The 121,482-nt window shown below is 39.8% G+C and overlaps 5 protein-coding genes across 14 annotated transcripts in view; 4 read left to right on the forward strand and 1 right to left on the reverse strand.

The window, feature by feature from the left end:
* Positions 1-9,098, forward strand: part of kansl1l (KAT8 regulatory NSL complex subunit 1-like) — a 20,257-nt gene extending 11,159 nt beyond the window's left edge. For 6 of the 10 annotated variants that reach the window (XM_040148913.1, XM_040148917.1, XM_040148908.1 and 3 more), the window contains 9 exons: positions 1,316-1,490; positions 1,958-2,089; positions 4,297-4,440; positions 5,033-5,133; positions 5,682-5,794; positions 6,161-6,233; positions 6,326-6,438; positions 6,800-6,920; positions 8,143-9,098. In XM_040148913.1, the coding sequence (XP_040004847.1) occupies positions 1,316-1,490; positions 1,958-2,089; positions 4,297-4,440; positions 5,033-5,133; positions 5,682-5,794; positions 6,161-6,233; positions 6,326-6,438; positions 6,800-6,920; positions 8,143-8,364 (1,194 nt within the window). In that variant the 3' untranslated portion in view covers positions 8,365-9,098. Of the gene's footprint in view, positions 1-1,315; positions 1,491-1,957; positions 2,090-4,296; positions 4,441-5,032; positions 5,134-5,681; positions 5,795-6,160; positions 6,234-6,325; positions 6,555-6,799; positions 6,921-8,142 lie in introns of those variants that run through there. The other 4 variants (XM_040148909.1, XM_040148915.1, XM_040148914.1 and 1 more) reach the window with 4 other exon arrangements.
* Positions 9,099-11,276: 2,178 nt separating this feature from the next.
* On the forward strand, positions 11,277-84,314 carry LOC120801642 (microtubule-associated protein 2-like). The gene is made up of 8 exons (XM_040148802.1): positions 11,277-11,380; positions 40,782-40,834; positions 56,077-56,217; positions 68,342-68,609; positions 78,221-78,310; positions 79,057-79,131; positions 81,636-81,851; positions 83,923-84,314. Exons 4-8 carry the CDS (start codon positions 68,399-68,401, stop codon positions 84,312-84,314), a joined length of 984 nt encoding a protein of 327 aa, XP_040004736.1. The 5' UTR covers positions 11,277-11,380; positions 40,782-40,834; positions 56,077-56,217; positions 68,342-68,398.
* Positions 84,315-85,205: 891 nt separating this feature from the next.
* LOC120801643 (microtubule-associated protein 2-like) lies at positions 85,206-87,251 on the forward strand (the record flags this gene model as incomplete). The annotated part of the gene is made up of 2 exons (XM_040148803.1): positions 85,206-85,242; positions 85,325-87,251. A coding segment is annotated over exon 2 (1,926 nt), but the record flags the coding sequence as incomplete, so codon positions are not given.
* A 1,533-nt stretch (positions 87,252-88,784) lies between these two features.
* map2 (microtubule-associated protein 2) lies at positions 88,785-107,503 on the forward strand. Its single transcript, XM_040148537.1, has 9 exons — positions 88,785-88,963; positions 89,089-89,331; positions 89,611-89,748; positions 91,250-91,311; positions 92,928-93,069; positions 93,669-93,976; positions 104,633-104,714; positions 106,193-106,305; positions 107,014-107,503. The coding sequence occupies exons 1-9, from the start codon at positions 88,798-88,800 to the stop codon at positions 107,233-107,235; spliced, it is 1,476 nt and encodes a 491-aa protein (XP_040004471.1). The 5' UTR covers positions 88,785-88,797; the 3' UTR covers positions 107,236-107,503.
* A 2,297-nt stretch (positions 107,504-109,800) lies between these two features.
* Positions 109,801-114,854, reverse strand: myl1 (myosin, light chain 1, alkali; skeletal, fast). Its single transcript, XM_040148447.1, has 6 exons — positions 114,723-114,854; positions 113,943-113,970; positions 111,833-111,976; positions 110,294-110,467; positions 110,022-110,099; positions 109,801-109,845 (listed from the first exon to the last, which is right to left on the reverse strand). Exons 1-6 carry the CDS (start codon positions 114,852-114,854, stop codon positions 109,817-109,819), a joined length of 585 nt encoding a protein of 194 aa, XP_040004381.1. The 3' UTR covers positions 109,801-109,816.
* Between the last annotated feature and the right edge of the window lie 6,628 nt (positions 114,855-121,482).

Here is a 121,482-nt window from a genome sequence, read left to right on the forward strand (position 1 = left end):
GGATTTGCTTCAAAAAAACTAAAGCATGGGATTGTTTTAAAGCTCTAGCCTTTATTTAGCCAGGGGACATTGCATAGTGCTATGTTCTTACTGCCAGTAAATATACAATACGTTTCAGTTTGTTTTTTGTGATGTATTTATTTAAAGCTGCACCAATAAATATTTTAAATTAAGAGTGGATCAAATGACTGCATGTAATGTAAAAGTGGTTGCTCTTAGTGACAAACTCAAAGAGAAAAAATAACTCTTCAATGCCAAAAAGCTCTATGGAACATTTTACTGTCTTTCAGCTCAGTGTTTTCTAGCTAGCAAGCTGTCCAACTGCAACAGGAAGCTGTTCACGGTGAAAAAACTCTAATGAATTTACTGTACACTACCTGTCAGGCACCAAATGAAAGACACACAAAGTTAGCAACTAGCTGGTGAACATAGTGGAGCATTTGGCAGCTAAAGAGACCAAAACAGAGCTAAAAGGAGTTGGCCAGAAGACCATCTTCAAATGAATGGTTATGTTTCTCTGTGCCTGCTGGATATGTAAATAGTTCACTGATTGCTAAAACGCCATAAAGACTGTATACGGCAATAATACGCTGATACGCTTTTTCTGCTTCTTCCATGTGGCCACAAAAAAATAATTAATGCAGCTTTCAGGTTGTATATTTTAATCTAGATTGAACAGTTTAGCGCTATCGCTTGGGAGCCTTAGGTCTGTGTGTTTGGTATATGTACAGTATGTATATATATATATATCTTGTATGTGTCAGGTTTTGTTCCTGTTTTGTTACAAATTTAAAAGACTCAGTTAGACCTGTTCTACACAATAGAACACAAATCAATAGTTTCTGTGATAGAAACATAAGAAATAAGTCTTATTTCATGATCTTAAAAGTAGTTCTTCCTAGGCTGATATAAAATCTATAAACGTTTGCATGTACAAATCCCACATTTTGAAATGTCAATGTACCATTGGCTGCCAAAATATTTATAGACATTCAATATCTAGCTGAACAACACCAATGTTGGATGGCATAGAACCCGGAGCAATTACAGCTACTATAATAAGGAGCACCAAGCCACCGTATTAATGCCAGATGACAAAGAAAGCCTTTAACATCTTAACTGCTTTAATCAGAGTGCTCAAGCAGAGAACATCTTCCTTAATACCTTATGAGTCATACCCCAACAAAACAAAGAGAGAGCCTAGTTAATACTGTATTCAATGAAACTCTGTGTCATGACTATGCTCTATTTACTGTTTAGTATCATGTGATAAATAATCTTCTCTTTCTCTTGTTCTCTCTTTCTTGTGTTTCAGGACTCGGGGAAGTCCAGGTACACCCTGTCCTCTTCTCTCTCGTCATCCTCCTGTTCATGTTGCTCCTCTTGTGATCCTGTAGTCCTGTGTTCTGATCCTGAGTGCAGCTCCAGCTTGGCCCCGTCCTCCAGGAAATGGAACTCCAGACCTCACCCCGTGTTGTCGCTTTCATTTGGTAGGAGAAACACTAACATAGCATAGTGAAAAGGCTTTTTTGTGTTGTTTTTCTTTTTTTCTCGTGAAAGATATTTGTAATGTCTATTTATCTAATGTTTTCTTAAAGGTACAGTTAACATTAGTCTTTTTATGGCTTCCTGTTTGACATGGTTGACCTACAAATATGGGGCCATATTGTATTTGTCATTTCAAATACAATTGCTGCATTTTTTTGATGCTGAACCACATAGATTCAGTTGCGTATTTTGATGTGTTGACATGCATTCAGATGATGCCAGTGTGTGGGCCTACTCTACATACAAACTGTAGAAAAGACTGGATGTGGGTGTTTTGACTTGCGTCATGTGGGTTTCCCCTGATTGTATGCTTGCTTTTAGAAATGTGCTGAGTAATTGACAATAACATTTCTTTTGTAAAACGGTTGAATCATTTTGACCAACTTAACACTGTGTCCTCTCCACGCAGACACTCCTCTGTCCCACCACTTACAGAGAGCCCTAGCAAGAGAAGAATGGTCCCAAAGGCCTTTAGTTATCAACACCCAATTGCCCACTCCAGCACACTACAACAGACGCAGCTCCACACCACTGCACAACAGTAAGATACTGCCCTTTAGCAGCATTGATTACTGTACATACCCTCTTTTTCTGTGTGCTCTTCTCTCTTGCACCCTTTTCTGCTCTGGTCTACTCTATTTTGCTCTAAGTAAGTCTGATCCAGCTTATTGGTATAGTTCTTGTATATTTTCACTGACTCAGTAGAACACAACAGCTGTGCCATGTAGCACCTTATTGATTCAACATGTTTGGATGCTGCTTGTGAGCAGGGCTAGAGCATGACTGTAACCCGCTGTGTTGACGTCAACCAAGGAGCAATATGACAGAAAGACAGAGGTACTATTTAAAAGACTGCACCTGCATTTTAATTGTCATTATTCAACTAACATATAGCAGCCTGGCTGACTTCTGATCCACTTCGCTTTGCTTTGATGGAGCTCCAGTGAAGTCTGTGTCTGAAGTCAGTGGTAATTTAATGTTAATGCGAAGTTAACCCCATTTGGAGCAGCTTCACTGTTAACAGCTTCCAGTGGTGCCTTATATTAGAATTACTGTAGCTATAATAGTAGTGGTACTTCCCATTTTGTTAAGGCATAACACGGAATAATGTGAATAATTTGTACTTAATTTAATGGTGTTTATTTTTACGTTCAAAGTTATTGTTAAGATATAATTTGTGAAGCATATATTGTATTGTATTGTATTACATTATATTACATTATATTACATTATATTATACAGATTTAAATAATGTTTTTAGTTTACATTGTTTCTAATAATAATCTATAAATTATCATAGTAAACTGACAATTTACCTTGTTTAGACCATTATCCCATTTGCTTGCATTCAGTGAAAAGACACAATATCACAGAGAAAAATGGCTGCTTCAAAGCTTATTGCTGTGTCTGCTTGTTATCTCCCTGTGGATCATTGTAATTGGTTGCTAGCATGTCAGATATCCCACTGGGTCTGCATGAGGCTTCCAGTTGAGCAGTAGATGGAAAATAAAATCATTTGGCATTTCAACAATGTCAATATGTGTCTTTGCATATATTTGTCTGAAGCAAACAAATGATCATTTGCCTCCGCATTTACAGACCTATGGTAGCCATGGTTTCAGGGCTTTAAGTGGCCTTTGCTCACGTGGTTGTCCACAATGTAGACTGATGAACCAAGACAACCAATGCCTGATTGATTTTAGGATTTTCCCAGTTTATCCAGGGAAGGTTGACTAAACCTTTTTAGGTATATGTTCTTTAACTTTTTGTCTTATATGCTAAGGTGAGTTGGAAGAAGAGACAAGACATGATGTATTAGAACTAGGGACTGAGTAAAGGAATAGACACAAAGGAGGCAGATTGAAAATGGATGAACACATCACTCACCCAGCACTCTGTCGATTTCCTGTCAGCTTGAATGATCTTATTCTCCTTTGTCAGGAGCAGAAGAAGAAGACAGCCTGTCAAGTTAACATCACCTAAAATAATAACCTTGCACCTAGCAACAAACCTGTTATCATATCTGATCATAGCTAAAATAGTATGAGTTTACAGTCACATGAACAGTCAAAGCAAGCAGGATATAGAAATACGGGCCTGACATGGAGAATAATGATTGATTTAATTAATAGTTAACTATGGTAGCTGTTTGTACATGTAAGAATAAAAGGGTACTACAGGGCACTACAACAGAAATGATGTACTGTATTATCGATATACAAGGTGGATTTCAGGCATTTAGTCCATTAATTCCTGTCTGTCCTTTCTTCATTACCTCTGCCTCTCTCCTTCTTTTCCTCTAATGAAATCTGTTGGAGTTCTGTGTGCAGATGTGTGTATGTGGGTGTGTGCATCTATAGCTTTTGTAGAACTGGCAAGCAGTGTTTTGGTGAATAGATACTGAAAAACGAAGAAGTGTTTATTCAAATCCTTAAAAACATCAAAGTATCTTCAGTGCAGTTGATTTCAGCATTTTATTTTTCAACTAGTTAATCAAAAAAAAAAAGAACAGGTTCAACATTGAAACATTATCTGCACTATGATTACTGTATATAAAGCTGGTGCTGTGATCAGAAAACTGAGAGGCAGCCACTTGCCAAATAATAAGACGAATGGTTAAGGATTAGCTTTTGTACACTTTAATCAAAGCGTAAAATCCCTGAGGAACTGAAGGGTAGGTTGGAATGAAGGGAAATTCCTGTAATGTATTAACTCAGTTTGTGCTTGTGTCTGTGTTTGTCATTGTAGGTCACAAGTACAAGCAGCATACAAGGCATCATAAAAGCAGAGTTATGGGTCTGTCACCTATCAGGATTGCAGGCTCTGCTCGGAGTCAACAACAAAGAGCCAGTCAGAGGAAAAGGAAGAGAAGACACATCCACAGGCTGATAGGTGTGTGCACAGTGCATGCTCACACTGTATTGCAAATATATATAAATCAGTCTGTGACACTTTGCATCACTAGTTTTTGTAAAGTGTTAAGTGTTTTTACAAAGCAATAAACATTTTTGAAATCGTAAAAGTACACAAGTGTACAACTGTGAGTCACTGTCCACCAAATGAAGAATTGATCAGTCACCTGAAAATGATGTTTTGAGCACTAATTATATTTTGTTAGTGTGCATCATACTATATGTCTAAGAGGTAGGTGGAGCATTGGAGAATATTTACCAGGCCTATTAATCTTTTTGGTTTTATTGTATGCTACTTATTTCCGTGTCTGGGTTAGGATTAGAGCTGGGGCTAGGAGTCAGAATTGGGATTAGGGCTGAGTTGTCACTACATCAAAGTAGTTTATAATCAGTGACAATTTGTTTAGCATCAACTTTATGTCATCAGATTTTTTTTATCAATATTGTACTCGCCTATTTAAGGTCTTGTTTATGATACAGTGCCTGTTATGGAAAACACTAGTCTGATGTGTTTGTGTGTGTGTGTGTGTGTGTGTGTGTGTGTATGTGTTTGTGTGTGTGTGTGTACTTAGATGAGGAGGATGTCCTGTACAAGCTCTGTGAGCTAGATGAAAGTTCAGATGAAGTGCTGGAGGAGAGCTACACACAGGTTTCACGCAAGCAGGCCTCTCAAGTAAAAAAAAAACACACACACACACACACACACACACACAACATGTCATTTTGCTTCTATAGTATTTATACTAATAGAAGTACATACTTGGAGTGAATATATATTTTTTTGCTTTTATGATCTGTTAGGATATTTTAATAAGAGGTAATTACATATATTCAGGATCTGACTTTTGCATCAGACATGACAGCTGACCGTTCGTGTTTCTTAAGTTACATAGATGACATATGGGCTGATAAAACGGCTCACTTCAATTATAAATCTTATTTGGGATCACATGGTTTAGTGTCACATAAAAGTAAAATGTTTGAAATTATATATCAACTTCAAATTAAACAAACTCACAAGATGTTCCACCGTTACACTGTGTAACATAGATCACATGCATCACTCGAAATGTGTATGTGTTAAATGTGAAAAAGCCGGTCAGTCTACAGAAAACCTTTATCATGGCAACCTGATGATGTAGCATGTGTGAACATCTCTGAATCACTGGTGTGAACTGTCACGTTGCTCTTACTTCAACTTGGTCTTGTATCCCCTTTTAGGGCTCTATTCGCAAACGCCAGGGAGAGAGTGTGTACAACATCAACAACATTGTTATCCCCATGTCACTGGCTAAAGTGGAAAAGCTGCCGTACAAAGACATCCTCACACCCAGGTATGGAACAAAACTGCTTCTGAAGGCGTTGTATAGAATTATAAGGTCCTTTTTGTACTATGGCCAATGAGAAATGTCAAAAACTAATGGTCAGACTTACAGCACATGACGTTTGCAGTCGGTTTTACAATACATAACAATTTGAAGAAATTTATTTACAACTGTATGTAGCTGTTTTATACAAATGTCAACGTAATCATTTACCAGTGAATTATTTTTCCAAGTTTTCAGGTTGTTTACGTCTGATTTGTAATACTTCTACTATAAGTAAACGATCTGTGTTTACTCTTTGAAGAAGGAAATAGAAAGGAGTTACTCACACTGTCGTTGTTATCCTTCAGCTCAAAACTCAGTTCTGTTTTACAGGTGGCGGGTGGTGTCCACCCAGTCTCTTATAGAGATCGAGGCAGAAAAGGAGGAGGACAATGAGAAGGGGCAGGTAATGTATCTCTCCTTTGGACGTGAGCAATTTATTTTCATTTGTGAAGAAAATCTCATCTTCAGCCCCCCTGTGTGTTGTGTTGTGTGCAGGTTGAGGATCTCAGTGATGAAGTCTTTACTCAGAGACACGTGGCTTTGGAGCAGAGAGAAAAATTGCGCTGGTCATCCTGGGGAAAGAGAAAATGCTGCAGGCGTCCTACACGGTGGACATACACATTCACACACAGGCTCACAAATGTGGCATTGAAAACTGTTTCATATGAGTGCTGTTACTGTACTTCATGTGGCACGAAAATGCAAGGTTAACTACATGCGTCAGGTGGGTTGGGGAGAATATATTGGCTTTCTCAAACATCAGAAATGATGGGCAGTGCTTTGTCATATTTCTTGCTTTCATCAGAAGATTACAGCAGAGATACATTTCACAATTGGATTAAAGCCTGAACTCACAAAGAACTGTACTGACTGCAGCTGTTGCAGAGTTGGTTTGTTCATCTCTGTGCATGTAAATATAACATGAAACTCAGCAAAGTTTCATGGGGTATGCTTGTTTTTTCACTCCAGATCTGGCAGCAGGCTGTCAGGCAGTGGGGGCGGGATGTGCACATCAGGAGAGGAGAGCTCTGTGGAGTGGAGTGGTGCTCAGCCGGACACTGATGAATGGCCAAACTCAGAGGACTGGCTGGTAAGATCAAAAGCAACACAGCTGAAACCCCAACTCCGACAAACAAACTTTGAATATTAGAGGATTATGATCCAGGTTACATAGGCGGAAACTCAGCTGTTATTCATTACATTATGGGCTTTTTATTACAATTTGAATAATCATCTTTAATTACATAAGGAGAATTTAGAAAGCTTGCTTCACCTCTGATCTTGATTAAGATAATTTTGGTGGGCTGACTAGGGTCATTGTTTTCACACTGATACCTGCTGGTTGTTCATGAAATTGAACTTTTTGATCTTTCTCCTCCTATATTGCCAGCATTACAATCAAATAATAATGAGTCTGAGTTCAGAGTGGGTCAACAATCCTAGCTGTCCTTTTTTTCTTCTGACATAAAAATGATAAAAAGGCCCAGAGAGGTCAAATAAGTTGACTATAGAGGTAATGTGCTTCTCCTTTCCTTATAGTCACCTTAAAGTGGAGATTGAGAAGCAAATTGTCTATACATAATCATTTTTGACTTCAACCCCTAAACATTGACGGACTGAAGGATATCTTCTGTAACATTACAGTCCACAGTAAAATCGTGTTATTTGCGCTTCAGCAGAGAGAGGAAGAGTACAAGGAGGCAAAAATGTGTTGTAGACTATTCAGTAGTCTTTGCCATTCCTATTGTGTGAGTTATAAACCTAGATGGATTCTTGAGAGCCTAAACAGATACTCATCTCCACTCTTTCTTTAGTTGGTGATGCTCTGATTGTGGTGCTCTTTACCTTTTTGCTTTGATTGGAGAAGGAATGAGTCGCTACTAAACCATACTAAACCAGCGCATCCTAATCAACCTTCTCCATGCAACAAATGGCCCCTACTTCACTGCTTTGCACTTCTTATGCACTCCAGCACCCGTACAAACCCTAATTAAAGCACAGCCTCTGATTTTTTCAAACAGGCGTCTGAGCCATGTACAGCTATGATACAGCCTTAAAAGTCTAAATTCAATGAAGGTACTGATATTGTAAGAGCAATTATCAGGATTCAGAACATCATTTCACAATTTAACATGGGCAGTCTACTCTGAATGTACATCATGAAAGTGTAAACACACGCAGTGGTCATTACATAATTGATGTATTGGATAAATGTGTTACATTCTCTTCCCTGTCTGTAGAACGTCATACATGTAGGACATACCAAACTCAGTTGCTCAGTGACATTGTATGTCCTCTTTATCCTCCGGCAGCCTCAGACACCCTGGGAGCCACGAGTGTTTCCTTTGGATGAGGGTGAGGAAGAAGCCCTGCTCTGTGACAGATTGGAAAACGTACCCTCACGGTGGTCGGGGTCTGGTTTTGCCTCCTCCTCATCAAAGAACTCAAACTCCCATCTCTCCCCAGCTCAGTCCTCTGGTGCTAAACTGCCCTCTGGTGCAGAAAGTACGAGTAGTACGACCAATGGCAGCTGAGCAGTGCCTTACTTTTTCATGTAAGTTCGGAAATATTGTGAATTCCCTGTTTAATGTGTTACTCATATATCCAGTAAGTCATTTATAGCAGAATGATTTATTAATTTGTGAATGGATTTTCACAACACACATTTGTTCACTAGTTGATTGACATTAACAAAAGCATAATTCATTCATACATTAAAAGTAATTTATAATTTAGGAAGTTAAGTCAGTAGGAAAGAATGGAAGGAATTAAACAAATGATTTGTTCATACAGTAAGTTAGTGGGTCTAAATCAAACAATGCCAACAAATAGGAGTGTTTTTGACAATTACTTATATGACTTTGATATGTTATTTTTGTTAATTAAATTATTAATTGTATTATTTCTTCTCCAGATCTCCTCATGTCTTGGACCATGAGGAGAAAATATGCCCTGGGAAACTTACTTGGGATACTTAATACATTCCATGAGTATAGTGATTTGATGTTATTATCTTAAAACTTTGAAGCAAAAGTGTTTATTTTGTGAGTAATGTCATGTGTCGTTTTAACTGACTACTGTAGCTCCTGCTACACTTTCAGGTTTTAACGTATGAGAGGTACTGTATGTAAAGAAATATATACCAGCACAACTCCACTGTAGTCTCAGGTTTGTGTTGTAGTTTGTAGTTGTCACTTGCTATTTATTTTCACAGTTGTCTTAAAGAGTCTGTATAGAATGACTTTAGTACATAAATATGTTAACTTTTCCCTGATTTACTTGTGCTTTTTGGGTTTTTTTTGTTGTTGTTGATATTTTGATATTTTTTATGAAGAAAGGAAAAACTTATTAGTAAACGTAAACATGAGTAAACATACTGGATGTCATACTTTGTCCGCCAGTACATTTTTTTCTTACTTTTCCAAAGATTCACATGGTGAACAACACAGCGCACATGGGGGGTAGAAAAATGATTGTTAATTTTCCAGAGTGGGAAGCTGGTGAGGGATCACATCCTTGTTACTGCACTAGCGACTCCTAATGGTGGGTCTGAGCCCATTTTTAGAAGAGTGGGGGAGGATTGCATTAATCTCCCCATGCATTACACCCTCCCAGCAAAGGACCTCTTTTGCGTTGAAAGTAAGCAGTGTATCAGAGGAGAACTTGTCAAAAAAGTAAAAGAAAAAAATTAACTTGCAAGTTTCCTATAGGTTTTACTGGAGATTTTCTATAACTATAACATACTGCATATTATTACTCGTCAAAATGTTATATGCAATTGGACAATTAACAAGTCTAAAAAGCGAAACATAAAGTCAATGGTCAGTCACAGGCTCTATAGTTTTTATTTCAGCCATATGAAATATGTCTGCAACTTCAGCTAAGTGTGCTTCAGTAAGATGTCACTGATACAAACTAATACTGGAAGGACAAACTAATATGAGGTAATTTCACTGATTCCAATTATTGACTATCGCTATAACTGGAGGTCAAAGCTTTTTAAAGCCACAGCCCCAGTGAAAAAGCTCATACTTTGATCCCATATGCATAACATCCTCTTATAACATCATTCACAGCTACCAAGAGGCCTGATGGGCAGATGTGGTCAAGGTCATCCTTCTCATCTTCATGTATGTGTGTCAGTGGCTTTATACCAGGGATGAGAGTCTGGGTGCACAGAATTAGAAACTCAATCACATGAAATGAATTTACAGATTGTAATAACATTAAATGTAACAATAAATGTATTTCCCTGGTTCTTGGGAAACAGCACATTTACTGAGGGAAAATGACTTGTGGTGTAGAATACTTAAAATGTGCAGTATCAAAAAACTGCCAACAAGCCAGCATATATGACCAGGTGGATTCTTTCCCCTCTGTCGGACTCTGATACAAAAAGCTGTGAACCATCAAGGTCACTTCCACGTTGGCCAGTTGCTTCTCTCCTCAGGTGCTGTGACCAAGAGGCCTCCCCACCACTCCCTGAAAAGTGAATGAGAGCCAACATTGTCCCCTCTCCAGCAGGAGGTCCACCTAAACTCTGCCCAGCCACATCTGTCTGGAGCTCCTGATTTCCATTGTCTGATCCCCCATGGCTGTCAGGCAAAAAAAAAAACAACCTCCGGTGGCCACATGGGGGCCATATTGCTCCTTTAGAAGTCAGCTTCAGTCAACATTATTAGAGTCGCTCAAACAACATTTGATTCAACTGGAATTAACCGAATAAACTAGTGACAGATTATTGGTCAACTGCTATTCCTTCAAATTGGCTCAACAAAATGATGTGTGTGTATGGAAATAACTGACGAGCAGTATTGTATTTCTACATGGGTGTAAGTACAGCAGTTCCACTCTGGGGGTGCTCTTACATGTCCAAGAACATCTTCAACAACCCAGCGTTGCATGGACGATAATGTAGTCCAGCAGTACAAGCGAAATATAACAATACTGTACTATAACTGATTGTATCATTTTAAATATTTTTACTTTAGGAAATTTTATCAAATTGTGTTCTAGTTACTTTATTTAAATAGCCCTCAAATTATTTGCATAGAGGGAGGGGCATCTTGGAGCTAGCTTCTCGCTGACATTTGTATTCTAATGCCCCAAGCTAAGGACAACAGATCCGTGTAGGTTAAGTTTCACGGTCAAAAATTAAATGACAATGAAGCATGCGGCGTGTATTAGAACAGCACCCTTTACTTTTAACGGCCAGCAAGACACTAAACAGGACCAGAAAAGCTCGTTTTCGCGTGTGTTTCACTGTTCGGCGGAACGGCTACAGACAACGTCGCCTCCGCGGCCAGTAACAGTTGCGTTAACATTTCGTTTAATCCTCTCCAAATTGAAATTAATTGACACATTTTTCTTAATTCTACCTCTCGTAATTTCTAGCAAATGGGGGTGGACCACATCACCGTAATAACACGTGCAACGCGCAGCGACAGTCAGGCTGCGTGACTAGTACAGTCATTACGGTAACTGTAGGCTGCGGCGCTTCTGTGTGTCCGACGGACCAGGAGTTGCACGGGAAGACACTGCGCCGGACAGGTAAAAAAAACCATTACACCTCATTATTTCCGCAACAGCGTCGCAACACAACTGAATATGTATGACTGACAGTGACCCCACAACAGCATGTGACATTGGCAGTCAGAGAGAGAGAGAGAGAGAGAGAGAGAGAGAGTCTGTGCAGCCGCCGCCGGATGGACATTTGAGCAAGCACTGAGGCTGAAGTGATGAGGTGCCCCTCTCTGTGTGGACGGAGAAAGGACGCATTGTTCATCCACAGGGGAGCTGGGTCTGGGTTCTTGTGAGTCCGTGCGCTGTCTCGTCTGTGTTGTCGGCCAGGTTAAATGAGCAGTGTTGCGGGATCAGTCTGACGAAGTCACCGCTGAGCAACAGATCTAGAAAACCAGATCTCTGAGATAGGTAAGACCGATTCATAGATTCGATCGCCGTGTCTGTTGTCGGTCCAATTGCGCACCTGCATGGCTGTTTTGTGGACGCGTTGAAAGGATAACGTCTGCATTGTGCTGTATAGAGGCTTCACCTGCTGCGGTCACTGCGGGAACTTGCCTTTCTGCGGTGGCAGTGCAACCAGGAGATATAAGCCCATAACATATTGTAGAAAAGCTCCAACATAAGGTCACGGTGGAAAAAGAATCATTGAGAGGAAGCCCCTGTGGAAATACAATAGTGGTTTATGATCTGGCTTATGGGAGAGCGAGAGAAATATAGGTGCTGAGTCATATCGGCTAGCCCTGCTCTGATTGATCAAGCAAATTAAAGCCCAATATCTGCATGTTTATTATTGCCATCATTCCCATGGCATTTTATGTCAAATAACCCAAATTTTTAACTCTCACTTGTATGTTGTTGAGCTCTTTTCATTCCATTTTTAGAATCAAATCTGAAAGGCGGCTGCGTTGAGACCATATCTCTTTATTGAACCCCTGCTCCATCATAATCCCAGCACAGCAAATGCAGCCAAAGGAGTCTGGGCCGTTACACCTCAGATATCCTTTACCGCACATAGAATGGATATTAAATAGTTCGCTTGTGCATGATAGAAGCCTTAAACAGTACATGTAGGCGTCAGTCGAATCTCATTTACATACGGTCTGGCTATGGATTCCCCTCTGTCAAGTCCACTTGCTACAGTGTGTGCAGATACATTTAAAATGCCTGATGCATTCAGGATGAGGCTGGGACGCATTGAGTCATGAGCAGTCAGGCAGTCAGGCAGACTGCTGGGAGCTCCTCCTCGCTGAGGGAGTGGGCTCATGTTTTTGGAGAACTAGGCTGGTCGTCTATTGGTTTCTATTATTCCACCTAGGTCTGCTTTTTGCCTGCTGAAACCGTTAAGAACCGGCGGGTTTAGCTGTATATGGACACAAACCTTTGGCCATTACGTGCTTCTTGCCTGACTGTAAAGAAACAGAAAAATGGATCTTCTGCTGTGTCCTCTGAAATCATTTCTATGTAATCCACGTTATCATTGTATTTGTATTTCACAGCCCCTTTTCATTTCATAATGAGTATTTTATTATTTGCATTAACTCTGGCATATTGTGTTTGCAACTCTGATTGTATGCGTTTATGCATACAAAAACGATATAGTTATAAATGTTATAAAACTCAGTGTAAGTGACAAGGTAGGCAGGCTAAGTTGTTGTAAGCTGATTGTATGAGTTTTAGCAAGGGCTTAAAGGGGAAGTGGTCCTTCTGAGATGGGAGGTGCTGGCCAGTCTTTACCATGACATGCATGTTGTCTACCAGTGTTAGAAGTAACCAGTTTTTTTTTTCTCACCGAGTTAGAGGTACTTTCATTTACACACTCGTCCTTAAACTCCTTGTGACAGTGCATAGTAGAAATTACAGGCTGATTTACAGAGCTAATTCGATAGTAAGTGAATATTCATTAAGTATTCATCATGGGAAGAGACATCAGCCCAAAGTGCAGATGTCAAGGTGATGCATGGGTGGTCTATACTGTATCTGAGATAATGTATCACTGCCTGTATTGTGTGTGGTTGATAGAGCAAACAGGTTGGATTGAAAGACTGTCAGTCAGTTGGAAATCGGAGGGAGCAGTCAAGTGAGGAACCAGAGCCCTGAGTGGTTTTCTGATAAAGGACGGTCTTTAGTTATCCTTGGGTCTTTTTGTTGATGTGTAGTAATCACAATGAATTTATACAATAGTGGTGTCAATGACGACAGATGTACATGGTATGTTTTTCTTTTTGTGTGAATTAATTAAATATGAGGTGTCTGTCTTTAGTTTAACTGGGAATATGCTGTGCCTGATAATAAAACCCAAGGTACAATCAAACTTTTGTCCTGGAAGTATGGATTTACACATAGAATGCATAAAATATACTGTATGAACAATTATTTAGCCAAAAAAAAAATCGCAATTTATTCACAACAAGACAAAAATGAAAGATGGATCGAAATAAAGGATTTAAAAACATTAATAGAAGGGAATACCTAGTGGTGACGGTTGAACTGTTCTGCTGTCTCAAAACTGAAAATCTCCAGTGGGATTTAACTGACAAGATTGAGGGAACCTGAAAGTGGAACAGTGTCAGAGTATCTCAGAAAGGGAAAGCAGCCCTTAAAACATCCATTTTTTTAAAAAGACAGAACCCTAAAATCAGTTGTTTATTTGACTGGTACCCAGTGAAGGGAGGCTAGTACTGAGGCATTCATGAACTGTCTTTTTGGTGCCAGTCAGGAGCCTGGTGGCAGCATGTGAGACCACCTGCTGGGCTGGCTCCCACAGAAAAAGAGCTACAAAACTCAAGAAAGGCAGAGGTTAAGCACAGGGTGTGGCAGTTTCTGGATTTTAGGTCATCTCTGACAAAACATTATTGTATTTATGTTTCAGTAGACCTAAGACGGGAACATCTGCTACTCAAAACAAGTTCCCTTTAGTTATTTTTTTAAAACTCTACAGGGATAATTTTGGGCTTTTTACCACCTGGGTCTTATTAATGTTGCATTGACTTTCCTTCAGTTATGATACTATTTTACTCATAAACTGCGTTGCTGAGATAACGGAAACAACAACAAGGAAGACATGACATCAACACAAAGAGACAGTGAAGAAAAAGCAAAGGTGAACACACCAGCATTGTCTGTTACAGTCGTCCACTGCACTGAAGAGCTCAAGGACATAGACAGTGGAAAGTTTGGTTTATAAAGGTACCGTCACCTCTGTTTTCAGATCACGATAAGATCATTTGGATAACTAGGTTAAACTGGGGATTTGTTGTGTGACCACAAGTGTCGCTCGCTCTAATGGACTCTGACAGTTGTGTAGTGATGCCGTGGCACTGCATTCCTGTCTCAGTAATTATGGTTACGTGTAAAATGTTCAAAAAATTGGTAAGATTGGACAAAACTGAAAAAGTAAGGCCCAGGCTGTAAATTAGACAATCCTTTAAGACCACTCAATGATGCCCACTAAAGTTTCTTGGGTGGAAGTGTAAAGGAAACCTTGAGGAATTGCTTAATTTCATTGTCTTTAGTACTTTGGGCCTTCAGAGTGAGCAGTCCAGGCAGAGGCGCCAGCTCCTTTAGCTAGCACTGCAGCAGTTCACACCCGTGTGTGGTGCCACATACTGTAGGTCAGCTTTACATAAGCTCTGTGTGTCAGTGAGACAACCTAATCCTGATTCCTACAAAGATACTTAGTCAGCCGGCCATTCTCATGCACACAGACACACACCTACAAACAAACACACACACACACACACACAAATAGGCAGTCCCCACTTGTCACATTCAGAGCTTGACGTAATGCAGTGTGTGTATGTGTGAGACAGAGAAATTGGGAATGGCTCTTTGTATGAAAGAGGAGAGACACTTGGTGGCAGCTTTGGCAGTAGCACCAGCACACTCAACCGCCATGTCTGCCAGCTAACTCCCCAACTCTCTCTCTTTTTCTCTGCCTCTCCGGCTAAGTGAAGCACTCCATGTGTTTGGAAGAGTAGCCCATTGGTAACACTTTAGGCAGTAGTGAGAAGATGCTCCTATGTTTCATGCTAAGACTTAAGTATCAACTATGGCCTCAGTTCACTATTATTTTCATTGTTGATTAATTTGCCAGTTGTTTTCTTTTTTTGAATAAATTAAGTGTTTGGTCTTTAAAATGTCTAAAAGGAGTGAAAAATGCCAATCTCAGTTTCCTAAAGCCCAACGTGACATCTTCAAATTTCTCGCCCCCTCTGTCTTTTAAAAAAAAAAAAAATCTTTTTTTTTTTTTTGGAATAAACAAGAGTCCTAAACTCAAAGATATTCAGTTTGCTATCACGATCAAGAAAAGCAGCAAATCCTCACATTTAAGAAACTGGAAATAGGTCATGTTTGACATTTTTGCTCAAAACATTACTTTAACGGTTATTAATTTATTAAAATAGCTGCAGATCATTCTTCTGTTGATCGACTAATTTTCTCAGCTCTAATATAAACTATATTTATGCGTGATGAGCATTCAGATATTTATACGTTGTCATGTGGGATAAGTGAAAGTTCTCCCAAAACATAATGTAAATTTTGTAATATATTGTACCATACCTTTTTATATTTAGATTATATTTAATTTATATTGCACAATCTCTTTGTTGAAATTGTCAGTTTGTAACCAATTATCACTGACAATTCTTTGTCATTTAGATTTAGAGCTGCTATGAGTTTTAATTTTCTAGACTTCAACACGTACTTTGACCAACAACACAATCCTTCAATACCTTAACACTGGTATTTTATACACTCCATATTCACGTAAGATATTTAAGTTAAACAATTTCAGAGAAGCCATGCTCTGAGTCAAACCTAAGCTGAAGTTAGGCAGCTCTTGAGGGAAAATTCTTCATCTCCATACAGCAGTGTTTATTTTGAGATTGGGTAACAGAGGAGGAAAGTAGCAGATGTTCAGTACAGAAATAACTCACTAAATGCTGCAATATGTGAGTCTTTTATTTGTTTAAGGAGTTATATTTTTAAGGACAAATGTACATGATGTAACAAGACGATTTTGCGTTTGAACATGCCCTTTAGACAGTATTGAATTTCACTTCCAAAACATTTTGAACAGTCGTGCAAAAGACAACTGTCAATAAAAGTTTGACATCTAGGTTCTGAAAACTGCCTAAACTCAGATACCTCCCTTCTTTTGTAGGGTCGGGAGAGAAAATAAAAAACAAGCTGGAATACAGGGTCCATAAACAACTAGCATGTCATTGATAAATGGCTTGGCATTGTACATTAGCTAGCTGCTTATATTCAGTTTTACAGTGGAGGGCACAAGACCAAGGATACCTATATGGCAACAATTGAATGCCTCTGCCAAAGGCATTCAATTGTTGCAAGGACTGACAAACTTCAGTGTGCAGGGTTTGAAGCTTTGGCCAAATGTCCCATTGAACAATGGTTTTCTTACTCAACATTAAGTAAAATAATCTATAGTTCTTGTAGGTTTTAGCAGGTTGCAGGAGTGAGGTCTGTGTACTGTTATTTCTACAGCTGTTGTAATTCAACCCTTTTACCTACAAAACTAAGTCAGTTTTTCACACGTTGGATGGTTCATAGAGGATTTATTATCAGAAAAGATAAGCGTATTTGTGGAATCTGTTTTGCTTAGTGGTGAAAATGAGGGTCAGATATAATGGGTTCAAGAAAAAAAAAAGTTCATCATGAAACTGCACTGAACTAAAGTGCTTTTCAAAGTTAATCTCCTTTGAATAAGCTACATATCAGAACCCATGTTTTACCCATGAGAGTCAGGTTTTAGTGCCTTTACAATAGTCTCACTTAAATAAAATGAAGATCTCACTGACTGTTCCAACATCAAAGAAATAAAAAGTGTAAGTCATAATCCTGGATCAGCTTTAAAATGGTGATATACTGCAGAATGCTGACTTAAGTTGTTGTGCTCCTGACAATCCTGCCAGTGAATGGGCCATCACACTGATACGCCTAAGCTAAGTCATTTCTGTTTTTGGCTATGATTCAGGAGTGGTATGGCTGACCTGCAGGGAATGCATAGCCAGAATATGGCCACCTCACAGCACAGTGATATGTACATTTTTTAAGTGTCTTTTGGGCTTCTGTTCTTCAGCTTTGATGTTTCCTGCTCTGAGGGACACTTGGGGTCAAGCTAGCTGACCTTTAGTTTTATGGGAGGCTGAGATCAGTCAAGTAAAGCCTACAACAGTCCGTCCCAACACCCAGACTCTATCTGTCCTCTGACAGCTCTGTGTTCAGGTGGGATTTATTGCCGGACAGTTGTATTAGTCTGTATTTGTTTTTAGCTTCATGTACCTAATAAACTCGCAACTAAGCGTATTATGGAGGCATGCAAGTATTTTGTGATTCTGACAACAAGTCGACAACAAGTCGAAGCTCTGGCTTAACACGTGTCATCAAATGGGACTCGATTAGTCTGCATTTACACAGAAAATATTGCTTCTAGAGTAAAAAGTAGACTGAAAAGTAATTGGGACATATCTCATCGTTATCAGAAAAACACTCACCAGCAGCGAGGTAGCAGGCTGACAGAGATATCAACAGGCCAGCTGCCATAGCTTTATGTGTTGGTACACTTTTTCTTCCAAAGCACAGAAAGATCTTTGCAAATTCTGAGACAAGGCTTGTTTGAGAGGTGTGCTGTATGTATCCCTGCTGCATATCACATAAAAATAAGCAGTAAATAAAAAATAAAATAAAAGATGCAACTAGAATTTTGAATGGGGAATTTATTTTGGGGAGCAGTCTGATGTCAGACAATATAGAATGTAACTATTTCCAGAGAGCCATATTCTCTTCACCCAGCAGTATGTGACAGAGCAGATAGAGATTCTGATAGAAATACATGTGTGGGCTGAACCAGAAAAAACATAGGGCTGACTCACAGCACACCTAACTATTTAGTGCTGTCTCTGCTCTCTTTTATGAAAGTATATGTGTATGTGTTTTGCATCTGTTTGCAAACGGTGATTGTTCAGTGTGTGTTGGTGTGTGTTCATCAGTGTTCATCACTCAGTCAGTGTGTGGGAGTGTCTGCTCATGTGCGGGTGTCTTTTAACGTTTTATGTGATTGTGTTAAGGGGGAAAAAAAATCACCCTCAGTGTTTTGTACTTCGATATCTCGTGTGATGTTGAGTGCATCCCAGGATTTCTTTCGTGACATAATTCCGTAATTTAATTTCTTTCAGCCTGTTTCATCCAATTCAGTTACACTCAGTATTTTGCTGAATGCATTATAACAAGCTTCACAAGAGTGTGTGGGCATAGACACACACTTAAATGGCCAGCTGGTCAGAGAAACACTGTTGTGGGGCCAAAACCTCAGGTTTGTGATTGTTTTGCCGCAATCAAACACTCTCTCTCTCTCAGATATCTCAACATGTAGCAAAATAGAAAGTAAATAATTGCATTTATTTTAAGTTTAAAATTAAAAAAATATATAACAATTATTGTACTTGTATGTAAATGCATGTACTTGTTGGGAAGCTGATTGAAATATTAGAATAAAATATGATTAAGGGCCTCTTATTGACAGCTGGATAACATTTATCAGATTTCTGGCCGCACACAATTTATAGGCCTGATGCAATGTATTAGCAAACTAATACAACATACTGGTCAAACCCTCCATGGTATCCTGGAGTGTATGAGCAGTGCATAGACTGAGACTCACCTGGCTCATTATCAGAGAGCCAAAACCCCTGAGATGATCCAAAGATGCCATCTTCCCACCCAGTGCCTATCGAATTCCCACCACCCACCACGTCCCTGTCCACGAGAGTTTAAAAATGAAATAGATATCAGTCATATATCTTGAATATCCCCAAGCCTTCTCTGCGTTTCCCTCTTTCATTTCTTGATCAATAATTCTTCATGCACTGGTGATAGGCCTCACAGTCTGAAGTCTAATAGCAGAGTACAACTGCCATCTGAGAGAGTCAATTAGGGCGCTATAATCTATCAGTGTGTGTGTGTGTATATGTTTTTGCGTGTGTGTATAGATATATAGATATAGATATAGATATTAATATATATATAGATATATAGATATATAGATATAGATATTAATATATATATAGATATATAGATATATATATATATAGATATATAGATATAGATATATACATATATATATAGATTATATGAGAGAGAGAGAGAGGGAGAGAGATAAGAGTATTCTTTATCAAATCCCTTCTTAACAGTCTAACATACTGTAAATGTTCATACTGAAGGCTAGCATGAGCTTACAAAAATCGCTTGTGTTACAACCTCTGTCTGGATAATTGCATCTCACATCACCTTACTGAAATGCTTTAATATAACTGCCCTGTCTTCCATCCTGTTCCTCCTAATGGCTTTTCTTGATGGAGCACAGGGGTTGATGGTGACGCCCCCTAAGGTCTGCGCCACAGACTAGACACAGGAGTCTGCAGAGTGACGGCGCTGCAGTAGAATGGAATATTAATTTTTCTCTTCCTCAACTAAATGAGAAAACAGATGGAGAGCTCGCAAGTGAATAGCACGTTATGACCTTCTTTCCACCTGCATCAACACGCTCCTTCGATAATGACGGTGTATTCAGAACCATGCAAAACCCAATCAATTTAAGGAGTAAATGCACCTAAGATATGTTAAAAGTCGATTTATTCACATCAGGGCTAGTTAGATATGCATTTAATCACATTAACAACAATGGGGTTAATGAATGTCACTATATTCAAGATTAACAAGAAATGTCAGGCTTCTTGTAGCTGTGAAACAAGCAGGATGAAAATTATATTTTAAATTATAAGAGTAAATAGTATGTGAAAAAGTAATGTGTGTAGTTATTGAGGAAGGAAAAAAAACAAATTTTGTTGTTTCTACCTGTGATGGATTTTAATGCAACTTATCCACCTAAACATTCATTACTGGTTGAGACACAGCCAGTGTACAAAATGTATAAAATTGACTAAACACTGATTCACCATTTGAAGACAGCTGACATCTGATTTTTGTTTTTCATCGCCTGGCATGCTGCCTTTCCCTGTGACACCATATTGCCGGAAGTTTCACCCGACACTTTGTGAAGTGTGTGTGATCTCTGGTTTCGAACTTGTTGGAGACTCTGGGAAATCGGGGCGTAAAAGCTTACAAGTTAGACATGAGAAAAGAACATTAATTATTCCCCCATTGTTTTGAATGGTTGCCTTTCATCTTTTCGGCAGCTGTCTTTGGGGAAGCAAGTCGTCCCTTTGTCATTTATATCATAAACACCCATGTCTGCCCAGGCAGGCAGACACGCACATTAACACACTCACACACACATGGCAGAAAGTACAAATACACAAAACATCCCTTGGTAACCGATTCGTATAGATGACTTGATGAAGTCTGTCTTAAATCTGGTAGTTCCTCAGCCCTTTTGAATGCTGTGCGACATCGGGTGTGTTGTGGCAGACTTTTCTCTCCTTTACAGGTCAATCCTATCAAATAACTTCAGTATGACTGTCACCAGTTCCTACTTAGAGCAGGATTCGCACAACCACAAACACTACATAGCTTTACTCTGAGATATCTACTGTCACAGCTACACTATCAAAGATTATCACAGATCCATTATTATGCGTGTGCTTCATTCTCTATAACAACCTGTGAGTTGACTCTTCAGAGGGTGGGGAAGCAGCTCCCTTCTTTCAGGCTTTAATCTTGGACCATCTGTTCTGGCCAAACCCTATAATTTGACCATGCCTCGCCTCATACAACATGCTGCTCCTCACGGTACGTAAGCTAAAGTACCTGTTCAGTCAAAGCATCTAAGGTAGAAGAAGATTACATAAACCATCAGCAGAAACATGTATGCATGTCAAAAGAGGATTGCTTGGCAGGGGGGCCAGGAATGGTCCATGTGTCTAAACCTTTTATGATGGTGATATTTCAAACTTAAACACAGAAATGGGGGGTTAAAAAAGTTTTGATAAGTGATTACATGAGTCAACACCTAAAAAGTATCGTGAAATGAACTGGTAATCATCCTCCTTCATAATCTAGCTGACCAATATGAAAGGAAATACAAGGAAAAATAAGGGTAAAAGAGAATATTTTTCTATTTTCACAGAAATGGATGGGCTGTTGTAAATATGAATCCCACTTTTCAGTAAGAAACGCAACAGCATTACCATCTCCAAAATCATATGGAAGGAGATCACAGAGCATGTGCACATCACATCCTGAGAATAAACTGTAGCTAGTGGTTGTGCTTATTAAGTGCACCTAAGCCAACAAAAGAACATGAAGGCTGTGATGGGGGTCACTCGTGTATACTCCCAAAAACGACAATGTAGCCCTTGGCATTGTCCCATTTTGCCCATTGCTTCCTCCACCATCCTGCATGATAAAGTAGATGAAATTAAGGGCAGCTGGTGGTTATCCCTTACAGGCATGTTACTATCTTTCATGTTGGTTGTTTTTTGATAGTAAAACACATATATTTGTATTTTATCTTTAGATATGCAGTGTAGCAATTTGAAAAGAATCTCTAAGTAAAGGGGAAGGATGCTCTAAATCAGGCGTTAAATTCATTTGGATTAGAGCTACTAAATGTATGTAAATTTAATTTTGCTGATATATTTTATGAATTCAAACATTAGAAAAGGGCTACAACTCTTACTATTAATTTGATATCACTTCATATGTAGGCTATGGGGCAAGTTCGTTCTCCCTCTTGAGACTACTGAAAGGCAAAATATAGATTAAATATCACATTGGATGATAGGTAGACCGAGCCATCCACTGCTTGCATCTGCCTCTACTGACTTTCAGCTTTCCATCACCTGCCTCAACATAATAACACACAATGAAAACCATGGAGACCCTAAGGAAGAGCATATAAAACAACTTGCACAAAGAACAGCACAAACAATACAATGGTTATTAGATTACCAGGATTACAGGCTAGTTTATATATGATTAAGTGGGAGTGGGAACCTTCCTTCTGGAGGAAATTACAGGATTACACCAGAGGAAAAGAAGATGGGATTACTTTACTGCCAGGTCATTAACACACACACAAAATGGCCCATTGCAGGAAGGATAAATCTTGGAGGGAATTCGGTGATTGGTAAAAGAATGGAAAGATGCAAGATTAAAAGTGGAGGTGAATGCGTGAGATTAAATCTACAAAGTTCTTTCTTCTTTCTTTCTTTTTTTTGGGGTCAAATTTTTCAGACTAAAGGGATTGGAATTTCACACAAGTATGTTTCTCAGTGAGGACGAAAAACAAATGTGGTAGATGAGCGCTTACCCTAACTACCCGCTAGCCTGTATAGGGGTTAGGGACACGATTCGAATCGACCAGGCTAATGCTGACAGTGAACAACCTAAACAAGTCATTGCATTTCATATTCAGCCTTGAAGACTAAAAAGCTTGGATAAGAATGTTTGTTCTGGCACACTTTCCTTTGTTACACTGTCTAGAAATTGCTCTTATAATTGATGACAGAATAAGGCAGATTAAAGAAACGGGACACAGGAAATTATTAATAATTTAGAAAAAAAAACAAGGAATTGGTGAAGTAATTACAGGAAGAATGCTTCATATTACTTTCTGAGAATTAGTTTGGTTATTTTAAAAAAGCGTAGTTGGATGGATAATTGATATCCACCCATTTCTAGCCCATATTTACCTCAGTAAGATCCATCTAGCACTAACTCACCCCTAACTGTCCAGACTAAACGCAGCTAGTCAACTTTCAGCCTGACCATGCCAGACTTTCTCCGTCCAAACCCATCTCTGTCCGACTGTTCCCGATTAATACTAGTTGTCAGACCGGCACCATCCGGCTCACAATAGCTGCCAAAATCATATATAGAGCCTTGTTGCTTTCTACCAGTGTAAGCCACTAAATACAACCACCCACCTCTCTCACACTCACAGACACACACAGACACACACTGTAAAGCTTGCTGCTCTTTCACTGGCTTCAATCAATCCATTTTTCTCAGCAGGTATGCCTGCCATTTGATTAGCTCATTGCAGTGTTCTGCTGTGTTGCGGCACATGATTTATGTGCCTTTCTCTTGTTTTCAGCAGCAGGGGCAGGAGGGATGAGAGAATGGGTAAAGGAATCCTGGAGAAGGAGGTGTTTGCACCATGTCATCTCTTTCCTTTTATTTATTTATTTATTTATTTATATATCTATATAAATAAATATACTGTTGTCACTGCTTCCAGGGGACAGACTTGAAAATGCAAGACTGGATCAGCATGATCACTTTTCTCACTCTTTACTTCCTTCCCTCCCTTTCTTTTTGTTTCCCTCCCTGTGTATTTCTTTTATGCCAAGTTTGCTCAGCTGTTGCGTCAAACGCTCCTTTTGCTTCCATGGCAACCTGGTGCTAGTAATCCAGTTGTGATGTGGAGATATTAATAATTATTGCTCGCTATTGGGTGTTTTTCATATACACAGAGAGAATTAAATTAGAAATGCCTGACAAGCTGGAAAAAATGTATCGTCAATTTTATTAAAATACAGACGGGTAAAGTTTTTGTTTATTTTGCTACTATCTGGCCATTACTTCAATGTCCAAGCAGCGAGAAACAAGCAGGTAAAGGAACTCCTATATGGCTCCTTAATATAACTCAACTGATTGCCAAATGATTGATGAAAACAGTTGAACAGTGAGACAGAAGCCTGAGGAACGCAGCTGAAAACACAATTAGGTGTAGGCAGTGTGTATTAGTTAATGCAGAACTCATTATCTTACTATATTATCTATCTTTACTTCATTTTATCATTATAAAAGTGTCCGTTTTCATGTAGAAAGAAAAAATTAAAATGTGTTTATATACAGTAATATATTAAATATATATTAAATTCATAGAATATAAAAATGTTTTACAAGAAATAATTAAAATTTTTATAGCGTGCTATGATACTAATTAATTTTTGCATATCAGCTGTTTTCTTTTTAACATGAAAAACGGGGAAAAAGGAAAGTCCAGATTACAGATTCAATGAGACTTTAGGAAAGATCAGAATATGGTCATACTTTACAACACAACAAAAACACCAAATTAACAAACTATTGTAACCTACAGTCACAATGAATTCCGCACGGGGTTACCTTATGTCATTGGTCTTTGAGTGTCTCATCAGTTGCTATGCTACTTCTCATTTGCTCATATCTCCTTTAGCCTCAACCCCAACCCTCCCCGGCCCCTCATCTTTATTACCTCTGGCAAGGAGGTTATTTATTCACCCGTGTCTGTCTGTATGTTTGTATGTTTGTTTATTTATTTGTCAGCAGGATTACGCAAAAAGTATTGAACCGATTTGCACCAAACTTGGTGGAGGGATGGGGCATGTGCCATGGATGAACCCATCAAATTTTGGTTGCGGATCCAGTTAAACAGGGCGGATCCAGGAATTTTTTTTCCACTTTCCTTAATATTGCGGAGATATGCACTGTAATGAGTGCCAGTCTACTTTTCATTGCAATAATGAATGTGGTAATGGTAAAGGAAAATTAAAACGAAGGTTAAGTTATTGTATTCATCTAATGTGTGTTGTGTTTGTGCTAATTGGGTTATATTTCATGGTGTAGGGTAAAAGTGCTGCACCACTGGTTGAAGTCTTTGATCCTGCTTTTTGAATTACTGGGAGATTCGAAGAACCTTCACCAATGCCCCTGTGAAAAAGATGCTCTCAATGTGAAGTGAAGTTTACACATGACAAGATTCTATGTACTATACAGTTGAAATACAGTAAAAAAAAATCTACACACCCTTATGAAATTAGAGGTTTTTGAAATGCAAAGACAGAAATAACAACAAACTAGATGTAAGACTTTTCCCATCTTTAATATGACCTCCCAACAAACACAAATCCAGAGAAAAAAGATTTACTCATTATTAAAAAAAAACACCAAAAAACAAACAAACAAAAGAAAAAGAAAAAAAAACTACAACTCCCTGATTGCAAAAGTCTGCACACCCTGCCTAGCTAGTACTGTGTGGAAGCACAGTTAACTCTGTTAACTCTGTTAACTTTGTATGTCTAGACTATCCCACTCTTCTTTGCCAAAGAGTTCAAGTTCCTTCAAATTTGGAGGGATCTCCTTTGCACAGCTCTAGGTCATTCCACAGGTTTTTGATGAAACTGAAGTCTCGACTCTGACCCTTTTCTGAAGCCATGCCTTGGTCGACTTGGATGTTTGCTTTGGGTTATTGTCATGTTGATATGTGAAATTCCTCTTCATCTTCAGCTTTTTGACAGAGGCCATCTGGTTTTTAACCAAAATATCTTGATATTTGGAGCTATTCATTATCCCATCTATCTTGACAAGAGCCCTTGGACCAGCTGAAGTGAACTGGCCTCAAAGTATAATGCTACCACCACCATGCTTCAGTCGGCGTGGCATTCCTTGGATGATGACTTGTATTGGCTTTGCACAGAACATATCTTTTACAATTAAGGCCAAAAAGTTCAACCTTTGTCTTGTCAGACCATTAAACATTTTTCCAGATGATTTGGGGTGACTTAATTTATCTTTTGGCATAATTTAGATGAGCTATTATGTTTCTTTTTGTAAGAAAGTGTGCAGAATGCAGGACATGGTGATCACATGCCAGGAGTGACCAGTACCTGCCAGATATTCCTTTAGCTCCTTCAGTGTTGCTGTCTGCCTCGCCTATCAACTTTGGAGGGGCATCCTGATCTTTGCAATGTGTCCGTGGTGCCTCATTTTCTCCACTTATTGATGATTTTAACAGTGCTCCATGGTACATCCAGTGCCTTCAATATTATTTTACATCCCTCTATTGGTTGGTACTTTTAAACAGTTAGACCTCGCAGTTGCTTTGGCAGCTCTGCAGACCATGGCTCTCCCAGTAGGATGCAATCCCAAACATTCAAGCAAATCCTATAACAACAACTGACTTTAATCTGGGTTTAATCAGAATGACTTTAATTGATGGCTATGCTATTTACTTACAGGCCTGATTGTTGAATGTGATTGGTTAACTTTAAACACAGCTAGAGCTCCCAGTATGAAAGGGTGTATAGACTTATACAACCAAGGTTTTGTATTTTTTTCCTAATAATTTGAATTTGTTGAAAGCTAACATTAAAGGAAAAGTCTGACATTTATTTCGTTAAGTCTTTACATTTCAAAAATCTACAATTTCATGAGAGTCTGTAACGTTTTGATACCCACTGTAACTTGAAGACGAAGACTGTCACACAAACACACGGTGCTTATGTTACTAGATACCTACAGTATAGGTAATGTCTGTGCAGTCGTTAGATACGCTGTTTGTGGTGAATAACAGCAAAAAACAGTCAAGTGGTAAAATTCATGCAAATAACTTGAAATGAAAATTTGCTGTGCTTTCAGGCTGAACATACCTGTTTTCAGTTTGAGTCTGAAACTGAGTACAATTGTAGTGGTCCAAATTAAATGGACTGTCTGTAAACTGTCTGATAGTCTGTGTTTATCAGTTCACCAAAATAACCAATATACCTTACATGATGAGTCATTATTACACAAATCCCCACAAATTTGGTCTAGTGGCTTTAGAGAAGCTGGATCTTTTGCTAATGTATCCCAGGAGTCACCACCCCCCTCATCCCCGCTTCCATTTATCATCAGCTGCCATTTTTGGGAGGAAAAAAAAAAAAAATCCAGTTCCCTCCGTCAGATATGAACCTTCACTTAGACTGAATCAACTAATGCTGTTATCAGTTGCCATGGAGACTGACGGAGTTAGGGTGTTGCTGTGGAAACTGCTGCTCATTATCACCCGCAGCAGCCCTCCCCACTCCCTCGAGCCAACCAGCACCACACAAATACTCACGCACATTAAACCCCTGTAAATATGTTTTTATGATGTATCAGTGGTGAATATGAGAGATGCGCTGTGTGTTTTCATTAAACCTTACAGACGGAGAGAGACAGTGTATGTATTCCTATACAAATGTGCAACAAGCTGCTTCGGGAATATTATTCGTGTAACAGCGAGAAAATTGAATTTAGACACGATTCGTTGGTCAGCATAACTGGATGTATTGTTCGTTGAACCCCCAAATGTCACAAAGCACAACAGCAGCAGCCTGGAAGCTGTGTATTTAGCCATTGGTCAAGTTAACAGTGGTATATCTATTTTTTCACCATGAACAACCTTGAATACTGTTTGAATCCAGTGTAATCCAGTGTTGCTTTTGTAAATTTTGTTAAAGTTTGGGTGAAGTATTAACAGGCAGCTTAACTGCTATTCACATGATCTAGCCAATTAAGGATTAAAAGAACCACTCTTCTCTCTCACACAGAAGCCATTCACTAATCAGCATGCTCTTTATTAATCCAGTTAGAATGTAGCAACCAGGTGTGGTCAGGCTGAAACTCGCTCCCCATAGGCCTTTTTCACAGCATTCACTTTAACATGGCCTAGCAGAGAAAGTACAGGTGTTACCAATAACATTAACAGTGGCTCTTTTATAAGTCTCCTGCTAAGCCGTGACAGTTAGCCAGCATGCACAGTACCAGTACCAGTACCAGTTCACCTCACACTATCTGAGTTCAGTCCGACTACACTGTGACTTGCGAAATGACAAACCGGTTTGTGGGATTGGATGGGATTGACCTCTTATTTAGGAAAATATTGTTTACGTCCTTCTTTATATAACTGCGTGGCAAAATAATGCAACAGCTGAGAAGGAGGCATACTGCTCCGGTACGGTGAGTGCATGGCCAGTGATAGAGGTTAATGATATAAACTGTATAATTAACAACTTGTGGAATACTGCAGTTAGCCGACTAGCCATGCTAGCTCCCAGTTTCCAGCTTCTAGCAGTTTATCCATATATCCCTACCTGCACTATTTTCTGTATGGCCTGCTTTTTTACCACACAATGCAAATAAACTTTGTCAGGTGAAATCTAGTCCGATCGGTATCGGTGCCAATATCAAGACTGCTGATCAGAGTGAAGATGATAAGATGGGTTATGTTACAGTTACAGGAGTCATCCTGTTATTTTAGCATTTTTCACCTCAGATGGAGTCTAGACCAATGTCTGAACTACTCTTTGTCAACAGTACTTTATATCCATATACTAGGCCCTCCTAACTGAAATTACATTTAGTTATTAGTAATGTAACAAAGTAAATTCATTAATAATTATACTACAAGTAATAAAATGAAATTCATTTTATTTAACTTAAGTATCTTTGTTACATCATAGTTGAAAATCTTGTAAAAGACAGTTGTTGTTATCAGTAAATGTTTGTTGTTATGCTCAGGTTAACATGAGAATGGGCCAACACACTTGAGCAGGGCTTCCTGCCTGCAGTTGTTTATTAATTCAACAGTATTTGTGTTGGCTGCTATGGCTCACTGTTTGACTGCTCCCTTGTTAGTTGTCTCTGTGATACTGACACACACACACACACACACACACACACACTCACACACACACACACACACAAACTGCACACTGCCTGAGAGGTCCATAGAATAGGCTTCGTGCTGAGTCCCACATGGTATTTTAGGTAGATTAATTAACATAACATTGGACCGCATTCAAGTATGCTAGCATAGGTGGTATCGTTTTCTCAGTGATGTTTCAGTGCCAAAAATGATCTTTACAGTAATATATGTTGGCCAGAAGACGGAAATTATATTTAGGCTGTGATCACACAGGATATGTTTTTAGTTTCAGGACTCACCTTTTTTTTTTAGTGTTTTTTAGCATGTTGCTTATGCACGCCTCTCTTTCTGTTTATTTGCCAAGCATTGGATGTATGTTAACATCCATTTAACATTACACATGTTAGCATATTAAAAAACGCATGAAAACGTGCATGGCCAGGTCCTACCAAAAGGCATGTCTCAGTTGAATGACATGCCTTTTGCCATAAAAATGACAAAACATCTGTCATAACAGGCTGTTTCCTCACCACATGTGCCATTGATTTATAAAAAAAAATCCTTATGCCAGCATAAAAAAGAGATATCAAATTACCAAAGGTGTTTACTGTTGCACTGTAAAAAAGCCAACTGATATATTTTGGTCTGAATAACAATTACAAGTTGTTAGGCCTTAGAAACCTAAATTATAAGCATTTAAAGAAAATTAAAATGAAATTCTACCAACAAATTTAGCTAGTCTCTTAATTCAAGAAAAGCAGGTGAGTCCTGATAACCTCAAATCTTAATCTGCGATTCATCACAAAGCAAGACAGTTCTGTTAATTTGTGTTCTTTAGTCGGGGAATGCAGGAAAAACAATTTTTTACTCCGAGTTACTTCATCTTTTGCACAGTAAAATCTCATAATAAGTTATATTAATGAAACTTGTATTATTTATTCAGTGTAATTATATAAGTTTGTCTTTTTCAAGTTCAAATCGTTCATCACTTCCAGAACTAATAATCATTAGTTCAGTTGACTAAATATTCAATGGATCATTTACTGGACTCTTCAAATTAAACTATGTAGATACATTGTTAGCTTGTTTTTGCATATGCTTCCCAACATTCCTTGCATAAAGGTTCAGATTTTCCAGACATCCTTTTTTGGTTGGGGTCTTGGGGGGGTCATACTGTGGGATATTGTACCTGGGCTTATTATAACTGCTGGCAGTACAGCAAAAGCTGTCACGAGGGAAAGAAACGTGTACTTACACAATGAATGATAATTTAAAATAAAACATTGAACCCAAGCTCAATTGTAAATGGAACATTTCTATTGCAGGGGTTCTGAAACTCGTTACTCAGTGGTTCGCATCTGTTTTTTACTCAAGGTCTGGAACAGGTGGCAATAACAAAGCAACATTTTAATTTTGTCGTCCTCAGCTCTGTGTTCTCTGGATAGTGCTGTTCCAAATAGCTGTGCTTGGTGTCATGGGGACATTTTACATTGCCACTCTTTACAATCCCCCCTGCTTATGTGCAATCAAACATATGGGCTTTGTGCTGGATTGGGGAAAAAAATGAACGCATATATGTCTGTCCTTGTCACCTGTTCTTGGTCACCTTTTCTTTTCTTTGTAAATTTTGACTAAGACTTCTTCACCTCATTGGGGACGGAATGCAAGGACACACTGTACTCTGCCTGCCAGTATCTTACTCGTGGTCACCACTCACACCACTGACCGTCTAGGTAGTGGACAGCCACTAAATGGAGGTAGCACCGATGTATCTGTGTGTGTGTGTGTGTGTGTGTGTGTGTGTGTGTGTGTGTGTGTGTGTGTGTGTGTGTGTGTGTGTGTGTGTGTGTGTGGAAAAGAGCGCTGTATGAATGTGTGGCTGAATGGGTGAATGTGGCAGTAGTGTAGAGCACTTTGAGTGGTCAATAAGATTAGAAAGGATCTATGCAAGGGCAGTCCATTTACCATTAATTCAACTGTCAGAGTTGTTCTGGCACATGCCCCATGTGACCTCTGTACTCTGATACGTGATTACACCGCAAACGTCACCCCTCTTGTGATTGGGCCAGCATGAAACCGAGGCACACACGGCTCAGACTGTTAGTCCATGTTTATTTATGACTCAGACATATTCTACAACTAGATTTACACTAGTTTTAGAAATTGTTTACTAGAGAAAACAGGACACAATCTGTATCTGCGATTCAGGAGCTGATAGCAAATTCTCTGGTGTAACGTTAATGGGTGAGCTCGGCAGCAACAACACACAAGACTTTCTCCAGCACTTAATATCGCCATGAGAACGGTGTCAATGATAGGGGAAAAAAAGCCACATTAAAACCACATACATCTGGGGACAGGATCGCTGTGAATACTATCTCCAGCTACACTGTATATTCAACATCACTAACAATTTTTTGATCCACAGAAAATTATTTCAAAATGGAAAACATTACACTTCTTGAGGCATTGTATTCATAACATGAGGTATGGCCTGGATCTGGATTGACTTGCCGTTCAGTCTGGATGCAGACTGAGGTCCGGACTTTGAATAGCCATGTTCAGGTGGGTACAGCATACAGATGTGAGATACTCTGACTCAGAGTGAATTACAGGAATTAATTAAAGTTGTGATGACATAAAACAATATATTAGTCTAACTTGGAGTAAGGTAACATTAGTATTAAATTTTAAGTCGGATGAACTCAAGCCTGAGTTTAAGAAATAAAGGTAAATATCCTAACTCAAACTTTTGCTGAATTTTGTTGCTTTGACATCTCAAATTAGTCTTCTTTACAGTGTTTACTTGAAACTTTTTGTTTAATGGCCCCTTGGGGATAGCGGAATCAGGTTGTGAACACAACATTAACGTATCATCACCTTTTATGTTATGGCAAACTTGTTATCGGTTGCTTATTTACACATCCAGCAGTTACAAAGCAACATGAGCATTCAGTCATTCCAATATTCACTCTCTTTTCAGCTCTGTTTTGGTTTCTGTCGACTGTGTCCGTCTGCCATTTGGTGCTGGGCAGGTAGTGTACGCTGGGTTTTTAGAGCTTTTTCACTGAAAACAGCTGCCTGCTGTGGGGCAAACAGCTAAACCATGATGAGCATTGTAGTGATTCTGTTTCGATAATGTAAACTTCTTCCAGCTTTATCTATATAAAAAATTTAATTCAACAGATCCCACCTGAATCCTTGTGGGTATAACTTCCTTTTACGACAACATTATTCTTGACACTCCCCACTCGTGGACTTGAAAATGCTAGTGCACTTGCTACACTGAAGCACAGAAAGAGGATTGTTAGTAAATATGTTATCCAGAATAAACTGTCTAGCATCTCAGAGTTGAGCACACCATTAGCATTGGTGCTCTTCAAAACTCATGTGGGTCATCTTGAAAAAACATAATATGAAGACTGATCTCAAGATCGTTTTTGCCACACATTTAAATTGGAGTCTGTAGTGGCAGTGAAAGCTGCATCAGCCTACATCGAACCGCAGCGAGGGGTCAAAACCATAAGATGTTCACATGTGTCTGCTAGTGAGTCTTCGTGCATATGTGTGTGCATACCCTGTAGGCTTGTGCGCACTGGTGTGTTTGTGCGAGATCAGACTAGGGAGTGTTCATCAGCTTGCTGGTAATATTATTGAGTGGTCCTGTTTGTATTGCAGCCCATGTAAGCCAATAAAGAATCCGTGAAAATGCTTGCACAGCTGATGCTGTACAACGTCTGCCGCCGATAGGGCGGGCATTTTATTTGATGACGCATATGGTGGCTTCTTTTTTAACTCTGACTGTTGAGAAACAGCTGAAACAGAGAGTGTAATAACAACAGGCAAAATGAGGAGAGAAACGGGTGAAGGGAGCAAATAGTTGAAAAACGGGAAAAAATCAGATTATAGCTAGATAAATTATTTTTTAACATGTGTGAAACCTTTGTTATTACAATAACTTTTTTCCTCTTCCTTTTTTTGAACACAGCAAAGAAATGAAATGCACTGAATAAGAAAACAACAGGGAGAGAAAATACACTCCCATAATTTGGAGTAAAAAAAGGTTGTTTTCAGGGGTTTGCTCTCTTTCTCGCCTTTCTCATCCCAGAACCGATTTCTTTTTCTCTCTTTTCATTTGCAAAGGGAAATTGGGGATTCCAGTGCTGTGACTCGATGTAAAAAGCTACATGTGTGCTTGTCACCACACCATTCAGAAATGACAGTTATTAGTTAAAAATGGATTTGCAATAGAAGACAAAATGTTGAACTGGGGCAGTAGAAGCTGGTTTTACTGTAACAGGGAGGAGAGACAATACAGGCTCATTGGGTTTGGATAATGAGACCCAGATATCAGAACTTTTAAAACTGTTATTGCATTGCCTCAGATATCTTTATAATTTCATATTTGAAAATGAAAGACGCTGCAAACTAATATTTTACTTTTTAGGCATGACAAACAAGTGCCTTCCTATGTCTTGAGAGTGAACAACTACAGAGGCAACCCAAAAACCCTCCTTTGCAGCATTTCCCATCTGATTCTTTTCATAAAAGAGCATTAACAATCATGGATGGTAATCTGATGACAGTTACGTTTGTCACTATCTCTTTATCTCAGCTATCTATTTCTGTAACTGGGCTTCACACAAGTAACATGTAAGCTGATTACCCTTGAGAGAACGAGATGCCCAAATCGTTCCAGTAAAGGTAGCAGTGTCTTTCAAACTCTCAAGCTAAGGGGTTAACAGTCTGTAACCATTTACACACTACCACTAATATTGTTTAAACCCCCTTCTAGTCCATATTGTACGAGGTGAGAACGCGCATCCCAGCAGCAATGTAAGAAAATGGAAGAGAATGGGAGTTATGTGACAACTTTAAAAAAGCTGAATATGCAATAACACCTGATATTTGGCAGGTCAGTTTCGTTGAATTATTCACTGGGTAAACTGTCAATGATACAATAATTCAGTGTTTAAAATTTGAGATACTGTAATTAGTGAGTAATTAATGATTAATCAATGAATACCTATCAGTTTGACCTGTGAAACGGTGACGGTTTTGATTGAGGGTAATGACATCCACTATTTTTGTGCCAATATTAATTAATCATGTAACTCATGAAAAAAGGGATTGAAATCAAGAAACTCCATTTTTTACAGTAAGATAAATGGGAGTACGAATCTAGTTGCCACGATAATTGTGCTGAAACTGTGGACCACACTGATGGTTACAGATTAGTTGTATTTTCCAAGCTGTTAAATTGGAATTAACAGCAGCTGCACACTAATTAAGACACCATCTAACTGAGACAAATTAAGAAAGGCTCTTCTGGTTTAAGCAACATCCTCACCGTGATGGTTAGCAGTCATTTTTAATGCGGGCCATGAGCTCCAGCGGAAGAAAGTAGGCGGCATCTTCCGAACCCCACCCAGCAGAAGAGCACTTGATGTGGGTTCAGACCGCAGCAGCCTGGGAGGACCCAGCCAGCTGGCTGCCTGTGCCTCACTTTTTCCAACATCCCAGCAGTCCCATAGAAACACACATGCACACAATGCAGATCATAGGCAAAAGTACAAACAATGAGGAATGATTTTTATTTTCAAAGTCCCAGTTTTAAAACTCATAATTAACTTATAGAGCCTTCATGGGAAATGAAGGACTAGCTTTGGGAAAATACCTACCAAAGACAGCAGTGATATATATTAGCAGTGACTTTGATTCAGCACCTGACAAGTTGGTAATAACTTGACCATGTGACCAGTTGGCTGTAAGTTGAAGATTGAATTCTCTGCTGAATAACTTCAGGTGTGATAGTGCATCACATGTGGCGAGGTGTACGGTCAGTGATTGTTAGGGATATCATGAAGGCTCTCTGTCTTTTGAGAGTTGCCTCCCTAGAACTTTGTCTTCCTTTATTTACAGTATGTCCTGACCTTAAACTGGTCCTGTGGAGAAGTGTTTCAGACCTGTGTAATTTCCTGTCTTCTTGAAGAACAGTAGGACAGAGGAAACATAGTAGAGCTTGCCCTGACACCACATTTACCTCACTTTGCCACTGGCTTATGTGTGTCTGTTGCTACAAACTGTTAATGACACAGGCTGCCATATGTCAGTGTGAATACACAAACTTGAGGAATACTTTACTTTGTAAAGTAAACCAATGAAAGATTAAGGAAGGCTTCCCCTACTATGGGTTTTTAAGGCTTATAGGCAAATATTTAGACATTTAATAGAAGGCACTGGTTACTTTAAATTTGTCTAGCTGCTGCAGCTGGGTACAACATGTTATTTATTTTCTTTATCAGTTTATCTAACAATCAATTTTGATAGATCAAATAATCATTTTGTCTATAAAAGGTGAACCAGAGAATTCTGCCTTTTTTTTTTTCTTTAAGGTCATTTGTTGTACAGTTTGATGGTACATTACAGTTCTTACCACTGTTTCATCCCAAACAAGTTAAACAAGACCAATCACAGCGTTTCTGCCGGTTAGTACTGGATACGTCTCCCTCCACATCATGAAAAGAATGACAAATGACTTTTTTTTTCAGTTTCTCTATTTCTCCTGACCTGTTCCTCACCCCAATTACTTGCCTGCTTTCTTTGTCATGCTGCTTCCTGGTGTGAATATCCTCTTGGCATAAGGTGCTTTTGCTGCTTTTCTAGGTTGGGAGTGTGTTCTGTTTACCTTGGTGTTTACCTTGGTGTTCTGCCAGTGTTTTACCAAAACACAGGTACGGACAGGACTACTCTTTGTGTTGTTATGTAAGCATTCGCTCGGAGAAACTTTGCTAGGTGATTGAGGAAAAAGTGGCTAAAACTGGGCCTAATAAAAGAACACCTCCTGTTAAGTGCTAATGACACCCCTAAAAGGTCCAACAGTGATAGTCTTTATGAAATTTTGTCATTACAAAAGTAAAACTGGGTATTATGTGAGATGTTTCGATACCAGTACTAATACGATCCTTGAGTTTCAGTACAAAACAATGACATAAAACAGTACTTCTTTCCAAAACCATATTTTTTTTAAGTTAGACAGAGGAATAACTCAACAAAAAAATATTAAATAAAAAATAGAATTAGAAAAAACATTAAATTAAAAAAATGTGTCAAAATAGTCAGTGCATGAATCAGCTGCAAATGACCTTTACCTCAATTAATACAGTCTAAAATAAGTCACATTTTCTGGTTCTCTCATTTCGAGAGAATCAGAAAAAGCAAAGAAGTAAACAAGACTACACTTTTCAATATTTGATGCTACGGACAAAAAATATTTATGTTCAGTACCCAGTTCTGTACAAAAATGTGTATAAATAATTTTATATACACAGTAAACAGGCCAGTTCTTCTTTTGCTGTTGGTGGCTCATTTGTACAACAGAAATATGCTGCTGATGCCCTTGGAAATATACCCATTTATTATTCTAATGGAAGTTGATGTCCTTTGATGATAGTGGAAAATTTGATTTCTGAAACTCATTTCAGGGATTTTGCAGACGCGAACATAAACAGGATCAAGTTTTCATATCTGTCTGTCTTCTGTCTTTCTTTTTATGTGTAAATTGCTTAAATCTAATCTCATCACATCAGTTTAATTCCATGTTTCTTTTTCCGTGACCAAATCTGTCCAAAGTAAATGATAATTTTATGAGTCATAATAACCTGCTGTTTCTTCCAGGTTGAAAAATACCTGTCATCAGCTCCCTAATAACACAAAATCAAACCTGACGTTTGGCAGTTACTGTTTCACTGGTTGGTTTTAGTCCCCAAGACAACTACTAATTTCCTTTGTCGTAGATTGTGTGTGTCTCTCTGAACTTTGGCACGATGGTGAATTATAGTTATTTCACAGATGAGAGCTCTCCAAAAGGACAGAATCAGTGGAATAGGTGAAACCTGTATGGCAACATACCTGCTCTTAATTAAATGTATATTCACACTTCTTGCGCACAAAATCATTATAATGTACCTTATAATGTAATCAATGCCTATACTGTTGGGATTACATGTACAATGACTCATAATACAGATTTAATATCACCATATTTGGATAATCTGAGACTGCATCCCGATATTTAATTTAGGGAGTTAAATCATAATCCCAACACAGCCTTAGAAATGCCCCACAAATTCTAGTTTAATTAGGGCCTCTGGCAGCAGAAAAAGCAAGCAAACAACACGTCCAACAAGAGGACTATTGTAATAGTAACCAACATTATGACACAGCAAGCCATGCAGTCTCCAGAGTATAGCATTTAAAGGTAATTGGGTAACATTTTTAAAACAGCAGGTGATCAGGGTCAAGTTCCTTTTAAATTTCACCCAGCTTGAACTCACAAAATGCCAAAAAATAAAAATGCTTATGCTGAATTGCTACACTGCATGCACAACTTTCAGCTTTGTCAGATTAACAGAGACCAGAAGTCATTTGATCACACTCCACAACGCTACTGGGAAAATGTTTTGTGGACTGAGGAAACTAAGGTTGAATTGTTTGGGAGGAACACGCAGCACTATGTATGGCGTAAATAGGGCACTGCATACCAACATGAAAACATCATCCCGGTGAAAATACCGTGGCTGGAGCATCATTAAGGGGAAACTGAATTCCCAGGTTTATCATTGAATCTTACAGGATAATGTCAGGGTGGCTGTCTGGCAGCTGAAGCTCAGAAGAAGGTGGGTGATGCAGCAGGACAATGATCTTAAAGAAAATCTACTACAGAATGACTTCAAACAAGGAAAATCCATCTTTTGCAGTGGCTCAGTCAGATCCCAGGCCTTAACCCAACAGAGATGCTGTGGAATGAGCTTGAGATTTGTTCACACCAGACATCCTGAGAACACAGCTGAGCTGAAGCATTTCTGGGAACGCCAGCTCTGGGAACGTTTAATGGGTCTGGTCAATAAAGACACAAAAGATTATTATTGTTTATGTGTTATTAGATTAAGCACATTGTGTGTATATATATATAAACATACTTTTATTCTCCCTTTACGTGGAACAGGCTTTAGTTAACTCAGAGCTTGTGTCATCACAGCATGACTGCAGGTTCAGTGTCACCCAGTTATATCTGTTCACCCATTCTGCACTCCCTGCTGACAAAATAAAACTTTTCATCTAGCAGTGGTAATTTTTCTGACACCGCGGCCGGGTTTAGGGGTTAATCATGAGGTGTGTCATGCGTGGAATCCGGCTTCTTTGCCAAGTACTATTTGATCAGATTAGGAATGGTTCTTGTGAATAACAGCAGGACAGGCAGGCAGCTGAGCGGGACAGCCTGCTGAAGTTCCCATCCATCAGGAGGGAACAGTAAAGGGCAATGTAGATAACTAGAGGGATTGCCACACATGTACTCACTAATAGTTCTATGGATGTTTGCCATAAGCTGTTCTCTCTGCTCATATTTCCAATAGTCTTACTACAGCAAGGCATTGAATTATATTGACAACCATCTATGCTAATGATTTGTTAAATGAAATCTTTGAAAATAAGAAAATTCCTAGCCCGGAATTCCATTCATGAGAGAATTTGCTTGTTGGAGTCACTTCCCATTGAGGGTAAAAAGTTAAGCAATGCAAGTTTCTCTATGAGTGACTGATTTCAAGACCTTTTTAAATGATGATGGAAATTCAGACCGACACTGTGTGATAATGGTGCAAATCCCCAGTAACTGTTTTGTTCCTGAATAGTTGTCTGTTGTGCGTTCATTTTGATCAGGTGCAGAGTGGCATTAGTCTGATGAAACTATGAAACAACATGGACGCTGAATGAATGTCTGGCTGACTGGTTAATTGGCAGACTAACTTACCAGTTGACTGCGTTGAGAAGTTGAGAATTTCGCATTACAAATACACGTAAATAAGTAAGATGCCATACCATGTCTCCCTTGTGCCTACGACAGTTGAGCAAACTGGTAATGTTGACAACAGCACATAGCAAGCAAGCAAACAAACAAACAAACAAACAAACGAAACATTTAAAGAAATCTTCCATTGGAGAACAAAAATTCCCAGGAGACCCTTTTCGGATGAAGGCTGTGTAAGGGGAACACGTGGAAATAATGGCACTATAGTTGGGACCAAGTGTTTTAGTGACCAAGTGTTTTAGTAGCTAATAAGACTTAACAAAAATCCGTTTACTGAAACCCTGATATTTAGAGAACGGTGAAAGCCACCCAGCATGTTTGGATTTTGTTGCTCAACCTATTAGTGAAATGCAAATGCAAAAATATATTTAATCAGCTACTGCAATCTGTATATTAAACACTGATTTCCTTTAAGAGTGGCTTTCAATACAGCTGTGCAGAGTTTTTTTGTAAAATATGTTTTCCTTCATTTCTTTTGCATGTTACATTGTCAGCACTGTGCAGCAGCCAACCAGGGACTCATGGGTCGAGGTAATGAGTTCCAGCTATTGAAGAATCACACCTTCAGCTTGTCTAGGAAAGCTTATGCCAGAATGTGTTTGGAGTGGGACTTGTTCTATGTCTAGCACATTCAGGGGCATTAGACTTGAATTATGCCGCCCCTTTCCTCTTTTGTTGTACTCATGAATGGAATACCATGGCACAGCAGATGTCTGGAGAGGATCCAGTTTAGTTATGGGGATGGTATCTCCACCTATTGCAGGTTATGACGGTCTTATGTATTTATTTTACATTGAACTTTGATGTGCACTGAATGAACAAAGAATGTGGATCAATGATTTCATGACTGAGGCCATGGTACAAACACATTATTTGTGTTGACCTGTTCCCAGCATCCAACAATACCTCATGAACAGTTTTTTTTTTTTTTTTCAATTATGAAGGAGGTGAAAGAGTTCAGGTAGTTCATATGCACTGCCACTTGTGTGTAATGGCTGGAATAATGAGAGTACTGTATCTTTGTTGTGTCCATGGTCACAAGCTCTGTGTAATGACTGGAAGAATTTGATTGCAAGCGTGTAAGATGAGGTTTTTCCTGAGGTGAACTTCCTCACTGCTCAAAAGAAGGTGATGAAATTAATGAAAGGACCTTGGTAGAGCTCACCGTTTTGCTTCTATGATCCAGGGAAGTGATATATGGATAAATAAATGACCCTTGACTGTTTATCTTGGTCCAGCAATGAGGAAAAGGTCAGTTTGCTATCCAAATTGATCATGGTAAGGGATTGGTTAGTGGAGATGTTTGCTGCTAAGTGTTTTGACATTGATGATTTATGTTGTCTGTTGCTAGTTCCGTGTCAGTCATGGTAATATGAACCCAGTGCCCTCTTGCTGAGATACCCACAGTGTCTACATGTGTCAGTATGTCCAGACTGTGGCTGTTGGACTAAAGCCAGTTAGTGTTTGTCAGCTCTTGTGTGCGACTGTGTACCTGATAAATGGAGCCATGTCATTGTGTTTACCCTTTAATGAGGCTTTCCATTGTGTGTGTGCGTGCATGTGTGTGCATGTGTGTGTGTGTGTGTGTGTGTGTGTGTGTGTGTGTGTGTGTGTGTGTGTGTGTGTGAGAGAGAGAGAGGAGGAGAAGAGAAGCAGATATGTCTGAGTCTTTTTGGCTGCTGTCAAATGAACACTGCACATGTGGCATTAAATGAAGCATAAACACACACACACACACACACACACACACACACAAATGCTCCCCTTTTCTTACTGTCACTTTATCTATTTTTTTTCCCCTGTGTACCCTGTTATTCCCATCTTTGTGATAGCACAGGGCTTTCTTTAGATCCAAAGTTGATTGGAAACCACTATCAGTCAAACTCGCCCACCTCAGCCACTCCTTACTACTTTCTCACTTCTGCCTCTACCCCTACCTTTCCATCTGTACATAAGATATGCTGATGGAGTGTGTGTGTATGTGTGTATGTTAACTGAGGTGCCACCTGCCACTGCACCCCCAAAGTACTGCCAGCCAAATCTAATCTCTCTCTCCCTCCCTCTCTCTCTCTCTCTCTCTCTCCCCCTCTCACTCTCTCTCCCTCACTACTGCTCTCTCTCCTTATCCTTCCTCACCCTTTCAGGTGTCGGATGTTATCCTTTCCTCTGAGCCACAGACAACATCCCATCTAGCCAGGTGAGTCTCTCAGTCTCTTCCTCTCTGTCTCTCTGCCCCCCCCCCCCCAACAACCTCTTTGTCTCTCCCGCTCCCTCTCTTCACTGCATATGCCTTTGGATGCTGCTGCAAAGATGCTGCGTCACTGTGCCGGTTTCATATAGGAACTATAGTAATTTCACTGTAGAAAACAAAATGGATGCATTTCTCTTTTGTCCCACCTGTTTCTGTCTCTATGTGGCAATGTGTGGGTTTTTTTTGTGTGTAGCTAGCTGAATTCATTGATGTATTTTGTATATTTTAATGAAGAATTCAAGAGCCCAAGCATACATAGAAAAATGTGCATTTGCATTTGACATTGGTTCAGTAATTTATCTTGAGTCTGTTTAAAACAACAGGCTACATTAGTGGTTTGTGTGTGTTTGTGTGTGTGGGGACATGTCTAGACACTCCCAGACAGTCATTCTGTTGGCCAGTTTCACTTTCACACGGTTCAGGGGTAGAGTGGAAAGGCACATTATTCCCACTAACTGAGACATTGTAGATTTACTATATCCAGATTAATTTCTGGTGTCAAGTCTAGTCACCTCTCTGCCAATTTGAAATGACAAATCAAAAGGGTGAAGTAAAAATTGTTAAGCACTCCATCCAGAGAAAAATGTACACACCAACCTCAGGTATTTTGCCTCGTCATCCCTTGAGTGGTTGGTTGGCTATTAATGGGTATGTGAAGAGCCCAATGGTTTTATATGGCTGTCATCAAATGCCCCCATATGAAACCAGTGGCCTCTGCTTGCAGGTCATAAGCTCACACACGCTAAGTGCATTCAATCTGCCCAGCATGAAATGGTGGGGACACAAATGCTAATGAATGGCAGTCTGAAGCCAAAGAGATATAAACTTTTCTCTGGGGGTTGGCCAAACCAGCATTGAAATGCTTATTGGTCAGTGTCTGCTGGGTGTGTAGGTGAGGCAATACAAATGTTTGCTGATGCATTAGCACTTGTTTTAATTAGATCATCATTTAAACACTGTATGTTGATAAAACTGATATTATATAATATATTGGTTTATGGCTATTAAAGCTAAAGTATGCAACTTTCTTCTAATATTTTTAAATTGAAATATGCCCCAAAACATATCCTAATGTAGAGAGGTTCTGTCAAAGGCTTCTGTGACCCAGAGTCATGGAACAGCCTGGCAACAGCGCAGAGGTTTTCGATTCTAGAGTTTCTGAGCGAGCCTCGCCCTTCTAACCAATCAGAGAAGGCCTAACTCGGGGGTTGGGAGCTCACGGCTCTCGATCAGTACGTGAATGTGCTCCTGGTCTGGAACTCCTCTCGCACCGAAGCCTCAAGCTAGCATTAGCTGCTGGAAGGCCTCACACCGGCTGTGTCACAGGCTAGCAAGCTCCCTGCATTAGCTGAGACAGCGTACGTGATCAGGAGAAGGGGGAGGGAGGGGTGGGAGGAGTTGCTTTCAACTTGATTTCAAGTATTTGCGTATTAAGGCTTTAAGTTTAGTTTGTTAGTGTACTTTAAATTTCTGTTACATGCAGGCAATGTTTTTGTTAATGATATTTTTTCGTATTACAGATTATGCATTGTTATTTGAAAGAGATGCTAGCAGTTCCAATTATAATCACCATTCAACTTTTTCAACTTTGGGTTACTTGGACCAACAAGTTCACTAAAATGTCGGCTTGTATAAAACACTCTTGGCATAGCAACTCTTGGCATAGGAGCTGACTAGAGCTAGCTGCTCTGTGGCTGGATGTGAAAGTAAGCATCTGATTGCAAACATGGTAGCGGCAACATCTTGCTTAGCTAAAGTCTCATTGTTGGTGTGAGTTTGTTTTGGAGACTTTCTGCCCCCTTAGCAGTTAATAATCAGTAACTGCAGTATGGGCACATTTCACTTTGTTTACATCTTAGCCCTTTATCCAGGAGGTCTGATATTAATTATTACACTGAATACAAATTACAAGCCACTACAAACAGAGAGAGCGCTATTCACTTTATGTAAAATTACACGTTCTTAAAATTTGACCTGTTATTATGTACATAAATGTAACTTTATTTGACCTTATTACAGATATTTATGCAACCTGAAGACCACAGTTTGTGTCATCCCTCCTATCAGTCAATATTAGTTTCTGTTATTGATGAAGGTGCTCTTTCTCAATCACAACCACAATCTGACTGTAACCTTAGAGCCACAGAGCTGTCGTATGTACAGGTGAATGACCAGTCGTCATGTCCGTGAAGACACTGGTAAGAGACTTAAAAGGTGGGGCTACATTTGTTATTGATTAAGACCTTGTCAGTGCAATCAATAGCCAAAAGGGTTATGAAAGACAAAAAAAGATTTGGTTGATAATAGTTACACGTCATCTCAACAAGACTTCATCATATAACTTGTTGTGCTGTGTTCCTGTTACTGTTGCAACTAAGCAACTATCATTAATTTAAGAAACAAACCAACAAACATTGAGAGCTTGACAGTTTCTCACAGGAGGTTTGGGAGAAAGGAGACCTACCGGTGTTTTTATAATATGCTAAGGTTTGACTACTTTGGTTGTGAAGCCCAACACCATCCCCCACCCACCCGCACTGGTTGGAAACCCCTGCTCTAAGCAGCTTCCTGACAGCACAGACAGCACGTCAAATGAGCCTTTCCTCATATTTAATTTACTTTTTAGATGGTCCTAACCTAATACAAGTGACAGTTTTCACTGGCAGTTTTTCATACAGCTGTCTCTCAGATATTCACAACAAAAGTCAGCAATCAATATTGATCATTCAGCTCCTGTGAATACTTTAGTTCTCCTCACTCCCACCAACTCTTTTGCACTTGCTCCCTCCCTTTTGAACGCACACACTGGCATTCACTATTGCCTAGCAGGGCGCTGTTTATCAGTTTTCAACAACAACGCATACATTCAAACACAGTCAAAGTATCCAATGTGAAAACATGCAAGCCTTCCCTCTGTCTCTCTCTCCCCCGCTGTCTTTGTGAGGCAAAACCTAAGTGGCATTTCCCAGCAGGTCTGTTTGACCTTCTCCTGTTTCTTTAGCCTCTGCTTTCTCCTTTCCCCCTAACTCCTCCATCACACAAGCTGGTGGCTGAACCATAAAGACAGGCAATCTTGACCTGGGCACATTTCACTTTGTTTACATCTTAGCCCTTTATCCAGGAGGACTGATATTAATTATTACACTGATTACAAATTACAAGCCACTACAAACAGAGAGAGCGCTATTCACTTTATGTAAAATTACACGTTCTTAAAATTTGACCTGTTATTTATGTAAATAAATGTAACTTTATTTGACCTTATTACAGATATTTATGCAACCTGAAGACCACAGTTTGTGTCATCCCTCCTATCAGTCAAGATTAGTTTCTGTTATTGATGAAGGTGCTCTTTCTCAATCACAACCACAATCTGACTGTAACCTTAGAGCCACAGAGCCGTCGTATGTACAGGTGAATGACCAGTCGTCATGTCTGTGAAGACAGTGGTAAGAGACTTAAAAGGTGAGGCTACATTTGTTATTGATTATTATATTTATGCGTCATTATACCATCAGGTGACCTGTTATATCATTATACAAGGCTACATTAAAGATGTAAGCAGTATGCAGTGAGAAATGCTATCAATGAGTACTGAATTTAAAAAAACAAATCCAGAGCTCTTGTTCACTTAATTTATTACTTCAAACCTTATGTAACATTCTTTTAATATTCCCATGAGGACTTACGACATAGCTTTACTTTAAATTCCTATTTGTTATTTCTAATGTCAGAGTAATATTTCAGAGTATGCCTACAGTAGCAAGGGAAACTTTTGGAACAGTAATTATATCTTTTGTTGTACGAGATCCTACTTAGGTTTCATCCCATATGACTTCCACTGACCCATCCACTATGTGGTTTGAATGTTAGATTAAAACTTTTAAATATTGCTTGTAAATTGTATTTCTGATTAATAGCCTCAATAATAAAGCAAAAGAGAGTGAGAAAGTCATAACAACATGTCATTCGATTGCAGTTACTATAGACAGAGTCAGACAAAGAGGGAGAGGAGAGAGTAAGTAAAAAGTTCATATTGTCAGCCACTGCAGCAGTGATGTAATGGCCCAGACCCCCCTACACACACACACACACACACACACACACTCCTCAGGCTACACTCTTGTTTTCTTTCTTTCCTTATTTCTCTCTCTCTCTGCTTGACCACTTCTCTTCTGCATCTCTTTTCACCTCTTTGTCTCTTGTTTCTATTTCATCTCACTCAGCTACCCGACTGCCATTCATCCTCCTATGCTCTCTCTGTCTTTCTTTTGTTGTCAAGGGGCTCATACATATTAACAAGAATTGTTATGAAATATCCTCGCATAAAATGATGTTTATCCTGCATATAATATTTGAATATATGTATCTATCTCAATCAAGAGCTTTATAGGTATGGCCACCAGAAACGATACTCTCAAAATAGTATAACATGTTTTTCATTTTCAAAAGCTAAAAAGCTACATTTTATTCCTGAAAGTCATAGATAAGAATTTTCTTTGGCTTTATGCTGACAGATAGAGCACAAAAGAGCTCAGCTTCCTGTAGACTGGCTGGCATTCAGTGAGATAAAAGCATCCTGTCTAAACATTTCTGATCAGATTTTTTTAAAGAACAAAGTACAAAGTACATACTTACCTACACTACTCTACCTCTGATGACCTCAGGAGCTCAGATAAGTCGTGCCATAAGTCGTTCAGATAAAGGTTGTGGGTTTTGCTAAGTCATGGATGAATTCTTAAGATGTTCTGTCCCCATGAGTACTGGAATGAGAGGAGCTGAAATTGGTCAGTAGTTACAAATCCGATCTGCTCCAATCATTGTCATCCAACTCTTAATAAGATTCACTATAGATACTAGATACGCTATGTGTAGAATGTCCATCAGTGGTAGTATCTAAAATAGCACTGTGAATGACAGCTATCATAAACATCCTCAGGTACACTGAAATTAATTGGCTGAAAGCAACTCATAACCTGTACCAATTTTGTCCCGGCATTGTCTAAGGATATGAAAAATGCTCTGCGCAAAGTGGCCTTAATCACAGTAGAATTGATTAAAACTTAATAATAACAGTATTTTTATGTTTTTTTGATGCATTCTCTTGCTGAGAGTTAGATGAGACCACCAGTATCACTCCAGGATACGGTTAGCTTAGTGTAAAGATGGGGTGAGCAGGGGGAAACAACTAGTCTGAATCTGTCCAAAGGTAAAAATATCCACCTCCTACCACCTCTAAGAGCGTTTTCATATTGGGTACGATTGCTTCGTACCATGCCTGTACCAATCCCCTGCTGCTCAGCTTACACCTTAGTAATGTTGTTGCATTCCTGAGTACACTTGCATAGCTACACACTCCGATGCACTAGGTGGCAGTATACACCTAGTTGGTTTGCAATCCACCAATAAACACAAAGAAGAAGAGTACACTTGCGTTCACATAGTAAATAGCCGTCCACTTCCATGTTTTGGTTAAGCTTACCAATGTAAACTTTAGACACATTCGTGTACTTGAGGGGCTATCGTTCTAGGGATCCAGGCCCAGATCTGAGTACACTTGACCCCAAAGTCCAGTTCGTTTGATTAGTGTGAACTCTATGTGCTGTAACAGGGCACAGATCGACGAACCGTGCCTGGTTCCACTTGTAAAGGTGGTCTTAAGTATGGTACAGGTGTACTCGGGGAAACTACTGTACCAAAACACGCTTATTAAACGTGTTAAACTGGTACACATTAATGTGAAAATGACAGTTTATTGTTTTGCTAAACTATGCTATCTGTCCCCTTACCCTAGCTTCATATTTAGCAGACAGACATGAGAGTGGTATCGATCTTCTCATCCAACTCTCAGCAAGGAAGCAAATGAGCGTAATTTTTTCTTGTATTTTACAGGCTTTTCCAAGAACAAATGTCTTTTGTACATGAAAAGGTTTAAAATGAGAGATACTGGATAAAAACAGAAAAGATCATTGGTAATCCTGTGCTTGGTTTCATTGGATACACTGCAATTAAACTCTCTCAGTAAATTCAGTCTTTACATACATGCTTCATGGACGGTAGTTGCTAGAACTTACAGAGCTTTAATTTGAAAGCTTTTTCACCTCCAATTTCTTTTCCTCTTAATAATCTTGTTCCATTCATGCCTCTTTAAGACTGGGTGATGAAAAATAGCAAAACTTAAAATGAAAAAAAAATCTATGGATTGTAAAGTGTTTTGAATTGCAGACATTTTCCATTAAATTATTGAAATGTCTCATTGTTGGATTGTATTGTCCAAGTTTAATTGACTTAATTAATGAAACTAAAGTTGAATAGTACTTTACTAAGCCTGAGTGGGATTTGCCTCACCATAAAGAGACACAGCCATTCATACATACAATCAACTCATTCTCTACTTATATTGGATAACAGTTTTTTTCATTTATGTCATTAAATACAGGGTTTCAGCCAGAAACCACAAACTGTAACACTCTAGGTGTGTGTTCTGTCATCCCTCAATACATTTCAGCCAACTGGTGTGAATGAGGTGGCAAATACTTTTGAAACTTGGATTCCAAACCATCAGTGTGAACAATGCCATACAAACAGTAACACAAAATATCAGGAAGGAACTGTTCTCTCCAAACTCTATTGTAATTGCATCTTGCACATAAAACTCACTTAAGAAACCAGTCTTACATTCACCATACTGTTCTCATGAAAACAAAATTTTCTCCAGTCTTTTGGTGTCTTGTTGTGTAAATGCATGTTAAAATCTTTCTTTAATAGTGTGTATGTGTCTTCACGCACACACAGACACACGGTAGATTACAGCCCCAATAATTCTTAGGGAGAGCAGGTTAATGAGGAGACGGATGATAAATGAGAGGCTAATAGAGAAGAATAATCAATGTGTGCAGCTTAAACTCTGAGAAAATACTATTGGATAGCCCAGATTTTTCATTTTAGGTATTAATTACATATAATAATGCTTTTTTGCAGGCTGTCACGTGTACATGGTAAGGAACAGCTTGAAATAAATGGGAGGATTACTTTCTGTTGAACCTAAATATTCCACTCATGGAGTAATTACTTGTAGGGAAATCTTATCTCCTTGCTCTGAGGTGACTCAAGATCTCCTTTCTTGTCATTTCTTTTTGTCATCTTCATGAGCACCTTGAGATTCTCACTGGTTGAGAAAAAGTTTGAGCATTTGTTTTTTGCTAACTCTTCAAGAAATGTGGGTATTGTCATCTGGCATTAAACAATGTAGTTTGAACTCTAGTCCATACCTTAACGTTAGAGGTGGGGAGGCTGTCTTGATAGTACATTCTCTGAGAGTCATATTGCAGCATTGTACAGGGTGAGATAAAGACCTTAGCTTGCAGGGCACACACTCATCAAAAATTAAAGCTTTACATAACCATATGATTTAGAATTAAACCTTCTAGGAACCCATTTTACTGTATTACTGAATAATCCAAAGCTCTAAACTTTTTCCAGAAACGACTTGAGGAATAAGCACATTTATTTTATCTCCTCACATAGTTCCAGTTACATTGCAAATACATAAGATCCTTGCATTTCCAAAGCTGTAAAAAGCTCCTTCACTTGAAACACACAAATGTGCACACGCACACACACACACACACACACACACGTTTGTATTTCTATCCTTGTGAGGACTTTCATTGACATAATGCATTCCCTAGGCCCTTACCCTAACCTCAACCATCACAACTACATGCCTATCCAAACCATTACACTAACCCTAACCTAAAACTAATCCTAACCTGACCCCTAAAACCAAGTCTTAACCTTCAAACAGCCCTTTAAGGGAGTGTCAGAAAGTGAGGACTGGCTAAAATGTCCTCACTTTCCCAAAATGTCCTCACTCCGACTCAATCTGGTCCTCTAATTGTATAGACATACAAGTACACACAAACACACACATGCACATACACCTGAAAGATTGGAGCACTTGAATATTGGAGCACATACACAAACGCACACACACGCTTGAAGATTGGAGCACTTACACACACACACACACACACACACACACACACACACACACACACACACACACACACACACACACACACACTGCCCACCGCAGACTCCATTAAATATGGCTTGACAGGTGGCTGCTGGATGTGCAGTCCCAGAAGACAGAACAAAGCACTTTCATCGTGTGTGTGTGTGTGGGTGTGTGTTTGTGTTTGTGTGTGATAGAGGTGCAGGTTTGCATAAGACATGAGCAGAAAAGACCTTCACATTGGGGAAGGAGAGGATAGTTTGAAATGATGTCAACAAAAATCTCTCATATACTATCTCTCTTTAGTGTGTGTTTGTGTTTGTGCATATGTGTGTTTTCTTATAAATACATCATACTGTATTTGTGCATTAGTTGTAAAGTACATCACACCTCCTGTTATGTCACTGATGTACTGAAAAAAATAGAAAGCTGAAGATTGGAGTTCAGAGACTATTGACATGGAAAAGACAAGTTATATATATATACACATAATACACATATGCCACTTTTTTAGAGGTTTGTGGCAATGACACACCTTCTAGTGGCCTAAAACAGTCTAAAATCTAATGAAATCTAATGATATTAATACAAACTATGAAACTATAATGTTAAATTACGTTTGATCACCAACACAGGATTATTTGACAATAGCATGAAAGGACACACTATTTTGGTTTGGTTGAGATGAGTTTAAATAGCCTGATATCATTTTGTTAGCAGTAATTAAAGTTAGGTAAGTAAAATAATGGGCCCAATGATTGGCCAGTTATAAAATAGTCTTATACCTCAAATAAGTTTAAACTGAGCACAGGTTATCAGGGTTGAAGTTCCTGTGTCTGCTGGTTGTGTAATCATGTCCTTAGGACCTTAATAAGGGGACAATATGTCAGTGTTGTTTTCATCTTATTGTCCTGCAGGACGGTATAAACATGGTATATACAGTTCAAAGTTACGGAAAAAGCAGTCGCTGGGCCTCAAGATATTTTTGCCGAATGAGATACACAGTTTGTGTTTTGTAAAAGTAATTTGTGTTCATATTAAATGTACCCTTTAACTAAGCTACTTCTGACCTGCTGTCTTGGAGAGGGAAAATGATGGATTTTGTCATCTGGTGGAGGAGAGAAATTACTGTAACTCTCCATTTCCATCAGTTTAATTAAAACAACAATGCTGCTGTTAATTTCATTTGATCAAATATTTACTAACTTTGCTTATTTATGTTTGGTTTGGTTACAGATCGTGTATTTTGTAATGAAAGAGAACCCTGTAACTTAAAATGTATTCATTAATTTATGCTGATAGTGATATGTAATCATTTTTCAAATGTGGTCAGTGGAGGTATGAATGAAAACTCTTCTCTGTTAGAAAGAAGTGTAGCTCAACATGTGTTTTTTTTTTTTTTTTTCTGGCCTTGGGGAAATTTGTTTTAGAGCGTTCTTTTCATGGCGGTAAAATTGTACTGAATTGTACATGAGATATCATGAGATATCAACATCTCTTTGCAAGAAAACTGTTTATTTTCAGTATGGGTCACATCAAAAAAGATAGCAATATGTTTGGCCAGATGGAAAATAATTTCTATACGCTTTAATGCAACACAGATTGTAGCTGAGTGATAGACAGTTATTGTATAACAGTAGCTTATGATTTTCTGTCTGTTGCCGTGGAATAAGGAAGTGAAGGCTATTTCTTATGATAAGGAGGAAAGAATAGAATTGACTGTGTGAAGGAGTCACTCTGATGAAGGTTGCATTATTACCAAAATACCTGCTATACAAGAGCACAATATACAGGGGTTTACTGAGGGTTACAGCAAGTAAAAAGTTACTGATTTCAGCATTAAACAAGAAGAAGTTTATTTTATCCAAATCATTTTCCCATTGCAACATTTTCTTCTTCTTTCTTCTGGTATTTCTTTGTGTAACAAAGCTGCTGGCAGCTTTACCCTTCATTATTTTCCAATTCTGAAACCAGATGGTAATGTACCATCTCTAATGTACCAGTAATACAGGTAGTGTACGACAATACTCTTATGTCACTATATACTATACAGTATATAGTAAAGCCTTCATATAGTATAGTAACAGTATGGCTGCTGTTAGTTTATAGTTTGTTTGTTTTTTAATGTTTTTCTGTACCAAGGACTATTATTTTATATCTTTAAGCTCTCAGTTCTTAATGCTGTAAGAAATAACTGAATGCAGGGACTTTTTCCACTAGATAAACCTAAACAGTTCCTCATATTTTTCTCATCTGTATCATTAAAGTGAACACTGGCAGAATTCCTGATCTGTTGGATATCTCCGTAATCATTAAGAAAAAAGACACAGCATTAAAGTGGATCTATTTTCTGTTTTGATTGTTGACCACCTGGATACTGCTCATACAGTTGATTCTGGGCAGCTACAGATCTACTCTAGATGATCAGTGTAAAAGTGAAAAGGACAACCCTGCTGGTCTAAACTCATGGCATATTTTAGATCCACGATGCCTTGCAAAGGCCATATTAACACACTGGACAAACCGGTGAGCGTGGCTGCCAGAGACTGGCTGTGGGCTCCAGAGCTTCATCAGTCCTGTTTCTGGTTTCTGTCTGCTGTCTGCCTCTGTGTCACCACAGTTCAAATTTGTATCCTCTCAGACAACCACCAAACTTTTTTCTTACTCATTATGAGTCATTTTGCTTCAAAGCATTTCATTTGCATTTTTATTGGAAACTCTTGACCAGGCATAATTGAAGTTACATGGGTTGAACATATAGGGCAGTGTGGTACATCTCACAATGAGCTTTAATGCAGCCTTTTTACACAGATTTACTAGCAATTTTTTGGCTATACAATAACCACTGGCTGATTAATTTTTACTGCTTTTCCATCCCACATATGTTTATATTTCTATAAAAATGATATACTGTATTTTTCCATAAAACAACTTTTCTTCATCAAAGAGAAGGACCAAAAAAGGAGTAAAGGCAGTTTTGATACCACCATTGAGTGACATAAGGTATCATAATAAGGTGCAGAGATGCGTCTTCTGCCTGAGGTGAGTTGTCTCCTGGTGTAAAGCGTTGTGTATAAACCAACCTGCTTATTTACACAGAAAACAGGGCTCTCCGAGGTCCTTGTCTGATGTATGACTCACTTGTGACCCTAAACTATTCTTTAGCTGAGGCAAAAAAAAAAATAGAAATGTATCTTCTGCTTTTCTAAACATTGTTGGTTTCAAAGCTCCGAGGATATGGCTCTTAGCTACAGGCTGGCATTAATTTCAGTCCAGCTCCTCTGCTATTTCTGTTCTCTGTAAAGTAGGCTAAAATACCAGAATGGACTGAGTTAAGAGAGTTCTCGATAACGGAGTTAAATGCAATAACATTCTCATATTTCAGCATTTGTTCCATTAAAAGTATAGCTATTCAATCGGCAATTGAAATAAAATGCACTTAAGAGAAAAAGAGCCATTGGGAGTGGCCTTTGCTGTCTTCAAAGAAATATTTTGTTACATTTATGTGCCGCTGTTTTTCAAAAATAAGATTGTACCATGCCAAACCTACTGTCAATCATGTCATGACTGGTACTTCAGATAAGGGTGAAAGCACATGTGCCGACATGTTACTGTATATGCCATGTGCCAAGTACTGAGATAAACCATTTTTAAGGAGCAAATATCAAAACATGTCAGAATAAGGCAAATAAAGAAATGGAAGTGAATTTTAAAATAGATTTTAATTAGATACTAGGATGAAGATATTTGTTATTTGATAAGTTTTGTACATTGTGCTGCACTAGCCCGGGCTCAGACCTTTGAGTCACCCACAACTCCCAATTTCTTCAGTGATTCAAAAAGATCTAGAAATTGAATGAATAAAATTAAATTAACCTGAATTTGTTCAGATTATCAGCATACTGGTGCTTTTAAAAAAAAACAAAAAAAAAACAAGTATATTAGCATCCCAGGTGTGCAGGCATCTTTTTCTTTCTTCCCACCTCCAGAACTCCCACCTCCCTTTTTAGTCAATGGGACATAAGAACATAAGTCATTTTTTTGTTATATGGTAAAGAAGAGGCTTGTGGTGCAGCTGACTCACTCAGCTTTGATCCTTTGGAAAAGCAACAGATCTCATCAGCACTTAAACTCTGCCCATAATGACTTATTATATATGGATAAATATAATAATATTGCTGAGGTACTGTCTGCACTTCTTCAGCAGTACTTGGCAGAGGTGAAAGGACACTGGTTATATCATGCGTGGGGCAGTGAGGTATCTTCTGTAAAGAACACATTAGGGCTGTTACAGACTTTGTATTCTTTAAAGTGTCTGTGTCAGTAGTGATCTTAGCATGAAGACTGAAAGCAGGGGGAAACGCCTTAGTTTTGCTCAAAGTGGAAAATCATCTGACCAAAAACACCTCTAAAGTGTGTTTAATTAAAAAAGTGTGAAAAGTGTTAGAAATATTAAGTTTTAGAGCTATTGGTAGGCAGCTTTTTTTGGCTGGACCGCAACAGTGAGGCCAGCTTTCCAAACGCAAATTACCACGACTGAGTGATGAAGTTACAGCAATGGTTGGCTGGTAGAGTGTTGGAGTTTCCCCATTGGTCGTTGTTCTTTCAAAATGAACTGGCGCCAACAGTTTCTGCTACGTCCTCAGGGCAACCTTTACGGGCAGTGTTGCCAACTTAGCGCCTTTGTTGCTAAACTTTCCAACTTCTCAGATGCCGTTAGTGAAAATGCACCTAGCAACAAATCTAGCGACTTTTTGGAGAAACCTTAGTTACTTTCCGTAGAGAGTATTACACCACGAGCGAGGGGTCGCGCTTTCCCTCCGCGGGCACACCTCTCTGCGTCTCATTCAGTTGACCACGTGGCAGCTGCACAGATGTGAATGAGCTTCTAACTTTCTCTGAGTGATCATTTTACAAGTAAATATAGCTGAAATCACAGCACAGCCGTGATTTTTTTTTTCAGGATTTTCGCAGTGCGGAACAGCAGCTTGGAAATGTCACTATTTCATACTTGTACCGTTGTCTGACAACAGAAACAGAAAAACATGTAAATGAAAACAGCTTTATTGGGAATTTGGCTGTATTAAATTACTCTATATGTGAGCACAGAGTAGGAGCGAAGAAAACTGATAAGGGGCTGAAACCAGCTGACACCAGGCAAAATGCAAATATGACGCAATAATGTCATGAATAGGCTAATTAGACTATAGTGTCATCCAGCAACATTTAGCGTCTTTTTCAAGCAGGCTTTAGCTACTTTCCATTGAAAGTAGTTAATTACAGCGTTCCACAACAGTTTTCAACTACGTCCTCAATATTCACATTGGCCTTACGTGGTCCAGCTCTGCTTCCGCTCTCTACGCTCAACTAGACTAATCAGCTGCTGATTCTAGCCCTTTACTTATTAGACAAACATAAGAGTCGTATCGATCTTCTTATCTGACTCTTTGTGACAGCAAATAAGCATTTTTCACAGAAATGTGAAATCATTCCTTCAACTTAGTTGTTAAGATGTAAATGTATGTAATGCAAAACAAAACCAAAAATTGCCATTATTGAATTTGCATTTTTACATGGACTGTATGTTACCTTTGAATAAATTAAAATAGTGATTACTATCATGTTTTGCTCAGACAAGTCATCTTCCTACAATACAGGCTTTACACTCACTGTCTGAATCGTATGTCCATGCATTAGCTGATTATTTTGGACAGGACACAGTGGTAATGACAATAGGGGTTTAGTACGCAAGTACAGGCTAAAGACAGTTAATCAAATCGAGTGTCTGCTTCTTGGCCTCTTCATATTACAGGCAGAAATCAAGAGATGAAAAAGAAGAAAAGGCTTTTTGGATACAACTCAGGAAAACCAAAGACAGAGAGACAAGTGTCGAAATGTAGATGTCTGATTGTTTCTAAACCAATTCTGTACACAAATTGAAATATTAAGATGCCTGAAACTAATTAGCTTAAAAGCACTTGCCTGATATTGGTTGTGTATGGCATTTATTATTTAACATACTGGCAAGCAAGTGACACTTTCATCTCTCATGCAATCAAATTATTTGATTAAAAATAATGTTCTCATGTACTTGCAGCCACCAGTGTTGCTTGAGGGAAAATATACTTTTGAATGCTGATCAGAGCTGGGCTATGCTCTGGTCCCTCTGCAAGTTTGAATATTAGTAGTGGAACAGAACAATTGTTGTTCGCCTGCAGATATTCCTAATAATAACCTTTTATCTGAGCTCAGTAGTCATAAAATACCCATTCAAACATTCAAAAGCCTTTTTGTTCGAAATACTGAAATATGGACACCATAACCCAAAGTACATTATTAGTGGCTGCAGTTCAAATCTAAGTAGATAAAATACAGAGTGAGCATGACACTAATCCTCTAATTAATTCAGCCCTAGCTTTTGAAGTTTCTATGATTCTTAAGTGTGTCACTGAGAAGCTTAGTCAACTCAATGGAGATTTTTATAAGATATACATTAAAATGCATTTTGGTCATGTTTTTCCATGACATTTGGTCATTTGTGTAAGCCCATCTTTTTTGATTAAGTATGAACTATTCCGTCACATCGCCTGTGCATTCATCTGGGTTCAGTGGATAAAGAAGAAATGCTTGTGTCAAACTGTAGGAGGTTATATGCAAATGATCTCTACAACAGATGATGGCTGATTATATAATCTACACTCAATTGCCAGTTTATTATGTACACCTTACTTGAACTAATGCAGTCTAATACAACAGCTCTGAAAAAGGAAAATACTATGTTTTTTGTTTAACCCATGTATAATATTAGATACATATAAACCCTGTTGTATAATATTAGTTTTAGTTGATGTACCTTTTCATTGGCATATTTTCATGTTTCTTAAAGCTTGGACAGTGATGTGTAGGGAATTTTTCATCTTTTCTGCATCATCTGTGTGGAATACCTCACAGAAACATAACTAAACATAACTAAAATGAGCTAATTCTCTTTCTTTCTTCTGAGATTGGCAAATAATTCCAAAAACTGTTGACTGTGCTATGTGCTGCTGCTTTGTTCACCAGCTGTCCCTCAGAGAAGAAGATCTTTGCTTATGTCCAGATTAATATGGACAAATACAGTTTATGTAGAAATTTTAAAAAAAGTATTGATCTTCTTTTTCATAATTAACAGGTGCAACTACAAGGCTGCCCCCCCTTGGCTTTTAGTATTCCTCCCGCAATCTTGACATCAAGCCTGTGAGATTTGGAGAGAGTACAGATTTTTTGCATCCAGCTTGACTCATCATCATCAGGTCCCAGACCAACTGACCAGGTACGGATGCCTGTTGCATGTGTTGCCAAATGTGGTGGCTGATTTGTAGCCAATTGAATTTTGCTGCTCTGAAATTTAGCCCATAGAACTTATTAAAAAACGGAGATTTTCCTGCTCAAAGACGCACCTCTTTGAACTAGCTAAGTAAGAAATGTATTGTCTGAAAAAGATACTTAGGTGTTGTATGTGAGCATTATCTCTCGTACAGTTAAAATGAAAATACTCTATTTCAGCTTTTTCACAGGCAGTAATATTCCCTTCATCTCACAAAGGAGAGATGAAACTTAAGCACATACACTAATCACTTTTTCAGATCATTTTATTTTCATGTTGTGTGCCTATAACCTAGCTATACGCAGTGGTTAAAGTGGGATTTGGCAGGTGGGGGAACCCTAAGATCTGGTGTAGCAATGCAGCGGGGAATTATCCGCTGCTATCGAGGGTTGACAGTCCACCGACCCACTTATCAATCGAAGGTGCCAGAGCGGTGCCAATCCGGATCATTCCGGCCCCCTTTAACCCCTGGCTATACCCCTAAACTACTGCAGCTCTACAGGTAACACAACCCTGAATGTGAAGTGATCCTCTGACCTTCAAAACTAAGTGGACAGGAAAAATGTGAATGTAGGTCTGGTAGGATCAAAATTATTTCTGGCAATGTGACTATGAGAGTAAAGGCATTATTGTGTACCAGGATTGCTGTGGCTGCTCACCGTGCCTGAATGAATGATGCCCAAATCAGCCAAAACCTCATACAGTAACAGTACTAACCCTGGTCAGAACCGAATTCATTTATCATAAAAATTAGAGACGCGGTGAATACCTATCAGAAAGAGAAAAAGAAACATTTACAACAAGAGACAGAGGGAGACTGAAAGTACCTCCACTGATGAAATAGCTGTGGGGGTGGATGTACATGTGAGTGCAGGCTGCTAGGAGCCGTGAGTGGGAAGTGGGCATTGAGTGGGAAGAGAAGAGCTGCTTTAGTGAGACAATCAGCACCAAGGCCCAATGAAAGGCAGTCACGCTTTTATGGCTCCTCTTTGTTTTCTGCACTTGTACATAGACATAGTTCGAGGTAGTGAGATGGGTTATGGATGATGGATACAAGTGTTTGGTTTTTTGTTTTTGTTTTTAATGTGTGCCTGCCATTATCTGTTTATGCATGTATATATGGAGGTCCGTAGCTAGTTTTCCCTCCTATTATTTTCATGCAGGAATCATTACGGCCAAAACGTGTAAAAACGTGCTATTTGATTGTGTGATGCTCTGGTTTGTGCCAAAATCTGATATATATAAATTTTGTGTAAATATAACAACAAAACAAACAAACAAAATTACACAGTGCAGCAGAATACCATATTTAGTGAGAACCTAAAAGCCTGTATGTAATGGACGGTGTGTGAGAGAACAACATCAAGAATGGGGAATGACAAAAATTATGTAATGTCTGTATAGTACGTAGTAATGAAACAAAAACAAATGAACAATGTAGGGAAACCGTTGTCAAAAAGATAAAATAGGTATCATCAAAGAGGGACGCACCAGTTTGAAGTGGATAAAGATGATCATTACAAATGATTGATTGGTTGTCTGCTTTTATAATTATATCATTATTTTAGCGGCTTTTTAGTGGCTCCCTCATCTTTGCTACAGTTTGAAGATTCAAAATACTGGAGCTTTAAATTTGATGATCACAAAAAATGTGACTATGACCGGGCTGTTTTACCGTCCTAAAATGAGGTGTAAAATAGGTCTCAAAAAGGATTAAATACATTTTGAAAATTCATAGATAATAAAGACATCAATTCATTTGAAGTGCTTAAATTAAAATAGGATTTGCCTGATTCCTCACTTTTTAAAATATTTTCAAGTAAGAAGCTACGTGTGTCGCACGATGCTTTCAACATCAAATTTAGAAAACAAAAAATTTAAGGACAAATTATAGTACAGCAAAAATAGGAGAGAGAAATACCATTGTGATTGACACTGAGCAATCAGGGCACGTTTGTACCAGGACTCATAGAACAAGTGATTGACACCTGGAAAGAAAATATTTGGAAGATAGAGACGCAGTAGTTTATTTTTCCCAAATACATGCTAAATATGATGTGTCTGCATCTTCTAAACTATAGAGGGAATGTGGAGAAATCTTGTGGACGAATGAAAAGAGCTTGTGGAGCAAATTTAAAAACATGGAGAAAATCACTCGTAAAATCTGAGGAAATACCGGAGGATTCCAAACAAAATGGGCTAAATATCTGTGCTATGTTAAGGGAAATCATGCTGACACCTTAGATGGGTGGAAGTGTATTCATTTGATTATATGTATAGATATGCATGCTCACACAGACTTGTATGCATGTATAGGTATGTATGTGTATGTACACATAGTATATCTCCTCTGTCTTTCCTGATGCATTAATGTAAATGCTTACTGGGCTTCACTGCATTAAGGACACGTCTTTATATATAATTTTTTCCTTTTCTTCTTTAATTCAGTCATTATTATTATTATTATTATTATTGTTATTATTATTGTTATTATTGCATTTCCCCTGTGTATCCCAGTTAGAGGTTATGAACCTTTCATGGATATTGTCAATTCATTTTTTTAGTAAAGTATTTGAAAAAATTGCACTATAGAGGAATGTATAATATTATGAGCTACCTGTTTAGTTTATATAACATGTAAAAGTTTTATAAAAGGTCATGGTTATGGTCAAGGTCTGGTTTAGTTAAGCAACTAAAACTACTTGGGTGAAGGTTCAGGGAAAAGTTCAGGGTGATGGTTAAAAGAAACAATGACCGTAGATATGAGACAGTCTCTGGTGTCAAAGCTAGTCACTTTGTACACCTTGCTATCCACCTAGTCCTCTTCCTCAAGAGGTTTTGCAGTAGAAAACCTCTTAGAATCAGTTGCGAAACAGGAAGCAGCTGGTGCCTTTCCTTATTGTGCTCTCTTCTTTTTGCCAGTGCTTGGTCATAGGTTGAAATGTACCAATAACATAATTCCTGGATTGATGCTGCTAAGAGCTATTATTTTGGGTGGCATATTGTGGGCATATTGCTTTGATGAAAAGCCTTTGAAGCTGCATTTACAGTACACCATCACTGCAACTCTCCATTGAACGCTGCTCTAATAAGGTCTTCTTTTAACAGCATTTTTAAGCAGACATGAGGTGGGTTTCATTTCAAGTTTTATGAAAGGACAGTGGTGAAAAATTACCAAAAAAAAAACATATTTCAGTCAAACATAATACAGCTTCTAATGTCTTACTGTGGAGAATCACTCACAATGAATGAATTTTCATGAATATATGCCATTTTCATACAGTATGAGAAGGACCTTTTTTTAGTCCTTTTAGTGACGAACTTGGGGATAAAATTACCAGACTGCTGGACTCCATGGCCTAGTTTGGCACAGATATAGGCTAAACTCTACTTTCTCCTGCTCCAGTAAAACCACCCACAGGCCTAACACATGCATTTTATCTCAGAAATCCCCTGAAACAGTTCAAGGAAAAGTTTGACATTCTTGATGCCAAGAATTAGATGAGAAGATTGATGCCACTCTTGTGTTCAGATAGATAAACATGTACCTGGAAGCAGTGGAAAGTTAGCTTTAGCCTAGCTTTAATACTGGAAACATTGGGAAACTGCTAGTCTGGCTCTGTCCAATGGTAACAATTCTACTTACCGGCACCTGTAATGCTCACTAATTAACAAGTTATATCTCATTTGTTTAATCCATACAAAAGCCAAAATGTAAAAATGACAATACCCCATTTTATGTGGGCTAATGTGCAGGATTATTTCTTGGCCAGGAGCAGTTTCCAGGTAACCAGCCAAGACTCCAAGAGGTTACTGGTCCTGGCCAAGAAATAGTTTTGCACATAAGAGATGGTAAATCGTTGTTTTTAGTGTTAGTTATTTAGTATTAGTATTTATGCCAAGCTAGGCTAGCTAGCTGCTGGCTCCAGCTACACATTTACCATACATACACGAGAGTGGTATCAATTTTCTCATTTAACTCTTTCCAAGAAAGCAAATAAGCTATTCTCCCAAAATGTCAAACTATTCTAAACATGCATATGGACTGTATGTCCTTGCTTTCAAGTATGTACATGCCTATGCACATGTATGAACACACACATGCACACACATGTGCGCACACACACACACACACACACACACACACAGACTCAGAAGAACTAGATCTTGCATCCCTATGCTCCTCTCCTGCTCTCTAGCTCCTGCAGCGAGACAACCCTGAAAGGAGAGCCCTGCAATGCAGCATCTGTGTGACTCACACACACGCACACGCGCACACACACACACACACACACACACACACACACACACACACACACACACACACACACACACACACTGTGAGATGACGGCGTGTGAAGGCGCACAGATCGTAGGAGGGAGATGAGGAGAGAGAGAGAGAGAGAGCAGAGTGAGGGGAAAGATGAAGCCTGTTGAGAGGTGGAGGAGGAGGAGGAGTGAGAAGGAGGAGGAACGGGGACAGGAGGAGGTGGAGGAAGGTGAAGAGGGAAGAAGAAATAACAGGTAGGAGGAAGATTTATAGGTGGAAGGAAGCTAAGAAATCAGACAAAAGAATATGAAGAAGCTGATAACAGCCATGGAAAAGACAAAAGGGCTACTTAATTAGTTTTGTGATTACCTTGTCTGGGCAAATTTCTTATGGCTGATGCATTCACAGACAGTTTATCAGTCTTGCTTCATCTCTTTAAGCTGGACACATTTTGTGATACATGCTTGAACTGACAAGGGGAAAACTGTCTTGAAACAAATGAAAAATACTAGAATATTTCCACCGCTTGCTAATCAGTCTTTGGAAGATTTTTGATTGCTGTATGATGTTGTCATTGGATGTTGCTTTGCTAATTGCTAGTTTTATAGTGAGGAGATGTTCTGTAGGAGCAGCATGTAATCTGCTGACATCTGCAAGCTCTTGCTTGATAATTTTTTGAGCTAAGATAATTCATGTTCTCTATAACAACTCCCTATCAATACAAAACAGCACTCAGTGGTAAGGCTACAGAACAATTAACAGAAAACACTCTGTTCAGTCATTGAGCTTTCGAGATTTAAAATTTTACAGTCTCTGTCTTAATGGACTATATTTATGTTTTGGCCAGACAGCCCACCTGCTATTTTGAGGCCATGGCGATACCTACGTGGAACAAGTGTTTGTGTATGTTAGCGTGTTCTTGTTTGACTATACTTATAAAAGTCTCGCCCTGCCAGTACATGTTCATCCTGTTGACTGGAGCTCATTTTTGTATGGATTGTGCGTCAGTGAAAAAACATGGCTGGAAAAAGTGAAAGTCACGCTTTTCCCTCCCCTGTCAAGGCACTAAACTCCCAATTGCTTTAATACCTTAGTGGATGTCAATAAAATGCTGTGGTCGTACTGGGGAGCATAAAGTGTAAATGTGTTAACTTGTCAGAATGCGAAGCAGGGAGTTTCTGGAAAACATTATGATGCTTTTACACATTTTCTACCGTGAATTAAATTTTTAAAGGGTCCCATATTGAAGAAAGTCTCGATTGTTTGATTATAAAGGTGCTATATAGATACTGTCTAGGTCTACGTTCAATATAGATACTGTGAAAGAATCAAAAACACTCAATCGGTAGAGAAATTCACACAGCTCTCTTCTGATCAGCTGACCAACACAAAACTTCTCTCCAGAGGCTTAGCAAGGACAGCCTTGCTAAACCTCTGGAGAGAAGTTTGAGAGAGGAGACGTAACACTACACTGAGATGGTTTTGGTTTTGGTACTTAAAACCACAAATATATCTTATGGATATCAAAACTTAGAATAAAACACTAGAAAAGTGTAAAATATGGGGCCTTTAAAGATACAAATGAAAAATAAATTGGAAAGAGCTTCTACAAATACTTTTTATCTTTTGGGATTTTATTTTTTGTCAGAATTAAAAATGTAGCTAAAGCTCAAATCATAAGAAAGAAAAATCCAATGTTTCATGTACCCTTTGGGCTATTCATCTCTCTCACTAAATAACCTATTTCCTGAGCCACATTTTTTAGGAAGGGATGAGATGTACCCTGACTGGTCTGTTCTGAGGGCACAGTGAGGAAAAGTGCCCCCTACAGCATCCATAGCATGATTTTCAGGTTTTGTGATACAAAAAAAAAACTGCCTGGCTGGCTTAAACCTTGCACAAGACATATTTTCTGGATTATTTTCATCATTTCACATCAACAGTGTGTTGGAAAATTCAACTCATCACTGCTGATTCACTCCTGGAAAGGGATCAGTATGCTGGTATGAGGTACAATAGCTGAAAGGAGCAGAGAGGATTTGGATGTTGAACCTTGACACAGCCTTTTGTGCACTCGTAGCACTTTCAGGACGTAACAGTTTCACACCGCAGTATGTGGCAGCATTCGTGGTAATACTCTGCCTTAGTCTGATATTATGAAGTAAATATGAATTATTAATGTGCACTTTGAAACAAATCCAGATGTGAAGCAATAATCACAGTTCGTGTTCTTATATACGTACTGTACATGTTGCCTAGCAACCAGTTTGAATCGCTACTGTTGAAAAAACTGCATAGTGTGGTGGGGAAAAAATATACAGTCACGTGATTATTATTTCATTATACTGTACCTAACAGTACCTATTAGTGTTTGAAAACCATTGTAGTCTCAAGTGACATTCATGTAAAGTAAGAAGCTTTCTCTCGTAGATTGCGGCTAAGACAAACTTTATATTTACTGTTGCCATTCTATCAGTGCTATCTTAATCCCACTTCACCTACTCAAAACAGAAAGCTAAAAGCTATTTGGTATTAGAAGATAATTTTCGAGTTAGGCAGTACTAACCCAAAACAGATTGATGTCTTGTTGTTTATATGCTTTGAACATCATGTCTTGCCATCATTTACACATATGCTAACCTACATATGGTTTGTTTAATCCATTCCATCACATTATGTACTTGCCTCTCCTCCTTTGGATCTCAGGTGTTTAAAATTCACATTTAAAGTTCACAGTTAATTTAGAACATGCCTTTAAAAGCAGGTCAGGAAAATCAAGTGCTGGGGCAGTGGATAAGTGGTTCTTGCCATTTTTCATAACACTCTCTGAATGCATTAACATTTTGTGTTGAATATGACAGTACAATGCAATATCAATACACCTTCATTCTACAAGTGTATGCATGTTTGTGTTCATGCATTTCGTACAGTTATATCTTTGAAGATCTATTGATTCAGTCAACATTGTTTTCTGGGTGTCCAGGAAAGCTCATTTTCTGTTTTATTCAATGTTTACAGAAGCAAGTGGAGGCAGTAGAAAACATCCACTCACAGAAAGGCAGCTTTTCATATACACTCACAAACCACTTAGGAACACCATACTAATACTGGGTAGGGCCTCCCTTTGCTCTCAAAACAGCTTCAGTTCTTTGTGGCATGGATTCCACAGGATGCTGAAAACTTTCCTCTGAGATTCTGCTCCGTGTTGACATGACTGCATCCCATCATTTCTGCAGCCAATCTCCGGTTCTACCACATCCCAAAGGTGTTCTACTGGATTCAGACCTGGTGACCGGGGAGGCCACTGAAATACACTGAACTCATTGTCGTGTTATGAAACCAGTGTGAGACGACTTTTGCTTTGTGCCAACCATTAAAAGTTGGTATATTGTGGCCATAAAGGGAAGCAACATGGTCAGCAACAATACGTTTGCCAAGAAAACATTCCTCACACCATTACACTACCACAGCCTGGACTGTTGACACAAGGCAGGTTTGGTCCATGGGTTCATGCTGTTCACGCCAAATTATGACCCTACCATCTGCGTCAGGGTTCGACGTGTTGTGCAATCTGAGATGCTTTTTCTGCTCAGCACAGTTGTCAGGAGTGGTTATCTGACTTAGCGTAGCCTTTCTGTCAGCTCCAACCATCCTCCTCTGACCTCTCTCATTAACAATCCGAAGAACTGCCCCTCAATGGTTGTTTTTTGTTTTTCACACAATTCAGAGTAAACTCTAGAGACTGTCATGCGTGAAAATCCCGGGAGATCAGCAGTTTCAGAATCACTCAAATCAGCCTGTCCGGCACCAACTATCATTCCATGGTCAAACTCACTGAGATCACATTTTTTCCCCGTTTTGATGTGAACCCTAACTGAAACTCCTGACCTGCATCTGCATGATTTTATGCATCGCACTGCTGCCACGTGATTGGCTGATTGGATAATTGCGTGAATATGCAGGTGTTCAAGTGTTCCTGATATATGTGCTCTTCATAAAGTGCTCGGTGAGTGTAAAAAAGCTTGCCATTACAAGTGATTACTAATTCATGAAAACAATTCCATCGTTGCGGTGTTACAAACATATAAAAATACTTAATGTAAAGGGGGTAGAGCTGTATATTTTTGATTGATGAGTAAAATCCCTAAAATTTGAACCCTGATGTTCCACCTTAAAGAGTTACAAGGTACAAGTTACAATCGTAAAAGTCCAGTAGCAGCAGTGTCCAGCTCTGCTTGTGTGCTCACTCTTTAATCTATTCCTTGCTGGTGCAGGGAGGGAGAGTTTTATCAGCATCAATCATCCCTCTAGCAACATGCCACAGGCTGTTTTCCAAGTGAGGAGACCTGCTGTCTACTGAGACGCCGGACATCTATCTCTATCATATCATCATCTCTTACAGTCTCACTCCTCACTGGACACAATGCCTAGAGGACAGTATATTATCTGGACTGTACACAGTATATCGTCTGCTATCCTGTGATCTACAATTATCTGCTCTTCACTTGCCTACATCATTTTCTTTCTTAAACTCCTCTTGTCAAGATTCTTGTTTTTTACTTTCCTCCTCTCTGTTCTCTCTTATTAACCCTCTGCACTTGTCTCCTTGCTACTGACCGCTCACCATCTCCAGATTTTTCACAGCACACAGTATACAGCAGTATTTTAAAATAAAATAGAGCAAATATATGGCATTTTAATAAGGTATGAGACACTTTACTGCATTGCAGCGCCAGTTTGTGTATACTAATGAGGGAGGCACAGTTTCACATGATAATGTTTCCCTGATGCCTCCCTAATCTCGAGACCCAGCATGCAGATTTGTATTGGTCCCGTTTCATTCTTCTAGGATTTGATCCAGCAGGTGGTGCTGTTTCATTCACACATTTAGCACACCCTTGTTCACAAACGCACAGACTATATACTAGCTCAACAGGCCCTCCAGGAAGCCTAGCCAAACTTCCTTCCCACCTCATGCATCACCACTGACACCCTGAGCTGGCCACCAGTCAGGATGGTCGTGTTGGGTCTGAATACCAGCCACAAAGCTCAAAGTGACCTTCATCATCAGTCAGACAGCACTGACGCATAGCATCGGGACAGCAGGCTCATCTCTGTATTTTATGACTTTTTATATTGAGAGTGCTCTTCGGTGGAGGCTTGAGCAGGGACACAGTGGGTGACCAAGCAACAGAAGAGACGGTGGCAGTGAAGGGGCGATCTAAAACATACTGCTGTGGCTTTTGGACAGAGACAGAGAGAGCACTTTGTGAGGAGGCTGTGCAGTGTTGTGTGCTGTGGAGTCTCTGTAGAGGCCTCATTCACACTGATGTTCCCTTCAGAGCTGAGTCATGCAAAGCTCCATTGACTCCTGACTTTGATCCATTTAGGCTGCGAGGGCTTACAGCCACCACATATTCTACGCAATTCTATTCTATTCTTTCTGTCTGTTTAATGCTGTCCTGCTCCTCTGTGCTCTATCCGTATGGTTTTCTGTTCCAGTGGTTTTCAACCTTTTTTTGTGTGACACCACACCCATTGTCCGATCAGCTCAAGTACCCTGTCATCCACACTGCCTGTTATGTTCCAAATGTTTTTTTTTTAATGGATTTTAAACTGGATTTTATTTGATACCAGTAATCATGTTACAGTGAATATTGTTACAGTTCCTTATCATATACAAAGTATAGTCAATCGTTTAATAGTCACAGTTTTTAGCAACGTTAGTGAGCCCCTGAATTTTATCGGGTGGCACCATAATTGGGTGGTTTTGAGTGAAATGTCACAACAACTAATGGATGCATTGTTGTGAAATTTGGCTTTGTTCAGTGCTTTGGGTTATGACCAAATACGTATAAAACTAATGACATTCCCATCAGCCTCAGCTGTACTTTGTGTTTTTGTGCTAATTACCAAATGTTAACATGCTAAAACACTAAACTAAGATGGTGAACATGGTTAACGCTGCACTTAAACAAACCATGCTGAAAGGCTGGCTGAATACTGAAACATTGTCCTCCTGGTATTGTCCATGTTTATGCTTGGTCTCTTTTACCTAGGCTATTTTAATTAGCTTTGGACAAGTTAGCATACTTACTTACTACTAATACTTAGCAGCAGTAGCTGGATGTTCCAACCATTTATCTGTTACTCTCAGCTATCTATTTCTCTAATCGCTTGCTAACTTGTTTTCCCAAACCCATCACAACATGTGCTGCTAAGGTGATACAACTGACTCGGGTTATTGGGGGCTGCGTCTTGTGTCATAATCTTAGTTGGTAGTTTACTGGTTATTTTGACAATAAATATACTAAAGATCATCCTTATACTAAATATCTATATTTTTTTTCCTTCTTGTCAAATACCCCCTGGCAACTGCAGAGGTGCCCCTCGGGGTACAAGTACCCCTGGTTTGCAATCACTATTTTAGTCTTTTCTATTTTATTATATTCTATTGCATTCTATCCTGTTCTCTCAGTGTGCAGACATTATTGAATGTATTGTGAATGCAGCTGCTAGTGTTCACTGTAGCAGTACCTTGGTCTTAGGCTGCAGTTATTGACTCTTGTTTTCTCCAGCATACTTCCCTTTAGTCTCTGGGTCTCCGTGGACTGCAGAGCTAAATGACAAATTGCTCCTTCACACATCCCCTTATGCACAACTACACAGGCTGCTCAGCAGTACCACCGGCCACAACCCTCCTGTAAAAATCATGAGATCCCTTTTGTTTTTGCTTGCATGCTCATAATTGTCTTTTTCTCACTCAAACCTTTGTCTATATCTTTTTCTGCCCTTTCACACTAAGGCCACATTAATCTGAAGGCCACTACTGGTGCTGTTATTGTAAGACTGAAACTGCCTCAAATAAGCATTATGTGCTGATGTCAGTGTCAATATCTAGGAAGAAAGTGGATAATAATAATAATAAATATAATATAGTCAACTCAGTTATCCACAGAAGGGGAGCAGACCCTGATTTATGGACTTAACATAGACAACCTTGTGTATTGATCTTAAGGCTACAATAAACCCATTCATCTCCTTCCCTCACCTTCTGCCCAATATTGTCCAAAAGATTATTGACTCTTGCTGCCTTCCCTGCCTCAGGCGATCATTTGGGCAGATCAGTATTTTACCCCTTTTGCTTCTGCTTGATCTCCTCTCAGCATTGTTCTGATCAGTCACATCTTCTAAGCATGGGATTTCAAGTACATGTAAGCCCTACCGTGATTGTATGGTAATGTTCTAACTGTTTGAAGTTTGGCAATTTTTGCTTTGCTGTTGGATTATCAGATAAAATTAAACAGTATGGACAATGTCTGCTACTTGTGTAACACTGGACTGGATGTTACCAGATTAATCAGAGCCTACCGTACATATCCACAACCCTGATACACATGAATCCAAGGTCTGCTCTGTTCATTTTCATCCCGTTGTGATTTCAACCGTGGGCCTCTGGCTATATGAGTCATTACAATCACACAAATCAATAGATTTTCACCTGCTCGCCAACATCCAAGGACAGTGTTTCACACAACCACCCACACACAAACTCACACAAGCACAGATGCGCTTTCAGAATTGTTGACAGTCAGGATCAGTGGAGCTGCAGCAGGGATGATAACTGATAAAAAGAGATTTGTGAAAGTGACTGATACAGTGTGTCCCATAGCCTCCTCTGGTCTGCATAGTCTTCATTCTTCTCTATGAAACATTGCTAACATTAATACCACTAACATGCTGAGTATTGACCATACCTCATCTTCTCTCTTCCCTCCTCCATTTCTTCCTGTCTCTCAGCCAAAAGGAGAGAACCCATCCCTTTCCCACCCTTTCCTGCTGCTAGCTAGCACCAGCATGGCAGACAGTCGACAGCCAGAAGACGGTGCTCCCCAGTGGGACCCGTCAGGAGGGCAGGAACCCGCTGGCACCCACGGAGCCAATGGCTACTCTTCCTCAGCATACAGGACCTGCCAGCCTGGAGGAGCCCACGTGGCCACAGCCTCCTACTCCGCCAGGGAGAACGGCTTCAATGGGGAGGTTACTGGGGCTCATGCTATAACTGCTGGTAAGATGTCCTTCAAAATTTTCTGTTTTACCTATTGTCAAAGATTCATTTGGCATCAATGTGCATTTATGGATTACAAAAATGTCAGGATGTAATGAGATCAGTGGCTGCACAGTAAAGAGAAAGATGGGGAACGACATGCAACAAAGGTCTCTAGCATGTATACCACCCCTAGAAAAAAATGTCTTTTTTTTTTTTTTAATCTAGTAAAAGCAAATTATTTTGAATCTTCAATTGTACACCCAGTATGAGTGTTGAAATGCTATTATAGGAAGAAATTCCTCACAAATTAAATGAAAAGTGGAGAGCAAATGTACTTTCCTCTCATGATTTAACGATTTATCTGAAGAGGTGCAGAGAGCTGTATTTGATTATAGCACATCAGCAAAAAGATAAAATATGAAGTGTCTCCAATCCATTTAGGCAAGTGCAGACATGTAAATGTACAGTATTATAGTAACTGTTTGGATCAAACCAGGTAAAACATTTGAACGCAAATTCAAGAGACAGTTGGCAACCAGTGGATAGTCAGAATCATGGGGAATGGAAAACATGTTAATGGCTTTTGCTGTCAGTTTGAAAAGATGTAAACAGAGACCTGAAGTGGAGGTGAGTTCTGTGGTAATGTGTGATTTAGAAAGTAAGAATCTGATTCAGAAGCATTACATCAGAAGCAGTGTTGAGACGCACATAGCAGGGGCCCTCTTTTTGACAACCAAGGTGCAAGCACAAGCAAAAGTCCCTTCTGGTCAGTTCATTATTGTTATTATTGATGACGCAGAAGAGATAACACAAAGGGGTTTGTCAATAAGTTACATGATTCTGTAGAAGTGAGGGGTTTCAATCAAGCCAAATCAGATCAGCAGGTTGATAACAGAGAGGAGAGTATGTCTGCTTTTTCTGTACTCATGTCCGTGTGTTTGTGTGTGTTATACTGTATGCATTGTGTGTGTTTGTGTGTGTTTTGTATATGGATGCTTCTGTCTGTGCTTGAGAGTGTGAGTGCATCTGTTAGTTTTTAACAGTGATGTGTGTGTATATGTTGTGATGTGTTTGTGTGTGTTTTTGTGTATATGTATTTGTGCTCTGTCTCTTCTTATGCATGGGCTTGAAATACTCTTGAGTCCTCACTAGAATCTCATACTGTTATTAGTGGCCCTGTAATTAACATCAACATTAAAATCTGTCTCTCTACCCCTTAGCCCCCCCACCCCATTCTCACTTACACCCAGGAGACAAGAATGATTATGAACCAGTGGTGTAACCATGGCAACAGCTGCCCCTACAATTTACTTTGCAAGGGCTTTTGTTATTTTTTCGCCTGTATCTTGCCACAGACAAGGCCCTTTTAGCACACGATGACAAGAGCCAATTAACCTCCCATCTCCTTATTATTAGGGCTTAACTGCTAGTTTTGAAGACTCACGATAGTATTTTTGAGTGTAGTTGCCCATTGCCATTGGACTATTTTTGTGGCCTAGATGTTTATCTTTAGATATTTTGTACCATTCAGTCAGGAAAAAATTGTGCAGATGATTGTGAGATGATTACATCTACTTTCAGGAACAGACTCCCCCTGCTGTTTTTGAGTGATTATTGTGAATCATAGTCAGACCGGCCATCAAGAGCAACAGGAGAACCCCCAGTGGGTCGTCACATTGGTGGGCTGGTGAACCTATCAAAAAAAACCCCATCAAGTGTTTACCGTCCCTGTCTGTCTCTGCACCGGCCCTCTCTGCATGCCTGTCATCCGGGTCGCACAAGACAACATGCAGCTCCTCCTGCACATGAGAAAAATCTCCGGTCTCCTGGATGAAAGCCCTGCGACTGACCTGTTCATGCAACACGACCTGCTCATCATCTGTGCTTTGTCACTCTTTATACAATCTCACCTGACTTCTTAAAGCCTATCTGGTAGAAAGCCTTTGCCGATTAAAATTCAATTCCAGCCAAAAGACATGACAGTAATGTTACATAACTTGCTAACACACAATATATGTACCTTTTGTTGCATGGAGAAATCAAAAATTACGTAGAAGAAAAAATGAGATGGAAAAAAAAGATGGAAAAAAAACTTTAAAAATTATCCTGGCGAGAAAGAAAAAAAAAAAAAAAAACTTGCCTTAGGGCTTCCGTACATTTACTTGAACTTATGTATGTATTAACAAATGTTTTTTTTCATTGGCTAGAGAAAAAAAAAATTTTTTGTTAATGTCAACTAATTCATCCACATTTTTCATAAAACAATCTACTAGTTTTCATGAGCCTAATGGATATAGTTAAAATAAATTAATTATAGTTATAATTAACAGTCAGTTATTTTGACTTCCCCTTTGAGTTTTGTGAAAAAAAACGTTTGTACTTCCCTTACAAAGTTGATCCAGTCTGCACCATACGTGAAAGGAAAGGGATTTGGAATGCCCATTTACATCTAATCAGTTTTGATATTCTGTTCATATGCAGCTAACTGATGAATCATGGGAACAGATGTGTATCTCTGCATTGTTTTGTGTGCATCGGATCAAAATTGTTGTTGCCCTTACAGTATATGCAAACTTCTCGCAGTGTCTCTAGCGCCACCAAAAGTTACAACCAGTTTTGGTCTATAAAATTTCAACTTCTTTGCATATCAACAAACTTTTTTCCACTGAATTCTAAAGGACAGGATGAAGAACCGTCCCACAAATATAATCCGGTTAATTTTTTCAATGAAATCAAGTGAGATTTGTCTAAAATACATATCAAAAAATAAAACCTGATGATTACTCAGGCAACATGGCTATATAGACCACACTTTTTAAATCAATAGTTCTTGTGACATTGCTCTCTAATAAAAATGAATCTACCTTTTAGCCAGTGGGTGAACATAATTAGCAACTGCAGAGGCCGTGTGTGTTCCTGGCTCAGTATTAACCCGTATTAAAGACTTGAGAGCAGTAAATGCCCTCTTTCCAACTTCAGAGTCATGGCTTGCAACTGATGTCAACAAGAAAACACTACTTTTTTCTTTGAGAGCAAATGGAGCTTGCTTAGATATGATATACTGTAAATCCCTTGACTGCATCATTTGTCTCAAGACCTTGTCCTCTAAGACCCTGGAGAAATGTTGCCAGCCTCCATCGAGTGCAGCACCCATCAGAGAGCAGAGATTCAGATCATGAGATCTAGTGAGAGGATATCCCTAAAATCAGATTTCCAACAAATATCTCCACTATCACTGAAAGTTAACATTAATCTAAAACAACGGCTAATGATGATGCCGTGTAGTACAAAATGGACAAAATGAATCAGTTTAAAAAGGAAAGTTGTCTCACAAATCAACAGAAATTCCCCCTCTGCTTCAGCTCTTACTGACAGTAATCTGTAAAAATAATAATGACCAGTGTAACAATACACATTTTCTGATCATTTGCATAAAAATAATGACACACATTCTCTCAGCAGCTGTGTAACCAAAGCTGTGTTTGTCTGCAGAGCGTCTTGTCAGCATACATTAGCATTGCCGCAGAGCTGGGGGGGGGGGGGGGGTTTACTGGGGCAGGATGGGTGACAGAAGGGCTGATGCTGGCACTCAGTGAACCTTCTGTCCCTGTAAAAAGCTCTTCAGACACAACAAGAACTACTGAAGCACGAAATTGCCCTCTTGACTTTCCTTTGAAATGAAGTTGAAAAAGCCAGCCAGCCATGCTGGAAGTGTTCAAGAGAAAGAGATGGAGAGAGGAAGAGAAAACAAAGTGAGCTAATAGAAACGGAAAGAATGGAAAAGGTTGTTGAGCTTATTCTAAGGAGTGGTTGGCTTGCATAAATCAATGGAGCCCTAGCGTTGTTATAGGGATATAACGTTGACTGATGTTTATGTCATTGAGTTGACGCAGATTACTGGGCATTGTTTCAAAAGGCCTGGACAAGTTTTTCTGTTGTTAAAGTCCCTCTGTCTCATCACCTTAAATCAGTATGTTTTGCTGCAGCAGAGAGATTAGCCCAAATGACACTTTGCTGTGAAGTGCGGACACAAACAAAATCCAAATCCAAAGTATGAGAATTTTTTTGCTAAATATTTTGGTACTTAAGGACAAAATCAAATATGACCATATTTTATGACAGAACATTTTAATGTGGTAAAAGGACGTAATAGCAATATAATACATTTTACACAGGATTGTTTTTATGCATAAAAAAGTACTCCTCTAATGTAGCATTGCACTGCTATAACATTGTCGGACTTACAATGGGCAGTTTGAGGAAAGAGGATCAAGGTCAAAGCAGGAGGACAAACATATTCCTTTTTAATACACAGATTCTTCTTCCTTCTCAAAATTTATGGCCCATTTAACCCACAGTGCAACTTAGCCGCTGACAGTTCACTTTGAGATTTGGATGTGTTTATGCTAGTAGTGGTTAATGTAGAGCTGGAGCTGATGGCCTGCATCCAGAGTTTCTTTACTTTTGAAACCTATAGTCTTCAGTCCCAACCCGTGCCGACACAAGTGACATCACTTTAAGGCAAGTTATCATACTTTGCACAGCTGCCTTTGGAGAGACAAAAGGCTAAATAAAACTCTTTCACATATGCAGTAGCACCCCCTAAAACCAGTAAACAGGATTTAATGGGTGAAATTGGTGGAGCTCCCCTTTAACCATCAGCTGACACAAGTCACTCTCATAATTATGACATTTTCCTGCACATTCAAAACCTCTTAGCACATTTGTTTAACAGTTGTTTGTATTTTATATTATTTATATAGCTCAAAATTTAGAAATAAAAACTTTGCCTCAGAGTTCTTTACAGTCTGTACAACATCTGACAAGATCTATTCTTTGACACTTGTTTTGAATAAGTAAACACTTCACAAAAAAGAAATGGGAAAAATCTCAGGAAGAGCAACAGAGGAGGGATTCCTCTTCCGAGATGGATGGAGATGCAGTAGACGTTGTATATACAGAGAAGACATACGAAGAAATGTAAGAGTACAATATGGAGAAACATAATGACACTGTTAAGTAAATAAAATGCAAACGTATTAAGTAAAAATTAAGGGTAATACATTTTGTAAGAATAGCCAATTGTGAGAAGGTGGCGAGAAGAATGCAGTGGAGGATGTAGTGCCCGGATTTTGACAGTAGAGCAGCTAATGCAGTCATAAATATCGATCATGTGTTCAATCAAAGCTTTCTAATGAGTGAGTGTGACTGACTGGTCCAGCCTCATCTTACAGTAAGAGAGCCACTGCACAGTATTGATATTCAAGTACGGGTATGAATATATGAATGTGCTACATCTAAGGGTCTTTCAGTGCCACCTAAATACTACATACATAGTGTCATGTAGGACAGTACTCCCTCCATCAATCTATTCATGCCACTGACAGGTTTGCCCGTGTGATAATGCGTCAGTTTCTCTTCCCTTACTCTCTGTTTCTTCAAACTATTGATAAATTCCTCCTTCTTAGCGGAGGTGGAGGTGAGCGGTATACTGTATGACAGCTCTCGTGATAAGAAGATGTCTGACCTTGATGCAGTGAATGCCAGCTGTCAGCCTGAAGATTGTCACAGGGACATGTGCCAAAGCCGGAGAGTTAATTCATTTTGAGCATTGCAAAGGAAGACATCAGATATGACATTGATGGGATTATGCGGTGTGACCAACTTGATATAATGGACTACACATTCACTGTACAATAGGGAATTTCCGTCATGCAGATCCAATTATGAGACAGATATCTATAATCATGAGATAGTAATTCATTAACAGAAGCAGCTCACTCCTATAAAATAAAATGACCTATCTTCATGTTCTCCTGACAGGCGATACCAAGCGGTTGTGTGTGGAATGACATGTAACAGCCAATTTTGTCATATGACATCTCCACTTTTGTCCTGTCTGTTTTTTTGACATTCAGGCTACGTTCAATGAATCACTAAGTTCATGAAACACATATTCATATTTAATTTGACCTTTTTTATTTAAATAGAAAATACAGAATAACTGGTTCGTTGTATTTTCACTGGTCAATAATCCATAGCAATAGGTATTATTTTCCATTCAGTTCATGGTTTTATGTGATTTTGTTAGTTTAATGTTTAAGAAATCAAATTTTTATATCAGTTGACAAAAATCTGGATTTTGTTATATGTGCTCTGATTTACATCATGTATCAGAAATTTTAAGTAATAAACACCAGCCACGTAACAGCCATCATTTCCTGTTTTCTGGAGGCTGTAGACACAGAGGTTCAGAGGCTGAAACAGCCACGGCGTTTTGATGGCATCTGAATCTCATATGGACCCAAATCAGTGGCCCACTAGCAGCCTGTTGCCACGGTAACCACTTGCTTTACATGTTTTGGGTACTGGCTGGTATCAAACCAAACGGCACTCCTGCTCTCTCCGTGCCCCCTCAGTCCTGCTGTGTGTGTGTGTGTGTGTGTGTGTAAGGGTATGTGTGTATATGTGTGTGTGTGTGTGTGTGTGTGCGTGTGTGTGTGTTGCAGTCTGGCTGTGTGTTGCGTTGACTCGGGGCTTCCAGGCGTAGTCTCTGCTCAGAGAGAGCGCGTTCTCAGCTTCGGTCTTTCTAATCAGGTAGTATGCTTTTAATTCATTGGGAAAGAATGTTTGTGTGTGTGTGTGTGTATGATGTGACTATTGATTATTGATGTAGGTCCAAAAATACTGTATGATGCAGCCTTTCTGTATATCAAAGTAGCTTGTTTGTGCATGTGGTTTATTCTGCCTTCTGAGCCAATGAAAGGCTGGCGGCTATGTCATTTGATATCACTCTGTCGCAGAAATGCTGATACAACCAGATCAGGCTTGTTTTCAACACTGCCAACTAGCTTTGTGGATGTGACAAGGTCATTTTTTATAGTGATATTTCTTTATGAATGTGCATGTCTGTGGATTTGTTTGAAAGATTAAACAATCCGTAATGTCTCATTGAAGCCAGTGCCCTCGATACTGCTTTTGAATGTCACTTTAAGCCTATGTCTGCAAGAGGTAGCATGTTTTGTAGTTTTTTTCAGATCCTCCAAGTGCATGTCTTTGAACTCTCTCTTTAGAATAAAACTAGAGTGCTCAGTTAGTGTTTTCTCTCATTTTTCCGACATTTCATTTATCTCCATCTGCAGTTTCAATTGTTTTCTTCTTTTGCCAGTTTTCAGCAGGAATTCTATCTGGGTGGCAGAACCTTTCCTCGTTCACTACCTGTAACACAGTGCCTATTCACCTGCAACTAGTCAGCAATATCATGTGATATGTTTCAACTGCATAATTAATTTTTACTTTCACCATCCGGTGCTCGTGTTTAAAATAGCTTCTGTATGTATTTGCTTCTCGCTTTGAGAGACCTGTGAGACTTGTCATGGACACCATTACACAAACACTGAAACTTACGCAAAAATCTCAGAAGTCATCTTTGAACTCCAGTTTCATCAGATCAACAGTGAGCTAGTAGGACATTTGGGGAAACGATTGAAACAAAAGAAGAAGAACCAGAAGAAGAAAATGGAATCAGTCACACAAATCTGAAGGGTTATTTTCCCCCAGGTCTTAGCTTTAGGGGCTGTTTTTAGTTGTTTGATGTTACACTCACTGATTTTGTCTTATGTTGATACCTTTTACCTCTGTTTTCCAGTACTGTAAGAAAGGGATTTGTCTGGAAGCAGTGAATAAGTGGTACACGTTTTTTGCACTTTGCTACAAAAAATGTGAAATGGCTGCTTGAGTTGGTGAGTGGGCTGTGTTAAGTGTTCCTTGAAGAAGTGTGAGTATTTGTGCAATTGCATGTAAGTGTATGCCTGCCAGCATGTTTGTGTTTATGTGTGGGTGATGTTGGAAAGAAAAAAAAGGTCCTGAAACAGCAGCAGGGAAAGCATCATACTGCCACCCAATTCCACACAACCACTGTTACTATGCAAATGAAGGCAGGTTTGATTAGAACTGTGCATTAATGTTGGGCAGCACCTGCTGCCCACCAGTGCCAGACAGCTGGACAGTGTTGACAGTCTTTTTCTAAATGTTGTCACTAGCTACTGTCATAAAGAGTTTAAATGTAACATTACTTCAGTTTTCTTGCAAAAGATCAAAATCAGTATTGAATCATGCCACCCACCTTATCCCACCTCATCTCACACTGAATCCATCACCACCCAGAGTTGTCCTAGAAACCAATTAGGTAAACAACTGGATTATATAATTAAATAAGGATGGACACAGAACCAAAATGATTGTTGGCTTTCATTGTGTAAAAACACTGTTCAAAAGTACTGAGTACCAAGTTGTCAAGGTCAAGTGTTTAAGCACTAATGGTGTGGTCCAGTCCTTTACAAATGATTCAATCTATTAAATGGTCTACAATCCATCATAAAAACTATACAACCCAGTCGTCCAGTAACCTAGTGGTTAAGGCGCATACCATACAGTGTGTACTAAACATACTGTATAACCTCAACTTTCACAGTTTGATTTTAGCCAAGGAACTTTGTTGCATGTCATACTCTCTCTCGCTCTCTCTTTCTCTCTGCAGTTCCTGTCTCTATCTCTCCTGTCACCTTCAAAAATGAAGCAAAAACGTGAATTTTCAAATTAAAAATATTTTTTTTCATTTAGCTCAGATTTGATGCTTTTAGTATGAAAGTGTAAAGTGTAAACAAATTGTTTGTGGCAGTGGCTAAATAAAAAGTAATGATTCCTGGCTTTTTATTACCGCTACTTAAAACCAAATGTCCACAAAAGCAAACACAGTAATAAACAACTTATAGTGATACACTGTTATTTCTCAGGCAGTACCTCATGAATTCCCTTTTGAAATGCTGCCTATGGGGTATTACTGTGTACACCTCAGTCCTGGGATTAGAATCATTTTTTCTAAATCCAGCGTTTTTAGAAACATCCAGTCCTTGTAAAAAAAAAAAAAATCTTTTTGCCTCTGCTATGATCAAACTAGTGAAAAATGAACGCATTTTAAGAAATGAAATGTCTTTTATCTCGAACTGTACACTCTCGTCTGGTCCAGGTTTCATTTTCAGTCTGAGCTTTTTTAAGGGTGCTGTGTTTCCATGGTGATACTCACAGCGTTCACCAGCAGCCCTAGCATCCCCGCAGTTATAGAAACAATTTCATCTCCCTCACACTGGCTTTCATCTAAGGCTTGTGTGAGACATGATTCAAAAATAAAGTAAAGTGAAAGGGATGGAAGATGATATTGTTAGGTTTTTTTTGAAGAAATTTAGAATCTGTTAACATCAGTATATCCCAATAAAATTGACTGATCATCATGTTTTCTTCCAGCAAAATCTTGCTTCACATTCCCACGCAGTTGTTTCACAGACTGAAACCTCGAATCTACTCATTATAACCATAGTATCCTGATGTCCTGGAGCAGCTCGGGATTCAGTGCATCTTTTATTCCAGCCTGTCTCGGGATTTAAACCAAATTAATACCTTAAACTTTCCAACTTAGGCCGCTACTTCTACATTTTTATTAGAATAATCTAAAGTTGATTGACTGTGTGTGTGTGTGTGTGTGTGTGTGTGTGTGTGTGTGTGTGTGTGTGTGTGTGTGTGTGTGTGTGTGTGTGTTTGTGTGTGTGCACCTGTATAATTGTCTGTGCTAGAGCAAGTTTCAGCACGGATTGTGCAAGAAGTGACGGCAGAGGCAGTGGCAGTACTGAAGGGAGAGCAGGAGACACAAAGGCTGCCGTCAGGTAAGCCCCACACACACACACACACACACACACACACACACACACACACACACACACACACACACACACACACACACACACACACACACACACACACACACACACACACACAAACACACACACAGTTACACACACAATTGAGCAAGTGCAGAGGTTGAAAACATTCTTTCTTCCACTCCGTGGTCACGGGAGGCTTGAGCGTATCCCAGTTTGGCATTGGGGAGGGTACATCCTAGAAAGGTCGCCAGTCTTTCAAAAAGCTACAGTATGGACAAGAGTCACCAGTTTACATAACCTGCATGTCTTAACACTGTGGGAGGAAAGAGGAGCACCCATTCATTCTATTTAAATATTGCACCTTTAATGTTTTTTTTTTTTCCTGGGGAGAGTATATTTCCAAAGTAAACAGTCATTCCCAGGAAGCACACAACATGTTTATCACAGCAGATACTGGGGAGACATGATGATAATCCCAAAAAGAATCTAGACCCAAAACCTACAGCTGTTGTTGCAGAGAGCGTTACAGCAGGGTGTTCAGGTGAGCAGTGTAGCAAGCTCAAGGCTACAGTAGCTGCTGCTAGCTTAACACCCCTGAATCTCCAACCAAACTGTCAGCAGTTGACTTGCATTGGGGGTAATGTAGGCGACCATATCTCTGGCAGCAGATGCTCAAAGTCCTTTACAGTATGTGATTTATATGACTATACTATTTCCTTCTCTTTCTTTCCCTCTACCTCTGTTTGCAGTTGAAGACACAACCAATTTGCCTCCCTCTCCTCCCCCCTCACCTGCTGCAGAGCACTTTGGTCCTCTAGAACAAGGTAGGGCCAATGTGTTTATGAGAGTTTGTGTCTTATAGAGGAAAGTGTGGTTTCCGGCTTTCCCATTACTGTAGCCTCTGGAGGTTTGTGATCGCCAACACATCGGGGTACTGATGTGGGTTGGCTCTGGGGGTACACTTCGATCCCCGCTCTCAGGAGATGCCCCACCTCTAGGGGACAAACTACACAATGATACCCCTTCAAGAAACCTGTACATACCAGAGTTGCTAAAAGCAGGAACATGTTTTCCATTTTTCAGACATCCATTCCTTCTGAAATCTGCTTCCTCCTCCTCATCGTACACATGGGGCATATACAATTTGTACCTTCATCGTCATCATCATTTATCTCTAAAAGAAAGAAGGGCTCACATGCATGACCATCTTGTTACATCAAGTGCAGTCTTTTTTCATCCTCTTCTTCCATTTCCCTTCCTAACCTCCACACCCTGCTGTCTTCCCACACACTAATATGACAGCCAATTTAGGTAACCCTCCAACTTCTTGTTGTTTGTCTTTTTCAGTTGAATTATGTCTTGAGATTTGCATGTCCAATCATAGTGTTGTGTTTTCTTGTCATTGTCCACTGTCAGTGTTTTTGTATGTGTTTAGCTGTGATCAGAGTTTTAGCTCTATAAACATTGCTTGAAAACAGAGCTTCCCTCAACCTAAAGCACAAGCATTATCGGGCTTAGACTGAAGACTAGTAACAAAAGTAATTCATAAAAAGGAAAATAGCTAATATAGGGAAGCCACTGCGTACTGCAGAAATGCAGTCTAGATAAACTGAATCATCTTGGTGAGCTAGTCAGCCTAACTAGACATACTAACACATACTGTAGGGAAGCATTTAAGCTAGCCTTCTGATATTAGAAGATTATGAATGCAATGCTCATAAATGGATGAAAATACCTCATTTATACCTACCTTTTTTCTTTGTCTTTCATTTTGAATGTTAGTACTGTCACACGGTTTCTTTCTTTATCTTTGACTTCCAAATTTTTAGTTTAAGCTACCCAATGATTTTTGTGCAGCTGCCTACAAGAAATGGTTGTACATTATAACTAAAACTTCTGTCTGCTTTATGCTTGGCCTTTTGTGTTTATCTCTGCTCAGTCTGCAGCAGCTGGAATGTAATGTGGGGAGTCTGTAGGTGGGCCAGCCATGCACTAAATACAGATGGCCTAGCCATGCACTAAAGAAAGATGGCCTGTTTTGTACGAAAGAAGTAATGACTGATTTTAGATCATAGAGTCCTGTGGTTAAGTCCTGCATACTCAGGTGATGGTGTTCTGTGTTCTTGATAAAGAGGTTTAGTTATCAGTGTGTTGTTGTATCTGTGGGCATGATACATAACAAGTAGATACTGAAAAACTTGGTCATCTTGGGGCCTTAGAGGTGGTGTTCTTTTAAATATGACCTTCTGAGCTACACAGGGGTATTTCCATGTGTATGACTGGACAGCTGTTTGACTGGATCCAGAGGTTTGTATAGGTATAGAGCTTTGTTTGTGTTACTGATTTGTTACTACTACAACTACTGCTTTATTATTATTATAACTGTTGTTGTAAGTGTTCGGTTTCTTTTTGATTTGTATGTCTTTTATTAAGGTTTAATCATTCATATATGAAGCAGTTTGTATTGATATCCCTATCAGATGATGCATTGTAATCATTTTGTTGGGTCAGAGTATGGCTGGCCCCCTTTGGCTGGTCACCTTTGAGTTGCTTGTCATTGTCTCCTTGTCAGTGTCCTGTTTGTCTTATGTTTCTCTGGCTCTCAGTCGAACCTCGTCTTTTTCTTGCATTCCCCTCTCTGGTGACTCACTCTGTTTTTGTTGCCTATCTTAAATTTGTCTTGTTTTGTTATTTTTCTCTCCTCAAGCTTTATGACCCTTTTCACTGCAAAAAATGTCCATTTTAAAATGTTACTGAAGGATTCAGGTAAAAAATCGGTTGTCTTTTATATTTTCCTAAAAATTCAAGGACCACAGCTCGTCCTTGAATTTTGATTTAGTATGACCTCCTATTCAGTCAAGTACAGCCTCTTCTCATAGCTACAAATCTCAGTTGAGGAGCTAAACTGAAATAAATTAAATAAACAGATGTAGATCATACATTTTTGCAATAGTCCCACTACAATATTTCTTAATTAAGATACTATACATGCATGACTTTTATTTTTTATTAGAAGATGCTAGCTTTTTTGTGTGAATGTAAACTGTTAAAAAATCGAAATTCAAATAATTGAAAAATAATAGTGCAAAAGTTTTTTTCAGTTTTTGGACCAATATTTCAAAAACCCATGTTTAATTCTATCAATATTTTCAAAGACTCAATTTTGTGTTAGATCACATTTAAAGTGGACATTCTTTGGCGTTTTCTTCATTTTTTTAAATTTTCTTCTTTCTTTTCCTTTATATTTTTCTTCCTCTTCACTCTCTCTCTTTCAGTCTGTGTCCAGATTTCCCTGCAGTTCTTCTCCTTGTGTCTGTCTTGTTTGTAGATGTAGGGGATGAGGAGGAGGCGGGCCCTCTCCGCCGCTTCCAAAATTCTCGGGAGAGGTGCAAGTTCCTCGCCCCCTCCATCTCAGTTTCCGTGCCCGAGGACGACCCCTACCACTCCGACGAGGAGTACTATGAGCACCCATTGTTCAGCCCAGAGTGGACGCACTCGGGCTCTCGCCCCACAGGGCAGGCCGTGGCCTTTAGACAGATTGAAGGTGAACCACGCATGGTTCCTCTTTGCCATTTCCCCCTCCATCTCCGCTCTCTTTCTTTCTCTCCTTTCACTTTTTAATACCAATTTCCTCTTCTTCTTCTGTGATTTGACCTTCTCCCGCCATCCCTCCCTCCTTCCGTCCTTCCGTCTCTCCGTCCGTCAGTTCGTCTTTTCGTCCGTCTTTGTGTGTGTTTGTGTGTCCTTGTGATGTTTGTTTGCTCAAAATCTGAGCAACTTCATATTTGTTTAACAGTCATTTTCCTTTTTTTTTTTTTTTAAATTTATTTCATCCACAGCTATCGCTACATGTGGTTGCCATGCCGTTTAGTCCAACACATAGCAGTGATGTCTCTAAAGTAGTACAATGTTTTGCTGTGATTCATCCATTGACCATAATACACTACAGTTCTCATCAGTAAGACCAGACGACCCGCAGGGTTGACTTTTGGGACATGATTTAAGACCCAAATGGCTTTCATAAATATCTCAGAGACACCCTGCATGATTGATCACCTTATGTGCACAAATTTCTCTACTAGTTATCTCCCAGAGTTCTGTTTTGGTCCAGTCCTGAAGACTACCCCTCATTCCTTTAATCATGCTACACTGTTTCAGACCCTCTATACTCATTCTTAACTACTCTTAGACTCTCAATGTGGCAACAGGGAAGACTTTCAGCTCCTCACACTCACCAGCAGATACAGCTGCATGCAGCCTCCTAAACTAAATTTATTTATTATTTTTATTGTCTTTAGAAATACAAGATAAAGGATATTTCTTTTCAAAATCGTTGGCACAAATACATAGACGGAGCCTAGGTCCTCAGTGTATTTTAGCGTAGGCTACACAACATGGCTCTTCTCTCAGTTCTCTCTGTTATAGGCCAATCCCAGTCCATTATCATCAAAAGAAATTTGTTGCCTGGACAGCTTAAGCAGCAGACAGAACTTAATTTATACTTCTGCCTTCTCCCAGTGCATACACTGATAGAACTTAAATCCTCCAATATTTCTCTCCATAGATAGACTAACACAATTAATATAAATCTGGATGAGACTTACAATGAAAAACAAGTATTGATCAATATCTTAATGGCTATATCTATCTATCCTTTTAAATACATGTATTCGTTCATTAAACACATGACAAAGAAGATATGTAAAGAGTATGTTACTCACTCTGAAACTGAATAATGCATCAATACCGTATATGCAGTCTGCTTTTGGATTGTGGTTTACTCCCCCATTGTCACTGCTGACAAAAAAAAAATCTAGGAGAAATATTGCTTTTACCAACATTTATATCACATACAAAGCTGCGAAGTTGCTTAACAGAATTTCCTTAACCTACGCTAGAATTGAACAAGTTATAAAGTCATGGCTGCTGAAGAGCAAAGCTGCACGTCCCCACATTAACCGTCTATTACACAGTTAAAAATCCATACCTAGGCTTTGTCAGGAATCTGAGGTACTCAGATTTTTACTGCACTGGACTGCAGCTCTTCATAACTGCCTTTTCTGAAGAGCCAGAGATTTCAGAAGTGCTCTGAACAGAAGTGCTTCTACAATGGCGCAGTTTTAGTCCATGAAATGATGCTACTTCATTTATGTTTCCATTTTCCTTAAGCAACCTCAGTCAACAATGATGTTAGGTCAGTCTGGGTTGCAGGCATGGTGTGTGGAAGAGGAAAGAAATGGAAATTTTTGTCTTTTATACAAAACTGATTCTTGGCTATCTAGTAAATACTGATAAGGAAAAAGATTGATATTGAGACATAATAAAAAACGAAATCTCATGCATGCCTTGAAACTATATGCTGTTTCTTTATAGATTCCTTACACACTGGGCGCACGAAGCACCCAGAGTAGAAAAGCATACAAACAGAATGAAAAACCACTCACATACAACACTCTGTACTGTATGTGTAATGTACCTATATGTGTGGACAGACAAGTACTTCAGGTCATCGTTTACCAGAGCTGAAAGTGTCCCGTCATAAGTTGTGTTCTCACATAACCTAAGTCTGCGTTGCCTGTAGTCTGAATGTGTCCCCCTCTCACCCTGTTTTTGAGAAGAAGAGACCATGGAGGCTCTTACAGCTGAATACGAGGAGGAGGTGGAAGAGGAGGAGGAGGAGGAGATTGCAGAGGCAGCAGAGTCCGAGGCAGCTCTTGATGAGCAGCAATGGAGTGGGGAAGAGCCCGAGCTGGACAGCCCCCAAGCTGAGCCCTTAGAGCAGGCAGAGGCCATAGACGAGGCTCAGGACCTAGACCTGGAGCTGGCCAAAGCAGTTAGTGCTGCTGCAGAAAGCTCTATGGACAGAGAGGAGGAGGAAGCAGAGGGTGAGGAGAGCCCTGACACAGGTGTGTCCTGCCCTCTGCTCTCCCTGCCTGCATGTTACTGCATTTTCCACTGTATAAGAACACTAGATGTGTCAAAGGGAAGCCATAAGCATATAACATAAGCATTATAATTCAGGTGGAATGGCAAGTAATCCTCTCTGTGCTCTGCTGCGGCTGCAAGGCAACACAGGCTTTTTGGTGAAAAGAGTCACATTCTTTTAACTTAACCTGGTTTTGTTATGTGCTATATTTGCGCTTGCATTTTTCTTTTTCTTGCTGTGGTCTTTGGGGCCGGGCATTTCATATTGGTATGATGAAGTGTTGCTGAATGTGGTAGTGCTTTTTTTACCGCTATAAGCTTACCGGTTCCTCATTATGTCTACACATGGCTTGGTTCTGGTATGCCAGTGCTACGCACTTTTTGTAACCATGAATCATACTTACTAAATATGGATCACTCATATTATTGTTATAATTCTGTGTATAGAGTTTGCAGGGGATTTTGTGTTGGCTGTCTCATGTTCAGTGTGTTGCAGTTAGAACCATATAGAATCATATCTCATCAAATGCATTACTTTAGCAGTATAATTCAAAATCATTTGAGTCTTTTGTTTGTTTTGTTTTTCTCACTGTCAGCTGGTGACAGTGTGCGGCATTTCTCAGTCATTCACCAGCAAGCTTCTGCTGTATTTGTGCTAAAATTCTTTCAATTATCCAGTGACATTTAAAGTCATTATTAAGACCCTAAATTAATTTGATCTTAACAAAACTATGTAAACACTAATAAATTTTAACTGGACGAATTCTCAAAACATTTTATTGCACTAATAAAGAATGATAGAAATGCTATTTCTTTTTGCATCTGATGTTTTGAAAAGTCGAGTGTACAGTAAATCCATCCCATCTGTAATTGCTTGTTTCCCATAAATCAGCATCACAGTTTCCTCATGCCGGTTCCGTCACATACCATGCCATATTCTCATCCATCTGTGACTTGGTGGACCCCATAATCTCGCCGTACTCCTTCAGTGATGGCTGTATCATTGTGCTGTAAGTTTCTGAGGACAGCTTTGCCTGTTTCTGTAATAACAGCTTTCCCAGTCCCTTCCTTAATATTATATCTCACTCGCAGCATGCCAAAGCAATATGTTGATCAAAACAGCCAACTTACAGATGTCCTTTCAGCTTTGAAGATGGACTCAGACAAGCAGGGCAGTGGGTCCATGAGCCCAGACAGCATTGGATCGGAGAAACGCCCAGAGGAATTTTTTGAGCCCCAGATCCAAGGGTTCTTTGCTGGTGAACGAGATGTACCAGAGAGCCCCACCATGGATATGCCATCCTTTGTACCTCCGAATGTTCAAAACCAAGCCAAAGAGTCTGCCAGATCACTCACACTTCAGCCTACATTTGGTGAACCGATCACAATGTCAGAGAAGCAGCCATCAGTGGAGGTGGTGGAGTTCAGCAGCGCTGGTGCGCCTTCTGATTTCTCTTCAATGGGAGTCAAAGTTCAAGTAGGAGACTCCACGAGAGACGCAAGAGACAGGTCTGGCATGTCAGCATATTTTGAAACATCAGCCACGGAGGCTGATGAGGCTCCACAATGTAAGGGTGAGGGGTATTACGAACTGAGCAGAGCTGGTGAAGAGAAGAGTACAACTGATTCCGGGTCTCAGGAGATCAGTTACAGCACACTAGCTGAAGCTCAGGATAAATCGGAAACTAAAAAAAATACAGCAGAAGACACTGGAGTGTTTACAGTTCCTGACAGGAGTAATGAATGCAGGCTTTCCCCGGGTAAACTGGCCTTAGAGCAGAGGAGTTACTCGCTTAACATCACCATTGGAGCAATGGATCAGAGTGGCCAAGGCAGACCTAGGAACTTCTCGCCACTGGCCACAGATATCATGTCATACACAAGTGGAAGTCTAGATGAGTCAGCAGACTACCTCCCAGTCACTACACCCTCCGTGGATAAGCCTCCATCCTTCCCTCCCCTGATCCTGGAGACTGCAGCTTCCATCACTTCAGATTCCTCATCTCCTCCAAGGGCCACTGAACCAGTTTCAAAACCTCACCCTGAACCGGAGTCGCCAGAATCACCACAGTCCTCTAAGAGCCCCTATAAAAATGGCACAATGATGGTGCAAGACTTGCCTGAGATGTTGGACCTTGCTGGTACCCGTTCCAGACTGGCATCAGAAAACACTGACCCTGAAATTATCCGGAGAAAGTCGATTCAAGCTGATGTCCCTGCCTTCGCTGATGACCCACTGGCTAGCCTAGTTTCAGGGGAACAAAGTCCCGGGGCCAGAAAAAGTGAGAGCCAGCTGGAAGAAATGGGCTATTGTGTGTTCAGTGAATATTCTGGACCCATGCCATCCCCTGCAGATGTGTTTAGCCCTACAGACACTTCTGGACAGGTCTTCACCCCCTCCGTTCTGGAAGAGAAAGTGGCTGAGCAGGCAAGGAAATTAGCTGTCAGGGACACATCTGTGGAGGACAAGAGCCAGCCGTCAGGAGTTCCTGAAGTCACAGAAGAAAAAGGCAAGGAAATTGCAGATGGTCAGCTGACTAAATCTGCAACTGAGCAGGAGAAACCACCTGCTCTGCCAACAGTTACTGTGACTTTAGAAGAAGGTGGGAGGTCAGTGAGTGAGACTGAACGACAAGCCAGTGGCGAAGGCTCAGCGTCAGAAACCGAGATTGCTGACTATGAGAGGCAAATCCGCAAATTGGAGATGGAGGACAGGCCTCTCAGTTTGGAAGAGGAACGAGAACTACAGGCGCTTCGGGAGAAGGTGAAGCTTGTCCACCAGGAAGCCTATGAGGAAGTGGATGCTGAAGATGTGTACCAACTGACTGGCGCCGCCAAGGACCGAATTGCCAGGCCCGTCAAAACTTCACCTGCTTCATCTGTGGAGAGCAACATTGATGATGACAAGCTGCTCTCCCCAGTGCTTTCACCCTCCAAGCTTAAACAACGAGAAGTTTATGGCTCCCCAAAAAGAGCAGCATCACCAGTGTTAGGAATAAACAAAGAGGAGAAAGTGAAAGAGGAAATAGAAAGAAAAATGAAAGAAGAGCAGGAGAGGGAAGCAGCTGAGAAGAAAATGAAAGAAGAGAAAGAAGAGGCAGAGAAGAAATTCAGGGAAGAGGCAGAAAAGAAAGAAAAGGACATGAAAGAGAAAGAAGAGTTGGAAATGAGAGAGAAAGAAGAAAGAGAGAAGGAAGAGGCAAAGAGGATACTGAGGGAAGAAAGAGAAAGGAAGGAGAAAGAACATAAAGAGCACGAGATGAAAGAGAAATTAGAGAAAGAAAGGAAAGAGAAAGAAGAGATAGAGAAGAAAGATAAAGAAGAGAGGGAAAGGATGGAGCAAGAAGAGAGAGAAAAGACAGAAAGAAAGGAAAGAGAAAGAAGAGAGAAAGAGTTGAGAGAGAAGGAAGAGAGAGAAAAAATAGAGAGGGAACTAAAAGAGAGGGAGGAGAAAGAAAAGAGAGAGGGGGAACTACGAGAGAAGGAAGAGAAAGAAAAGTTAGAAAGGCAACAAAAAGAGAAGGAAGAGAAAGAAAAGTTAGAAAGGGAACAAAAAGAGAAGGAAGAGAAAAAAAAGTTAGAAAGGGAACAAAAAGAGAAGGAAGAGAAAGAAAAGAGAGAGAGGGAACTAAAAGAGAAGGAAGAGAAAGAAAAGAAAGAGTTGGAACTAAAAGAGAAGGAAGAGAAAGAAAAGAGAGAGAGGGAACTAAAAGAGAAGGAAGAGAAAGAAAAGAAAGAGAGGGAACTAAAAGAGAAGGAAGAGAAAGAAAAGAAAGAGTTGGAACTAAAAGAGAAGGAAGAAAAAGAAAAGAAAGAGTTGGAACTAAAAGAGAAGGAAGAAAAAGAAAAGAAAGAGAGGGAACTAAAAGAGAAGGAAGAAAAAGAAAAGAAAGAGAGGGAACTAAAAGAGAAGGAAGAAAAAGAAAAGAAAGAGAGGGAACTGAAAGAGAAGGAAGAAGCTGAGATGGACAAAAAGGTTGTAGACAAGCCTGAAGAGATGCCAAGACAACCAGAGGAAAAAGCAGCCCTGACGCCTGCTGAGAAAGAAGCTGAAAAACCTGTGGAGGCTGAGCAGGAGGAAGAGGGAGGTGAGGAGAGAGAGAAAGAAAAAAAAAAAAGCAGGGCTGGGAGCTGGGCCATAAAGAAAGAGATCCCAGAGACTCGCGCTGCCATTGAATCAGTGGTGACAGTTGGTGATGAGTTGAAGATGATTTCATTCCAGGTCCAGATCATAGAGAGGAGAGGAGGGACACAGCAGTGCCGCTTGCTCCACCCTGAGGCTGAAAGCTCCTTTGCGTTTTGGCGCAGAAAGAGGGAAAAAGCAAAAAGCAGGAGCAGCCGGGGGGGGGAGTAATAAAGAGATCCCAGAGACAGGCTGCTGAATCTGTTGTCACAGAAGTGACAGTTGAATCACACCGTGGTCCAGGTCCAGATCAAGGGCGAGCAGAGGGAGGCGGACGTTTCGTTTCTCGGCTCCACCTGCCTGCTGAGCCCCCTTTGTTTTTGCGCAGAAAGAGGAAGAGGAGGAAGAGGAGGAATCTGTGGAGTTTGCCCAAGAAGCAGACATGGAGGCTGCCAGTCTAGAGGAGGTGGGTGATGTTCCTGAGACCGCTGCCTCCCCCGAGAAGGAGCCTCAAACCATAGAAACAGAAGAACCGACAGAAAGCTACGATAGAGATGAGACCACAATGGACGATTCCATCCTGGACAGCTCCTGGGTTGACACACAAGGTGAGATCTCTTTTGGTGGTTTGCTCTTGAATATTGATCTTTTTTTCCCTTTCTTCCTTTATGCTTTAAGTAAATATATTGAATAATGTTAAATGTTTTTCATGCCCTGTTTTGCCAAACTGCAGATGATGATAAAAGTATGGTAACAGAGCAGATTGAGCACTTGCCCAAGGTGCCCAGCCCAGTCAAAAAGCCTGGTGTGGTCCCGCACAAGCAGGCACAACAGAAGAAGCCAGAGAAACAGGAGAAGCCAGTCAAACCAAAGGCCAAAGGAGGGCGGGCTAGAGGTCGAATCTCCACACCAGAACGCAAACCTGTCCACAAAGAACCTGTCTACATCCCCAGAGAGGAAGTCAAGAAGAAAAAAGGTTCTTGTTATTTTGTTTTCCTTTTGATTTCTTGTGGTTCATTTCTTCCATATACAACTTTTTATGTCCAAAAAATTGCAGTCTCAATAGCTCACTAAGACACTGATTTGAGTTAGCTGTTTTTGTTATAGTTCAACACATACAAGAACTAAAAAAGGGGATCAGGGAATTTTTTTTTTATACAGCTCCAAAACCACATTTTACCATGCTTCAGCATCAGTCTCTGCTTATTGTTGTGTCCTGCTTTCCTCAATGGCCCTGTTTCCTCTGATAATGTAGCTGTGATAAGGAAGACTGAGCTTACCAAAAAAATGGAGACTCAAACTCAATCTCCATCCAAGAGGAGCATGATGAAACCAGCAGTCCGCGAGACCCGCCACACCCAGCACCAATCTTGCCCCAGAAGGAGACTCACAGGTGACACATTGCCTTGGTCTGTCACACAACTGCTGCTTTCTGCAGGAGTCACCACAAGACCAGTTCCCACTACATTTTACCTCCACTGTCAGCTTCCATCTGGTTTCAGCATTTGTTTTGTTTTATTGGTTGCAGTGGTTTGTTTTTGTCATGTGGGTTTCTTTGTATTTGAACACAATAAAAATTAACTGCCATACTTGTTTCATTTGGCTTCATTTTTCTTTTCTGTTTTGTTTTGTGTTGGTTTTTGCAGTGTTTCCCTCTCTCGCCCTCTCTCTGTTCCATGAAGAGTAACTTAACACCAAGCTGAAAAGCAGTTTCACTGACATCTTCTGCTTGAGCATTTGTTTAATTATGTGCTCAGATGTGTGCTTAGTGTATCCATAACCACACCTAACTGAGATTTCAGGGAACACTTATAAATCAATACAGCAAGGTCAACAGAATCACCCTCCGAAATCACCCTCTTGTTCAATCATTCACTACACCCTAATACTTACTAATTATCGTCGGTTTGCGTCATCACTGTCAGCTGTAGAGCCACTTAATGGTAATTTTCTCATCTCTAAAATGTTGAGCATTGCATTGTGTGGTTGTGAGCAGAAAGTAGTGTACATGCCATGGACTCTACTTTTTTTGTTCCAATGTGGAATTTTTGAGGGCGCTGTGTAGTGGCTACGTTCAGAATGTGCTTTTGGACACAGCTAAGAGTTTTCAAATAGTGTTAAATTACTATTTAAATGCATCTTTATTTGCTGTTACCATTTCCAGGATTTTTATGTGTTTGAGCTGTTGGTGATCTGCTGATTTCTCAAATTAATATGCCAATCGTTTATATAATGTTTCAAATATTTTGACGCGTTCCCTGATGATAATTAGAAAGTTGTTTGGTCTTAAAAATCTATAAAAGCTATCTGACCACTATGGTCTTTTCAAGAATTACATATCCACTCCACCACTAGCTTACTTCAACCTCCGGTTGCCAGGCAACTGGTAATCCATGGTTTTGTTCTATGGACCAGATACTATAATGACTCTGTAATACTGCTCTGTCCCAGAGGTAGTTTGCACCTCATTTTCCCCTGACGAACTGAATTCTGTGTCACTGATGATGAAAGATCAGTATAGTGCTGCATTGCCCCAATTAGATTATATTCCAGGGTTGCCATACATAATACATTTTCCTCCATTCTATGTGATATTTTGCCAAATCTTTGCAGAACAGCGCTTTCAAATAGGGAGCAACCCACTCCCATAGAATATTAAATTTGTCATGTAGTTTACAATGCCAAATTTTGGATTACAAAGTTGAATGTCTGTATTTTTATATTTCTGTTCTTATGCGAACCAAACATCCTCACAAAGGTAAAAATATGATGTTAATCTTCCAAAGTAGGACATTTCAAAGGCTCTCACTCCTTCTCCTCCAATTTATGAAAGTCAGCAGGTGTTCTGAGTATTTTGATTTACCTGAAATTGTGCTTCTCTCTCTGTTCCTCAGAGGCCCTGCCAGACAGCCGTCAGCCTCTCAGTGTTGCAAGACAGTCTCGCGACAGAGCATCGGTGAGTATGCTTCACCAGTCCCACAATGGCATAACCCCTGGCACCAGTGCTCCTGGCGGAGAGGAATACCGTATCGAAGCTTTACTGGCAACTGGCCTGAATCACCAGTTGGGTTTGCGTTAGAGCCATTAAATAAAACATGAATCAGGACAAATTGACACTGAAGATAGAACCTCAAACTTTCTCCTAAACAGCTCTGACTGACTGCTCAGTCACCAGAAAACTATACTTGCCAGCATTAGATCTGCTTTCTCTCATATTGTTTTTGGTGTGACAGATTTCAAACCTTTACCTCTCTCTATCAGTATGGAAATGCTAATACACAAGTTGCCTTGTGCATCGTTTGCATAAACACTGAAACAATACACACCACATTAATTAGACAGAATAATTATCTCTAGAATTAAGTTTCATTAAAAAGCTGTTACATATTTCTCTCTTGTGACTTCCGAGCACCCTAATCATCTATTCAGATAAACACATTACATTCACTTTCAGCGAGTGCTGTTTCCCTTCTTTCTGAGTCCTAATCACTGCTTGAAAAACAGTGCATTGTATTTCTGTATCAACACTGCTTTTCCTTCATATTTAATGAAAAAAAAATCTCTGTTGGTTGCTTTTGCTTTTTGTATAATTTTTACTATTGTTGCCTTGTATAATGTTTTTTTTTTTGCACAAGTAGATAAGACAGATCCATTTAGAATGTTTTTTTACTCAGTGGGTGTTGAATCACCCTGTGACATTTCTCCAGCAGCTTTGGTCGTGACTCCATTTTACTCCTCCACCATGGTAATGGCAGTTATTGTGTCTAAAATAACACAGTTTCTGCATATCTTAAATGTCATATCATTACAGCATACTTTAAGTATCTCCTGTCAATTTGAGCCCACATTGTATTTCACTTTTGATTTACACATTCTATTTACAGTCTTCAAATATATCATTTACTGTGGTCTGCACTTGAAGTATCGCACGGGCATGGTGAACAGTATTCTGTAGATTCTTTGTTTGGCATTTTAATGGATGGACTCATTTTTTTAATTTCATACTGACATGTTCACAATGAATGTGCATGAATGGCTGTTTTGTTGGGCTATGATTAAATACTAAACACACAAGATCTGATGTTGATATCTAATTTCTCATCCCACAAAGGATACATCAGATCTTTTGCACTGATAATGCACGTTGAAGCACTGTTATTTTCACCACTCTTCTTTCACCCTTTGTCCTGTGTTTTGGTGCCATGCTACTCACCTACCGGCTCCCATCGTTGTACCATCTCAGTGCCACTCCCATCGTTTGCCACTAACAAAGATCCCCACCTCCATATCCAGAGTGACTGCCTTATTAGATAGACCTCGCCCATCCTCAGCAGAGCCTCAAAGCTCCCAAGTATTATTGACACTCATAGCCAAGGTAGGTGGATGATAGAGCAGCGCTGTAGCTGCAGGAGTTCTGGATAGAACATAAAAACATCAACGTGACTTGTTTAAAAATTACTTTTATTTAGTAATATTTCACACCTAAACCTGTTGTTTCACCTGCTAAAAATAAATCACAGCCACACTGGCCTAAGGATCTCCTCCCTGTCTCTGGTGTGTGTGTGCCAACAGGACGGTGGATCACGGAGCCCGGAGAAGAGGTCCTCTATGCCGCGCCATGCCTCCATTCTGAGTCGCCGTGGGTACCAAGACCAGGAGGAGAGTTCCACCTCCATCACCAGCTCCGGCTCTACCGCTCCCCGCAGACCCACATGTAGGCTGCAGCTCCTCTAATCAACTCACTTTATAAGTATTGCTTCACTCATTCTGTACTAATCAAATAGGCTTATGTTTTTCCTATTCATCTCTTTCTCTTTATCTCCATCTCAATGTAACAGTATGTCTCACTGTTTTTGATGGTTTATCAAAACATAACTTGCTTTAGTACAGACCCAGGTGAACGCATGTGCAATTTGACTCTTAGCGAGCCCCAAATTTCCCACTCATTTTCTTCTTTGCTCATGTAGTTAAATTTTAAATCTTTCCTCTTTTGCATTCTGTAGCGTTTCGCACTGAGATGAGGGCAGAGCACAGGACAGGACGAGCCCCTAGTATGACAGGTACGAGGGATTTTCTATACCGTCATCATTTTGATAGCAAAAAAATATTTATTGTACTATTGTAATTGATTGTATTAGGTTGTACAGGTCTACTAGCTGGAACCAAAATGGATGTGGGTAAAAGGTTTTCATTGGATACTTGAAATAGTCTGTAGTTCGGTTTAACACAAAACATCAGTATTTCAGAGTTCTTATCATACAGCACCTCTTCACCTTCAGCTCCAACGTTGACCCTTATACTTCTTCCAAACAGTAACAGAATCAGTACGCTCCCGTTCGGCTCGCAGTGGCCACTCCACCCCCCGCACCCCTGGCTCCACAGCCATCACCCCAGGGACCCCTCCCAGCTACTCATCATCTTCAAGGACCCCTGGAACCCCTCGCTCCCTCAGCTTGATTTCCCAGGAGAGGAAGGTGGCCGTAGTCCGCACCCCACCCAAGTCGCCTGCAACCACACCCAAGCAGCTTCGCATCATCAACCAGCCGCTGCCCGACTTCAAGAACGTCAAGTCAAAGATTGGCTCCACGGAGAATATCAAGTACCAGCCCAAAGGAGGACAGGTGAAGCTCTTCTCCCACACTTCCCCCAAAATCTGTAGTGTCTGACTAACTACTTGTTTATTTCTTTCACCTCTGCAATGGTGCATTCTTATTTATACTGGCTTTCACGTGTTTCTGTTTTTAACAAGCTTCTCTGTTTTATGATTTAAGAGATAGATATTGCCATTGACAAGTTTATTTTTGGTAGCACAGGTAACATGCAGATATGAAAAACTATATCAGCCCCCCCTTAGGTCCATATACATGTAGACCAGTGGGCCATATACCATTGGTATGAACCGAAGACAGCGATAAGTCCTAATTTGAATTGTATGGTAAAGCGTGTTTTTTTCTAACATCTTGTGGTTTTTTTCTTCTGCTCTGATAAGATTATTTCCCATGGCTCCTCTCTTCTACCTGTGTCATACTCATTGTCTTTTTTAGATTCTTAGCTATCGCTTTATACTTTTACTCTGCGGTCATGACTCACCAGTGTAAAAGAACAATGAGTTAAGAAATAATTGTGTTCTGCGGACGAAAACTCTTAATTCTCACAGCCATGTATTAAACATGGAATGTGCACTGATTTAAACTGAGAAAATAAGGAATTTTGCACCATTTTTCTTAACTTTAATATATAAAATTGTAGTAAATTGTAGTAAAAACAAGAAATACCAAGTTTCTTCAGTCCTTCAAAATCCTTGAAAGTTTTAGGGAAGGACTGGCCTACAACTTATTTAAAGCCATAATTTTGACATTAACATTGATCAAAATAATAATATTGATAACCAACACCCTGCTCTGCTGTTCTTTGCAGTTTTAAACTACTTTCAGTTAATTGTTTGATTTACCAGTCAGCAAGATCAACCCCCAGTGTCCCTATATGCAACTATAGGCAGCCGTTTGGATCAAGTGAGGTCAGACACACAATTAAATGCTTCCTGCCCTCTCTGAAATGGCAGTGAGCCAGAATAAAGGTGTCAGTGTAGAGAATTGAGCCTGTAGCAGGAAAAAAGTTGTCCAAGATGAACCAAACCAATGTTAAAAGTTGACAACATATCAGGCTTACCTTTGTCAAACAAAATGGAGACTCCAAAGGGCTGCCCATGTTGATCTAGATGTATACAGTGAGCTGTCTTGCCATCCATGGATCAAGACTATTGATCCTGAGGATAAAAGATGAGCTGAATCATAATCATAATTTCATAAGCTAATGACAAATTTCTATGTTGACAAGATCCCAAGTACAAATCTGGCCTCTATAGGGTCAAATTTGTGCTTATTTTATTTCTTAGCCCCTAAACTACTAATTCCTAGGCCTCAAATTTAAAAATACAGAAAAGTGAGTGTAAAACTGTGAGCTGTATTTGTTCCTTCAGTTTTTGCCCTTGGCTCTGTGAACTGAAGACAGCACTCCAGCCAACAGAAATCTGCATTTCAAATCGTGTTTTCCATTGCTGCACTGCATCTGCATTAGCAGGGTGCTTAGGAGTGTATATCCTACAGTTTGACAAATATCTTGTTCCAGCATGAGTCTGAAGTCAGGGCCGCAACAGGAAGCATAGTAATGAAAACAGCCATGTGTCGGTAGCCATCAGCTCTGACAAGCCTCCTCTGATGGCCTGATTAAGAGTCTAAGCGTTTGGCTGACATCTTCATGACTTGCCAGGTCTCTGTGCTGCTCTGTGCAGCCAGCCAGAAGATAGGGAGGGATCATGCTCCAATCGCCTCCCTGTCATTTTCAGGAGAAATGGCCTGACTGGAGTTTCTGTGCATGTTTGCATGTGTGTTTGTGTGTGCAAGCATGCATGCTGGGTCATAATCACGGACAATGATGAGGCTGGCAGTGTTGTTCCTTTCATGCAAATCTCTTTTGGAGTAGAGCTGTGTAGAGGGTAAACCTTATGCAGTGTGAGTATTTGTGAGAGACTGCCTTGAAAGCAAAGGTAATCCAGGGCTCCCCAGCAAAAGCTCCATTGGAATGGACTTTACCTGTAGCCTTGTGGCTGTGGAAGTGGTTGGCCCATGGTTGGGTTGGAATTATGGTCCGTTGTTTATCTGCTTATGTTTGGCTGTGAACATTACACACTTAAGGCATCTGTTACCTGTCCTGTAGGAGGGTTAGCTACTCATTAGATATACACGGCAATTTATTAAATTATATCTTAATAACCTATGTTGAAAAAGTTTACTCTTATATCTTTTTATGAATGACTTGATAACTTGTTGGTGGAAAGACATTTGTCAAATGTTAATATAATTAATTTTGTCCTAATGCAGTTCCAACCAAGAAATTATGCAAGATGCATACAATGGCATGTCTTAGCAAAAGATGCTCTCAGAATGGATCAGACATTAACTTGAAGTCAGCTTTAGTAAAACATGTTAAATAGCTGCAGTATGAACACCCTAAAGGTAACGTTTAGTATTCTCTAACATACAGGTAATTGTATAATTTATTAATCAATGAACATTTAACAGTCGATTTGAAACTAGCATCAGCATTACGCAAACTTTTTCATTTTTCTGTCTAAAATACCTGCTGGTAGCAGTTACCAGATATGGCAGGATTTTACACTGTTCCCACTTGATCAGGTGAGGACTGCAACGTGGTAATACTCAAATGAACAAGATTCAGTGTCCCATTCCTTAGCACGCTTTTCTCCTACTCTTTCTCGACAGCTCTAAATTTTGAAAATGCCGTGTGATTTGGGTTTACAATAGGCACTTCAGGGCTTTGAGTTCCGGCTCACACAGTTAGAAAATTTAGAGTACGAAGAAGCTACTTCAGTCACGCTCCTCTTCTCAACACACTCTTGACTAAAAATATTCCTGAACCGTCTTTCAGTAGCATATTGCTATTGTCCTGCCATAAGCTCCTATTTCCACATTGTGAAAACCAGGAAATGCAGTCGTATTTTGAGCTCGGTTCCAGTTCAGTTTTTCGGTTGGATTTCAGTTCGGACAGTAAAATCCTCTCAATACACAGTTGACGTGCAATATTTTAGTCACACATAAAGTACAAGTAACAGTTTTCATATGACAGTAATATACTTCTCCCCTGACCTTTGGTAGTCCCAGGCAGGTCCAAGTAGTTCCTATTTCCAAGAACCTCCTGTAGTGAGCCTCCCCCAGCCACTGACCTGTCCAATGATTGTCCTCATAGAAGAACAAGGACCAAAATATGCCATCAGAGGCCAAATGCAGGGCCTCTTGGATCTGGAAGTCAGTGCTGCGCCTCATCTCCATTACTCTGTGTCTGTCAACGGCACACAGTGTGACCTGGACCCAAGACCTTCTGGTATACCTCAGCACTGTTAATTGTGGCACCGTGTGTTTTTATAGAGCCTGGATGAAAGTGTGCCACTGAAAGAATTAAAAACAATAATAACAGTAAACAGTGATTCATTGATTGAATTTATATTTACATCAGGCATAAAGCCAAAGGAAAAAAAAGGATTTAATGAGATCATTAAATTTACCAAATTAATAATTCAGTTAACTTAGTCCTCACACAATGAAATGATACTTTCATTTTAAATATTGAATGATGTCCAACCCACGGAGCAGCAGAAGGAGCTGTTATGTTTAGGCAGGAGTCACGTGTGGGGTCAAGCCAATCAGAGATCCGGCTCTGTGGGTTAGATTTATTTTAATTTTTAGAGGCTTACATCTTTAAATAAAACGATCACTGAATTGAAACTGTAAATGTTGAAGTGGGAAACAAATAAACTATCAAATGAAACGTGAGAGGTCAATGCATAAGTTCATTAATTGACAAAAAGTATGTAATTTTGCAGTTCTATTTTTTTTAACTTTAAGTTTATTAATGTATCATTGCAATAGAAATGAATCAACTTATAATAGCTTTTTAAAATTGATCAATTTATTAATTAATTATAAATGTATTTTTTGTGTTTATAATTTTAAAGAAATAATTTAATTATTTTTTTAAAATGTTTTTTTTCAGTGGCACACCTTAGGATTCATAGTAGTCAACAAGTAGTTTTCAACAGTTAAAGGAATACACCAAGTTTCTGCTCTGTTAATGAATTAATTTAATGATTGAAGTAACCTACCACTTGAAGCAAGTGGTAGATTGTTTATTCCGGTGGCTCAGGGGGCCACTATAGTTGGTGAGTAAATGAGAACTTGTAGATGCTCCACAGCTAAACACAGCTGTAAAGTGCGGTTCTTTTCTCTTTTCCCATAGTGGAAAGTAAATGAATTTATTGTTGCTAAATTGAAATTGTTTCAAACCTACATCTCTCTACATTTACTATATTATGTTAATTGTATCTTTTAAATTTAAGAAACTTACAGAAATATAAGAACGAAAAGGACAAATATTGGTATCTTTTCTTTTGATATAATGCTAGTGATTTACTACTAGCTGTTTGCTGAAGTTTTACCATAGAGAATTGGAGCAAATACTTAACTGGGCTGACAGATGACTGATGTTACAACTTTTCAAAAACTTGGTGTATTCATTTCACACATTTAACGACAATGTCAATGATCAGGATCTCCCATGCAAACTTATTCTTCAAGACTTCCTTCATGGTCAACAATAGTAAAGACAATGTCATGTATATAAATTACCACACGCTTTTCAATACATTGATCATCGCTGTCCTCTAGTGTCTCCTCGCAGTCGTGTTATGACAACTATTCAGTCCCATCCACCATGTGAGAGGTCCATAATATCTGTGTATTTCTCCATAGATTCATATTTTAAACAAGAAGGTGGACTTCAGTCACGTACTGTCAAAATGCAGCTCCAAGGATAATCTGAAGCACTCTCCCCGTGGAGGCAATGTATGTACCCTTCCATCTTTACCCTCCTTGACTGAGGAGATGGGTGACGGCCATATTTAATTCTAGTTTGTCAGTGTGTCCAAAGAATTCCCACTGTTAAGTGACATGCAGCAAGCTGCTTCTTTTTGTGCTGTGCAAGTCTGGATATGTGGCTAGCTTAGTGGTCTAGTGGTCTAGTCTAGTAGTGCTCTCGTTTGTATTTTACCTTCAAAACACTACTTTCCCACTTCAGATTGATTCTTGTGCTTGAAACTAAATTCAATTCTTTGTGTCCCTTTTCACCTGTCGTTTGTTGGTAACAAAGGTCACTTTCAAAGCTTAGTAGTACAATTGTTGCCTTTTATATTATATTTTACTCACACACCCAAAAGCAGCCAGTAACAACATAACAACTGGTATGTCAGCTTCTGATTTGAGCCGTCCTCTTGCGTTGAGAGACGTGCCGTGAACCCCACGATAACTCAACTGTCTGGCACCAAGGTGGCCTCGTGGTTAGAGAGAGCCAGATGCTGGCAAATAAGAAACTTTAAGTCCTACCAGCTCCATCTGACACAGAAAGCCCTGTTATCGTTCTGTTTGCCATTTAATCCCGTTCTTAATACTGTGCATCTTAGGTCTGGTATCTGTGTCTGGCAGTTATTTCGTATTGCCTTTTTACGGCTGTTGTAGATTGTTGCAAAGACTAGTAGTCTGGTCCAACAATGAGTTAATGTGTTCTTTCTTACCCTTGAAATGGCTCTGATTCCCATTTGATTCTAGATGTTGCCCAGATGAAAACATACAAAAGTAAATTTAGAGACAAAGTTAAATTTGGTTTCATCTTCCTTGCTCCCTTCCTTCCCTCATTTTTCCTTCCCTTTCTTTGATTGATGTGGTGGCAAGAAACCCTTTCATTTGATGTTTAAATATTTTATTATATAAAGTATACGTATATTGGTTAAATGTGAATTTTCTGTAATTGTCTGTTCATTCAAACAGGTTGTAGTCACTATAAAGGAAGAGCTAAATCATTTATATTATTTTAATTAGGACAGATGATAAAGCATCAGTCCTAATGAATGGTTGTAAAGAAATGAGAACAGTTTCTTCAGAAAATGAGTTAGTTTTTATTTTTAATTTCTAATGCATTACTGTCTTTGGGGAGAATTTTAATGGAAATGTCCTTTCATTCAGCTGATTTCATGCCTTTGTTCTCTTACTTAGGACCAGAAAGACAGTTACTGTACATCAGATACTTTTAGTAGACCTAAGGGACAACAACGACACAAAACACTGTGCTGCTTGGGAACTGGAAACACACTCAGTTTACGACCAACAAGGTCCTGTTTGCTAGTCAGTATTTCTCCTGTTTGCCTGCTGAATAACCCCCTCGTTCGCAGCTGAAGTAACATGTTGGTGTTCGTCACATGTCTGTCTAGCATACCGTATCCTTTCCCTTTAGAGATGGCGTATACTGTATGTTCTCTTATTATTCTTTACTATCACTGGTGTCATTGAGCCCATCAGCATTTTTGCATTGTTACAGTAGTCTCTAAACACTGAGTAAACTATTTGCATATTACTATACTGGGTGTAACAGTAATTTAAAGCATTGTTTTGGTCTGATCAAGCTATGATGAAGAAAATACAGAACAGTTCAGGGCTTCCACACCTCCTCTCCTCTCCTCTCCTCATGAACAAAATGCTTGGGATATGTATGTACTGTATGTCTTTTTTTCTCTCCAGTGCAGTTCCCCTTGCTTTTACTGTACTGCTTGGGAAAAATGTATTAACTGTTAGTGCTTATGTATCAACTCTGCTGTGTCTGCATCTCACTCCTGCTTTCTCTCCCTGCAGCTACAGAAAGCTGTTCATCAAATCTGCACAGTCACCCCGCACGCTAACAGACTCAAGTTTGAACAGCTTTTAATTTGCATTTACTCGTATTTTGAGTCTGAACAGAGGAAATGCAAAACCATAAAGGAAATTCTGACACCGTATTCAGGTATCTTCTCGAGGAGTTGCCTCTTTTTGTGACTCCTCGTGAAGTCAAAATTTCCTGAATGTCAAGAATCTTATGTTGTTTTACGGACTCAAAATCCATGTAAAAACAAATTAATTGCAGTAATATCTTGGAACTTCATGTTACTCTGCACCAAAGCCTTTTACTCCCCCAAATCCTCATAGGGCTGAAAGGCACACTAACTAGCTTTGGCTTCAGTTAGACAGCTTAGCGCCATTTTTTGCAGGAGATCCAATGTTTCATAGGATGTTATGCTGATTCCTAGAGGTGGACACAAAACAAAGAGGATCTGCCGAGGAGTCACCAGATGTAGTACATTTTGGTACGTAGGCTAGGGAATCACACGGGGTCAAAGGCCTTGCTGTGAGACATTTGGTGAGATGAATCTGTCTTGCCTTTGAGCTTAGAGTTATTGTTTCCAGCGCATTATGTAGGGGAAGCAGCAGGGGAGAGGGGGTGTGTCAGTTATTAGTGCCAGCACTACAGCCAAACAAACCCAGGCGTCTAGGACCGAATATTTAAACAGATGTTTAAAATGAAGTGCCATGCCAGAAAGCCCAAGCCTTTTCCCACCTCATTCCTGACCTCCACCCCTGCAGGTTCTCATCCCCAGTGTTAAGCTGGACTATAGCCATGTTCAGTCTAGGTGTGGGTCCTTGGACAGGCGGGGCTACTCAGCAGGAGGTGGAAACGTGAGTCTTGTGCCACAAGTCCATTGTCTCAATGTTTATGTCAGTGTTATTTCTGTGTCTTGTTGTTTTGTGTTCTTTCAGTGTTGCCTTATCCTTTTCCACCTCACTGTACATTTCCCAGTTTATTGTTAAGTCACTCATTCATTAAGGCAGCAGTGCTGGTGCTCTGTACCCGATTGCTCCTCATCAACACAGCACTCTCCAGTTGTTGTTTGTGTCCTGCGAGGCGTTTTGATACAAAGGGCTGAATATCTCCTCATCCAGCACTTGACAACATTCACAGCTCTAGCAGCGTTCTGCATGTAAAGGCTGTACTTCTTGTACAGCTGTCATTCCATTTTGTACTAAAAAATAGTTTTGGCATCTTTTTTAGCATTGGTAAATTTTTATGCATAGAAATCTAAATGCATAGTGAAAAAAAAGGATTCCAGAGATTGCTAGCAATAGCTCAACAGGTAGCATGCTGCATGAAGCACTTCCCTCTTAGCTGATTAATTCTGATTAAAAGCCATTTGAAGGCAGCAGGTACAGTGTGTGCTCCATCTGAAGTCTCCAATTTGTGTGATGCACATGATCAGAGCACGGTTATACAAGCCTCATAATAATGAGACAATTAAAACTTCTTTCTCGACTTTATGTCACTTCCCTCAGAATAGTCTGTTCTCACCAAGCTTCTTTTTACTTGCATCTGACAAATTATCGGGGATAGCAGGTGCCTGCAACGTTTGCTTTCAAACAACTGTGTTGCCAGAGCCATGACGTTTATAACTGCAAAACAGATCCATGGCTATTCGTGTAACTTTGTTGGCTAGTCTCATAGTAGTGTGACTCGAAACAATAAGTTGTTATTTTAACAAAATCACAATTATTTGTGGAAAATTGTCAGTTTATGCAACCATAGGAAAAAATTGTCTAGTGTTTTTTCGTGTATTATTAGGCACAGAAAAACCTGGTAAACACTGGGCCCTCAGCATGTACTGAAACACTAATTCAACATAGAGAGACATCTGTCATCTGTGGCATGTTTGAACTAGCCGGCGCTAAAATGTAAATATTTGGCAAGCTGAATGTTGTTCAACTGTTGAATGGATCCCCACAGCTTCAGAAAATTTAGAGATAGAATGGCATAGCACAGGTTGCATTCAGACAGTGCTATGACACGGGTGAGGGGAACAGACGGGTTGGTACAGGAAAAGGCCAGGATATTTGGCACAGTTAAAATGAATCATTTGGTTGTTGTTCTATACGTATATACAGCACTGTGCAAACGTTTTAGGCACTAAAAGTATAGTGAGGATGCTTTCAAAAATAATGTCATGAATTGTTTTCTATTTATCAGTTAACTTCATTAAAGTGCAATAATCATAAAAAAAACCCTAAATCAGATCAATATTTGGTGTGACCACCCTTTGCCTTTGAAACAGCAGCAGTTCTCCTCAGTACACTTGTGCACAGTTTTTCAAGTTACCGGACAGGTAGGTTGTTCCAAGCATCTTAAAAAACTTGCCACTGGCTGTCTCGATTGCTTCTGTCTCTTCATGTAATCCCAGACTGGCTCCATGATGTTGAGATCAGGGCTGTGTGGAAGTCAGACCATCTGCTGTAGGACTCCCTGTTCCTCTCGTCTCTGAAGATGGTTATTTATGACTCTGGCAGTGTGTTTGGGGTGGTTTTCATGTTGCAGAAGAAATTTGGGACTGATCAGACTCCTTCCTGGTGGTATTGTATGATAGATAAGAATCTAAAGACTTAACATGCCTAAAACTTTTGAACAGTACTCTACATATAAGTCTGCATGTTGAAAATGGGGACTGCAGATCTATTATATTAATTCTTATTAGAATTGACAAGGTGCAAATTTACCAAGTGTAGTTGAAGCAAATTTTAATATTTTATAATCTAGGCATATGTTTGTTAAGATTGCATTTACATACACCTGGTTGGAAAGTTCCCTTTCAGTAATAATAAAAGTAATACTAGTTTTTTTTTTTTCAAAATCACGAAAGAACAAGAAGGTCATCATGTGTAATGTCTTCTCCTTAAATAATGCGAACATACCGTAGGAACGAAAACGACTCCAACGCTTTACACGCGTTAATAGATTTCATAAAGATGTCATTGCTGGAGAGACGAGCCGAGCTGCAGCCTGACGATCACGCACGCTGACACAAACCACATCTCATCCCTGTCTGTAAACTCATGCGGTATATCTTTGCAAGTGTTATGCATGTGTAAGGGACGCTTGGGAGTTGAACAGGCTAAGGCACAAACTGTACTCTGTGCACATGGTGTTGTGGTTAGTTATGTGGCTCACGATCTGTGTTGTTCATCATCGTCTCACTTTTCCTGTTGTTTTTTATTCCTCTCAGGCTATTTAAGAGAGGAGAAAATAAAGAACACCAAATCATTGGTTACAAAAGGCATATCAACTGAATCGCCGACTTGGCAAAGTGATTGCTGACCACAGGCGTGACCCAGTGATTCATCTCAGGATGTGGTGTATCTCTTCTTGTTCATTGTGCTGTGTCTAAAGCTTTACAGCTCCGCTCTGTTTACTGTCTCATCGGTTCACTCCTTATATATCTCTCTGTGGTTTTCTCTTCAGATCCCCAGGGTGTGTCACATAACTGCATATCCCTATCTACTCTCCGCCTGTAGCCACTTTCAACTGTGCAGTCTTTTTTTTTTTTTTTTTTTTTTTTACTGTCTCACACTGAATCTTCACTGTTTTGGTGTACAGTGTATTTGACAGGTTTTCTGAAAGTGCCAAAAACATTTTTAGCTCAAAACACAGATCCAGCACTCACATAGCTTGTATTCAGTCTTGGTTCAGTTGGTTTAACAGACACCAGCAGTTCTCCGCACGGCAGAACCCAAGGACTGTTTTTTAAGAGTCACTGGTAGTCTGCTCTTGCACTGTCTTGCTTGTGTTTTCTAATAATTACATGCAATTAGATATCACTGTGTCGAAACGTAGAAAACTGCAGCCTTTCATTCTCAGTGATACCCAATCATTTTCTTTAAACATCTTAAGTTTACTGCAGATCAGATGCACTTTATTCTTCTCTATAATTCAGAGAGGGGAGATAGAAGTGATTGCCTCTCATTGCCTCATTGTGAACTATAAGCTCTGACCTTGTCTTTTCCTGACTTTGTTTCTTTCAGGTGCAGATACAGAATAAGAAGATTGACTTGAGCCATGTGACTTCCAAGTGTGGCTCTCTAGACAACATCCATCATCGGCCAGGTAACCTTCAGCCTGCACTCATTCAGGGGTAGCTGAGGGGTAACACTGGGGGTGGCAGTGTGGAATGCACGTTAAGGAAGCATGCTTGTGACCGGAAGGTCACTGGTGCAATCCCCTCTCTTACAATATGAATTTATGTGGTGGATGTCCAGCACTTTTTAGCACTGCTTAGATGCACTTGAGCAAGGTACCTGTCGTTCATAAGCTGTTCAGTTCAGACTGTGGTTATAGTGGGCAGCTTCCAGGTGAGAATGTGTGTGAGGGTTGAAAAACAGGTGAGTGCAGTGAGCTGGGCTGAAGGCTTGGCTCCCATTCATTTTCTGTAAGAAGCAGTGAATCCTTGGGGAGAAGCAAAATAGGCCAGCAGCCACAGGCAGGCAGGTGGTGTGGAGGGCACCTAAATGAACTATGACCTGAACTTCAGGTCTGAACTTTGACATCAGTCTGGTAGCCGAAGATGAGATCCTACTCAAGGACTGCATTAACATGCGATCTGTGTTTGGATATCATATCTGGATAAGGAAAAATCCATGTTAATCCAAGGGAAAATGCGGCATTTTGATCATATCTCTGCAATCCACACAGTTTAACCACACTCTTAAGAAAAAAAAGGCAGCCCAGAAAGTTGAAAGGTCACCTAAATCCCCCTCTCCTGCTCGCTTAAGGTGCCCATCAAAAGCTACAAATAGTAGCGGAACCTAACAAGTCCTCCCTCGCAAGTGTTGCCCATGAATACCAGGTGTAAATGTAAAAGTTCATGGGTCAGATGATATCCAAATAATGCATCCAGATACAGATCCCATTTTAATACCAAGTATAAATGGGGCCAAGGAATCCCACAGGTCGGTTGTTTGTTTACCTGTACATGTCAGACACGGAGTGTGAAGGCAAGCTATGACATTTAGTGCACTGCGGCTGTCTGTAAACTGACAATTAAATGTAATCTAATCCAATCTAAATAATAAATGTGATTTGCCAGTTATATTTAAATCCTGAATTAAGACACCAGTCAAATGAAGCTCCAGTGCTGATCTAGATCACGGTGGACTGAAAAACAACAACAGTGGAAGAAGCAGTGAACTGCATTTGGATTGACAGCTGGATGGATCTGTCCACCGGCGGCCAAATGTGGGAGGTGTTGTGGTTTCTGGCGAGATGTGGAAACCCAGTTTTCCCCTCCAAGATGGTGTTGTGGTGACTGCTTCAGGTCCTGCAGCTCCATCTGCTGGCCCCTTACAGTCTGAGTCTTTATTTTATAAGCCTCATCCTTTGAGGGTTCACTGGACACGCACGCTCTTTCAGCACAAAATCACACATTCCTTTTTCCCGTGAAATGTCTCTTAAGAGACCGAGGTTTTGTACGAGCAAACTCTCCAGCCACATAGCCTCTTCTTTTCATCTTTAGTTGGTTGCTACCACTATTTGAATCTGAGTAGATATTTCTGCATTTTCTTTACACTTCCTCTGCTTCTTCCCAGGGGGAGGTAACGTGCGTATAGAGAGTGTGAAGTTGGACTTCAAAGACAAAGCCCAAGCCAAGGTGGGTTCCCTGGATAATGCTCACCACATTCCTGGTGGAGGCCACTTCGCGGTGAGTGTCACCTCCATGCCCTCAATCCACGATTTAAAGGAAAACATCAAGTTTTTGAGAGATTGTCTTACTAGTCAATGTAGGTATGTCCTCTATACAAAACACACTTTTTTTTTTGAGTGTACATGCATAGTAAATAACATTTTCTCTACGATTCATGGTTTGCAGACTTTTTAGTCACCCTAGTTTTTCAGTTTACCTATAAAGTGAAAGAATGTAGAGAGAAAAATCACCCTAGTCCATGAATATTTCTGTAATCTTAAAAGATATGCAGCATAGCCATAGTAATACTTAGGGTGAAGCTTCAATCAAAAATGATTCAAGTACATGTGATATATATAAAAAACATTTTTACAACAGGCCAATCTTTCAAAAACTTGTTGTATTCCTTTATCTGCCTGAGAGGGTATCAGTAAAGGTATAGTATACGCCACTATCAATAAATAGTGTATGAATTAATCCCAGCATCTCTAATTGTGTTCATTGAGTTTTCAGTTATGCTCTGATGTCAACACAGGACTAGGAGCAACAGCCTTTGAGTGAAGTCTACAAAACAGACGTGTTTGAGAGTGAAACACTCCAAAGTTAAACATCATTAGCAGTTGTTCTAGAGCTGACTCAGAGATGCATATGAATATTTTTATTTGTCATGATATGAAAATGATGTATTTCTTCTTCCCCATCCTCTTCTCCACCTGCATTTAACAGATTGAGAGCCACAGGATGACATTTCGCGACCACGCCAAGGCCCGAGTCGACCACGGAGCTGAGATCATCATCCAGTCGCCAGGCCTGTCCGGCTCAGTTTCTCCCCAGCGCCACCGGGACAGCCACCTGTCCTCCTCCGGCAGTCTCAACATGATGGAGTCGCCGCAGCTAGCAACCCTGGCCGAGGATGTCACTGCGGCTCTGGCTAAGCAGGGTTTGTGAACACTGGATCTGTGGGTTCGTCCTCTGCACTCCGGACATCCTCACCCTGATCCCCCCAAACTTTTCTGCCCACCCCTGGCACCCTGAGGCCAGCCTCAGCTAAACCACAGCCTCTGAACATCTCCACTTCAAGATCCATCTCTCAACCCTAAGTAGAGACTCGAATTAGGAGCTGCTGTACTCTGGTCCTCTTTATTTCCTGTCTATTTTAAACCCAAATATGTGTTATTTCTGATTCATTTTGTTGGCCTCTCTCTCTTTGAATAATGTTGCATCGAATAGTTCAGTCTGAGCACTGGTCCTAGATAAGATTAAGTATGTAAGGACTAGGTATTGGCTTGGCTGGCCCTGGATCAGTGTTTAGAAGAAGCTTCTAGCTTTTTTCTACACTAAATAAGATGTAATGTGGCCAGCACACCATGCAGCACGTGTTGTTCTTGTTCAGTAAACGTGCATGGACGCCAAACCCCCTAACAAACCAAGCATCCTTACTGAAAGTCATTCTTGTCATCCAATATATAATATATTTAACAAATATATATAGAAACATGTATAAACATGCAAGTTCTTTGCCATCTAAGTGTCCTCAAACCATTTTAAACGGAATTGACAATATGGCTATAAAATATACCTGTAAAATTGCATAATTGCAAGAACTAGGTCTATGTTATGACAAGCATGTATTGATTCAAATATTAAAAGAGGCTATTTTGTAATTTAAAAAAAAGGGATTTTAGTAAGTTATTTCCTCAATTATTGGACAAAAATTAAACAAGTTCATGTTTTGTAGTTATTAGTTGTTTACAGTGTAATGCTTGGTGACAGTGTCAGACAGCCGATTTGGTGTTGCTAAGGAATGCATCTCAGTCCTGTTGAAGAGCATCATACACTTGTACCTGCTTAGTAGTTCAATATAGAAGCCTGTTTATAAATCAGAATAAAGATCAATATTAAACACTGGAGTTTGTACCACAAACCTCCATCCAAAAAGGAAATAGCTAAAAGTATATTGTCTTTACAGCTGCAGATAATCAGCTTACATGAATGAACAGTACAGACGTTTCTCCGCTGACAGACTGATGTTGCACTCATCAGGACTGTCGGTTTTTTCTGAACCACAGAGGACGATGCTACAGTTTGCAACCTGAGGTTTAGCATTAGAGCAGCTACTCCGAAATCTGTCTGTGTGTGTGTGCATTTGGTGCAGATCCCATGTTGTTTTACCAAGGATGCTACTGTATCTGGATGTTTTCTTGCAATACGTGGGAGAAGAAGTTGGAGGGAAAAAAAAATGTTGAAAAATCCATTAAAAAGACACTTGAAGAAAAATAAAACGGCTGAGGCAACTCGGTCAACTCCTGTTACATCTGTTAGGAAAAAGTGTTTGGGTGATCTAGTTTCTTTTTTCAGACATCATCTGTGGTATATCTTGCCTCCTGCTTAATTAGTGCCCTCACCTGCGACTGTTTGTTTGCTTCTGTGTTTTTTCTGCATTACCCATCTCCGTGTGCCCCCTCCCTGCCTTCTGCTCCACCCTACAGCAACTGTAAATGTATTTAAAAGGTCAAGTAGATGTACGCAGTTTTTCTCTTGTTGATATGACACCAATTACAATAATTAATGACAATAAAAAGGACAAAAACTGATGCTGGAGTACTGTCTTTTTCAGATAAGACGTACAGTTAAAGGAGTAGTTTGACATTTTGGGAATTTTTTTCCCTTTAACTCTGAGAATACGCAGAAAAGATTCACACCACACTTAAGCCTGTAAGGTAAATATGTAGTCAGAGCCAAAAGCCTGTTATCTTAGCTAAGCTTAAAGAGTGGAAACAGCTAGCCTGGCTCTATCCAGAGGTTACTAAATCCAACTACTTACACCTCAAAGGCTCACTATTCAAAGTGTTTAACATCTTATTTCTTTTAAACCCGTACAAAAATGAATAAGCTTATCTTCCAAAATGTCCAACTATTCCTTTAACGTGCTTCTGGCTGAATTCATTATCCAAATGACTTTCATCAAATAAACAAAGTCAGAAATTCGGGAATAAAATGGGAGTTTGTGAAAATTTTATTGTCAAATGGCAGAGGATGCAATAAGTTAAGACTTAGGGAGGGGTTCGGTGAGGAGTGGATTCATTTTGATGGCCAGTCCTGGGCCAAACCAGTCACTTCCCTGGCAGATAGAGAGCCAGCCAGACAGTAAAGTGACAGGAGGGGATCGTCATTATCCCACCTCCCCCTCTGTCACTGTTCCACTGTTAAAGCCAGTGACGATTTGAAAAAAAAAAAAAAACCCAATGAGACAGGAGGACTTTGGTGAAGATGAGGAAAGAAACATCACGTGGGACATTGGGACGGCTTCCTGAACAGCAGGAGGAGAAGGAGAGAAAAAAAAAAAGCACCAGTTGGACATAAGAGGAAAAAAAACTTAAAAACAAAACAAAAGAAGGTTTCAGGAAATGACATCTCATAGTCCTTTGTTCCCCCTGCTTCCCCAGCTGGTACAGGAAACAGCGAGTGGATGTCGTGACACCATGGGGTCTGCACATATCCGATGGTCACCACCGCAGTGGCAGGGTCCTTACACAGACATGATGTGCTTGACAAAGGCTGTGGAGGGAGACCAGGGCAGCACGCACGCAGGACAGGAGAGAGGGAAAATGAGTGAGTGAGAAGAAGAATAAGTAAACAATAATACAATAATAACAATAATAATAATAGTAATATATTGTTATATGTTATATTAGCATATATTATTCATCACTATATTGTCATTTGTGGCTCACCCTCATAGTTGACACAGCCATTCTCGTCCTCCTGTCCTGCCATGAGAGCATCAATCTCAGCCTCAGTCATCTTCTCTCCTGTAGGGGGAGGTAGAGGACAACCTCGATCAACAACACACAGCGACACACACACACACACAAACACACACACACACACACACACACACACACACACACACACACACACACACACACACACACACACACACACACACACACACACACACACATACGTACACGGCGAACCACACCAGGGACCTAGCCTGACTCACCCAGTGTTGACAGGACAATACGCAGTTCAGCACCCATCACTGTGCCGTTGCCCTCCTTGTCGAAGACGCGCAGACCCTCAACGTAGTCCTCGAATCCGGCCTTGTTTGGGCTGTTGATGATGAACTGGAGCATGGGCAGGAAAGCCTCGAACTCTATTCTCTTGTGGACCATTTCTGCATGTAGGGGGACAGAAATGACAGTCAGCGGCATGCAGAGGTGGAAAGGCAGGCCGGTTTGCAACAACAGGCACCACATGGACAAAATCCTTGTCAACACATTTCAACATCAATAATTTCTGACATCCCTACTACAAGTTCCACAGGTTCTAAAGGTTCACGATGGAGCATTTTGGACAGACACATGTTTTATTTATTGCTATATTTTTCATGTGTGATCTGATTTGGTATTTTGCAGGCTGTGCCAGAGTATACTGTAACATGCAGCAGTGGCTCTGTCACTAGTGATTAAGTGTCATGGTGCCATTTTGCTTAAAGGTTACAGAGATTTATGCCTGTGTCGCATGTCTGTGCAGACCAGATGAGAGGCACATATTTATAATGCTTTTCCATGATTTTATCAAATAATTAGTGATTAAAAACCTAAAAAATGTACAGTAGAAAGAGCACCTCCAGACTGAATCTTGAATGGAGGAAAAGCAATGTTGCACTGCCCTCTACAGGTTGAAAGTTCCAAATCTGCTGCACTAACTGTCCCAGTAGGATGTGGACAGGTGTGTACTTTTACACAAGTGCCCACACCCAACTGTGATGTTGCATTGCATAGTGCATAGAGCATAGTGCTATGCTTCACAGCAGGGTTACAATTTCAACCATTAGCTGGCAGCAAAAGCAGGATTTTCAGCCTATTAGTGTTTACTCTAAATCTACTGGAGATTTTGCTTCATTCCTGAGACGTTTTTGTGACAGATCTGTTCCATGTCTTCTCTCAATAACACATTTTTGATGAGCAGACTGATTTCAAAGGAAAGGAAACCAGCTAATCTGATTTAACGTGACTGATTCCAGCCACAAAAGCAGTAACTGATCATTTCTTCCTCGTATTCCTACTCATTGTCAAGATGTACAGGAGTTGCATTGTGTGTACCAAAAACCATTACACCATGAGTACCAGTGAGAGAGAGCCATACATTACTGGTTACCACACACACTCTGTGCATCACCTCAGACAAATATGCCCTCTGTCCATCAGCTGTAACAACATTTCTCTTAAAGTGCTGCAGATATCAATACAAAAATCAAGAAAAATCATTCATTTTATCATTATATTAAGACTAGGACTAGAGATAGTACTGTATCATGTATATCCAGTAGTTAGCTGTAGCATTTCAGTGCTAAGAAGATTTGAATTTGTTGGAAAAAACCGAGTACCTTCACTTTTTAAGAAATATTTTGCATCAAATTATCAAATGTAAACGTAATGAATTGCACCCAACATCCAAAACCTTTAAATCTATCCAACCCTAACATCACCACACAAATTCTGACCTAATTCATTGATATACAAAACATTTCTCTCACCATCAGCAGAGGGGTTTCCCAGGATTTTGTTCACCTCCTTGTTGGTGGGGTTCTGTCCCAGAGCGCGCATCATGTCCGCGATCTGGTTGTAAGCCACCTTGTTGTCACCCACCCTGTCGAACAGACCAAAGGCCTCCTTGTAGTCTGTTGATTGAAAGGAAAAGAGGATGTCATCATCTTAATGAATCTGATAGTTCAGTCATTTGTATCAGCTGATTTGTGTGTATCAGAGGTGTCCAACGGTGAATTTATAAGGTCTAAACTGTACCCTGTGAAGCCTTATTCTTGTACCGTGTGATATTTCTATTATATCTATCCTTGACATACATTAGACTGTTCAACTGTGAAAATTAGAAAGTGATATTTTCTGTAGAAACCTAAATTAACTTACTCTGTGTGCAGTTTTTTTTTTTTTTTTTTTTTGTTTATGTTATAAATTATATTCAAGAATTACAATACCAGAGTTGGCTTCGAGCTAAAGTATAACAATGGAAGTAACAGTGGATCTATTTATTAGTGAAGCAGTGTCTCACATTTAATTGCACAAACTAGGCAATAACCTAAGTGATTTGCATGTTTTTTTTTATTTATGCATCTGAAAAGTATTTCATTTCACTTATTTTGTACTCCTGCAAAATCATACACAAATGCCTGTGATATTCAGTGTCAAAGTTAAATAAGTTCATCAAAATCTTTTGAAGTATAGTATAGTAATCCGTGGAGGTCAGTAGATGAAAATCTCCTGCGAAAACAAACAAAAAAAAACCTTCCTACATTTCTAATATATTTGTGTTAAAAGCGGGCAGTGGTTGGAGTCGGTGGTTTGCATTTCACCAAGTGAGGCTGCGGCTGCTGTTCGCCTGCCAGCAGGTGGAGGCAGCTCCTCTACAAACTGTCGAGGGAAACTTATAAAAAGGGCAAGACACCTCTGTAGGTTGTGGTATTACAGGCGGAATAGACTGACTCCTGCCAAGCTCCATCAACCTTCATACTATTTCTATCTCAGCTGTCTCCTTCTCTCTCTCTTTCTCTCTCTCTCTCAGCAGGGCTATGTGCACCTTGGAATTGATAAACATAGCTGAGAATATGAGCCCCCCTCCTTTTAAAGGCAAGGCCCTCTGTGGGTGAGCTGAGCATAAGAAGGGAATGCTGACTGCAGCGTAACATGCAGCCGGCCAAACACCAGGTCTGGTCCGATGGTGTCCAACCCAGAAGAAGGGACCAATAGCACACAGGTGTTTATCTTTATCAAACACTCCAATACCATTTCACTATTCTCCTGTACAGTCCCCCTCTAATCCCTGAATGTGTTTGGCTGCTGTGGAAAAATGTAGCCCCTTGGCGCAGGGTTTGATATCTCTGATCTAGTGACAGAGAGTCTCATGTCACCAGCAAGCTGCCAATCATCAATCTGCAAGTTAATATTAGGACACCGGGATTGGGTGGATTGATTTGTGATGCTCTGCCCACCAGTCATCAGTGAATTTAACTCATAAATGTAGCCCTCCTCATCTGTGGTCCCTAGTCTGTGCTTAATATCTGATGCAATCTGATTTTTTTTTGTCAACTCTTTGAGTTGAAACAAACTAATCTACTGTATTTGTTTAACCTGCTCTGGTTGGAAGTCATAATCAGCTGGTGCTTGTTTCAAATGAAAGCCTGCAGATGTTCAGCCCACAGCTGTCTTTTTGATGCAGGTATTCAAGTTTGTATGTGATTCAGCGATGCTGCTGAAAACACATCAGCTGTTTTTCTTTTTTATGGCATTTTAAAAGTTTACTTAAAATTCTCCGGATGTTTGAATGGTTTCTTAGCTTCATACAGTTAATATCAGATTTCACGAGCCATCTGATTTTCTTGTCAAAACACAAAAACGACCATATGCCATGAACTCTCACGACTCACTACAAAGTCTGTTGCAGGTTGGCATTGAGCATATGTTCATTTTTGAGGGAAGGCCACTGTACTCTTCACTGGTTTCCTATCAAACGTCTTGGTTTCTAGCATAGTGATTTATTATATGGATGGCCTTTCTGATTTACCAAGACTGCGGGCCAAGAAGAGATGATGAGTGTCACATGGTTGCAGAGCTAAAATGAGGTTTTCTTACCTTCAATCTGGTCTGGCGTGAATTCCACCTACAAGCCAATACAAAGAAGCCATGTCAGTTGTAAAACATACAAATGCAAGAGCACTGACGTGCCATGTTATCAAAAAAAACAATCACTCATTTCTTTATATGTAAAACCATTATAAAGAGGCATTTTCCACTTAATCTAGACTAATAAATCGGGCCTAAACTAGGATTAAATTTGTCTCTTTGCCAAAATTAGCTTCAAATGGTGGCACCCGATCTGTAGAGGTCCATCTTTAGCTACATTTACATGTCCACATTTGGTGTCACCCTGCATTGCCATCACACTTTAGTCACCACTCTGTTAGTCCAATCCAGAGAGCTGGGGGCGTGGTCTGAACCATGGTGAGCTATCCATGGTTCTAATTATTCTCTTCAATCCACTGCCCAACTCTGACTGTGGCCCTTTAAGCATACAGCAGCTCTCACTAACTGACAATTAACTGTGCATATATATATCTATATATTGATATATATAGATATATAGATATATATATACATATGATTTCTTGTATTTTTCATACTTAATTAAACAAGATTTTGACCTCCTCCTCTTGGATATGATGCTTGTATATCAGATCAAAGTGGTTCACAGCAGTCCTCTGTTACTCTCACATGCTCCTTCCTTCAAATGTATGAAATTAAAGGTCTAGTTTTGTCATGCAAAAGTCAAATCCCAGCTCCTCCTGAGCAGCCATCTTCCCATCTCCATCCCTCCCCATAGCAGACCAGATCATGCGTTCACGGTCATTGTACCTTGACGGCGGACAGGTCGACGCCAGCAGGTTTAGGAGGAGGGGCTGGCGCGGGTGCCGGTGCAGGTGCTGGTGCTGGTGCAGGTTCTGGTGCCTTCTTGGCGGCAGCCTTAGGGTCCTTCTTGGGTGCCATTTCAGCAGATGGTACAACTAATTTGTCCCTGAAGCACAGAACAATTCCCGGTTCGGGTGACAACACAAGGAGTGTAGCACAGAGTGGAGGGGACTCAGAGCAAGAAATCACCGCTTGGGCGTATATATAAGAGGCTATTTTTCCTTTTGACCCCCGTCAATGCTGTCCCCGTGTACGGATTGGATAGCTGATGGGAGGGGGTGTGTGTTTGTGGCAGGGGGGTCCTCGCTAAACATGGAATATAGGGCTGCGGGCCAGAGAGTGTATTTATGCCTTAAGTCTATAATGAAAAACGAAAACATTGGAAACGGTGCGAAAGATTACCTGGGGCCATTTGTTGTGCTCCATGACGCACAATCTGGAGTCAGTCTCGTCCGTTTGAGGATGATTTAACGCTTTGATATTTGACGATGTCGAAACAAGAATAATGTTGAACCTGTTTTACTGTCTGTGTAATCTCATGGAGAAATAGTCTGAAACTATAGTCTCAAAGAAAACGACAATTAAAGCCTGAGTGGAGCATCGAGAAGAGAGAGAGCTTTGCGCTCTAACGCGATGAGCATATCCAATATGGAGTTGCACAACATCTTACTCTGGTCAACTTCAGCTTCTGTCAGCTAGAAGTTACACCAAACTGCCACAACATTAAAACCACTTACCGGGATGAATGTGTATATATTTAAAACCCAAGAAGGCTATTGCATTGTGTGAATACACACAATATACATTATGTATATATTATATACAATGTACGTAATGTTGTGGCTGATCGGTGTAATGTTACAGTGAATGGCCAGAAATAAGATACTGGAAGTAAGGTGAGGAGGGTTTTTCAGAAAAGAAAAGAAAAAGACATTCCTGATCATATGACCTGAGCACTGTATCAGTGTAGATCTGGCATGTGTTTGATGGTAGCTTAACCTAAACTCTTTACACTCACCTTTTAGTTTGATGACTTTATCTACTTTTATCCTTTTAAGTCAGATATTCAGGAGTAAAGTCTCACATTAACAGTGTTTATCATAACGAGCATCAAATGGGTGGAGCTTATGTCAGGATATCAACATATGTGTTTATCCTTATCACGACTAGACACATTTTGGTTTACCATAACATCACTGATGTGAGTATAACTCATCTCTGACTTCAATTCTGCTGTGGCGACTCATCAGGCTCCATCTAATGCTGGGTAGTCACTACTTTATTTTAAATTCTAGCATAGATCCCAGAGTTCCCACACACACAATCAGCCTACACCATCAGGCTGAATTTGGGGAAAATATGTGTAAAACCCTGTATAAAATGATGCACAATTCATCTAAGATATCTACATTTGATGTAATGCCGCAGCCATAACAACATTGCATATTTAGGTGACTAAACGACACAGATTCACTGCTTGGTACAATGAAGCAGTTAACATTCAGTCACGCTCTGTGGCATTTATGAAAACACTGAGCAGGACCAGGTGATTCTGATTTTGTGTCAAGATGTCAAGAGGAAGGGATCCAAGTGACTTTGAAAGAGGGTTCATTGTTGGGGCACGGATGGCAGGAGCCTCATTCACAAAGACTGCTCCACTGACTAGTGTTTCATAGGAACAGTAACTGATGTGACATCTGCATTTAGATCTATGGGAAAGACTTCAGTAAATAGGGTCAGAGGTTGTGATTGAAAGCGCATATCGATGACTGTGATGCATTAGTGCAATATGTACGGAAAAACAGAAGAGCAGATCTTTCTCAGGTGACTGATGTTGTCAATGCAGGACGTGATCAGACTGTGGCAGAAAGAACAGTCTGTTGACAGTTACACAGAGAGAGATATTATAGTAGGGTTGCAGTGCATAACCCTCTCATTACAAAGATGAATGCACATTTGAGAGTTCGTTGGCACTGGTCTAAAAAGATTTGGAAGAAAGTGACATGTTCAGATGATTCATCTTTCACCATTTTCTCCACAAGTGGGCGAGTGAATGTGTAGCGTACACCAAGAGAACGGTACAGGCCTGAATGCTTGACCCCTACCGTGAGGGGATCCGGTGGCTCTGTTATGCTGTGGGGGACATTTTGCTGGCATGGTTTGGGTCCACTTGTCCCCTTAGAGGAAGGGTCACTGCAAATCAATACAAAATGTTCTGAGTGATCCCCTTTATCCTGTGATGAAACATTTCTATCCTGATGGGAGTGGTCTCTTCCAGGATGACAATCCATCCATAGGGTGCGAGGGGTCACTGAATGGTTTGATGAGTAAGAAAATGATGTGAATCATATGCTATAGCCTTCACAGTCACCAGATTTCAACCCAATTGCTTGGGTTGGACCAAAGTGTGGGACCAAAGTGTTAGCGCTCTCAACCACGATCATCAAAACACCAAATGAGGAAATAGCTTTTGGAAGACTAGTGTTCATCCTTCCAGTAAAGTTCAGAGACTTGTAGGATCAATGCCAAAGAGCACTGAAACTGTTCTGGTGGTTCTTGGTGGCTCAACAACTTACTAGGACAATTAATGTTGATATTTCCTTTAATTTGTCACCTTTCTGTATACTGAATTAGTGTCAAACAGTGTGGTAAACTGAAAAAGAAATAAATGCAAGTGAAAGAAAAAATATTAAACTAGTTCAAATTAGAGAAATTTTCAAAGGGCAGGGCTTTAAGTGGACAGGTGTTGGAAGTGGTGTCTTTGAGATCGAATAATGAGCCATTGTTTATTTCTGGTCACTGACAATGTGTGTTGGGTAGAGCAGCACCTGTGTTCAATTTGGGGCTCTGTGTTTGTGAGCAGTCACCGCCACTCCCGGGGGAGGATGTGACATAAAAGCATAGAGCGCTGGAGATCGAGTGGAGCTTTCAGCTGCTGATGCCAGTAACCCGGTCAAGGCTAAGAGTGCAAATTCTGTCTTCTTAACTCTTGTCTATATCTGTCTCCCAGTGCCAGCGGTGCAGCCCTGCCCCCACCACCATGACAGGGCCTGGTGATGACGGAGCTGCATAGATTCCTCCACATTTAAGGCCCTTCCTTCCCCCCACCCACTTGCTTTCACTGACCCCATCTCCACAAGGGTGAGCCAGAGAAAGCCTCAGTCCCTCAGCTGTCATCTGGGTTCACCCACAGCACCCCACTGCACCATCTCCGTGTCTGACTTCTCTTCACTCCCTCCCCCGATTGAAACTCCACCTTGGTCCTTGCACCTGTGCTGCAGTCCAGTCTGAGCTCCACTATAGAATCTTAATGTATTCAGCAGCATAGCAGAGCTGGGCTTTATTAAGGTGTGATGGCAGGTCAGTTTGAGTAAAGAATAAAAAAAAGAGATATCCAGTTTATTAGACAATCAAGTGTACCAAGTTCTGCTGTTTGAGATCACATGCAACTCAATGATCTAAGTGGCACGTGATCTCAAATAAATCCATCGCACACATTTAGGTAATTTTTTAGGGATTAAAATTGTGTGTGTGTGTGTGTGTGTGTGTGTGTGTGTGTGTGTGTGTGTGTGTGTGTGTGTGTGTGTGTGTGTGTGTGTGTTTCTCATCCAGTGCAATTTACAACACAGTGTGTGAGCTGTGTCAACACACCGAACCTGTCACATTTCCCCTATTGACTGGTCTCTGTAATTCCGGTGCTAATTCCCTGTTTTCAAGTCAAATTCCAAAAAGACACGCCTCAGAAAGTAGTTTTGTTCTCTGTGGTTAATGTTTTCTCTGGCAGCCTGAACAAACAGGTTTCTAAATATGTTTTAGTGTACTGTTACAGATTCATATTACATTAGTAAAGATAAACAATCTTCTCCTGCTGACTAAACATGTACCCCTTTACTTATTCATCATCAGTGTCTGGCTCCTTTGGGAAAGCCATACTGGAGATGTAAGGTCAGATCTTTTAAAGAGTGGAGTTGGCTTCAACTGTACTGTAAAGGGCATAGCAGTGACACACACCATCTGAAGATCAATTTCAACAACCATCCTTGGTGACCACCGCTGCCTTCCAAGAATCAGGTAGAATGAAGAAAGAGGAAGCAGAAATTCCAATTTTAAAAGGCTCAATAGTCACAAGATGCTATTTTGTTGTTGTTAAGTTATTATTATTTTGTTGCTGCCTGTATGCTGGTCTGGCGAACATTCTAAGTTAGTGTTACCTGCAGTAGTTGCCAAAAAAAAAAAAAAACACAGTTAAAAACATGTAATGCAGGGAGAAACACTGTTACATTTCTCGTCAGAAATGCCATTCTCAAAGAGACACTTTTAATAAGCAGATGGAGTTGTAGTTATTCAAACGCTTCTCAGAGGCAGGGATACAGTATTGTTATGAAAAAAGGAGGATCTTGCTTTGTGCGCGGCGCTTTCAACATATAGACCTGTAGCCAATTTATCACAGTTGGTGGCATTATATTAAATCCTGCATCTCTGGCCCTACTCAGCAAAATACATAAAATAGAGCCAAGACAGAAGCAGAAGTAATAACCCAACCTTTGGTTTGTTTTTGTGACAAAATGTTGCAGTATTCAAAAGCTGACATTTCACCACTCAGAGGTCTGGTGTTTACAAGTTCACACGGACTCTAGATTTAACTACACGCCTTGCCTGGGAAATGTCTGGTGTAGTTTAGTGCAAGGCACTTTTACGCAGGACAGTCACCAGGAAAGGAAACAGTAAACAGGACTGACACAGCCACAGCCATGCTAACGCCTCTGTGAAGCTGTTCATAGCAGTGTTTTGAGCTAAATGCTAACATCAGCATGCTAACGTGCTCACAATGACGATGTGAACATGCTAATGTTTAGCAGGAATAATGTTTACTATGTCAACCACCTAAGCTTAGCCTGTTAGCATGCTAACATTTGCTAATTAGCTCTAAATTCAAAGTATACCCGCGCTGATGGGAATGTCATTTGTTTTGCAGGGATTTAGCCATGACCTAAAGTATTGGACCAAGTTAAATTTTAACTTAGTGAAAACTCAACAGATATTCAGAGTTATTACAGTTCATCTGGAGGGGAAGATGAATGTGTGTGACAAATTTTATGGCAATCCATCCAATAGTTGCTTAGACGTTTCAGTGAAATGTGGTTGACATTTCACCAGAAATGTCAAGGAAATGTCAACCTCATGGTGGTGCTAGAGAAGAAGTCAGTAAATCACCAAAGTCAAAAAGTTACATCATTTTGTAACCGTGAAAGTCTGTACAAAGTTTTGTCCCCAACCATCCTTTAGATATTAGATATTTCACAGGATAAGTATAAAACCTTTACCTGTTGATGGTGCTAGATCAAAAGTGTGGGGATCACCAGAAGTTGTTTATTGGAAACAAACAATATTTGTGCCAAACTTGATGGCAATCCATCCAAGTTTTTTGAGATATTTCAGTCATAACCAATCAGTGATGTTAAAGTAAAGCTCAGTGAAAAAGGAAAGATAGGTAAGAGAGGATGAAGCTACTTTGTTACAAGGACCAGTATGAGTACATTGCATAAGTTATGCAAAGTGGCTAGAGCCTGTCTTTTTCCGAGCTCAAACAATACTGAATTATAAATATCCTACTTAGACTGTGAATGACTGCTGTCAAAGCTACTGATCTACTTGACCTGCGTTCCTTCAATGGCAGTCTGCTTTTCTACTCGGCCTGCATGTGCTCTAAAAGTGTAGTTCTTTGGCTCTCTTCAAATTCAAACAATCATATATCTATATAATTTTTCACCCCTTTTGAGCAATTGAAACATCAAATGTATGTGTGCAAATAGTCCAAATTGCCTATTAAAAGATTATGGTAGAAACTAAAGTAATTTGTTCAACAAAAATGTGGATGTCTATGTAATGACACCTAAATTCTATCTCCCCACACAACTCTGTCTCAAACATTATAATGAATATTATTTTGAGCCTGATGGGAATAAGATCAAATGAAAGACCAGTGACCAATATTGGGAAATTGGGATGTTTAAGCATCAGCAAACAACCTAATAGATACAAGAACCAAAGTGGAGTACAAAATGGAACAGAACATTTAAACAAAATACTATTATTTAGCCAACTACTTCATTTTATTTAAATGAGTTCACTTTGCTTGAACATTCTAGGGGTGATTGCAACCAAGAGAGGGACGCTGAGGGCTAAGAGACGTCACACACAGGGATGAAAAATATGTTGATGGAATAAAGCAGACACATTAGTAAACTCCGTTTATTTTCATCAACTAAGGCAAAGAAGCTTTTTTGGATTATGTCACTTTAGACTGAGGAATAGAGAGACATGAGAGGAAGGGTTTTCAGGTGAATATTTTTTTGCAAACCAGTATGCTTGGATCTATCTTTTCTGTGTACCCTCCCCACTCTCTATCTTTTTCTTTGTGAGGACAAGCAGGGCATTTCATAATATCACCTCCAGGTTTGCTTCAGGACAGGTGCTATAACTGTCTTCTCTCAGGAATGACAATGTGACCTGAAGCACTGATGCCTACGTGTGGCTTGGCATCTCTCAAATACACCGTCCATTTCACAATATTTCTAAAATGGATCCCGACGTGAAGTCTGACTGAACAGAAAAAATGTCATTCATGTTACCAGAAACTGGACTAAAACATCAACCCTGAAACTGTGAGCTATGCAATTAAGATCCTGTGAAGGAGAAATGACTT

Source organism: Xiphias gladius, chromosome 16 (assembly GCF_016859285.1).
Source record: "Xiphias gladius isolate SHS-SW01 ecotype Sanya breed wild chromosome 16, ASM1685928v1, whole genome shotgun sequence".
Classification (NCBI taxonomy): domain Eukaryota; kingdom Metazoa; phylum Chordata; class Actinopteri; order Istiophoriformes; family Xiphiidae; genus Xiphias; species Xiphias gladius.

Coding starts and splice junctions, on each gene's coding strand:
- LOC120801642 (XM_040148802.1), top strand. CDS start 68,399: ATGGCAGACAGTCGACAGCCAGAAGACGGTGCTCCCCAGTGGGACCCG. Junction 78,311..79,056: donor GACACAAAGGCTGCCGTCAG/GTAAGCCCCACA, acceptor CTCTGTTTGCAG/TTGAAGACACAACCAATTTG. Junction 79,132..81,635: donor CTTTGGTCCTCTAGAACAAG/GTAGGGCCAATG, acceptor TCTTGTTTGTAG/ATGTAGGGGATGAGGAGGAG.
- map2 (XM_040148537.1), top strand. CDS start 88,798: ATGGAGGCTGCCAGTCTAGAGGAGGTGGGTGATGTTCCTGAGACCGCT. Junction 88,964..89,088: donor CTCCTGGGTTGACACACAAG/GTGAGATCTCTT, acceptor GCCAAACTGCAG/ATGATGATAAAAGTATGGTA. Junction 104,715..106,192: donor CAACATCCATCATCGGCCAG/GTAACCTTCAGC, acceptor GCTTCTTCCCAG/GGGGAGGTAACGTGCGTATA.
- myl1 (XM_040148447.1), bottom strand. CDS start 114,854: ATGGCACCCAAGAAGGACCCTAAGGCTGCCGCCAAGAAGGCACCAGAA. Junction 113,971..114,722: donor TCGACCTGTCCGCCGTCAAG/GTACAATGACCG, acceptor ATTGGCTTGTAG/GTGGAATTCACGCCAGACCA. Junction 111,977..113,942: donor CACGCCAGACCAGATTGAAG/GTAAGAAAACCT, acceptor TTCAATCAACAG/ACTACAAGGAGGCCTTTGGT.